The sequence below is a fragment of the Brachionichthys hirsutus genome, chromosome 15, assembly GCF_040956055.1.
Source record: "Brachionichthys hirsutus isolate HB-005 chromosome 15, CSIRO-AGI_Bhir_v1, whole genome shotgun sequence".
NCBI lineage: Eukaryota > Metazoa > Chordata > Actinopteri > Lophiiformes > Brachionichthyidae > Brachionichthys > Brachionichthys hirsutus.
Genome location: NC_090911.1, coordinates 1,236,294 through 1,380,472, shown reverse-complemented (window position 1 = coordinate 1,380,472; position 144,179 = coordinate 1,236,294). Strand labels below are relative to the sequence as shown.

The 144,179-nt window shown below is 44.9% G+C and overlaps 4 protein-coding genes across 4 annotated transcripts in view; 3 read left to right on the top strand and 1 right to left on the bottom strand.

Annotated features, from left to right (window-relative positions):
- The window catches only part of st6galnac3 (ST6 (alpha-N-acetyl-neuraminyl-2,3-beta-galactosyl-1,3)-N-acetylgalactosaminide alpha-2,6-sialyltransferase 3), a 35,358-nt gene extending 16,838 nt beyond the window's left edge, over positions 1 to 18,520 (top strand). The window contains exons 4-5 of the mRNA XM_068748794.1: positions 16,627 to 16,734; positions 18,309 to 18,520. Coding sequence (XP_068604895.1) covers positions 16,627 to 16,734; positions 18,309 to 18,498 — 298 coding nt within the window. The 3' untranslated portion in view covers positions 18,499 to 18,520. The remainder of the gene's footprint in view (positions 1 to 16,626; positions 16,735 to 18,308) is intronic.
- Positions 18,521 to 38,938: 20,418 nt separating this feature from the next.
- On the top strand, positions 38,939 to 77,261 carry st6galnac5a (ST6 (alpha-N-acetyl-neuraminyl-2,3-beta-galactosyl-1,3)-N-acetylgalactosaminide alpha-2,6-sialyltransferase 5a). Its single transcript, XM_068748793.1, has 5 exons — positions 38,939 to 38,943; positions 39,106 to 39,337; positions 58,746 to 59,158; positions 75,048 to 75,155; positions 76,979 to 77,261. The coding sequence occupies exons 1-5, from the start codon at positions 38,939 to 38,941 to the stop codon at positions 77,259 to 77,261; spliced, it is 1,041 nt and encodes a 346-aa protein (XP_068604894.1).
- A 5,167-nt stretch (positions 77,262 to 82,428) lies between these two features.
- pigk (phosphatidylinositol glycan anchor biosynthesis, class K) lies at positions 82,429 to 107,590 on the bottom strand. The gene is made up of 11 exons (XM_068749058.1): positions 107,525 to 107,590; positions 107,059 to 107,112; positions 106,895 to 106,986; positions 106,220 to 106,355; positions 105,007 to 105,118; positions 104,133 to 104,229; positions 103,160 to 103,277; positions 102,173 to 102,283; positions 99,810 to 99,982; positions 90,345 to 90,411; positions 82,429 to 82,589 (listed from the first exon to the last, which is right to left on the bottom strand). The coding sequence occupies exons 1-11, from the start codon at positions 107,588 to 107,590 to the stop codon at positions 82,473 to 82,475; spliced, it is 1,143 nt and encodes a 380-aa protein (XP_068605159.1). The 3' UTR covers positions 82,429 to 82,472.
- Positions 107,591 to 109,214: 1,624 nt separating this feature from the next.
- Positions 109,215 to 142,611, top strand: ak5 (adenylate kinase 5). Its single transcript, XM_068749188.1, has 14 exons — positions 109,215 to 109,403; positions 110,463 to 110,649; positions 112,657 to 112,824; positions 114,345 to 114,517; positions 117,908 to 118,021; positions 125,546 to 125,737; positions 130,612 to 130,702; positions 132,602 to 132,675; positions 135,434 to 135,470; positions 136,062 to 136,106; positions 138,527 to 138,690; positions 141,170 to 141,286; positions 141,511 to 141,648; positions 142,512 to 142,611. The coding sequence occupies exons 1-14, from the start codon at positions 109,344 to 109,346 to the stop codon at positions 142,575 to 142,577; spliced, it is 1,626 nt and encodes a 541-aa protein (XP_068605289.1). The 5' UTR covers positions 109,215 to 109,343; the 3' UTR covers positions 142,578 to 142,611.
- Positions 142,612 to 144,179: the final 1,568 nt, after the last annotated feature.

Below are 144,179 nucleotides of genomic sequence, written 5' to 3'. Positions count from 1 at the left end.
TTAAAAATTTTGATTACTGCTCCTGCAATAATTTATCTATCAACAATTTATGAATTGTTGATAGATCATCAATTCATATCAGTTTGGGCCTAGATTTCTCGCTTTCTGTGACTGCTTTAGCTTTTTTTATTTTGTGTAGAAAAGAATGCAACGTGTACGAATAATAGAATGTTATTCTATCGTTAGAGATCAGAATACATACAAAAATGTGAGTTAAAGAACGTTGAGTCGATACAAACACAGAATCTGCAGCCAATGACCCTGAAATCAACAGCGAAAATACCTTTTCTCTTTTGGATTCAAAAGCCGCGTGGCGAAATATTAGCAATGCTTTAATTAAAGTTTCCAAGGACTCAAGAACATCATAACAAATATGTATAAATATAAATATATATATACCGACACAGACAGACAATAGTTTTACACTTTGGTAGATATATTTGGAGTTTATTAAAACAGAGTATTTCAAAATGTAATATTTACTTTCTTTCATGAACTGATCCCTGAGATTTTTTTTCTTCCGTTGGGAATATCATTAGTCTCCGAGGTATTTATTCATGTTTGCCAGGAGTAATTGTCCAAGACTTGTCAAGATACAATTTAAAACCAATAATGTCAATGTAATTGAGGAAAATTGATTTGTCTGTTGTGATACATTAATCATCCAAAGATGTTTTAAATAGTTTCCTCTGGATCAAAGTGGTGGGACGCCAAATAATGACACTGTTAAAGTGGTCTAAAGTATATGATATAAACATCACTTGAACATATTGTGTGAATATGGTTGAGATGAGTTTATAGTTTCATATCATCGGAGTGGAAACTGTCACGACCGGACAACGTCCCAAGAAAAGATGGAGTGTCTCTGCTGCTCCACGCATGAAGGGTTAACGTCGTAGCCTGGCTGGGAGTAGCTACGTACACTCGCACTTAACAAAATGAGACTTTAAACTGGCAAGTTGTTTCTCGCAATGTGGGTTGTGTAGGTCACCCCTTATGCTTCATAGTGCCTCCCAGCAGAATTAAGAAGCTCTTCAGTAAGCCTGCATGGCTGCGTTGTTCATTCCCATCATTAAAAATAAATTGCAGCGGTCTTTGGTCCGTTAAAGGAAAGTGTTGCAGAATTGGCCCCGTTCTCACCCTGCAGCTCTGCTAGGAATCCCAGGGGCTGGTCAGCGGCGACAGAGCCGCAGGAAGTCAGGGTGTGCCTTCATCTGTAGGCAACCTATCCATGGGCAAATACTATTATTTGTCAGTGGCATCAGGCTACATCCTGCCCCCCCTCAAAAAAATAAAATAAAAATCACATATCTGAGAAGAGACGGAAGCAATTGTAGAATTTGGATCGGTCAAACAGAGAATTAAGGGAAGAGGAGCTTGGTTGCAGTGAACTATCCATCCATGCATCTTCCACCGCTTATCCGCGGCCTTGAATTGCAATTTGCAGTGAACTACTGAATCCTAAAGCAATAACAAAACTGAAGCTGTACTCAATTAGCAATGTCTGTGAGGCATAGTAGAAAAGAGAAACATACTTATGTTATACCCACAATCCTCCCATAAGAGAGGAAGGATGCGAGACTAGTTCACATTGTGCTTCTGCTCTCTCTCTGATCTGGATGTGTTTCAAAATTCTCTGCAGCCACATGAAAGCTCAGTTCAAAATGTGTTTTACTGCTCCAGAGAGCAGGTAAATGACATGAATCACAAGCTTGATGGAATAGCATGCACATTGTTTTGCTGATTTGCAATTCAAAAGCTGTCTCAACATCAAAGTTTGAACTAATCTGAAACTGATTGAAAAGTTAGGGTTTGTTTTTCCTTTAGAAAGGTACAATCCACAGAACCAGTTAATCGATACCTTTTTAATTCTTGTATAGAATAGAATAGAAAGCCTTTATTGTCCTTGCATAGTAGCTACACAATGAGATTAGGAGCGCTGCCCCGTCTGGTATTTAATAACAACATAAAATTCAAGTAATACTGACTAAAACAACACAAATTTAAAGTGATAAACAGTGCATGCAGAGAGATTGTCCAGTACTTTGCATATAGTAGTAGTATACATTAGTTACTGCACATAGTGAGTAGTTGTCCTGTTTAGTCCTGGTTGCTGTTCAGAGCTCTGATGGCTCTCAGGATAAAAACTGTCCCTGAGTCTGTTGGTCCTGCTCTTGTGCAACCTGTAGCGCCGTCCTGAGGGCAACAGGTTGAACAAGTTGTGTCCGGGGGGGGGGTCTCTGATGCCACAGTGGAAGCAGAACCAGATGATTCCTGCCATCAGTGCAGCGTCAGAAGCAGTGGCGTCGTTAGGCCTGTTTAAAGTATTCTGAAGCCCCCCTAAATAATTTGTGGTTGTTTTATAAAAAAATTATTTATTTTTTTTATATAATTTTTTTTTCTTCAGGCTGCAACAAATATCGACATATTCAATTAATGCCGCCAGAATATGAGTTTAAATAAATAAACATATAACCTGTCATTATTTACTTAAATCTGATCATGAATCTGTTTCCCCTCACTTGGCGTAAGGTAGAGAACCCGTTCCACCTGTTCCTATAGAGAATGCCCACATCACTGAAACTCCAGTCCACGTTTTCCCTGTGACCGCGCTAATTGTCGGTACCTGCAGCTCCATTTGAAGCACACAGAACATAATAGAAGAGCTTTAGGAGAAGAACGTGAACGGATAGATGAAGAATGGATATAAGAAAGTTTTTCAAGAAAGTAAGTTTATCACTGCTGGTAGTAACATTTAGTTAGTTTGTGACACACTTAAGGGAAACACACAGATCCATGGAGCTGTATGTGTAACTTGTAATTTTAGCTATTTTTTATTGTTAGTGCTGTAAACATCCTGTTACTGTTTAAACATGTTTGTAGGGGCGACGGTGGCACAGGTGGTTGAGAGGGTCGTCCTGTGAGCGAGAGGTTGGCGGTTTGAGTCCCGGATCTGGCCCATGTGTACGCTGTTGTTGTGTCCTTGGGAAAGACACTTCACCCACATTGCCTGTGTGAATGTTGTGAGCGAGTGAATGTTGGTGGTGGTCAGGAGGGCCGATGGCGCAAATTGGCAGCCTCGCTCCTGTCAGCCTGCCCCAGGGCAGCTGTGGCTAGTAGCTCCACCACCACCCAGCATACAGTGAATGAATAATGCACAATGTAAAGCATCTTTGGGTGCCCAGAAAAGCGCTATATAAAATCAATGCATTATTATTAATATTAAAAAAACAGATCGAAATAATAATAATGTATAATTTCTCAGTCCTTGATAGCCGCTACATTTGCTCACATCCTGTGCATCTCCTGGAGGGCTAAGCCCCCCTGTCCTTAAAACCTAGTGACGCCCCTGGTCAGAAGACTCCGTCTGGCAGATTCACGTTTCTTTAAATCGCGGTTACGGACATGTCGCCGAACAACGCTCCAACCCATTGCTCTGTCGACTAAGACTCACAAGAAGTCGTCCGTTACACAGGCGGGCACGACCCGCTCTCATTTGCTGATCAGACGCCAGAGGGGTTAATTTGGAATGAGCAGGCAGAAAGCAAAGGCCTGCGATCCGTTAATAAGAGCGCCGCCTGCAGAATGGCAAACTTCATCACATGTCCACCTGTCAGCCTCTGTCAAACTCATCAAGTAGCTCATCAGTCGTTAGTAGCACCAAGCTACGTGTTGAACAGCGATACATATAGTTAATACAGTTCACTATTTAAATGAGCCTGCTGGGATGGCCATTTCGTCACCGCTGGATTGATCCAGTCGAGATAGAATAGATGGAAAGGATCTTTTACATTCAGTCTGCGATTACATGAACATCTCTACGATAACTTACTTTTCTGACATTGCTGTTTTTGCACTCACAATGATCTCCGTTCAGACTCGGGATCGACGTCTCACAATAGAGTTGAGTTTTATCACGCTAAGTGTTTTGGACAGGCGTCATATCACATTTGTGCAGCTTCAGACGCGTGATTGCGAAGCGCGTTCCGATCAAACTGGCCGTCGGTGCAGATTTTCTCGCGCCCACGGACGGCTCCCCTGCTTTGAATGTCAACTGCCACGGATTGCACCAAGTGGAAGGGGGAGGAGTCTCCTCAGCCTCTGGCGTTCAGCAGGTAAAGCACAATCAGATCCAGCTCACTCGGACTTGGAGGATTATTTACTGAGACTTTTCTCAGAGTGTCTGACTTAAGTTCTCTAACACGCTTCATTTCCTCACGCCAGTGGCGTTGCAGAGACACAGCATGCCAGTTCCAATCACTCCCATCTCATTTGTCTCAGCGTCAGAGTGTCTCGTGTGTCCACGGCTCTCCGGGCTCAAACAGGATTCGTTCTGTCTTATTTTTGGAAAAGAGACAGCCTCGGCAGGAAGGAGACAGACGCAATGATGTTTGTGTTTTCCCATCTTAATTAAGCATCTCTGTTTTTCTGCAGAGTTGCATCTTCGCTCTGAATCCTTCGGCCGCAATTTCAAAAGCAGCTTGGTGCCATGACTTCTGTCTCTGTTACTTGGTCACACAAGGTGTCTTTTAAACATAAACATCCAGCCTGTTGTAGACCTTGGATTCGATGTCATTGTGTCTGTGTTTCCTCTCCCAGATACCTCTTCTGAAACGTTACCCGGGTAGCAGATCTTGCCCTAACCCCCCCATCTTTTTTCCCCATGAGTTTGTTTTTTGCTCCAGGGCGTTCAGCACTCAAATGGCCATGTGGTTCTGTGTGTGTGTCAGCCTGCGTTTGTGCATCGGCCACTGGGTCTACCGCTAGAGTGGCAAATGGAGGATGAATAATGCAGGGTAATAGTGATGACAGCTCTGATGGCTGAGAGCTGTGTGTCATTGTGTTCCATTTCACTAATGTGCTCCTCCTCTTCATTCGTAACTTCACCTGCCTGCAAGCAGTGTTTACCTCCAACTGCAATTGAAAAATCTTCATTTAGTTGTGGTTGCTTATTGTTTTTAGAGGATACTTTTACACCAAACCTTACTTGGTCTGGACTTTCAGACCTTTTACTTTGATCCGAGACAAATTACAGGCGTGAAACCTGCCTGGACTTCAAAAAGGAGACTGTCTGGATCAAACTTAACCTTGGTTCAGTTTGTCAGCTGTGTGAAAACACTTATTTAACTCCTTCAATCGATATAAAGACTTGAAGTTTCCAGAGGTCTGCACGGTGAAGTACCCAGGGCTCCCTTCCACAAGCATTCTAATGAGTTACCCCAGGCTTTGCTCACAAGCCGCGAGCTGTGTTCACTGAATAGTGGCGGTCTGGTGACAGTAGAGCGGTATATTTTAACAAACCAATTTAAAAACTAGGAACATTAAAGAGATGAATAAATTAAAACACATAATCCAGGCTGCCAAAGCCAGGAAAGAAGTCGCTGCCTGTGTGCGTGTGTACGTTAATAGGCTTCTGATATCACAGCTCAGTCATTAGAGCATGATATACATTGCTGTATTCCATTAAATGAAGGTGCGACTTAGCACAAGTAGACTGCCCTGGATGGGCACGAAATGACCAGGGATGTTGGTGCCAACCTACAACTGCTGTGATTCACTGAGTCTCAACTGGGTGCAAAGTGCCGGGCGTATTGAGCCTGACCCGGGCCCCTTGATGACACTTACATCTGGCCGGTGCCGGACCATAGAGGTGCCAAGAGCGAGAACTAGAGGCATGATCCAAAGAGCAACACCAGGCAAGGCAGGATAATGGCGTTAGTGCAGCAGGATGCTCCTAAATCCACTGGAGCTGGGCTGGCCGTTAGCGCAGTGGAAACAGCAGGGGAGCAGCAGGGGAGCAGCAGGGGAGCGGCAGAGGAAGGATGAAGGCAGGGCTGTGTCAGTTACTGCCTTAAGTGCTTTAAATATGAGTAAGTCGGGGGGGGAGCGTGACCCTTGTCCCTCATGAGTCATGACCAAGACTGGTTGGACGCAGTTTGGGTCTTGGTTTAGTATCGTCTCTCCTCCAGTGGACAGCGATTCACACCGAGAAGGAGAACATGCGCCCTCTGTGGGCAGACCGTGTTTCTGATGCCACAGTGGAAGCAGAACCCGATGATTCCTGCCATCAGTGCAGCGTCAGAAGACTCTGTCTGTTAGCGGTAGCTAATCTAACCGGTTAAAAACAAGGTCCGTGGCACCGGGCGATGTGTGCGTAGAACATCAGAAGCTTTACGTGCAACAGGAAGTCAGTAAGTTGAAAAACCAGGCGAGAAGAACACTCAGGAAGTGAGATAAGAAGCTAATGTGAGTGGATAAATGCTGTTTTACTGTTTTCTGTCGTTTTCAGCCAGGGCGGATTCACGTTTCTTTAAATCACAGTTACGGACATGGAGACATGTCGCCGAACAACGATCCAACCCATTGCTCATTGACCCGCTCTCATTTGCTGATCAGCCGCCAGAGGGGTTAATTGGGAATGAGCAGGCAGAAAGCACAGGCCTGCGATCTGATAATAAGAGCGCCGCCTACAAACTTCATCAAGGACACGGCGGTCAAACGGATCGCTCACGTTATTTGATTGATCTCTGTAAAGGTCAGAAAGATGCCAGTGAATGCAAAGTCAAAGCTCTCTACTTAATGAAGCAGCGTTTTGAGTCGAAACTTGTTCAACTTAAATCTCCAGTCAAGGAAGTCTCCATTAATACAGCAAAAGGTATACAGTATGTGTAAATACGCCCTCTTCATTGGCTCTAGAGAGCCATGGTGGGCGAGTGAGATAGCCATTGGCTGTAGAGAGGGAGTAGCCAGGAACAGAGCAGTGATTCAGAAACATAGGAAAGAAAAGTACCTTTTTGTGCTTATTTCATTGTTAGAAATAAACACGCCTCCTCATAACCCTGCAGGACGGTTTCACACACACACACACACACACACACACACACAGTGTCTGGACCATCTCCAAGTAACGCTGACAAGTTTAACATTAAATTAGATGAGATTGGATTTTTAATGGATGGTGGAATGAGGTAGGCTCTGTTATTATATCTATCATCTAATTGTCTGTCTTAAATTAATCTTTATAACGTCTTTGAACCTTGTTTTAATCTTCTCATAGCGTGGAGTCAGAATAAATAAGGCGGAATCAAAAACATACGGTGTCGTGACAAATCCACAGCCGCTGGCCTTAAGGTGTCCCTTAAAATAAAGGTCAAAATTTAAATTTTTTCAGACGCGCTTTGGAGGTTTTATGCTGACGGGTCTCAGAGCTGTTGTTGTTTGCCGCCCCCCCCATTTCCCTTTCTCCATGTTAATAAGGTCAATGTCAGGAATGCAAACCGGTTTCCAAAGCAGTAGGGAAATGTTAATAAAAAAGGAAGCAATGCAACTCACTGAAACATAATATCTAAGGGAAAATAGCACAAAAAAACGTTGGAAATGTACTTTCTATTTGCCCCAAATTGTGTCTGTTGCTATGATCTTCAGTTGGTAATTGTGCTAGAGGCGTGGCCCAATGGTTGGCAGTCGGTCGGTTTCCTGGACAACAAGACAAACACCATTGGTTCAAGCTGATTGAGCCATAGAATGGACTCGGAATCAGAATGGAAACAATAACGCCGGGATCAGGTGGGCGGTTCCATGAGGTGATCCGGATGTGACGCGGTCGGACCGGATGTGATCGCGCGAGACCTCCCGTGTGATTTTTGGATAAGATATATGACGGCTTTTTGCTACTAATATAATATTAGATATCACCATCGCATAATTCGCCCCTTTCGATTACTTTCATTAATCGACGGATTGGATTATCGCTCAGCGTGGAGGACCTCGAGGTATTTATCGACGAGTATTATTCCAGCTGCTGCGTCATGGAGGAATCCGCGTCGGGCGATAATCCCTCCAAGAAAAGAAAGGCCGACTCGGCTACTGATACAGAAGATCTCGGCAACGAAGATGCTCCGACTAGCGTACTGGACTCCATTAATAAAAAACTGGACGTCCTCGGCGTGCTTCACGCCGACGTTAAAGATTTGAAGGCTAGCTTGGAGCTCGCGTATGGTATGATGGCTGAGCTTCAGCGCGAGAACATCGAGCTACGCTCCTCCGTTGCGACTGTGTCAGTCGAAATGGAGAAGATTAAAACAGAAAATAAGACGCTCAAAGAGACAGTCCTGGACATTCAGTCGCGCAGTATGCAAGACAATTTAATATTCTCAGGCATCTCAGAGAGCGCCGCGGACAACCCAGAGTCCTTAATTAAAAACTTTATGACGACGTCACTGAAAATTCCCCCGGAGACGGTAAGTACAATCTCCTTTCACCGCGTCCACCGCCTCGGAGCCCGTAGAGGCGATAGGCCCCGTCCTATTATCGCCAAATTTGAACACTTTAAACATAAAGTGCTGCTAAAGAGCAAAGGACGGGAGCTTAAAGGAACCTCTTTCGGGATGAATGACCAGTTCCCGAGAGAGATCAACGAGCGGCGAAAGGTACTGTATCCGATCATGAAGCAGAATAGGCAGAAGGGCAAACGAGCTACGCTGGTTGTGGATAAACTATATATCGACAACCAGCTGTACCGAGACCCTGCCACCACCCCCTGGCTATTCTGAGTCAGAAACACCTGTAATTATTCCATTCGGCTAAGAATTAGAGGCATTTTCATGTGGATGAGGATTATGCTTTAACATAATGCTCGTCAATATGTGTAGGTGTAGTTATGTTTTGGTGTATATGTAGGTGGTTATGTATGTATGTATGTATATGTATTTATATATGTGTATGTCCGTATATATATATATATATGTGAAATAGAGAAACAAATGATCCAAAACTCACGGGGCTATTAGGAATTAATGTATTCCTCTTGTCCCAACCCCCCCCTCACGTCTCCCCCTCCCTTTCACTCACCCCTCCCCTCCTCCCACACACACACCCTCTATGTCTATCACTTGTTTGTTATACTTGTTTATGTATCAGTGTTCTTGATTCTACTGTGCACACATTTAAGACTCTTTATATCCCTCTCAGCTATCCAACCATCCAACACCTTGACTTTAACTTATCACATGCAGAGAATAGTAAGCAGCTTACAGAGATACACACAGTTAGACCTGACTGCTCACCATCGGTATGTCTAAGTTAATTTTGGTATCTTGGAATGTGTGTGGCGCTCGCTCTCAGGCAAAAAGAATCAACATCTTAGACCATCTCTCAAAATTAAAAGCAGACATTTGTCTCCTACAAGAAACCCATTTACAAAAGTCAGAAGAGAAATTACTCACAGACACAAATTTCAGTCAAGTTTTTTCTGCCTGCTATAACAGCAGACAAAGAGGAGTCTCTATATTAATACACAAGAGACTACTCTTCACGTTAAACAACACTGTAACGGATCCAGAGGGCCGATACATTATTATTCAGGCAACCGTATTCAATAAATTATACACAATTGTGAATCTGTACGCTCCTAATAGTGATGATTCGGCCTTCTTCCACACATTGTTCTCCCAGCTACTCGAGCTAACAGCAGAATCAACTATCATCATCGGCGGAGACTTCAACACAGTTCTAAATCCATCAGTAGATCGCTCCAGTACTACAGTACACACGAGGCGTTCACTATCAGCCAAAGTACTACTGGAATATATGGATGATTTTGGCCTTGGCGACGGCTGGAGATTAAAAAATCCAACGAAGAGGGAATACACGTTCTTTTCTTCTGTGCACCGTTCGTTTTCAAGAATTGATTATTTTCTCACAAATAATTCTGTGATTGAGAATATTTCTACTAAAATTAATCCAATAATTATCAGCGATCATGCTCCGGTCACGCTTACCTTACAAATCGCAGCGACCTTTAAACCCCCGTCGACGTGGCGCTTTAACACCTCTTTGCTTAAAGATGCAGAATTTGATAGGGTCATAAGAGGAGAGTGGGCAGACTATCTGGAAACAAATGACTCTCCAAACTCATCTCCGTCTTTACTCTGGGAAGCAGGGAAAGCTGTAATCAGAGGTAAAATTATATCATATGCCTCTTACAAAAAAAAACAGGAACAGAAAATGGAAAAGGAATTAGAGGAGAAAATTAAACTATTAACCGATGCTTACGCAGCGAACTCAAGCAATCAAATGTGGACTGAACTACAAAACACAAAACTAAAACTAGATGATATATTATCAAAGAAAACAGAGTTCATATTACAACAATTGAGATACAACGACTTTGAATATAATAACAAATCAGGCAAGTTTCTGGCGAATCAACTCCAACGTAACAGAGAAAGATCTCTCATAACAGCAATTAAAGGGTTAAATGGTGAGTGCACGCAATCACCAGAAGAAATCAATCAGATATTTTACACGTTTTACCACAACTTGTATTCAGCAGCTAATAAACCCAACCCGGAGGATATTGAGGCATTTCTCAGTAATCTGAATATGCCTCAACTATCGACAGAGTATAAGAACATTCTGGAAGCTCCGCTGTCTATAAATGAACTCCACAGCGCCCTAGATAGTATGCCTAACGGCAAAGCACCAGGCCCGGACGGCTTCCCGGCTGAATTTATGAAGCATTTCTGGACTATGTTAGCGCCGTTATTCTTCAGATCAGTGACAGAAATGAAAAACAATGGTCATATACGACCCCACATGAATACAGCAGCAATTAAACTTCTACTGAAGCCGGACAAAGACCCCACCCTCCCTTCAAGCTACCGACCTCTATCATTAATCAACGCCGACATCAAAATTATAGCAAAGGCACTCGCATCCAGGCTGGAGACAGTGATCCCGTCTGTAATTCACAGCGACCAAACAGGATTCATTAAAGGTAGACATTCCACCAACAATATTAGAAGACTACTAAATCTGATCAGTATGTCGCAGCGACTTGGAAAAAAGGCAGTGGTTGTATCGCTGGACGCAGAAAAAGCCTTTGATAAAGTTAGCTGGTCCTTCCTCTTTGCCGTCCTACACAAGCTTGGGTTTGGAGAGTCATTTATTCACTGGGTGTCAGTATTATATAACTCTCCCAAAGCGACCGTAACCACCAACGGGATTACCTCACAGAGCTTCACCTTGCAGAGAGGTACCAGGCAGGGCTGCCCACTCTCTCCTTTATTATTTGCAATATTTATTGAACCCCTAGCAGCAGCAGTGCGGCAAAATACCAGGATTAAGGGAATCAACACTGCGGTGTCAGAACACAAAATCAATTTATATGCTGATGACATCTTGCTTTATTTACAAGAACCCTCGGATTCGCTGCAGGAAGTATTCAAGTTGATAGCTAAATTTTCACAACTTTCAGACTATTCCATCAATTGGACAAAATCAACATTACTTCCCATTACAGAAAAGTCATGGAACCCTGCAGACCAGGACCCAAACTACTCCTTTCCTACGGGCAATTTAAAGTACTTGGGCATTAATATTTCACCTAAACTGTCTGAGTTAACCCGATTAAACTTCACCCCACTTCTGGATAAAATCAGCAGTGATCTGAAGCGTTGGAATAACCTCCCGATATCCCTTTTGGGAAGAATAGCCACCATCAAAATGAAAATTTTACCACAAATAAATTATTTATTTTCAATGATTCCGTTTAAACCAACTTCCAACTGCTTCCAGTCGTTGGATTCAGCCATCACCAAATTCTACTGGAAAAATAAAAAAGCAAGAATTAGTCTATCTACCCTTCAGAGGAGTAAATCTAAAGGAGGCCTGGAAGCCCCAAATTTTATGAATTATTACTTGGCTAACCAGCTACAATATCTTGTACTATGGATGCACCCGAATAGAGACTCTAATTACTGGTTAGAATTGGAACAGAAGGACTGCAAGGATATTAGACTCGCAGATCTCCCCTTCATCACAACAACCATTAAACGGCATAACTGTTTTAAAAACCCGATGATTTCTTCCACCTTGTCCGCCTGGTGGAAAGCGTTAGAAGTTACAAATTCTAAACTGGAACCCTGCATGTTCTCTCCAATCTGGAATAACCCTGACTTTCAGGCTAGCAATCAACCTTTCCATGTAGGTATGTGGGAACAGAAGGGAATCTCTCAACTCCATCATCTCTTTCATGACAATACGTTTATGTCATCTACAAAATTGTTCCAAAAATATGAACTCGGAAGCGGAAATTTCCTTTACTATCTTCAGGTAATGAATACAATTAAGAAAAGAATTCCAACGCTCCGGGGCCCGCCTCAGCCACCTGTATTTGTTATGGAAGTCACAAAGATTTCCCCGACAGTTAAAAAGACCCTTTCTAAGATTTATAAACTCCTCTCAAGCACAGATACGTTACTTCTTCCCATCTCAAAATGGGAGACGGATCTGTCACTAACCTTAGATCATGACTTTTGGACACAAATCTGTGAAAATGTATTTAAAATGACAAAACACAGAAATCTTCAACTCATCCAGTATAAGATCCTTCATAGAACACACATTACTCAATATATGATGAAGAAAATGGGCTTTTCTGAATCTGACATCTGCTCTCAATGCTCCCAAAATACTGCTGACACTTATTTCCATGCCCTATGGTTGTGCTCACCCGTCCAGGATTTCTGGGTCGCAGTATCACATAGACTGTCGTCCATCTTAGATTGTACGTTCCCTTTATCTCCGATCACTTGTCTACTCGGTGACTTGGCAGAAATCGTTATTTCTAAGAAACATACGCACCCCACACTCGCAGCCCTCGCCATCGCCAAGAAAACAATCCTCGTTAACTGGAAAAATAAACAGTCTTTAAACATCAATCATTGGTTGAATCTCCTCATAGAACACATATCAATGGAGAAAATCTCTGCTTCCAAAAAAATAAATAAAAAACATTTGAAATATTTTACAGAAAGTTGGTCTCCTTTTATTAAATCATTAAATATAAATATTACAACCTGATTCTGCCTGCTAGCGAAAGCCACCACAACGATGTAAATGGTAATGCTGCTTACATTTTTTTGCATGACTCATCTTGTTTCTGTTTTCATTTAGGAACCCGGTTTCTGTATCCAGGACCGAGTGGACCTCAGAAGTACATCACCTCCCAGCCATTCTAACTTTCTATGTTTCAGCTCCAGTCTCCAGCTCAATGTTCTCCACACAAGGATGGTTGATCTCCGGGGCTGTTGCATGCTGGGCTAACTCTTCAGGGGCTGTCCCCGTGGCTTGATATGTGCAACCCGGCTCCTCGGGTCTCTCCTGGGTGGCGCATGCTTCTCGGGCGGCCGCCGGTGTTCCGCTAGGCTGCCATGCGGGGGTGCTGGCCTATGCGTTTGGGATGGCACTGAGCTGGCGCAGTCTGTCACTCCTCTGCTGGTAGTAGCGGCCGGGGTCCGGCTGGTGACCTGGCGTGGCCATGGCCCCCTCACCTCCCCTCCCTCCTTCCTGACCTCTCTCCTCCACCCTCCCCGTCCTCTGCTCGCCCTCTTCTCCTTGGTCTCGTCTCCGGTCCTGCCTCCCCCTTGCCCCTCTCCTTCGCCTCCCTTCCTCTCCCCTCGTGGTCTCCCCCTTCCCCTCTCTCCCCGCATCTCCTCTTCCGGCATCCTGCCTCCCGCCGGGGCCTCGCGGCTCCCTCCTTCCTGGGGGCTTGATTATGGGGGATGGGTGGGATGCGTCGGGGGCGGCGCTCGATCCAGGCCCTGTGCATGGTTGGGCCCTCTGACACATGTGGGTGGGATGGGTGAGGCTGGGGACTATGGTCGGGCTCCCTCCTCCCCCCGCCTGGTTGGCTGGGGCCTCATGTGCTGCGCCTCTTAACTCACCACCTTAGCACAACACATTTGTAAATATACACATAGGGTACATGCACCTGGGGGGCCTGGTGCTGGGGGGCGTTCACCGAACGTCCCTCTGCAACCCCCCCCCCCCCATTTTAATGCACCACATGGGGTTACGCGGGTGCTAGGCGGGGAGATAAGGGGGAGGGCGCAGGGCAGGAGTGCGCCGTTGCCCTCCTCCGCATCCCCCGTCTGGCCCCTCCTGCCCCAAATTTTAACGCACTACATACATGTGTATATAGCACCTGGGTGTCCACACATTCACGGTGTTGGGAGTGTTCCCCAGTCTGGGATCTGGGGAGCCATATAGACAGGGTATGGGGGGGGGTCATAATCAATTTATTTATTTTTGGCCTTGGCGCGGCATGTGGGGCCTTAGCGGGCTGGGCTTGGGGTGGGACGGTGGTCCGGCCTCCTGCTCCCTACTCTCCATCCCAGGGAATAATACTCTCCTCCCAAATGGCTGTATAGGGTCGGATAGGGCTGAAGCCCCTGCACTGTCTACTCCCGTTCCCCAGACGCTGGTTCGCTGGGTTGGGGGGTTGCCCGAGCTCGGCGGTGGGTTGGGTGGTGGGGGGGGGGTGCGGTGGGGGGGAGGGGGCGGGGGGGCGCGGGGGGTGGGGGTGGGGGGCGGTGGTGGGGGGGGGGGTGGGGGGGGGGTGGGGGGGGGCTGGGCCGTGGGGGGGGCTGGGGGACTGGGGGGTGTGTGGGATGGGTGGAGGGTGCTGGGAGGGGGGCGGGTGGCTGGGGGGGGCGTGGTGTTGGGTGCTGGTGGGGCACCAGGCCGGCCCGCTGTGCCCCGTGCCGCTGCGCTGGCCTAGGTTTCGTCGGCTGTGTTGGTGTAAGTCGCCCCCGGGCCCTGGACTGGTTCTTCTGCGTGTGGCTCTGGTGGGGCCATGGTGGTCGTTCTTGGGTTGCTGTAGCTGCTTGGGGTGATCTGGGGGCTTATGTCGCCATTGTTGGGTCCGGGATGGCTGCCCCGTTCTTAGGTGGAGGTTTCACGCATGCCAGATCCACCACTCCAGCACCTATTAAAACTCGTTTAGAGAGTCAACCCCGCACACAGATCTCTGAGTTAGTGGAGGTTGCTGGGTCAGTGCTTGTGGCTCTCACTATGCTCTCTCTCTTTTTCTTCAGATCTGAGAACTTGGTGATCCATACTTTCCTCTAGAGACGAATGTGAACCTGGTGTATTGGGACAACTCTTGGTGATGATTGGATGGAAGGGGTAGAATTAAGGGGCACAAATAAATCCATTGCACTTTCTTCTCAGAACACTGTGTATTTGTCACTTTTTGTTTGTTCATGTTGTATGTTCACTGCGGTGTGCACAGCCCTCTACGGCGGTAAGCAGGTAATAAAACAAATAAAATAGGAATAGGCTAGGCTGCCAAGAGGGCAGGTGACGGTCACAATCACTATAAGAATAAAAATTGCATAGAACTCCAGCAGTGACTGACGTTATGTCCGTCACTGTGGAGCACGAATGCAGACAAGGTAAAAAAAAAAAAAGCTTTAAAAAAAAAAAAAAAAAAAAGGTGGGCGGTTCCATGAAGCGCTGTCCATGGTGCTGATCCTGGAGCAGTCAGGGACGCTGAACGGGCGGAGCTCTTACTCGTTGTACTAGACTAGACTAGAGCAATGACAGGATGCATATTAGCCGACAGGGTGTGTTGTGGGAGGTTTACCTTTGCATTCTGCAGTAAAATGAATAAATAAAGCACTGTAGCCACCGATGTCTGACGGGAACATGGAAACAAGACTTCATCATTTCATAAGAGGTGAAGCCACTCAAAATGAAATGCAAACACTTTTACAATTTGTTGTTTCAGCTGTTTAATGCCAATGGAGTTTATGGATTCAGCTATTTAGCCAAACTGTTTTAGAATTCATGCAACAATTTCTGCAATGTTCTTTATAAATTCCTTTTTCTATTTGACCTGATTTTTATCGGCAGATTCATTCCTTGTTTTTCTGACCTCCGCCGTGTCAAACCGGAATGGTGACGGTCGCCTTCAGATAATTTTCCATAATTAAGGAAAATGTACAAACATTTAAATAAATCCTGTCTGCCTCTTTACGCAATTCCAATGTCCCCGTCTCATTCTGTTGCAAAGTTCTGCGTAATTGAATCCTGCACATTTCATTAAATCCTACAAAAGCCACCTGGCGAAGAAAGCGATTGTAAATGGAACCAATGTATTGTTCATGATCTATCTCGTTCTATTATTATTCTGGTGTTTGCTGTGGCGCTGAATCCAGCGATTCCCCGTGCTCATCCTCAGCGCCACGCTGCGATGACGGCGACACGTTATTCCTCTTTGCTCTGTTGCGTTTATCCAAGGCTCTTTGATGATGAATATATTTAGAATGTAGAATGCAGAAAAGACCTGCAGTGTGGAGATCTCAGCAGGGTTGTGTGTTTGGAAAGGCTCAAGGCTCTCGTTTTTTTTTTTACTTTGATCATTCGTAACTGACAAACGACAGGTGAGATGGTGATGAAAGGATCGTGCACGTTCTCATTGATTGGCCCTCGCGCGGCGAGCTGTTTAACAACCCGATAATGTGTTTCTTCTGTTGGATTCTGAACCCTTTTATACACTGAAGTGTGCTTTTTGAACTACGACTGTTTAAAATAGTAAGCAGCTCTTTAAGGCTCATCTGAATGTGGTTATAACACCTGAGGGCTGCTCAGATCTGTATCCAGTAGCAATCGGCAATGACAACAGCTGCTCTTAGATCAGCCAGACTTCAAATGCACACACAAAAAAAGAAAAAGAAATAGCATCTGGGAAGTTCAAAGTTTTCATGCAATCTTTCTTCTTTTTTTTTTTTTTTTACTACAAATGAATCCAAGAATAAAAGTGCTCTCTGTGTTTTGCAGAATCCGGTCCGGGTCCTACCTCAGCACAGGCTGGTTTACGCTCATCCTCGCCATGGACATGTGCAAAGAAATTCACATCTACGGCATGATAAATGACACCTACTGCAAGTAAGACACCCAGTAACCCCCCCCCCCAGAGCCTATAGCAAGCTTGCTCCGCCTTCTGGCTGTTAGTGTCCAGCACCTCATTCTGGAATGCCTGAATCTCCGTGCTGAAATCCAGATTGGTTCCTCTGTAGCGTGAACACCGTTCCGGTTTCCTGCCTGCACATTTTTCAGCAGGCTCCAGGTGTCTGGATTGCTGAACCCAATTCCCCCCCCCCCTGCTTAGAGTTCCATTTGTCTGTCACCCCCGCCCAGAATCCCGGGTGAGGGATCACTGTCTGGCTGCGAGGCCGTAAGAAGGATGGCAAACAAGAAGCTGTCCCTCCCAGCATGTCTTCTCTAACTCATGTCAAGTCAGCTTTGATGGGTGCGCCTTCTCTCGCCCCCCCCCCCCACTAAATCAAACACTTTTATCCTCATCGTATTCTCTATTCGCAGAAGGGGCTGGACTATAAACCGCTATAGAAACGTGGAAGACAATATTCCGATGATAGACTTGGGGGGTTTCCCCCCCCTCCTCCATGAAGCGGGAGGACATTGTGTCTCGCCGACTTCCTGAACTGATTATTTAGAGTCCCAGAAAGTGTCGCTGACGGCTTCGGCTTTGTGTGCCGATGTTTCAGTCCTCGGTGGAAGTGACGCTTCAGCTGGTGCCGGAGAGGCGCTGACTCCGCGTGCAGCACAGCGAGCGCAGGCTCTGATTGGCTGCTTCCGGGGGGGCTCGTCACTATTGTTGCTGTGGACCCAGCATCATCTCGTGAAGCCATTTCTTTTCAGCTCACTATAGAATTCAATTTGCTCTGCTTTTATTGCCGACTATCTTTTTTAAATGGTTTACAAATTCAGTGGCTCGTGGAATTCCGGTCAGAGTGGCCCAGCCTTCCTGCTGTCCTTCGCTCGGTCTGGAATGTTGTCAGAATGGCTCCGAGTCTTTATTACGATGGCATTCGAGCAGCAGCTGCTATTCTTTGAGCGTGATGCATCCAGTCCTGAAGAATCCTCACTTTAATAGTTTCATAATTAGTTTTCCTTTAAGTTCAGATGATTTCTGAACGCGTTGAAACACGGCCGCTTTCTACTCGCTCGTTGTGCCTTGTCTGAAACTTTAATAAAATGTTCTTTTCTAAAATGTTCTTTTCTTTTTCTTTTCTAAAAAAGTAGAATTAAAGCAAGTTTGGACAGGTTTATATGCCTGGCCTGGAACAACAGCTGCCTTTAAAACAATGTGCGTGCAAAAATAAACATAATGAGGTTAATCTGAAAGCCAACACGATGGGATGATTCCGGCTAATCTCTTCTTTTAATCTTCATTGTGACGCTGCGACAATGTGATGGATCAATCAACTAATCTGGGTCTGATGGATTCCATTAGACGGGGGGGGTGGGGGGGTTGTTTGGTCGTGGCTCAGTGGAAAACAGTTTTTAAATAGTATTTTTATTTGATAATATCTTAGTAATTAAATTTAAAAAGTGTGCAAACGTTCCACAAGTTGATGGAACGCTGCCCCCCCCACCCCCCCCCCCCCACACACACACACACACACACAGACACTTTGTTTCTCTCCTCTCCTGTCCAGGACTGAGGACTCGAGGAAGGTCCCCTACCACTACTATGAGGCGGGTAGCCGGGATGAGTGTGCCGAGTACCAGCTCCACGAGAGCGCCCCCTATGGAGGGCACCGCTTCATCACGGAAAAGTCCGTCTTTGCCAAGTGGGCCAAAACGCACGCCATCAAGTTCTTCAACCCGCCGTGGCAGCTGTCGTGACGCTCGGCGATGCAACGTGGAAGTGCCGTCTCCTCGTCGGTGTCTCCTGTGGGTGAGCTCGAGCTCAGCGACGACAGAAAACAGCTTCCTTAAAGCCTGCAAGTATTTTGCCATGAAACACACTCATGTCCCGTAAAACGGCTGATTGAGATTCGCTCATCATCCTGGATGACTCTTTTTTACAACGGGCATTTTGACCTGCATAAACACACAGCCTGACTCTTGCGAGTTGAATCTTTAGCTCCAGAATTTGAGAGCAAACAAAAGTGCACGGCACGCCATTCTTCATCGACTCCTTGATGGCTTCTCTGTGAGTTCAGTGTGGAAGACCAGCTCAAAAAAAGAACACGAAGCCTCCATCGACTTGGACTGACCTCGGCAGGTCACATTTCCAGCGGCGCTGTGCACGGCTCTTTTCTACAGCCCAGCTGCTGCAGGGAGGCGGCCTGTGTTGCCATGGACATGCGATGGAAGCCGGTTTCCTCTGGCCGTCTGTCTTCCTCCGCCTCGCCGTAATTAATACAACAAGTATCATTTCAGCCTTCGGCTGAGACTGAGGGAGTGTTGAAGGCAGCTTTTAATTTACTGTTATCTGTCCAAGCGACAACAAACAAGGCCTTCAGACAATGAACACAAAATACTAGGAAAAAAAAATATTCTAGTAGAACATGAAGGAAAATCTGATTAAAACAAAAACAAAAAAGTCGCTGGGTTTTATTTCAATGTAAATAACTTACACTTAGCAGTTTTTCTTTCTGTCTTTCATATTGCTGTGAAAGTGGCAGATCTCGACTCGAGCTTGATGTCTCGATGGGCTGCTGATTTATTGTGCAGAGGTCCGTTGCTAAGGCAGCGTGCCCCTGACAACGTGAGCATTGTGGCACGTAGCGCAGCGTGTAGAAACTGGCTCCGACGGTCAGAGTTAAATCCTTCGTGACCCTGCGGAGGGAGCGATCTATGTGTGCAGTGAAACCGTTTCACGTTAATCGTGCTCCAGTACCATTTTGTGCCTGCAGTGTTCGCTGCATTCATTGTGCGGCGACGGAGACAGATGCTTGCCGTCTCTTGCACTCAAATTCTCATCCAGTGTCACCTGGTGAGCACGTCGTCCTATTTGTCTCCTGTTTAGGGCCTGACATGTGAATGCATTTGTTCCGGGACAGTAAAGAATAAGGGTTTAAGTGCGAAGGTGCCACCGTGGAGATCTCTGACACGCACACCCTCCTTAAGACTGCGGCAGGTGTCTTGGTTCTCGCCCCCGGGGATGAGATGGGACTGGAAGGAGTCGGCGAGTCGTCCTAATCGAGGTGTCCCAGTATCCAGTATTCAATGTTCAGCATTTATCCCCAGAGAACAGGCGTTGGCAGTTTTATCAGATTTAACTTGTAATGTTAGGAAGTGACAAATTTTTTTGCATTAAAAAGTACAATTACTAATTCACCAATTATCATTTTCATAAAATAGAATTTGTTCTTTGTCCCCCATTAAAAGTCCAAAGTATCTGAATGTGTAAATGTAATACTCATTTTGCGTCGTTAACAGCTGATTCTTGATGATGATGATGAATATATTTATTAGATAGAATGTTACAAGTACATTCAAACAGTAGTATGTATTACAGTACAAATACAGTCAAACAGTAGTATGTATTACAGTACAAATACAGTCAAACAGTATCATGTATTACAGTACAAATACAGTCAAACATCCTGTCTAAGAGGAGCATTTCAAAAAAGCCCTTGCGGTTATAAATCATCGACATTTAACAATACCAATAAAATAACAATAAATTAAAAAGACACATAGTATGTATAACGTAGGTGGACAAAAAAAGGGGGTGGGGGGGGGGGGGGTTGATCTGGAGAGAGTCGTGATGACTATCTCCGTTTCTGCCCCCCTGAAAGGTGTATTTTTAGGGCCGTTTTGAAGGAGGCCAAAGAGGTGCATGTTTTGAGGGCAGGAGTCAAACAGTTCCACCCTTTGGGGGGCAGTATTGTAGAAAGATGATTTACCCATGTTAGTCCTATAGGAGGGGGTAACCAGGTTGTTGTTTGAGCTCCCTCTAGTGTTGTGGCTGTGGGTGTCACTAAATCTGTGGAGGTGTTTATTCAGGTATGCAGGGATTGAGGGGACTGAGGGCAGAGCTGCATTGACTATTTTAAATGCCAATCCCATTTTGAGTTGTTTAACCCTGTCTTCTACCCTGAGCCATTTTAGGCTAGCAAAATGTCCAGGAAGAAGGTGGGTCATGGGCCCCAGATTGAGGAGTAGCCGAATCAGTTTGTTTTGGGAAGTTTGGAGCCTGGTTTTCAGGGACATTTTGATGTTTGAATACCAGGAGGTGCTAGCATAGTCATAGAGGGGCTGAACGAGGGCTCCAGCAAGCGTCCGGAGAGCACTTTTGTTGATAAAAGTAGACATTCTACCCAAAAATCTTGTTCTCTGATTGACTTTTTTGATCACCTTAGTTGCCATACTATCGCCAGACAGGTATTTGTCAAGAACACAGCCCAAATAGGTAATCTCTTCTTTGCTGGGGATTACTGTATTATCGACTGTGACCTTGAAATCATCAACATTTATCTCACTTAGAGAGTGTCTTGACCCAAAAAGAATAGAAGCGCCGGGAGCTTTAAGCTTCCTCATCATGCTTGATGATGATGATTGGCTCATGGCTTGGCCCCCAAACCGTTTCTGATCATACTGATGGCCCCGCATCTAAAACAAACAAACATGCATTTGGTGAGATTACTTTCAGCAATGAGGATGTTAGCAGGCCTTTAGAGTCAGTCAGTCTCTGCACACACAGACATCTTTTTTATATATATACATTCCATGCCAGTTCTTCAGATGCAATTTAACAGATGTTTGTGTGTGTGTGTGTGGTTTTTTTTTTGCTGGCTGAGTTTTCTTATTCATCGTCTGGTTGAAAAGGAGGATAATTCAGGTTTCCTTCAAATCTATTTGATTATTGTTTTGCCAAACTTCCAAGAAGGTCTAAAAATCCATCTCAAAAACAACTTTGCAAACCCTTCTTCACCTGATGACGATTGTGTGATGGATGACGCGTCCAGACGAAGCTCACGAATAGAGGAGTGATTTAGATTTACCTCACTTTCAGCCCAGGGGTCTGTTTTACACCTGTAGATAACCCGAAACACCCACTCTGGGTATTTTGTGCCAGCTGGAAACATTTCTGTCTCCTCTTGCTCGAGGCACGAGAAAATCTTACAAAGACCGTCCTACAAGTTGAGGCTCATTGAAAGTCGACGTGGATGACAAGAGCAGCATCAAAATGTAAAAAATGACCTATTTTAAATCCCCTCTGGTGTAGCGGCGCGAGACGAGAGGGGGGGTCATACCGCCGAGTTCCCCTGGGGGAGAGAATCACGTTCTGCACCACGCCGTGCACGCACAGCAGAAACCTCATGTGTCCTCTCCAGAAGGCCAGGAGTCACAAATGATCCTTCGGTGTCTCCCTGTGGGACACCAGCTCGGCACGCTGAAGCATTATCTCAGAGGGGGCTCCATGCATTTTACATGATGAACCTACCTGCATGTCGGATGCATCGCCAACCAGGTCATGACTGCGAGGTCAGTTTTTAACATAAAGTTATCCAGCTCACTGCAAAATGATCAAAATCTGAAATCTAATTATGGGATGTTAACCTACTTGTTTCTCCATGGAAACCAACTCATTTTCAGATTTCCTGAAATCCCCTTCAGAGGACTTCACCCATATTAAACCATTTCTCCTCAGAATCCAAATGTATTTCCCGTAAATTAGATATTTCCATTTTAACAGAGCATTATTAGTTTATCATTGTTCACTGGAAAACAAGCACTGTGCCCTCGTTGATCGTCGGATCCAGATTCTGCTGTTCTCCATCAGCACACATTGAAAGAATAGCAACATTTATGACGATGTTTCTCAGAATGAGCCCAGTTAAAGGCTCCCGGGACTCATCTATGACTCGGCAGTGACTCATTGAAACAGTTGTCTGCTTTGTTGCTGGGTCTGAGATGAGCAGATAAATGGCTTAATATTTATATCTGACAGGTGAACATGAAGCTACAGCCAGCAGGCAAATCCCGGGAACAGGGAGCAGCAGCTTAGACCAAGGTTACACAAATCCACCTGCCAGAAGCTCTCAGGCGCTCTCGTTGCTGCGCCGCACTGAGACGGAGCAGCAGGTGGGGAGCTGGAGTCAACGTGCCACGTTGCATTGCTTTTGAAAGGAGAAGCCTGTTCTTGGGCAGGGCAGCGTTCCCAACACTAAAGCTCGTTCACGCCTCTGTCTGGCCATACGCTTGTCGCGAGCGCTGCACGAGTCTCGGCACGTTAAGTGGAGAACTCATCTCTCCTCCAAAGTCATTCTCCGTTTCCTCCTGCAATCGTTGCACTATAAAGGTTTCCCAGCCTTTAGTCCCTTGTACCTCACTGTTATTAATGCCGGTGCTAAACCAGCATCGATTCCTCAAGTCATTCTTTGTCCTGCCGCCGTCCCTGCAGCGCATTACTCTGAACCCAAATAGTTCCTCCGGACTCGGAGCCTGTTTGTCTCCTAGAAAGATGCCCATTGCTGCACGAATACGTCTTCTCCTTGTATGTTACTCAATCCTAACCCAATCAAGCTGCTCGTGTTCTGTGTCATGCCTGAGCCTCCCCACGTCACACACCTGAGCTGACATTCAATTCAATTCAGCTTTATTTCTGTGGCACCAGAACCGAAAGTTGTGATCTGCAGGGAAGGACAGAACCCAACAAGAACAGGCACTATGACAACGGAGGCAAGGAAAAACTTCCCTTTAACAGGCAGAAACCTTGGACAGAACCGAGGCTCATGGTGGACGGCCATCTGTCTGGCCGGCTGGGTTGAGAGAGAGAGAGAGAGAGAGAGAGTTGCTGGAGCCTATCCCAGGTTGCAATGGTTGAGCAGCGGGGTACACCCCGAACGCGTCGCCAGCGCATCGCGGGGCCACATACACACATACAAAATAAAACTATTAACACAACTAAACAGACAGCCATGCAATGTGGTGTAGAGTGAGACTCATTTTAAAGGCTACATTCTTTTGTATTTCTGATCATATTAATTGTAAATGAGAATTTGCATGAGGTGTTGTGTTGGAACTGTAACACAGTAATGCCTCGACATACGAGGGTTCCGCGAAAAGAACAAACCTGCAAGGAATATTTTACGCCGGGATTCGAGCACGCATTTTCACCGTATTTGTGAATATTCTTTATAATAAGCGGTAATTGTAAGCAGTGAGAGAGAAAAAAGCATGATGATGGATATGAAGCATGAAATGATCGATTACATCAGCGCTCCCCAACCTTTTTCCTGCCACGGACCGGTTTCATGACGGGGGGGGGGGGGGGGGGGTAATTAAATAAAAAAAGAGGAATATGATCTTACCAATAAACTTTATATTATGCACTTGCAATAACTATTAAACAAGTATTACACCAATATCTACTCACCATAAGTTGTGGTCTCAATAATTGCTTCTGTCCTTCATTCACGTTTTTCGTTTCATAAATTCCACATTCTTGTTTTTTAATTCAGGGTTCTTGTGTTTTATTCCAGGTTTCTTGTGTTTTATTCCAGGGTTCTTGTTTTTTAATTCAGGGTTCTTGGTCTCTCTGTGCCGAAGCAGTTTTGATCCCTTCATTGCTTCGTTAATGAAGCTAATCAGCTGGAGATAAACCGTGTTTTAAGTCTGACTCCTGGTTTGTCTGTTAAAAGACGTTTTCTTTTCTTGGAGGTTGTCGGTGCCTCTTCTTCCTCCTCAGTTGGATTTTTCTCCTTAGCAAAGTTTTTTAGTAACGTATCACGTAAAGCATGAAAATTCACAGGCGAATGTTACGTTGGCGAAAATCCAGTCGTTTTTCAAAATAAAATACATTTTAGACGCTAATAATCGATACAATGGAAATTGTAGACATTAGTTATTCTTTCTGTGCGGCCCGGTAACAAATTACCGGGCGGTGGTTGGGGACCACTGGATTACAGGACCGTGGTGTCCGTAAGTTATTGGACACGCCAGTACGAGTACGAGTACATCGACGATATGTACAATCCTCAAACGGAAGAACACAAAGGCAGAATTGTTATGTCTAAGTTTTAAGTTCTAAGCAATTCAAATGTTCTGTCCATTGTTATTCGTGTTGATTTGAGTGTTTCTAGACGGCCAGAACGGATTAATTTTTGGGATTTGCGTTACGAGGTCGGTCCAGGACTGAATTATACTTGTATGTCAAGGTATTACTGTAATCCAGATGAATCAATATGAAGTAAATTGATGAAAAGCTTCCAGCTGTTTTTGTGGGGGTTCTCCTATTTCTTTTGGAGCAAGAGGAAAAGGAAAAGGAGATGTTAGAAGAATGACAACGGGGCGTATTTACAGTCAAAAGGCCTCTGGGCGGGTTCAAAGTTTCATTTCCAGTCCAAGGACAAAATTCAGAGTTCAGATTTAGTCGAGCCGCGCCTCTTCTCTGATGCAGTGTTGCTTTCTGACATTGGCCATCTCATTGTGCTTTATTCATTTTCCTTGTGTACTTCTTACTGATAGTTTTGTGGCATAAAGTATCCTTGTGGAAGTGTAGCTTTGGGTACGTGTTGAGCTCTGGGGACTGTAATGTAGCACTAATGAGCCGATAATATGTGCTAAAATAACATCCAATGTCTGCATGGCTTATCGCAGGTTATTCAAATGTACATTTTGTTGGAAACTGTTGTGATTAAATGTTTTATTCCATCATTTGTCATTTCTGCATATTGGCCCGATTTTGATGTGCTGTGAATATTCGTATTTTTATCAACACAGTTCTGTCTTATTTGTCTTTTCTTCTCTGTGGATTATTAAAAACAAACTTAAAGCCCTGTTACATCATTTTCACTTATTTTCCAACAAAGACATTAAAGGAGACATATTATGAAAAACTCACTTTCCCATGTTTCACTATTTTGGTGGTTTTGAGTCATTATCAACCAAAAACGGCAAAATAAACCATCAAGTCAATCCTGCGTAGTTTGGGTAGGTCTGTAATCACCTACTGACACGCGTCTGGCAGAAGTCTCGCCTCCTGTGATGTCACAGAGAGCAAACGTGGACAGGATGTGCGTGCACATGCATGCACATTCATTGCGTGCACTTTGAACTTAGTTTCGTTTTCGGAGGCTTTTCTGACAGAGCTGTTTGAGACAGAAAAGAGGGACGCTGTCCTGCAGCATCTGTTTGAGAGAGTCAAGAGGGACGCTGTCCTGCAGCATCTGTTTGAGACAGAAATGAGGGACGCTGTCCTGCAGCATCTGTTTGAGACAGAAAAGAGGGACGCTGTCCTGCAGCATCTGTTTGAGACAGACAAGAGGGACGCTGTCCTGCAGCATCTGTTTCAGAGAGTCAAGAGGGACGCTGTCCTGCAGCATCTGTTTGAGACAGAAAAGAGGGACGCTGTCCTGCAGCATCTGTTTGAGACAGAAATGAGGGACGCTGTCCTGCAGCATCTGTTTGAGACAGAAATGAGGGACGCTGTCCTGCAGCATCTGTTTAAGAGAGTCAAGAGGGACGCTGTCCTGCAGCATCTGTTTGAGACAGACAAGAGGGACGCTGTCCTGCAGCATCTGATTGAGACAGTCAAGAGGGACGCTGTCCTGCAGCATCTGATTGAGACAGTCAAGAGGGACGCTGTCCTGCAGCATGTGTATACTGTATTTCATATAAGTGTTTGGGAACTGCGTTAAATTGTGGAAAAGAGTATAATATGTGATATTTAACAGCAGCAAAAAGGCTTTTTGACTTTTTGGTGGTAAGTTCTGGATGCTTTGACTTTCAGTACTGTAGAAGTTAATTATTTTGATTTCGATAGGTCATCATTTCATTCTTATTTTGAAAAAACAAACCTATTAATGTCTGGAACTCAACTCTTTGAGTGCCATTCACACATCTAAAGACGTGTTTTGAAACATTCACTGCCAACCCTGACATTGAAATCTGCCTCTTCAACGGCCAATAACTACGGAACAAAAAATGGTAGAAACACACTTTCTTTTTCTCATGAAAGAAGAGACTGTAATCTTACATAGTCATAGTAAAGAATATTCTGTGGGGCTTGGTAAATCGGGGAAAATGCATAAAAACTGGGGCACTCAGCATATAGATGAGTTGAAAGTGGCTGGCACTCGATGAGTTAATATCTAAGATGATTCCGAGCCTTTCTTTGTCTGATTTCTTATTGGCTCTCTGAAACAAAGGCACTCCGACCACTTGTCTTTCTGCTTCATTCTACTCACCCAGTGGATTTAAGCAGAAGTGCTCGTTACTAAACTGACTGTTCATCATCATTAAAGTAGCTTCAGTGTGACTCCGAAGCCCACTCGTCTTCTAAAGGGCTGGGTGGAGCTATATGAAATGTATTATGCATTTTGGGAAGATTACAACAACAGCTTAACAAATGTGCTTTTGGATAAACTTGCTAAACCTCAACACATTTCCTGCCTGACTTGGCCGACATTTACAACTATTGGTTTTTTTTTTTTTGCTTGCTGAAAATTGACATTGCTTGCTTAACCGAGCAAGGTCAGTGAGATAACTGGAATGTTTCCAGTCAGCGCTTGCAATTTTATTCTTGCAGAGCATTTGACATCTGGAACATATTTGCAGGAGGATGTGCACTCGAGGGCCAGATGGTGCTACAATGCGTAGCATTATCATGGACGCAGTGTGGCCAATCTGCAACAACGGATGATAAAAGAAGCCTAGATGGAGGAAGGAGGGGGGAATGTCCCTTTATTTAGCTGTTTGAAATACAGAGCTTTTACTTTCTCCATCAGCGGATGATCATAATGACAATAACTATCATGAGTGATATCTAATATGAGATGAAAGGCATTGAATGAGTCCTAATTCTGACATTTATTGCAAAGATGGACAAACATTGTTTATTGTATAATTCTACTATGTTTTATTTCAACCCAGCTGGGCTAGCTTCTGGACCCTGCTAAAAGCCGAAGCATTCATAATTGCTGTTTATTTGTTTACTTGAATTGGGACAGTGCATATGAATCAATGTGTCTGCAAAAAGCTTTGACATAAATACGCCAGTGTTAGCACAAGAGCTCAATGTTGTCCTAAGGCAGAGGCAACATTAAGTTACCGTCATGATGCTATTACACGGCATACTTGAGACATCTGATGCAGATAATAAAACCAACCAGGAATCAAAGTGCCCAAGAAAAAGATAGAATCAATGGGGCTATTCTGAGGTGCGCTAATGATGAAAATAATGGCTTTTCTTTCATTTATTTATTTTTGGTAAAACAATTACCCCAGAGGTCCAATAATGTCCATGTTGCTGTTTTTTTATTGTGGATTCAGAGGAATAAGGCCGTATCTTCTAAATATCCACATTTCCGTCTCTGCTGGTGGCTAAATCAAAGTTTCCTTAAAGTGGACATATTATGGAAAATATTTTTCCCATGTTTCTACACTAATATTTTGGTAGTTAGTTTCGGCTCATTACCAATGCAAAAACTGCTAAATTAAAGCACCCAGTCAATCCTGCGCAGTTTGCCTCGTTCTGTAATCAAGTATTGAAACATGTCTGGCAGCACTCTCCCCCCGTTGTGACGTCACATCGTGCACTCTCCCCGTGTCTGCGCTCTGCACGTCCGCGCTCTGCCCGTGGCTCGTGCATGAGTCGAAAAAGAAAACAAGACCAGAGTGGATAAAGTTATTTTTTGGGTGGTAATGTTCTGGCAAAAATTGGCAAAAATGTTTGGTGTGTGCTAAAAGGATCACCTCACTGCTTACCATAGAGCAAACTTCACCTTGATTGCCAGGTCTTTGCACCCACCTCCCTGAAGAAATATGAGGGCTTCACTAATTGCTTCATGTTTATATTGATTAGACCCCCTCCCCCGCAATCTTCACGTCCTCTGAGCACATCGAGCTTGTCAGGAACCAAGAGCAGTTCAAGGATAAAGTGTATGTGGGGTTGTTAAATGTCAGCAATATTTAGATTATCTGAGGCCACAGAAAATATTAATCTGCAACTCATTTCAACTGGAGCTGAGCAACAAGAAGTGTTTTATATATCGATGCGTTAGGTGCGTTTAATATATGACCACAAACTGTGTCTCCTCCCTCCCGTTCATCAGCCTTAATATAATGAGCGTTTACAACGCCCTACATTTCCCGGGTGCCAGATGGTGATTGTGTTGCTCCAACAGGTCTCATCTCCCTTGGTTCATCACAATCAATCACCCCTTTTGATGCCTATTTATATTCCCTTGGATTCATTAGCCCCGTATTTTCACATGGTGCTGCTTCAGGTTTATGCAGATGATGCCCAGGTGTGCGTGTGAGACAGCAGACAGTGATTGCCTGGCCCAGGTAACTAACAAGCTGCTTTAGATTCATTGTCGTGCACAGTCTCTCCCCTTGGAGCCTGCCGAGCACATCTAAAACACTTTGTAGGTTCATTTTTTGTCAAAGAAGACAGACGCCACAGTCCAAGCCACGGCCTTAGCGGACGGGACGGCCGCTCGTGGCCGTCACCATTCGCAGCAAAGCTGCATACAGTACAAGTACAAGTTTTAATGGTTTTGAAGCTCATTATTGATATACTCATTCTGAATCTTGGAAAATGCTGCTGAGGCTGCGGCGGGTCTCCAAAAATGTTAGCTAGAAATAGAAAGGGCTGGTCACAACCTGTTCTCGCTTTCACTTCTCACCGCCTGCCTGAAATAAGTACAGGAAATCTGACGCGTCATCTCTTTTTTGTATAGCACACAATCCTTATGATGCCATGAGCTTCTTTAAAAATGACATTTAGACACTTAATCGTCTGCTCTCAGCTGGTACCGATTGACCGATTCTCATCCTACGGTTGGGCCACAGGTGACACACACCGTATGTTTAAATTACATTTTTTTCAACTGAAAAGTCAGATTTATCACGTTATTTTAGATCACATCTCCATTTAAAGACCCAAAGTGAGCAGTTCTGTCTGCAGATGGATTCTACATCAGCAGGTTCTGCGCCAAAGGTAAAACAAATCTTGACAATGATCTCAAAAATTCGACTCGGTCAGTCAAAGATTTCATCGACCCACCAATCCGTATCTAGACTCCCTTTTCTTTCTGGATAGGACAATTTTATTTCTAACCGGATCAGAGTAAAGACTTGTTTTTGTACTTGTTAATTCTCAGCACTTCATTAGATGAAAACACATTCATGCATTCATGTAACTGGGTGGCGGCCTATCCCAGCAGTCTATGGGAGAGAGGCAGGGTACACCCTGGACAAGCCGCCAGTTCATCGCAGGGCTAACACAGAGACAATTACCAATAAAGTTATATTCATTTGATTAAGCTCAGTTTTACAAATAAATTCTCAATTAATCCTTATTGCACAGAGTATCATCAAATTCTTATTACACGTACATCCTGATACAGTATCATTACAAATCATTTAGTTCATTATAATTATTGCCCCATTAGCTGAATTTCAAGAATTACATGAAGGGATTTAAAAATAAACTCACAATTAGACTTGGACAGAATTTATTGTATTTGAAACTCATCTAAAAATATACTTTATCTACATTTGAAGACCCAGTATGTGGGATTTCTTTCTTTCAGAATTTTGCACTCGGTCTCTCTGTTTTTGTCTTTTATCGAGTTCACTTTTTATATCTTTCAAATAAAAACGTGTATTTCTAAAGGAGTGTTTTTCTCAAATTATTTCTAAGTTTACAGTAAAATCTAACTGCTGTTTAAAAGCTATTACCCAAGTTGGTATTATATGTCATTCAATGTAAAACTGCAGCTCGGTCCCCGTTCACCCTTTAACCAAGCATCACATCAACACATCTCTAATGATTCCTTCCTTAGCAACCTCACGCTTACTTTGAACTGTCCAATCCTTTGGGGCAGAACAGCTTTGAAAAGCCTCCTGAAAATCGGTCCAAACCAATCACAAATCACAGAAGACTTTGTGCACCCATAAAAAAACATGATAAAAACAAGGCTATTCCACCGCATGGCTTCCAATCAGGTTCAATTCTCCATGTGCCAATTTGAAATATCTCCAAACTACAACAACAACAAACATTTCTCAGGGTTGAGCAGGCCGGAACTCTCCGTTCCTCCAATACCCGAACAATGGGTTCTAAAATTTGACAGAGGGGCCGGGTCAGGAACAGATGGATGGAGTGTTTGTATGAACTTATATAAATAACATGTAAAAGCCATTACATGAAAGGATTTGGCCTTTTACAGGATTCCAGGGAAAAGGTAAAATGAATGAGGTTTAATTATAATAACACGCAATTTAATGGTTTAATTTGGACAATCATAACTATGAACCAAAGTCTGTGATGGGAATACATTAACACATCTAATAATGTTCCATTCAAATGCAATCATCACGCAGGAACAAAGATAGTCGATAAAAAATCAAAGCAAAACCAAAAAAAACAACTGAAGTGGGCAAGATAAAGAACATTCCCCGAGTCAATCCCGTGGAAAAGACGTCACTTCAGGATCAGCACTGGACAGCTCCATATGTAGCCAACTGTCCAGTGCTGATCCTGAGCGCCATATGTAGCCGACTACCTATGGAGCTGTCCAGTGCTGATCCTTTTTCCGCATGCTGGAAAAAACAAAAAAGTTCAAATAACTTTCAATAGTTACTTCCAGCAGATTATTCATTTCCTGACAGCAACGTGTTGCTATTGTTATTGCCATGTTGCTGAATTTTTCCGTTTGATCAGTTCACTACTTAAGTTACAAACATTGCATATTCAATCGTATAGTTGTAAAAATATATGGACAGATTATTGCTGTTATTATAACATACATCCTTTCAATTGATCAGGTTAAGAAAACCACACTACTCCATCGATCAATAATCAAACTTATTCAAGTAAATAATATGAAATAACTGTCACGCCTCGAGGCAGGGCGGGGTCACCACCTCACAGTCCTCCTGCAATTAGCTTCATTCCCATCACCTGTGCTCCTGCCACCACCTGCACCTCATCAGTCCGGATACTATTTCTACCCAGCTCAGTCCTCTGCTCCCCGCCAGATGGTCAGAGATGCAAATGTGGGCTGTTAAAAACATGTGACAGATGCAGCATTTTACAAAAACTAATGTCTACACACAGTTCTCGCGGGCCACAAAAAATGACTTGGAGGGCCACATTTGGCCCCCGGGCCTTTAGTTTGACACATGTGCCGTAAACAGACAAAAAAAAAAACAACGAGTGCAGCCGTGAAGTCAAATTGTCGCAAGTGGCATGGGTCACAAGTCGACAATCCCCTGTAAGTAGCCTTGAATTCAGGAAAGACATTTAATACAAACTGTCAAGTGGTCTCTGTTTTTACCCTCAATAGAGAAGAAACAATATTATATTCCTTAAGTCATCATGGGAGGTTTTTCTCCTATCTCCTTCCACCCCCAGGCAGCTTTTCAACTGACCTCCAATAGTGAAGCCTTCCCTGCCGTCTTGTCATCTGGCTCTGTGGCTGCCCCTGCAGGAGTGGGCTTGTCGGGCAAGACGAGTGCCCCCCCCCCCCCCCCCCCCCCCCCCGCCTGGGCTTGGATGATGAGATCGTGCATTTACAGTAGCCTAGTGAAGCAGGAGCGGAGGCACGCTGCCAGCTTCGGCGCTCCGAGTGTGCAGCGAGAGCATCTGGTGGAGACCCAGTCTGCCTTCAGACAGATTCACAGACGACGCCGAGGCAGCCAGACGAACTGGAACATAGTCAGATCATAAAGTCAGATAAACGGTGCTATTCAGAGCGCATTCAGCCAAAATGTTCATCAGCCAAAGAGCGAGGCAGGGCGCCGGCTTGTATCAGTCACTCAGAACCAGGGGAAAGAACTGGAGAGGCGAGGGGACGGCTTCATTTAACGGGAGTCGGGTCTTAACTGTTCCGGCTGGAATAGTGACGACCTCCGGTTTGAAATATTAGGATGGAGACAAAGACGCAGAGTGTCGAAAATACCTTGGGCGCAAAATGCAACCTGCTGTCCAAAAACAAACCATCAAGGACGAATATCCTTTAGAGTTCAGCGTGGGTTCCAAAAAAGATCCAAATGGAGCGGGCTGAGAGAGAATTGGGCATTAAGAGCCACTTACCACCACCAAATAGTGAATATTTGAAAAGGAGGATGGGCATTTTACGAACGGTTGGATTACATCTATAGTTGATGATGCCCAAAGGAATAATAATGCAGTTCTTCAACTGACTTGGTTTGAAGTACAATGTCCAAGTACAAGTACTTTAAGTACCGCTTAAAGCAGTTTTGTCTCACGATGGTGTCCAAGCACCAAAATCCTGTCCCTGAGGGAAAAGAAAAGGATTGTGGAATTGCGGTTCCCAACATTTCTACCTCTCATCGCAGCTGGAATTGTGATCAGTTGTGATTTTTCCTCGGCATCCTCTTACATTTTGAGCCAATTTATTATACACCGCATGTCGATTCAATTTTGCAGAGGGAGACCTATAAAAGGAGTCAGGACTTGAGGATTCTGACCATTTAGACTATTATAGTTCATTATAAAAGACTCAGGAATCATTACTTAGCCTATAAACATAATTGTGTTAAGTTTTCTGCTTTTCAAACACGGATTATCTCAGATGGTGCTGCTCTGCAGGAGCAGGAAGTGCACCAGCTTTCACTCATAAATCAGAGGTGGGGGGGCGGGGGGCATTCCTGTAGTGAATTAGAGAGACTATAAAAGGTAGAAATATAGCAGTGACCAGACTCCTGACACTGAACTGTGAAAAGGCCCACGACAGGCGATGAGTCGCCGCCTGAGCCATCCTGCATGTTGTAGGCACCTGACGATCAGCAGCAGCAGCAGCGGCAGCCATCGTTCACACTGACCACACCGCCATTATCATCGTTGGCATCCGGCGAGCTGGCCCTTATGATCCGGGGCCGCTCTGCGTCTGCAATAGCCTCCGTATTACAGCCCATTCCCGTTGATCAACACGCTGCTGGAGCTGCTCAAATGTCAGGTTGCTCGCCCGGTGATTAAACGGAAGATTTACGACCGCTCACCGCCTGATCATCACGGTGGGGCCGTGGAGCGCCGAGCCGCCCACACAGCACTGATCTGCAGCTGGCCCCTCATGAATACTCACAGCGAGACCTGTTTTCTAAATGACTTGAGTTAAAGTTCACTAAAGCTGAAGCTATTTTGTGCACATTTTCTGAACGTTTCCCCCTCGGGTGTTTGGTAAACCGCCAGATTTGCTCCAGCAGAATAGGAGAGACTTTTAATAGAGCACCGAAAGCTCTAACTGCAGCAGCTCCAAACCCAAACGCGGATAGAACTCGGGCAGAGCGGTTCCACCCTGGGCTTCCATTGTCTTCTAACACCAGCACAACATTTAATCCGCAGTAATTGCTGTACTTGAAATGTGTACTGGCCGTTTCATTTAAATCATCTTTAGAGTAAAATGAACCACGTGTCATTAAAATCTAAACGCATTCAGTAAAACTGTTTGAGAGGAAGTTCAGCTGCACCTCCTGGTGATGTTGAACTGAACATTTGGACTCATTTCCAGTTTCCAGTGTTATTCTCTGCTACGTTCGGGGGGCTGTGTGTGTGTGTGGGGGGGGGGGGGGTGTACTTATTCTGGGGGATGTTTGTTAAACTTTTGTCAGACCTTTCGAAGAAAGAACTACGAGCAAAAACGTAGTGTCATCATTTTTCTGCCTGAGATTTCTATTCAGTGGCTATACTGAAAAAATAAACGCTTGAATGCATGTAGAACTTTATGCTAAAATGTCGCAGGGTATCACAAATATGTTAAATCGAAATGCTGATGCGTCCCGTTGCCCGCCAGCATGTCAGACGGATTCTTTAACCCAACTTTCCAACACTGATTGCACTGATTCATGCTTCTGGGATATCTCCGTTGCATCTCCTGTGAGCATCTTCTTTTTGCTATGGGGAGGCGGACACACACAGGCAGCAGCTCTGCTCCAGACATGCATTGTTCCATGTGACTGTCTATTATGTGCTGGAATAAAGTGCACATCCTGCACTGACGGTGACCCAAGGAGCCACCGTGAGTGCTGAAAACATGCGTCTGCACGTTTCCTATGCGTTTTATAGATGTCATTTATGAGTCACCAACACACATTTCTATTCCACACAAAGTGAGAATTATTATTTCTCATAGTGTGTCGTACAACGTTTAGGTATTTTGTGGTTGATGAAGTAAAATGAAGATAAATTAACTCGGAGAACGCGACGCTGCGCCAAGCAGCTCGTTCCCCTCGTATTTGGATTTAAACCAAAAGTGATCATCTTATTTTTATTTTATATACGTTTTTAGATTCAATGACCATAAAATAAAGCAATTGAATTCACCTTGGCATCATTAATTCAGTAGTTATGTGATTTTTTTTTGTTACACCAACCGTGAAATGTAAAAGTCAATCGGAGCTGTTGTGTATTTTTAACAGATTGAATCCATAAATGGAGTTTCAATTTTAAAATCTTTAAGATTTTTTCCTGACTTCATTCTGGATCAGATCCAGATGAAATTTGGTGGTAAAATAGAACTTCCCCACCCTACATGACTGTGTCAAAGTCCATAAACATAAGCAAAAGTCACCATAGCAACCCACACAAATGGCCTTTTAATGTTAAAATGTCAGATTTTTTCCTGACCTCATTCTGGATCAGAACCAGAAGACATTTTTCATGATCGGACTCCTTTATGACTGTATTTCTGGTGAGTGAATTGAATGCATATTTTACAAGATTTGTTTAAAGCCTCCATTATAAGTAAATGGGAAAATACAGATTATTTTTTGATCCAGACGGGTATCCGAATCGCTCTCAAAGTTTAATTGAATCTAAATTAAACCAAGACCCATCTTCCGATTATTATTTTTTTTCATCAAGATCCATCCAGCAGTGTTTCCATAATCATGCAATAAACAAACAAACAAACGCGTCAAAAACACGTGTTTTTGCATTAAAAGATCATTTTTGTTTCCAAGTTTTGTTTTAAACCACAAGCAAAACAATCAATTATGTTTATTATTATTATTTTTAATCATTTTCAGGCTGCTGGATGGACAAATCCAGTGAACAAAATATTTTACTTTGAGTGGGTGTGTCAGGAAACAGGAACGCTGGAAAGTAGAATTAACGCTGACAATCTGGCAGGAAGTGAGGGCTGAGCAGAGTAAATGGAGGGCGGACACTGATTGGTCGATGGGTTACAGGTGACTGAGGAAGCACAGGTGAAGGGGATGCTTTTCCTTCCCCTTGAAGGCAGGGAGGTGGAGAAGGCTCTGGAATGACAGGAGAGGCGACAGAATTAAATGAATGGAATTCAAAATGAAAACTGAGGAGACGTTCAGATCTTTGGGAAACACATTTTTCAGTTACAACTATTTATTTCTAGACGCAGTTCGTCCAAGCGGTTTATTATTGTTTGGATTATTTGATTTTCTCTTCGCTGCTCCGCCCTTAGTATCAGCCATAAACACAAACTATTCTATAACGAGTATTATCGTACTGCGTACTTTTGATGGGCCAATGTGTTATTTGCTCTGTGCAGGCCAACTCTTACGGCCTGCATGCTGTCATGCCTGTATTTCCTGGCCATTCTTCCCGTCTTCTCATTGGTCGACATTGAAGAACATTTAAACCAAACATTTGCATTAAGTTACTTGAAAAAGAGTATTTTTTTGATGTGTCTTGCTTTGTATGCCTGTGGGAAAGTTCTGCGAAGTTAAAAAGCCTCTTTTCCAAAGTGAAACTATTTATTTGTGACACTTTGATTGTTTTTTGTCTGTTCTTCCTGGCCACTTCCAGGAACAAGCGATAAACAAACCATCGACATATCAGTGAAGTTGTTAAGAGTAATAAAGTGTCAAGAAGAAACTGCTTCAACGGATTCAGAAAACGACTTCCTGACACCTCCGGCGAATAAAGAGCAATATAATGGCGCGTTTTCGGCGTTTTTCCTGGACAAATGATGACCGACGTTCATTTAGTCTTATTTTAAAGCAACTAAAGAAACATAAAAATGTCTCCCTCTCAGATGTTTCCTGTTAGTGGTCCAGTAATTTGGATTCTGAGAGTATTTTCTCCATAACTGCTTCTGCATGAACGGATGCTGATGAAGTGCACGGCAGCATATACACATATATGTATACGTATATACACTTATAAATACACACACACAGCCATTTCCTTGACAATAACAACCGTCTCGTCTGTATCGTCCTTATGGGTCATGGGTTTTGCTGGACCCTATCCCAGCTGACTATAGGCGGGCTACACCCCGGACACGTCGCCAGCGTGTCGCAGAGACAGACGACCACTCATCCTGGAGGTGGGAGGAAACCGGACTAATTATAAGGGGCTCGGTGCTTCCGGGATAGAATCACCATCATGCGTTCATAATCAGCCTTTCATAGAGAAAACGTCAAATGATATTCATCAGGCTGCATGCATTAAACCAAACAACAACCTGATTACCCCCTCCTACAGGACTAACATGGGTAAATCATCTTTCTACAATACTGCCCCCCAAGGGTGGAACTGTTTGACTCCCGCCCTCTAAAAATACACCTTTTAGGGGACAGAAACGGAGATAGTCATCACGACTCTCTCCGGATCAACCCCCCCCCCCTTTTGTCCACCTACGTTGCACATATTAATTGCCTTAGTAATTTATTGTAATTTATGTAATGTATTGCCATTCGTTGTCATTTTGCATCAGTGGTGTAATTTATTTTAGATTAATTGTTAGTTTGCATCGGCGGTGTAAAATCATTTTATTTTTCTAATGTTACTTTGCATCAATTGAGTTATTGAATATTGGTTTTATTTTTATTTGTATTGTTACATTTGTATTGTTAAATGTTGATGATTTATGTACGAAGGACTTTCAACGGAAACAAGACCGCAATGGCTTTTTAGAAATGCTCCTCTTAGACAGGATGTTTGACTTTATTTGTACTGTAATACATGCTACTGTTTGGCTGTACTTGTACTCTAACATTCTATCTAATAAATATATTCATCATCATCAAACACCTTGTAGCAGCTGATCTCTCTATGGACTGGCTGCAGCGACTCTCCTCAGACCCCGACGCGAAGGGCTTTAAGACCCAGCAGAAATGCGATAGTGAACATCTGTCTCCACTGTATGAATAGCGCCGGAGCTCCAGTCTGAAGACGCGCACGGCGGGCGCAGCGCGGACTGGAGTGGACGTGGACGTGGACGCGGGACCCGAGCGGATGCCGCTGTGCCATGAGAGAACGCGGAGTCTGACGCGCTGAGCCGCAGTGAACCGAGCGCACCGAAACATGAAGACAGCAACGGTAAGGACGAGACCTCGGGCGCGCGTGGCCGTGGGGCTGCTGCGTGCGCGGACGGATCAAGAGATTAGGATGTGAACAATGGGCATCCAGCTGTTTGGCTCGAAGCGTGGCTTCCTCTCTCCCGAGGGCGCGATGGCGCGGAGCGCGCGCGCGCGTGTTTGTTTTCACTCCATTCAAAAGTGAATTAGTTTGTTTGATTCTCCAGAATATGAAGCTCGTTGCATCCGGAGAGATGTGGAGAAAAAACAACTTTATCCGTCCGTCACGAAACAAGTCGACAGAGTCACGTCCTGCAAGTCCGTGCGCGTTTAATCACGTCCTGCAAGTCCGTGCGCGTTTAATCACGTCCCGCAAGTCCGTGCGCGTTTAATCACGTCCTGCAAGTCCGTGCGCGTTTAGTCACGTCCTGCAAGTCCGTGCGCGTTTAGTCACGTCCTGCAAGTGTGTGCGTGTTTAGTCACGTCCTGCAAGTCCGTGCGTGTTTAGTCACGTCCTGCAAGTCCGTGCGCGTTTAGTCACGTCCTGCAAGTCCGTGCGTGTTTAGTCACGTCCTGCAAGTCCGTGTGCGTTTAATCACGTCCTGCAAGTCCGTGCGCGTTTAATCACGTCCTGCAAGTCCGTGCGCGTTTAAACACGTCCTGCAAGTCAGTGCGCGTTTAATCACGTCCTGCAAGTCCGTGCGTGTTTAAACACGTCCTGCAAGTCCGTGCGCGTTTAATCACGTCCTGCAAGTCCGTGCGCGTTTAATCACGTCCTGCAAGTCCGTGCGCGTTTAATCACGTCCTGCAAGTCAGTGTACGTTTAATGTGACAGTCTGAAGCAGCTCAAGACTCACAAAGTCAAGACGTGAACTTTTACTAGAGAGGAGACCTCTGCGGTGCGTTGCGGTGCGTTGCGGTGCGGTGCGGTGCGGTGCGTTGCGTTGCGGTGCGTTGCGTTGAGTGGCGGTGCGGTGCGTTGAGTTGCGTTGCGGTGCTGCGTTGAGTTGCGTTGCGGTGCCCGGCAGATGTGCGCAGCTGCACATTAAAGCAGAGATCATCATTAACTGCCTGCATGCCGTTAGTTTAATGATCAGGGACATGCCCTCAAATTAAATCAATAACAGCTGGGGGGGAGGGGGGGGGGGTCAAGTTTTGGATGCATGTGACATGATTTGCAGGAAGTTTGTTGGTCAGTGTCTCATCAGCCAATCAGCGCACCCGCAGCGCATTTACCTGCAGCTCTGTGCGTGTGTTTGCGCAGCGCCACGGGGTGGCGCTGCTCCTCGTGCTGCTCCTGTGCGCCAGCTTGTTCCTCGTGTACAACGGCAACTTCAGCGGAGCTTCCAGGGACGCGAACGACACGCGCACCCGACAGGAGGAGCGGCTGTGCCGGCCCACCGACGCCTCCGTGAGGGTGTCCAAGCCTCACCCCCCGGTGCTCCAGGGATACAGCGGCATCATCGACCATCAGGTAAGCAGCTGTGGATGCGTGCGTCCACGTGCACGCGCCAAAGGGCTGGATTAGTGATGTGTGAAAGACGCACCCGAAGCCTTTGAGAGTGGAAAAGGTTTGACTTGAACGCATTTACGCTCTGCTTCTTCATTTTCTATACCCCCCACCCATCTCTCTCTCTCTCTCACACACACACACACACACACACACACACACTTCTTCCTCTCTAATGACCAGCAGTCATCTATCTGCCTCCCCTCATCATTCATCATCATTTTTCCCAGCGCTAATAAGGGTTCGGCTCCATTGGCTGCATTCGTACACTCTGATTGATCAGCCAAGGAAACGTGCTGCAAGCTGAACCCTGACGTCACCCTGGGGTCCATTGACCAGGAGAAAACAATCAATTTGAGTAGCGAAAGGCGCTTCAAAGCAAAGCGGGCCTACTCGCTTGTAAAGGCAACATGCAACGAGACAGCATGCGTCCCTGCAGGCAATCTGGCTGATGGGCTGCAGGGCGGGGTGTGAAGCGGTCTGCACCGCTGAGCCAGTCGATGGATGCAACAGTTCTGCAGCCATTTGGATATAAGATGCTTACAGTTTGGGGGGAAATCGTTTTGGCGAGACTTCTAGACAGATTCTAACACAATAATGCCTTTTTAAAAGCGCCCAAAGTTTCCCCACAAGGCGCCCATTGCACAAGAAGACACACAATCTGTTTGGATTTCCATGTGCAACAAAGAGACTGGAGCACGCCGACGAGCAGCATTTAATCGTGCAAGCAGACAAACGTTTTGCCCCTCGTCTCTGATCAAATGACGCTGAAGCTGCCGTCTGTTGTCACGGTAATAGTCTAAAGATGCTCCAGTCCCTTCGTTTCCCGCTCTGGTTTGGGATATCCTTTTTGTGTCTCTCTGGAATTACATTTTGTTCTTTCTGCAGTCTTTTTGCATTTAAATGTAGTAATTGGAAGGCATCTATGTTGTCATTGTAGTTTTATGATGAAATGAGGTCATATTTTAAGAGCCCCTGATGAGTCATGGTGAAGAATCCAGAATATGCTGACCAGGTATGTTTTGATTTGATGAGGATTTATCTGTAATCCATCAGCAAACTCAGCTTTCGATTAAAAAAGAAAAAGATCACACCCCCAGGTCTCGGGCACGTGATAGGTTCGTTTGTGCAGATCGAAGAGTTTGAGCGGTATTTCCTGACCACAAAAGATGCAAGAACACCATAGATTCTATGGTGTTTGAATGATGTTTGGGATTGATTAATTACAGCAAAGATATGTTTTCTGTTTGTTTGTTTTTATAGTATTTTGTCAACAAGACAACGATTGAAGACTTCCCCCGTTTTAAGTTCAGGGGGATTTTGTTGGACACTTTACGTCACTATTTACCCTTGAAGACAATTTTAAAAACTCTGGTAATAATCAAGCAACATAATGAGGACCGAAGTGTTTTTCCTATTTGTAGTAACATGTATCTTTCCTGTCAGGATGACTTCTGTGTGTAGATTCTGTGGTGTTTTTGCACGGCGCATGCGCGCCACACACACAGCACAGGGCAGGCGATATGAAGAGCAGTTGTAAACAAACCCTGAAGAGACAGCACGGAGAGAGACGGAGATGATAAAACAAAGACGAGGAAATATGACGTACGTAGCGCTTGGCTTCACCGTGACTCCGGTGGGAGACGAGGAAAGACCTGACTTCCTCATTTTGCTAAAAGAAAATCAGCACAATTTGTTTCCATTTTGGTTTTGTAGGTTAAAGTGTTTCTATTTTGTGCTCCTGAGTTAATGTTGCTGATCAATTTTAATTTATTATTATTTATAGATATTTATTTAATTTTTTATTTAATTGTAAAAATTGTAGTTTAAGGATTTAAAAATGAATTTCAGGCAAACTGATGCACTTCAAATATTTTCTTTTGCAAATGGTAATAAAGTTATTCTTTGTTGTAAGTTGATCTATATTTCTTTCTTTTTCATATTTCTTTTTATGTTAAGGATACAAGAGTGGTGTTTTTTTTGGGGGGGGGGGGTGTCGCGAAATGTTTTTTCTTCATAGGGGGGTCGTAACAGAAAATAATTAAGAAGCACTGGTATAAACGCACACAGCGGCTGAAGCATGAAGCTGAACAGCCCTCCGTCGTCTAAAAGCTTTCAGTTTCATGAGCTGTGGCGGTGGGCAGCGTGGATCCGCTTTCTGTATCACAAACTGGAGACGTTTCTGGCTTTGCCTCACATTTGTTCTCCAGCAGAAATAAATAATCAGCAATTTGAACAAACTATTCCGAACATTTGCCCTCCTCATTATTGTTTGCTGAACTCTCTGCTCTATTGATCTTTCTGAGATATCAGCTGGCGAGCATGCGAGGTGCAGTGCCATGCACCCTTTGACCATTTCACTTCATGTCCCACAAACTTATCGCATCCCAGAAAATATTTTAGCGGTTGGAAGTATTCTGGCCAGATGGCAATAAACTTTCCAGAACACTGAAAATATGAATGCTCAAAACCAAGCCAAAGTGTTTAGGCAAATATTTGTTGCGCTGCAGAGGCTGTTTATGTATCTTGAATTGGTTTCAATACTTTTTTTTATCATTACAACATAGTTGATCTACGTTTGCTGATGACTCGGCACTCCTGATTTCGGGAGAGGACAAAGTGCAGGTTGAGGAGGCTCTCAGCTCTGAGGTCACCAGAATCCGTACTTGGCTTACAGATAACAAACTGTCACTACACCTTGGTAAAACAGAATCTATTCTTTTTGGGTCAAGACACTCTCTAAATGAGATAAATGTTGATGTTTTCAAGGTCACAGTCGATAATACAGTCATCTCCAGCAAAGAAGAGATTACCTATTTGGGCTGTGTTCTTGACAAATACCTGTCTGGCGATAGTATGGCAACTAAGGTGATCAAAAAAGTCAATCAGAGAACAAGATTTTTGGGCAGAATGTCTGCTTTTGTCAACAAAAGTGCTCTCCGGACGCTTGCTGGAGCCCTCGTTCAGCCCCTTTTTGACTATGCTAGCACCTCCTGGTATTCCAACATCAAAATGTCCCTGAAAACCAGGCTCCAAACCTCCCAAAACAAACTGATTCGGCTACTCCTCAATCTGGGGCCCATGACCCACCTTCTTCCTGGACATTTTGCTAGCCTAAAATGGCTCAGGGTAGAAGACAGGGTTAAACAGCTCAAAATGGGATTGACATTTAAAATAGTCAATGCAGCTCTGCCCTCAGTCCCCTCAATCCCTGCATACCTGAATAAACACCTCCACAGATTTAGTGACACCCACAGCCACAACACTAGAGGGAGCTCAAACAACAACCTGGTTACACCCTCCTATAGGACTAACATGGGTAAATCATCTTTTTACAATACGGCCCCCCAGGGGTGGAACGGTTTGACTCCTGCCCTCAAAACATGCACCTCTTTGGCCTCCTTCAAAACGGCCCTAAAAATACACCTTTCAGGGGGACAGAAACGGAGATAGTCATCACGACTCTCTCCGGATCAATCCTCCCCCCCCCCCTTTTTTTGTCCACCTACATATTATGTGTCTTTGTAACTTATTGTTATTTTGCGACTGTGGAGTAATTTATTTTTATTTGTATTTGTATTGTTAAATGTCAATGATTTATGTACGAAGGACTTTCAATGGAAACAAGACCGCAAGGGCTTTTTAGAAATGCTCCTCTTCGACAGGATGTTTGACTGCACTTGTACTGTAATACATGCTACTGTGTGACTGTACTTGTACTCTAACATTCTATCTAATACATATATTCATCATCATCATCATAATCCTATGGAGGAGAGGGAAGAGATAAAGGAACTTGGGAAGGAGATGAAAAGAGAGAGTGAAACTCTTTAAAAGTAATTGCAAAGAGAATAACATAAGAGTAGGAAAGGGTGAGGATGGAGAGAGTGATAAAAGAGCATGTCGGGCCCAGGAAAGGTTCAGGATGAGAGAATGGAAAGAGAGACGGAAGAAAAAGAAAGAAAATGACTTGTAAGCGAAAGATAGGGTGTGAAATCCCAAGGGCTTCCTCTCCTATAGCACTCCTCCGGTTTAGATTGTCACTGAGGAGGAGGAGGACGAGGAGGAGGAGGCGGACAGGAAGCCACTCTTGTCTGTCTCACTTTGTAGATGAGAGGACAGGGTGGTGCAGCTATCTCGCTCTGATTGCCTGACACCAGCATCATGCAGGTTCCTGCTATCCTGCCAGACAGGAGGAGAGGAGTCTTATCATCCATGAAGGACGTCCCGATGTCTTGCTGGAAAGGGATGAAAGCGGCTGACTTTTTCAGTTTGCCGGCGCACGAGCTCCTTTCCTATGACTTAAAAGTCAAACCCTCGGTTGTCTCGGCGGTGAAGTCGAGAGTGATGCGTGTTCGATCCTTGCTGGAGAGATTCTCCTTCATTCCATTCATTCTTCGTCTTCGTCTTCATCAGTGCTTCTGAGTTGGGTTTCAGTTTTCTCTCCACCATGAATATAAATAATATAATTTGCCTACAGAATTGTTAGAAGTACACCTCTGCATAATATTATATCCTTATTAACATTAAGGGGGAAAAATAGATCCATTTAGACACAAAGAAAAACAACCACTTTGTTTTTAGTCTGAACCAGAAAATATTTAAAATCTGTATATTTACCTTAAATTCAGTAAAATTTAATCATTATGTAAATTGTGAAAATGTTTCAACCAACGAAAAAAACCCTCCTAGACTGAGCCATTTGATTCTTTAAAAATAAGCTTGAATAAATTGCATTTGTTTGCGTTCCACGACCCAAGATGGGAAAAATCGTAAAGGAGTGGGGAGATAGTTATTATATTATTTACGTATATTTACCTTTTACAAACCCACACTGGTATCAACCCCTCCTAGACTGTATCAACCCCTCCTAGGCTGGTATCAAACCCTCCTAGACTGGTATCAAAACCTCCTCGACTGGTATCAACCCTTCCCAGACTGTATCAAACCCTCCTAGACTGTATCAACCCCTTCTAGACTGTATCAAACCCTCCTAGACTGATATCAACCCATCCTAGACTGTATCAAACCCTCCTAGACTGATATCAACCCATCCTAGACTGATATCAACCCATCCTAGACTGGTATCAACCCCTCCTAGACTGGTATCAACCCCTCCCAGACTGTATCAAACCCTCCTAGACTGTATCAACCCCTTCTAGACTGTATCAAACCCTCCTAGACTGTATCAAACCCTCCTAGACTGATATCAACCCATTCTAGACTGATATCAACCCATCCTAGACTGTATCAACCCATCCTAGACTGGTATCAACCCCTCCTAGACTGGTATCAACCCCTCTGACACTGTATCAACCCCTTCTAGACTGTATCAACCCCTCCTAGACTGGTATCAACCCCTCCTAGACTGGTATCAACCCCTCCTAGACTGGTATCAAAACCTCCTCGACTGTATCAACCCCTCCTAGACTGGTATCAACCCCTTCTCGACTGTATCAACCCCTCCTAGACTGGTATCAACCCCTTCTAGACTGTATCAACCCCTCCTAGACTGGTATCAAAACCTCCTTGACTGTATCAACCCCTCTGACACTGGTATCAACCCCTCCTAGACTCTATCAACCCCTCCTATATTATTAGCCTTCCCCACACAATTATATGCACAGTGGAGTTGCCTCACGGAAATATAAGATTAAATTCACGACCATGAAAAACAATGTAAAATACATTCTAATTCTAATAAAAATTCAATGTACATGCACATGGCTGCTGTTGTCCTCTTGGTCATCGTGGCGATCCTCCTGCGGTATGGCAGAAGCAACTGAATGGCACAGCTTCCTCACCTTTTCTCGTACGTACATTTGTTTTGGGTTTTTTTGCATTACCCTCCATGTATGTGTTGCAGACTGTCTTTCTATTTATTTATTTACTGTTTTTCTTTTCCTTTTTAGGATGGTTGTTTTTTCTAAAAAATAATGAAAAGATTGGAAATAAATTTTTTTTTATCGTAAAATATCGCAATATAGCGAAAATCTTGCGAGATTGGATTTTATACATTGTGATGTACTGAAGGAGCGAAAGGAGAACCGTGATAAAGAGAGGGACCACTGTAATAATTATAACCCTAACCCTCCCTGCGCACACTAATAATGAAAGTTAGCGACATGCTACATGTAGTTGTAGTTTTGCTGCGGTATTTGAGGGTATTTGAGATTCAATTCAATTCAATTCAGTTTTATTTATATAGTGCCAGATCACAACATAAAGTTATCTCAAGGCACTTTACAGGATTAGCAGGGAAAGGCAGAACCCAACCTGACCCACAAGAGCAAGCACTTTGGCAACGGAGGCAAGGAAAAACTTCACTTTAACAGGCAGAAACCTTGGACAGAACCTAGGCTCATGGTGGACGGCCATCTGGCTGGCTGGCTTGGTTGATAGAGAGAGAGATATAGAGAGAGAGAGAGAATGGCAGGTAGGAGGAGAGTCAAAAACAAGGAGATGTACAGGGAAGCGATAGCAAGACAGAGCAGGAGCAGACAAAAACAAGATTTATAAAACTATAAATGCTAATGCTAGCGATGTGGGCATCAGTGTTGAGGGACACAGGTCCAGGTTCTGCAGCACCACAGACAGAAGGACCGGAAAGAGAAAGAGGGACAAACAGAGGGAGAGAGAGCACAAGACTACAGGTAGAGAGAGAGATTACTCACATATATTTATAACATGAATAACCAGATAAAGAGGGAGGAGCTCAGTGTGTCATGAGGTTAAGACACCAGTGCTGCCTAATGACAGCATATTGATTATACTGATTACTGCATCGATTAGTTATAAGCTTTGTTAAAAAGGAAAGTCTTTAATCTACTCTTGAACATAGAGATGGTGTCTGTCTCACGAACCAATCAGGGAGCTGGTTCCACAATAAAGGAGCTTGATAAATGAAGCTCCGCCCCCCAGTCTGCTCTTGGAAATATCTGGAACCAGAAGCAGGCCAGCATTTTGGGACCGCAGGGTTCTAGTGGGGCAATATGGGATAATCATCTCTGTGAGGTAGGAGGGGCCTGGCTGGTGAGGGCTTTAAAAGTAAGTAGAAGGATTTTAGATTCAATTCGTTCCCTAACAGGAAGCCAGCCAATCATCGATCTATAGTAACACGAATGGAACGCCAGTGATTAGGAGTTGGTACTTAATTTACACTCAACACAAAGCACAGCTCAGTCATTATTCATCACTAAATTTGGTGATAAACAATATAAATTCAATATGTAATTTACTTGCGTACGATTCATCCTGATGGGAACGCACACATTTTATTGGAATTCATCCAAGAGTTGTTGACATAAAAATAAATTTAAAGGTGTGAGGATATGTCATCAGCGTTGTTGGAATTCATCATCTGGGGAGCCTGAACAATTTTTTTTTGCATTTTCACAGATGTCATGTTTAAATTAATAGGTGTAAACTTTTAACCTTCCTATGGAAAGAATGAATGCTTTCAGAAATGTCATTAAAACCCATCTAGTAATTGTCCATGTGAATCACGTTTTTGGAATCGCTGCCATTCGCGATTATTCAGCTCGTAAAATGTCTCTTTTCTGGGGTAAATCAAATCCCTCTCACCATAATAAAAAAAAATCCAAAAGGTTTTTTATTATTAAAGTTACTCTCTGCAGCTTTCATGAACTTGAAAATACATTAATTTAGTTCACATTAAACCACGGAGCAAATATCAAGTTAATATAGCCGCACTCTTGCTGCTAAACAAATCATGCATCTTAAAGATTTATCTTCAGTCCCGCAATGATTAACTCACCGAAGCAAGCAGGAAAATACCAGCAAAAAGACAAACTCTCCCGATCTCTGGGATAGAAGTATTCTCTACTCCAAGTACTCTCCTCCTAATGTGAGTTCTGGGATGTCGCTCCTGCTTCCGTTGCCTGGTCCGGATGGCGCGCTGGGGGCCATCGGTCAGCTTGTGCATTCCGGGTCATGCTATGTTTATGTATGATGGCATATTGTAAGACTGTCTTATCTCCCAGCTGCTCGCCGTTCTGATTCAGCATCAAATCATGTCTCTGATGTGCCACAAATGGTTTCTTGGTGCCTGTTGCTTTGTTTGATGCGTAGTTACAAGACACGCTACAGTATCGGAGATTAATTCTACAAAGTGGATTCTTCTCTGGATGGACTCACATTTAGACGTATCTGGGTGGGAACCCAATGAATAATGGCACCAAACCAAGGAGAACGGCGCCATCTGCACCAACGAGACACGACGAGGCATCCGCTCAAACACAGCCGTAATGACGGCGAGGGAAGTGGGAAGCTTGAGATTTCATTTTTAGAAAACTGTATTTTCTACGGGTTTCTTTGAGCAGCAAATCAATTTTCACCATTTTGTTTTTGTTCCTAAATCAGCTAGCAGGATAACAAGATGGAAAAATCCCCAATTAGACCGTTATGTCCAAGAACTCTGTAGTCAATTCATGCAAACTAAATCTGTGTACGTGTGTGTGTGTGTGTGTGTGTGAAAATGTCTGCACGTGTTGAGGACTTCCTCTGTTTTTGAACCATTAAATTACAAAGCAAAATGCGTGAACCATTCGAGACGGCCGTTATCTTCATGCAGAAAGCTTGTTCTGGAGTACAGTACTGAGTTTCAGCTGCAAAGAGGAGAGAACAGTCGCTTCATTGTGCCGCAGCGGTCCCAGCGGTCCCAGCGGTCCCAGTGGGGTCGGGTGGGGGGGGGCGTAGTCTTGGATTTCAACTCATCTCCATTGCATTCTGCTCCCGCCAAACACAACACAGCTCCAGGGCCTTTCCAATGCCGGCCTGGAAAGCAATTATGGATGAGGAGTACTGGGGGGGGGGGGGGTGCTGTTTCTCGATAAGCATCCCCTCGACAGATTAATCTCACAGTGGGTGCCTTTTGGCATTCTGTGGTTCGGGGGGGGGGGTCACTAGTAAAGTCAGATATTTTTAACTTTAGGTAAATGTCATGAGCTGGATTTGTGATTTCATGCGTTTGTGTTCCAACCTTTCCGGCTGGTAAGATGTCTTCTGTGGAGGGGGGGGGGGGGGGGCTTTCCTTGTTTGACCTGTGAAGGTCAAACAAACCGAAAAGGTTCAATTCTGATAAATGGTGATTCCTTTCTGGCACAGCGTTGGGCGGATGGACGATGTGCTGCTTCCACGTTCCACATGCATCGTTGAGAGCGTTGCTGATCAGGCCAGTCATTAGCCATGATTAACGAGGGCGAGAGCAATGATGAAACTGCTACTAGTTGGTTGGCTTAATGCTCTCTGAATGCAATCCCCCCCCCCAAAATAAAATAAATACATATGCATCTTGCCCAGAAGTAAAGCAAAGCAATAGAATTGTATTCTGACATAGAGGAAGCCGTGAGGCCGTGAGGAAGACAGTGACGAGTCTACTGCTTGTACTTTCAGTGCTGTTGAGGAGTACGTATTTTTCTAGCTGCTTCTGTCCTCTCTTCCTTCCACTCTGCTGAAAGGGCTCCATCTGAATTCAGGTAAATATAGGCAGCAGAGTCTTTAATTGGATCTCAAGTCTCTGTAGTGGAAAACGGATTCTGCACGAGGCCCTTGCATTAGAGCTGAACAATTCCAAATTGTAAATAGAATCGTGAACTGACTGAATGAGATTAGAATCAGAGAATCAGAATCAGAAGTCGTTAGCAACTTAGCGAGCCACAGCAAAGCTCTTCACCGAACTCTACTGGAGGAGAACAGAGTCGCTGCCGTGTCCTCTGTAGCCTAGAAGTGATTGCTTGATGCTATTTTATTTTGTGTTGATGAACAATGTTATTATTGATGCTAACTTAGCGCACTGTGATTGATGGGCCTCCATGCTTCCACCCAGCAGAATGAATGTGCACTAAACAAATAGACTAAATCATAGCCTGACGGCTTCCTTGTAGAATCAATGCTTGCTTGTTCTTTGGGATAATAAGCTCAGTGGGGCCCTGATCATGATGAGTCAGCAGCAGGGCCATTTTTGAAAAAAGGTTCCTCTAATTTCTACTTCAATAAATTGAATGCTTTGTTGCCAGTGATCTTAAAATCAAGAGGACAGGACGTGTGTCTTCCGGATGAAGTTGGCCGGGAGTAACTTTTCATTTCTGAACGCAACTCGTTTGGAATCACAATTTTGAAGCCTCTGCCTGCTCTGAAACTGCGGTTTTATTAGCAGTCGTGATAAACCAATGGCGCTCAGAGTGAATCTCAACACATAGAATCGAATAGAATAGAATAGAAAGCCTTTATTGTCCTTGCATAGTGGCTACACAATGAGATTAGGAGCGCTGCTCCGTCTGGTATTTAATAACAACATAAAATTCAAGTAATACTGACTAAAACAACACAAATTTAAAGTGATAAACGGTGCATGCAGAGAGATTGTCCAGTACTTTGCATATAGTAGTAGTATACATTAGTTATTGCACACGGTGAGTAGTTGTCCTGTTTAGTCCTGGTTGTTGTTCAGAGCGCTGATGGGATCCTTCGGATGTTTAAAATCTGACCTATCTCCTTTGACCTTTCGGAAGTGGCCCCCCAAATACCCAAATATCTTCCAACATTCCTTGAAATGCAAGGACAATTCTGCCCCAAACGCCGACACTGAGCTCTTGAGAAAGCCTTTCTACGTACAAAATAAGGTCTCAACCCCAAACAAAAAAAGCCTTGGCGAAGTAACACTGAAGACGAGTTACGTGAAGGAAGCTGGCAGCGGCTAATTGAACTGACAGATGCCGAGGCTCATTTCAGCGATGCAGACGTGTATCTGTCATTTTACGAGCTGAGAACGACGATTTCCTTGCCTTGTAATCAGTGTTAATTCCTCCCTCCATCTTCATCTCATTAATAATGCAACAAAAGCCTTGATGATGATGATAGCATCCGCTGCTTGCTAATAACTGCTGGCAGCAAAATCACCTGCAGAGGCATTAATAAACATTTGAATGTTCCAAACACTTGCAGTACTGGAAGGCAACGAGTACACAATGTACTGCATCGTAGCAGCATCGTGAGATATTTTCATTTTGTCCTCTACTTTACAACATGTCAGTGGGAAATATTGAAACATTGAACTCCTCTCTCACTCCTATTTATTTTGTGATCCATTGAAAGGGGGGAGACCCCGTGCTTGGCGTCACTGTGTTAACCTCCCTAAGGCTCCTCACATTGGTGAAGAACAGGGAAGTGAAATCCTCCAAGCAGCCGTTTTACGAGTCGCCTCCTCGTTTCTTTCATGTATGTAAACCTCATCCCGTTTCTAATCACCCCTTTAAGGTCTTATCGCATCAGATGTGCGTCCCTTTAGTGAAACAACAGCTGATTTTACAAACAAATCTCATTTTGTTCTTTTCTCTTAAATTATACATTTGAGAACTTTAAATGTGAAACAACTTTTTGGATCCATCAAGTTCCCATCCAAACAGTTTGATGAGAAGAAGCTACTGCTTTCCACTGCTTTCCGGAAGTTGCTGGATTTTTTTTGCTGCCTTTAAACGACAGTCGATGATCGCAAATATAAAAGCAAAAGTTTAAGTGTGTTTTTTTTGCCTTTTCTTCTATTACCGTTTGTGCCTTTTGTGACGTCTCGATCCATTAAATGCCTTTGATCTCCAGCAGTGAGCTAAACGGCGAGGAGGCGTTACTTCCCACCTCCAACAGACTGTAGCCGGGAAACACGGAATCTGTCCCAGAATACTCCTCCTGCTTCCCGCTCCTGTGTGTCGTACTCAAACACACACACACACACGCACACACACACACACACACACTCATGTCTCATTATCCTGCTCAGCACATAAGGAACATCGTCCAACGAGAATATTCAGGCCTGGAACGGAGCGAAGCAGATCTCCGACCGGTTCTGTTTTTCTTTGGCTTGCTGTTCTATTGCAAGTACACAACAGTAATTGCTCCTCTGGGATTGAGCGTGACGGGATTTATTACACCCTCCCAAGATTTAACAGCCAGTCTCCAGACTGGAAGAAGAAGTTATCGAGTTGTGTTTGCCCTTGTTCGCTACAAACTTGTCATCTTGAGTTTGACAGTTAACAGTTTTCCTGAGTGCCGCATTCAACCCCCCCTCGCCGTTCCTACCCATGCATATATTCAGCTTCACGCTAGGATTATATGCCGCCTTTTATCTTTCCGTTTCATTTCCAGCTCCCTGAATCCTGGGTAGAAAATGTGCATTTTACTGTGCAGGGCCGGACGTGACGCGAACACGAAGTGGCGACACACACACACGCACACACACACCTCGTGCTCATCGTCGACACTCCTCTTAGCAGGATGGTCTCCTTGTTATCGCTTCGGTCCATTGTCTGCAGCAGCGTGCCGGCGATAACGACGCCACCGGCCCCGACAACTGATTCGACAGGATTTTGGGAAGGTATCGGTGTAACGCACCAATAAAGACCGTGCGCTCCGCCCGGAGCGGCGCTGGCTGCGTTCAGGATGAAGGAACCCTGACCTTATCAGACGTCATGACCCCGGCAGCTGTGGCGTGAGCGTGCACTACCCACTCGCCCTCATCAAAGATGCCCCTGAAATCCCCTCGTGTCTCTCTGAAGGCCTTGTCCTACATTTCCTGGGCTCTGATGGGCTCCTTTCTCTGACAGCCACTCCTCTTCCTTGCTCCTCTTTTCATCTCTCAGATTGCCTTTCATTTTCCTCCCCTCCTCACCCCGCCTCTGTCTGTCACATCAACCCTACTTCCCTCTCTCTCTCTCCCGAACATCCTTCTGTCTTTTTCTCCCTGCTTTCTCGCCTCCTGGTCTTCTCCGCTCCGCCACCTCCTGCTGCAATTTTAAGGCAAGAGGAGGTGAGAGATTCCTTGACCTGGTAAAATATGCAACTCGTCTTTTGTGTCCAATCCTTCCCGCAGCCGTGCCGGTGTGGTTCTCCTCCTCTGTCTGGGAGGGGGGGTATTGGGCCAAGCAATGGCTGGCTCCTTGCACAGTCTGCACCAGCAACTGACAGGCTGGGATGCAGCCAATTAAGCCAAAAGATTGTGTGGACAAACCCGATTCCCCGTGCGCGCCCGCTGGCTTGCCATGCTGGACTGCCTGCCTGCAGCTCAGTCGAATAGAAGCCAACCATCCTCCTCTTTGGATCAGCCACACCAGAGTGACAAAGAAGAGGAAGAGGAGGCTCATGTTTTATCTGGGAGGGAAGGAAACAACATGTGGCGCCCTCCTGCCCATGCAGGCGGTGAGACGAGACACCGAGTCTTGCCCTCCGGTTGTGGCGGTCGGGCCTCGCCGGACGGGGGCCAAAGTGTGGCTGCCCCGGAGGTGGTGGAGAGCTGGGCAGGGGAAGGGGGACATCTCCCTCTTCAGCCCAGCGTGGGTGAGGTGAGGTCGGGCAGTGTTCTGCGGTGGGCGGGCCTTGGCAGATGGGGAGAGAGGGATGATGATGATGAATGTTAGAGTACAAGTACAGTCAAACAGTAGCATGAGGTGGTGGCGAGCCAGGTCAGGGGAAGGGGGACATCTTCCTCTTCAGCCCAGCTTCGGGCCCCTTCGCTGGGCATGAGCTGAGCGGCGGCACCCCCTCCCCTGGAGGTCTTCCGCTAAAAGTCAAGCTTTGGGCCGGGAGGTCGTGGAGAGCCTTTCAGGGTTAGGGGACATGGTGCCCGGGAGGTGGTGGAGAGGAGGGGAGGAGGAAAAAAAAAAAAAAAAACCTCCAGAGGGTCAAGGGGCAAACGTGCTTTTCGCATTCGAGATTCGGGCACCTTCGCGGCACGAGCGGAGCGGCGGCAGCCCCTCCCCTGGAGGTCAGGTTTCGGGGGGTTCTGCAAGCGACCTCCTTCACGTTATCAGGGAAGACGTTTTTCGCGACCTGTTCTTCCACGAGTGGCAAAGGGACAAAGTGCCTCTTGACGGCCCAGCGTCAAGCACTATTCTCGGATCACGGAGGTTTCCGGAACCATGATTGCCAAAGGAGGGGGGCGAACGTGCTTTTCGCATCCCAGCTTTGGGCCCCTTCGCTGGGCACGAGCGAGGCGGCGGCACCCCTCCCCTGGAGGTCCTTGGGTGACACTCAAACTTTGGGCCCGGCTGTCCTCCCATAGTCAAAGGGTGGCCCGCGGACCCAGCCGCGCCGAGCATCGGGGGGTTCTGCAAGCGACCTCCTTCACGTTATCACGGACACTTCTGAATGGGGGGAGGCAGAAAATCAACCGGTTGATTCAGTGAAGGTGGACGCAATGAAAACAACAAATGCAGCGCTGTCGTCGGGTTTAGCTGAGAGGATGTCACAGTGTGGCTGCCGGTGAACTCGGGATTAGGTTACACGCGTGTTCTTTTGTTACGTTCAACAGCCCAACTCATTTCTGCTGGCGAGCCTTTTACACCGAGCACGGTTCACTTCCTGTCTGAAAGCTGCTCACAGAGGCCAAGCAGCGAAACCAGAGCAAAGGCAACACTGATATAGAGTGATTTATGTCCCACAAAGGGGTTAAAATAAGTTTTATTTTCTTCCTCCTCTTCTTCCTCCTCAGTTTGACTTTTCCCATTAGCAAAGAAGCTCTCCAAAGACGTTTGTTTTTTTGTTTGTTTTGTTTGTTTTTATTAATTTTCGCTAGTATTTTTAAGTAACGTATCACGTGACCAAGGAAATTCACAGGCGAATGTTACGTTGGAGAAAATCCGGTGGTTTTTCAAAATAAAACACCTTTTAGACGCTAATAATCGATACAACGGAAATTTTATAAATTATTTATTCTTTCTGTGTGGCCCGGTAACAAATGTCTCACGGACCGGTACCGGGCCGTGGCCCGGTGGTTGGGGACCACTGCTCTAAACTGCTGAATTCCTCTTGCACAAACTCATGCACACGTTTACTTTGATCATGAACATGCACACGAGCAATCTTTCACTTTGTCTTGAGTTTCTGGCTTTGTCGCACGCACACACACACACACACACACACACACACACATTCATAGTGCAGATCCCGTAACATATTGTGTATCATGTCTAGCCCCGCCCTCCCGCCTGTCATCAGCAGGGCCACTTCATCATAAATGAGCTTAATCAAGTGAATTGCCCTTAGTTTCGTTTTTAGGCGAGGAGCTAATTCTCTTCCTGAAGTCGATAATTGCACTTCATCAAACACGTCTTGTTTTTGAGGCTCAATTATAGCATCAAAACTGTGTGGCCTGATTAAGGCTGAAGGATCCGAGCAGCAGGCGCTGTCGACCTGGAGGATCTCCACCCTCTCCCTCTGGTTCCTCCTCCTCATCTTCATCAGTCTTACAGTACGTTCTTCTCACTCCATTTCTAATGACTGGGCCAGACAAACGGCTATGAATTGAGGAGGCTCTGTCAGAGCGCGGCCGTTTTATTCCTCTTTACCTGGAGCACCTTTGCTGTCCTCGCTCCATTCGGCGTTTTCCCTCTGCTGTTGCCTCCAGTCGGTGAGATTTTACTCTAATTGCTCGGTGCCCTCTGATCAGCTCCGTTTTTGCTGCCATCGATGTTCTCCACACCCTTAATATCTCTGTCAATACTGTGTTCATGTGGCTCCATACAGCCAATCAGAAAGGAGCCTCATCATGGCCTTTATATCCTCCATTCTTAGGCCATCCAGGTAGGGGAAAAGGTCCGATGCATTTAATATTCATTCATGAATAAAAATGGCTCTGCTCATGAAAACAGACATCATCGATGTGGCATATAAAAAAGGTTTTGTGGATTTTGTTGACCAGTTATTTTCCATATAGACTGAAGATGTACAATAGATATAGACTGCATAGAAACTGTGAATGACATTTTTATTTTTTAAGGAAAACGTATACAGCAGAGAATTAGGATGACAAATGTGGATCCCAAATCAGCTTCGTGTGTCGTGACTCTAAGATGAGCCACAGTCTCGTCTCGTCTCGAGGCTTTGAGACGGAACAAAATCCCGAGGCAAAGCTCAGGTGCAGCGTTCACGCACAAAACGACAAGAAACGACAGAACGCAGGGACAGAGAGAGACGAGGCTGAATCTCCTCATCAGCGCCTTTCTGTGTTCAGACATTTCCCATTACAAACCCAAACTCATCAACGTAGCATTCAGCATCCTTGGATTCTTACAATGAACCAGCGCCAGAATAAAACTTGTTTTGGGAGTATTTTCATTTAGTTCAGCTGCTAGGGAGTACAAATATTCCCTCAGGTCTGGGGTTTGTTTTTGCACTTCCTGTTTCCTGTTTTACAAACCCTGCTTGAATCTCTGATAATGTTTTGTGATATGGGTTATTTTAATAAATTAAAAACTCAAATGGTTGCACACATTCCAATGAGATGATCTAAAAAGCGGGTTCTTGGAATGGGAAAAGAGACGATGCCAGTTTTAGAGGATACCGAATGTTCTGCATCCTTTGTGCCCTCCTTGTTACGACTGGCTTATCTCTGATGATGGTAACATTCTCCCATTGAATCATCACAAAATGCAGCAGCTAGATTGCCCAGCATGTTCATTGTCCACCCAGGAGTCTCCGCCTGACCCTCTAATCTCACCAAAAGGGTAGCATTTGTGCTTTAACGCCCAAAATCGCCCGTCAGCCTCAGAGAATCGCTCGCACTGCCGCACACGCCCCATTTGGCCAGCACTGCTGCGTCCGGCTGGCTGATAAATGGAGACTCCGTTCTGCATGAAGCTGGAGAAGAACAAAATAAAAAGGCTAATTTTCCAAATCTAATTTCCCTGACCCTGCACGAGCCGCTGCACGCACAGCAGCCGCGCGAAACACGTCCACAGTCGCGCTCGCTCATGCCCAAAGTGAACTCGATGCTGCAGTTAAAGCGAAGCAGCAGCCGACCAGAGCGCAGGCAGCCCACACGGAGAACTCGAGTCTCGCTTCTTCTCTGGAGAGGTGGAAGCCAACATGTTCAAGACGCTCCCGTCAAAACTCTGGAGAATGTGAGCCATCGCTTCACGACCCAGCAAGCATACTCGTATATTGGATTCAGACATTCAGACTGAGTGTGGTTATTCTAGAAATCCTCTCGACGAGGATGATATAAAGGCCTCTCTGATCCTGAAGGTCAGCCCTGAGGACATTGAGATTCTTTGTCTCGCTTTGGGTTCTCAGATGCTCGAGAGCGAGATGGCATTCCTGCTGGGCCGGGTGATTGCTGCCTCTCTGCGCTCATGTTTACCATCCCTCACATCCTTGAAGACTCGCCACCCCCCCGAAGCCCTCGCTCGATCCCCTTTCCCTCTGCATTCAGCCACACAGAATCAATAGCAACACTCGAATGCTATTTCTCCACTCTGAGGGGCTACGGCAGACATCATGAGTAATGGTTCACTGCAGCGTAAGGACTAGAATTAAAGCTGATTTCATGCCCCTTTAAGACCCAGGTGCGTTTCTTTACCAGTAATTATTGCCCGTGTTGCCCTCAGGCGGTGACGGCCTATGAGCACGTATATACTGTAACGTAACGTGTGATTATATGAGTTATGTGTTCTGTTCTTTAATCACAGCCTCATGTACACAATCTTAAAATGATACTCAGTAATACCAGTTTGACTCGCAAAAAATGTGCTGCAAAAAAACCGCCTTTATAACGAAGCACTGGTGAGAGAAATGAAATCAAAAAGAAATTGTTTTAATGACCCAATGTAAATAATTTATTCTACGAATACTACTGGGTCATCCTCTAGCCCTGTCCTTTGCATCGTCCTCCCCAACACCAGCCACTCTCATGTCCTCCCTCACTACGTCCATGTGTCTTCTCCTGGGTCGTCCTCTAGTCCTGCTCCCTGACAGCTTCATCCTCAGCATTCTTCTGCCGATATAGTCCCTGTCCCTCCTCTGGACATGTCCAACCCATCGAAGTCTGGTCTCGTTATTGAGCACAACTTTGACCTGTGTTTGTCAAAGATGACTCCAAACTGAAGTCGTTGGCGATTGCAACCTTCTCTCAGGTGAACTCCAGCTCACCGACGCCATCGCCTCAGCTCTAACCACCACGCTGGATGGATCTTGTAATTCCCACCATAATGGGGGGGGGGGGGGGGCTTACCCAAACCGTCCCAGTCATTTATTGGTAATTGCCTGACTGAGCTTCTTGAAGAGGCCCCACTTAAATTCTTACCTAGACAGACGTAGAAGGCGTGCCATCTGCTTAGCCACTTGCGTGAAAATGGAATTTCTGACCCGCTCCAGTGGTTCTGCCGCACCGCAGCCCAGATTGGCTGTCAAGGCGCTGCCAGGGGGGGTGGGAGGAATGGATGTCTGCCGATGGTAGGGACCGCCAGGACCTCATTAGCTCAACATTTCATCAGCCTCTGTTTCTCATTTTCTTTCGGCAGCTTTTCTTTTACCCCCCTCCTGTTCTGTTTGGTTCTCTCTGTCTCCCTTTCTCCTGCCACCTCCCTTTTCTCCTCACTCTCTCTTCCTCTCACTACTCCTTAAGGTCTCATTAACTAGATGAGACTGCTCGGATGGTAATCTGCCACTAAATCAAAGTCGGCCGATCGGAACCGTGATTATGCACCCCCCCCCCCCCAGACGCACACATCCAGTTGGAATCACTTGTTTGTTAATGCCATGAAAACGTACATTAGTCATGGGCATAAGGACGGGAACAACCAATATATTTTTGTGCTAGGAGAGAGAAATCGTGGGGCGCATTAGAGGGGGTGGGGTTTGCATATCATTGATTTTCAGTGCAGCGGTCTGTGTGGAAAATTCAAGGGGCAACCACATAAAGATGTGTTGCAGACACACACCCATAGAAACTAGGTCTAATGCTAATAACGTATGTGCGTGCGTGTCATGCAACTCAACAAAATAGAATTGTGAAACATGCTTTGGACAAAAGTATGTCTGTAGATCTCCAACTCGAATTTAATGTTGATCAATATCATATCAATATTTTTTGCTCCAATGATTTAATCTATAATATGCCCGACAACAGCAAATCACGATAATCCAAACCTGAAATAGATTTTGTCTGCAAAGATACTGCAGAAGATGAGAAATATGAAAGAAAAAGCATCTTGACATTTCGTTTGATATGAGGAACTTTTTAGTGCTGGTTTGTCGCAAACACACAAACTGTGTTGTGTCGAAGTGGGAGAAAGATTTGCGGTGAGTCCCTTGTAAGACCTGAGGGGTTCTACCAATCTCAAAGCCATACGACAAGCCCCCCCCCCCGTTCCGTCGCTGTCCATTTGTCAGAGAAGCTTTCACCAAAGTCCCCCGAAGTGCGCATTCCTGCAGATTTCCGATTCTAGCGTTTCTAGCTCCTTAACAGAGGTGGCATCACAGCGGATGAAACATTCTGAAACATTCTGAATCATTCTGCTGCTCCTGCATCTTATTTGTGTGAGAAACCTTCCCCTCCGTGTGTTCTTGATGTTTCCTTCAGCCTCTCCGGATGCACTGCCAGACCTGCGCCCTGGTGACCAGCTCGGGTCACCTTATCGGAGGCGCTCGGGGGGGCGACATCGACCGGGCAGAGTGTGTCCTTCGCATGAACGATGCCCCCGCCACGCGGGGCTTTGCCGGGGATGTTGGCCGCCGCACCTCCCTGCGCGTCATAGCGCACTCCAGCGTGCAGAGGGTCCTGCGGAATCGCCACCAGCTGCTCAACGCCAGCCAGGACACGGCGTTCATCTTCTGGGGCCCCAGCAGCTACATGAGGCGCGATGGGAAAGGGCTGGTGTACAACAACCTGAGGCTGATGAAGCAGCTGCTGCCCACGCTCAAGGTCTTCATCGTCTCCTGGCAAAAGATGCTGCAGTTTGACGAACTCTTCAAGAAGGAGACGGGAAAGGACAGGTGAGCATCAAGGAGGCGGGGTTTAAACACACACACACACACACACACACACAAACAGTCCGTGGCCAAAATGGATTTCATTAGGATCTTTATTCATGAAAATGCATTATTTGCATTACACCATGATTAGAAAGGAGCACATTGAAGAATTAAATTCTTATGTTTATCTGCCCCCGCCCCCCCCCCCCCCCCCCCCGCCACCAATCATGCTACAACACCATTTATATCACAAATATTTTACCACAAACCTACAGTTAATGCATCAAATCAAGAATCAAGTTGGTATAAAGCAAATTGTTTCTTCTAAATTTCAAAATATGTCGACAACGTTTTAAATCGTTCCACAACTTTACACCCACGACAGACGAGCACATTTGTTTTAAAGTTGTTGGTGCCATTTGATGTTTAAAGTTCCTACAAGTCCTCTGAAAGAGTTGTGTTTCTTGCTTTGAACAATAACCAACAGAGTCTGCTGTGTTTTTAAATTTTAATAATCCTGACTGAAAAAATCGTGGATTTGTGTGACCTCTAAATCCAGCATTGTGAATAACGCGAACGGCTCTTTTCTGCATTAGAAATAAAGACATTAAGTTGCTGTTTTTACAAACACAGGATATGGTGTTATCACCCAAAGTGCACTGGACTCTGCACGGCGGGGGCATCCTCATCCCTGAGCCAAACTTGTCTGACTGCATACCGGAATGAGACTGGATGTTACAATCCTTTTTTACCTTGATAAATGGGTAGGGATTATAGTCATCACAGGGCAGGATAGAAGGGGCTAAGGGTTTCATTGGGGTCATCAGGTGGGCACCCTCCATCATAGGTGTTTCACTGAACAGGCCCACGACACCTCAAGAGGGTTCAGCAGCAACACCTGGCGTCCCGGGTGTGCCCCCCTCTGCCTTACCCCCTTCTATACCCCCTGATGTTGTCTCTGTCATTTTGGGGCCCAGCTGTTGTCTCTTCTCCTGATCCAGAGCCACTGGCTTGCTCGTTCAGCAGCACTGGACAGGGCTTTGATGTTTTGCCGTTGGGCCTGGCCCCGGATTCCCATGCCCCTGAGGAGACTAGTAGCAGTCCTGCCTACAAAGCCTCTGCAGCCCACTTCTACAGGGAGGACTGTGGTCTTCCAGCCCCGTTGTTCAGCATCCGCTGCCAGCTCAGCATACCGAAGCTTCTTCCGCTCAAAGGCCTCGCCTATATTATCCTCCCATGGCACTGTGAGCTCTATGATGTAAACACTTCGAATTGAGGTAGACCACAACACAAGATCTGGCCTGAGGTTGGTCGTGGCGATCTCCACTGGAAAGCAGAGTCTCTGCTCCAGATCAACAAGGAGCTTCCAGTCCCGTGCTGCTCCCATCTGTCCTACCTCTGATTTTGGAATACATCTTTTTTGTTGTTTTTCCCCTTCACGGACAAAATGTCCTAATGATGTAAGATGGGAGGAAAGGGGGGGCAGGGCATTGACGACCATTCTTCTATTCTCCAGTGCAGCTGCCAGACACTTCAGGACTTGATTGTGCCGCCAGGTGTAACGGCCTTGTGTAAGGCTTGTCTTGCAGCCAACTAGAATGTGCTTCAAGTTTGCTGGAGATGGACAGAGGGGGCATGTAGGATCTTCTCCGTACCATTGGTTGAGGTTCTGTGGTGATGGTAGCACATCATATGTCGCTCGCAGGATAAAGCTGGTTCGATAAGCTTCCATGTCCCACATCTCTCTCCAAGAGAGCTTGCGCTTCTCGACATCTTCCCAACGCATCCATTGACCTTGCTTTCCTTGTGAGACAGCCTTTGCACACCTTGCAGCCTGCTCCTCTCTGCGAACCTCCTCGACCACCAGCCCACGTCGCTGAGCTGGAGATGCCTTGCACCAGGATGGTTTACCCTCCTCTAGGCCAATGCCTCCTCTTCCCATTTGCACGTGGCCGACAATATCCCGGTGCTTAAGGGCTGATTTAGCCTGGTGTATAGCTACAGTTGGAGTCCACTTCCTCCCAGTTGCAATTGCAGGAGCGGTTTGAGCTACACAGGGGTCTCGAGAATCTGTCAGCATCATCTCCAGCCTGACTTTGCTGCTCTTGTATTCCTCTGTGAGGCTACATAGAGGAAGCTCCAGGATGCCTTTACCATACAGTGCTATGTTGGTAAGGCACCTGGGAAGCCCAAGCCATTTCCTGGCAAAAGAGCTGATGACCCTCTCCAGCTTCTCAACCTTCGAGCACGGTACCTCATAAATGGTCAGAGGCCACATCAGCCGAGGTATGAGACCAAACTGAAGACACCAAAGTTTTAGCCTGCCAGGGAGCATGGTCCTGTCAATGCTCTGAAGACCGCTGATGGCATCCCGTCTAAGCTGCTCCACTTGAACCATATCCTTAAGGGTTGCATCGTACCAACGCCCGAGGCTCTTGATTGGCTTCTCTAACACAGTTGGTATGGGCTCCTCGCCGATGTTAAAGCGCTGGTCTGATAGCTTCCCTTTCACCACAGATAAGCTCCTGGACTTGCTCGGTTTAAACCTCATCCGGGCCCATTCGATGTTCTCCTGCAACTTCTTCAGCAGCCGTCTTGTGCATGGAATGGTTGAGGTTAGAGTGGTCATATCATCCATGTATGCCCTAATGGGAGGGAGGCGCAAGCCTGGTTTTAGCCGCTCTCCTCCCACCACCCATCGAGATGCACGGATAATGACTTCCATGGCCATGGTGAAGACAAGTGGGGAAATGGTGCATCCTGCCATGATGCCCACCTCCAGATGCTGCCAAGCCGTGGTGTACTCTGCTGTTGACAGGCATATCTGCACGTCTCGGAAGTAGGCCCTGACGAGGGCAGTGATAGCATCTGGAACTTGAAAATAGCTAAATGCCGACCATAAGATGTTGTGTGGAACCGAGCCAAAGGCATTGGCCAAATCAAGGAAAACAACATGGAGGTCTCTTCCATCCCTTTTTGCAGCCTGGACTTGGTGCCATATCATGCTCAGGTGCTCCATGCACCCGGGAAAGCCTGGCATCCCCGCTTTCTGCACAGATGTGTCAATGAAGTTGTTCACTTCCAGATAGTTAGTCAGCCTGTGAGCCACTACACTGAAGAAGATTTTACCCTCTACATTCAGGAGACTGATTTGGCGGAACTGGCTAATATCAGTAGAGTCCTTTTCCTTTGGGATCAGGATGCTCCCTGCCCTTCGCCAGGCTGTTGGTATCGTCTGCTTCAGCCATACCAGCCTCATCAGTCGCCATAGGAAACGCAGGACATCTGGTGCATACTTATAGAGTTTGTATGGCACCCCGTTGATCCCGGGGGAGGATGCTGCTCTTGCTCGGCGTACAGTTCTTTCTACTTCACTCCACTTGGGAGGGCTGACGTCTAGCTGATGTTTTGGAGGATGTAACGGTGGCATGTCATGTGGTAGTGAGACCTGTTCATGTCGGCGGCTGTCGGAGTATATTTGTGATAGGTGGGCTTCGAGGTCTTCCCTTGTTGTTTGGAGGTTTCCATTTTTCTCCTTCGTGAACAGACCCTTTACAAACTTGAAAGGGTCTTTGAAGAAGTTAGCTCTTGCCCATTCCTTCTTTCTACGCCTCTTTCTCAGGTTTTCAGCTCTTCTCAGTACTGATAGCCGGTTCTTAATTTCTGCCTGCAGCACGTTTATGCCCTCCTTCTCTTCCTCTGTGGTTTTCCTCCACTGTTTCTTCAGCTGCCTTCTTTCTTTGACCAGTTGAATTATTTCCTGCTGTCTCCTGGATTGAATAGGGATGGATGGTGTTTTCTTCCTTTTGCTTGCAGCTCCGAAGCGTTCAGCTCCATAGTTGTAAATGAGCTCTCCCATTCTATCCAGTTTCTTCACTGCATTTCCACGAAGCTGCTCCAACAGCAATATGAGGTCTGTGTTGACTGTTTCCCATACCTTTTTGTCACAGGATTTTGGCCAGTTAATGGGTGACTTCCGCTCCTGGGTCTTCGTTTCTGTTGCATGATGTTGTATGCTAGGCTCATGGTACTCTGCTGTGCTTGATTCCTCCTCCTCTTGGACAGGGGGATTGATGTCCTGCGGACTATGGTTTACGTCCTGCCGCTGAACTTCACTTGACTGACTCGACTTGCTTCTTAAGAAGTAGTGGTCGATGCGAGATCCCTGCGCCACTTTCTTCAAACATTTTTTCCTGCCTTGATGTATCTTTAGGCCTGCAGCAGATGTAACCTTCGCCCAGCCACAAATGCAACTCTGGAGCGTTTTTCCTGGAGTTGATGTTGTTTTCTCAGGTAAAGTGCTGATCATCATGTTCATTGTCGAGTTCGTTCCAGGGTCAATTACCGTGTGGTCTGCCATTGAATCATCTTCCGCCCCCGCTCTCGCAGATTCTAGGGGTATTTTCTTATTTAGATTTTTCGTAGCCAATATTGGGTGGGATATGTGCACTACAGTGCCATACCCCTCCCACCACAGGGAGCTAGCCTGTGGCAGGCCCGGCGGGGTCTTTCCCTCCTGTCTGCAGTCTTTCCAAGCTGTCACAAGGTCTTTCCCTAGTTGCCAGCTGATCTTTCCCAGCAGTCACTGGTTTATCCAGATGATCAGTTTTACAAACACAGGATATGGTGTTATCACCCAAAGTGCACTGGACTCTGCACGGCAGGGGCATCCTCATCCCTGAGCCAAACTTGTCTGACTGCATACCGGAATGAGACTGGATGTTACAATCCTTTTTTACCTTGATAAATGGGTAGGGATTATAGTCATCACAGGGCAGGATAGAAGGGGCTAAGGGTTTCATTGGGGTCATCAGGTGGGCACCCTCCATCATAGGTGTTTCACTGAACAGGCCCACGACACCTCAAGAGGGTTCAGCAGCAACACCTGGCGTCCCGGGTGTGCCCCCCTCTGCCTTACCCCCTTCTATACCCCCTGATGTTGTCTCTGTCATTTTGGGGCCCAGCTGTTGTCTCTTCTCCTGATCCAGAGCCACTGGCTTGCTCGTTCAGCAGCACTGGACAGGGCTTTGATGTTTTGCCGTTGGGCCTGGCCCCGGATTCCCATGCCCCTGAGGAGACTAGTAGCAGTCCTGCCTACAAAGCCTCTGCAGCCCACTTCTACAGGGAGGACTGTGGTCTTCCAGCCCCGTTGTTCAGCATCCGCTGCCAGCTCAGCATACCGAAGCTTCTTCCGCTCAAAGGCCTCGCCTATATTATCCTCCCATGGCACTGTGAGCTCTATGATGTAAACACTTCGAATTGAGGTAGACCACAACACAAGATCTGGCCTGAGGTTGGTCGTGGCGATCTCCACTGGAAAGCAGAGTCTCTGCTCCAGATCAACAAGGAGCTTCCAGTCCCGTGCTGCTCCCATCTGTCCTACCTCTGATTTTGGAATACATCTTTTTTGTTGTTTTTCCCCTTCACGGACAAAATGTCCTAATGATGTAAGATGGGAGGAAAGGGGGGGCAGGGCATTGACGACCATTCTTCTATTCTCCAGTGCAGCTGCCAGACACTTCAGGACTTGATTGTGCCGCCAGGTGTAACGGCCTTGTGTAAGGCTTGTCTTGCAGCCAACTAGAATGTGCTTCAAGTTTGCTGGAGATGGACAGAGGGGGCATGTAGGATCTTCTCCGTACCATTGGTTGAGGTTCTGTGGTGATGGTAGCACATCATATGTCGCTCGCAGGATAAAGCTGGTTCGATAAGCTTCCATGTCCCACATCTCTCTCCAAGAGAGCTTGCGCTTCTCGACATCTTCCCAACGCATCCATTGACCTTGCTTTCCTTGTGAGACAGCCTTTGCACACCTTGCAGCCTGCTCCTCTCTGCGAACCTCCTCGACCACCAGCCCACGTCGCTGAGCTGGAGATGCCTTGCACCAGGATGGTTTACCCTCCTCTAGGCCAATGCCTCCTCTTCCCATTTGCACGTGGCCGACAATATCCCGGTGCTTAAGGGCTGATTTAGCCTGGTGTATAGCTACAGTTGGAGTCCACTTCCTCCCAGTTGCAATTGCAGGAGCGGTTTGAGCTACACAGGGGTCTCGAGAATCTGTCAGCATCATCTCCAGCCTGACTTTGCTGCTCTTGTATTCCTCTGTGAGGCTACATAGAGGAAGCTCCAGGATGCCTTTACCATACAGTGCTATGTTGGTAAGGCACCTGGGAAGCCCAAGCCATTTCCTGGCAAAAGAGCTGATGACCCTCTCCAGCTTCTCAACCTTCGAGCACGGTACCTCATAAATGGTCAGAGGCCACATCAGCCGAGGTATGAGACCAAACTGAAGACACCAAAGTTTTAGCCTGCCAGGGAGCATGGTCCTGTCAATGCTCTGAAGACCGCTGATGGCATCCCGTCTAAGCTGCTCCACTTGAACCATATCCTTAAGGGTTGCATCGTACCAACGCCCGAGGCTCTTGATTGGCTTCTCTAACACAGTTGGTATGGGCTCCTCGCCGATGTTAAAGCGCTGGTCTGATAGCTTCCCTTTCACCACAGATAAGCTCCTGGACTTGCTCGGTTTAAACCTCATCCGGGCCCATTCGATGTTCTCCTGCAACTTCTTCAGCAGCCGTCTTGTGCATGGAATGGTTGAGGTTAGAGTGGTCATATCATCCATGTATGCCCTAATGGGAGGGAGGCGCAAGCCTGGTTTTAGCCGCTCTCCTCCCACCACCCATCGAGATGCACGGATAATGACTTCCATGGCCATGGTGAAGACAAGTGGGGAAATGGTGCATCCTGCCATGATGCCCACCTCCAGATGCTGCCAAGCCGTGGTGTACTCTGCTGTTGACAGGCATATCTGCACGTCTCGGAAGTAGGCCCTGACGAGGGCAGTGATAGCATCTGGAACTTGAAAATAGCTAAATGCCGACCATAAGATGTTGTGTGGAACCGAGCCAAAGGCATTGGCCAAATCAAGGAAAACAACATGGAGGTCTCTTCCATCCCTTTTTGCAGCCTGGACTTGGTGCCATATCATGCTCAGGTGCTCCATGCACCCGGGAAAGCCTGGCATCCCCGCTTTCTGCACAGATGTGTCAATGAAGTTGTTCACTTCCAGATAGTTAGTCAGCCTGTGAGCCACTACACTGAAGAAGATTTTACCCTCTACATTCAGGAGACTGATTTGGCGGAACTGGCTAATATCAGTAGAGTCCTTTTCCTTTGGGATCAGGATGCTCCCTGCCCTTCGCCAGGCTGTTGGTATCGTCTGCTTCAGCCATACCAGCCTCATCAGTCGCCATAGGAAACGCAGGACATCTGGTGCATACTTATAGAGTTTGTATGGCACCCCGTTGATCCCGGGGGAGGATGCTGCTCTTGCTCGGCGTACAGTTCTTTCTACTTATAAGTATTGCCCCATATTTCTACAAAATAGTTATTTAGTATATTTAATACATGCGATTTCCACGTCACCCCAAGAAATCATACTTCTGACACCTTTTCAATGGTCAATAGATAAAATAACTTCCGATGATTTTGTTAGTTGAAATATAGATAAAAATGGGAAAAACAACCTCAAATGTCTTAAATGTAAATTCATATTTACCTGGTATATATAGAACTGTGTTGTTCTGTCTGTAAATATTTTGTATCTGTGACATGAAGAAACTTACCTTTTCTAAATAAAAAAAAAAGTGACAGGTCTCAAAAGTTCTCAAAGCCCATCTTGAAAACTGTCTTGTCTGCCGGGGATGATGCAACATCTATATTTTGCTGAAAACAAATTTCTTGTGTTTCCATGGCAACAATCGATGGACATGCTCTGAAAAGAAGGTTGGGTTTGCACATGTCATTATCGCAAATGTTATGTGTATTTCTATAAGTGAAACGTAACTGTTCAAGCCTATGTAACACATAAAGCGATACACAGTTCAGTCATATAGAACGCCATTTATTGGAATGAATCATCAAAAGAGGACAAAGGTCAACGTGGCATAAAATTGCACGCATCTGCAAAGCGAAACGCCGTAGACTTGGATTAGCAGAAATAACGCTCCTTTCTTTGCGGCGCCGCCTCTCAGGCTGAACGGCGATGAAATGAATCGCCTTTAATGACTTCCTCCCCTTGGCCTTAAATGCTTAATGAAAACGCTACAATTCACAATCACAATTTCGCTGTTTGTCTCGGCCTTGGTGAGTGGAAGCCTGGAGCCCGGGATGGATTTGGCCAATAGCGCAGATGCTCCTCTTTACGCTGCCTGCAATCGGGGGGGATTTGAAGAGTGCGTGAACAGCTTGTGTTTTACTGTTATCTGTGGCAGCATTAGGCACCAACGAGCAGCCAGTAAGGCTCTAACTGACTGGTAGACCTGAGAGGTTACATGTCTTTAACCAACCCTGAACAAGTCCAGTCGATTATATTCCTCGACTGGGGGGGCCTGGCAGCCTGCAGAGACGAGCTGAAACTGTGATTGTAGGTTATGTCATTTCATCGATGATGTCACATCCACCCATTTGATACCGGCAGGGGAACGATGGCCTGCGGGTGTCGCTCTGCATCCTCTGTGTAACATTTCCAAGCTGAATGAGCCTCAACTGGTGATTAAAAGCAAATTAGCTTTTAAAAATAACTCTTTTTTTTCCTATTCAGTGTTTAATGTGCCTCTACTGCTTTATTGTAATTGCTAGCCGCCCCGCTGTGTTGCACTGAATTCTATTTACCCCATTTCAGCTGAATACTGCTGCGCTCCCCTCGGATCATTACGCCACTGCCCCCCCACGGCAGACATTCTTTCTCTGCCTTTGGTGGTGCAGGAGAGAGAATCTCACCAGGTTGAAGTTAATGCCTTGAAATGAAAATACCCTCTATGCCTAAAGTCTTGAAAATTTACTCAAAGTGACTTTAGATTTAATGTTTAACAGATGTCGCAGCGTGTTCCGCTGCAGCAGAGAATGAGTTAACAAATCAAGAGTGAGCAGAATCAGAACCAGAACCATCTAGGACAGGGGTGTCAAACTCATTTTCTCCAAGGGCCACATTAGCATTATGTTTGCCCTCCAAAGGCCAAATGTAAACCGTAACATAGTAAAAAAAATATAACGAAATGTAATGTAATTTAATGTAAAATAAATGTAACTACTCCTTAACATGATGTTAAATAACTATTAATTTTTTATTTAACTCTTTAGACAGTAATTACAATAAAATATCCAGTTTTGATATCACTTTTTTAAAAGGTTGTAACTTATAAATTGTTAGAGATAAAGCCAAACTGTAAATGAGAAAAATCATAAGCATGAACCAAAGTTTGTGATGGGAATAACTGAACACATCTAATAATGTGGAAAAGTTCCATTCAAATGCAATCATCACGCAGGAACAAAGATAATCAATACAAAATCAAAGCAAAACCAAAAAGCCACCACCTTGTCTTGTCATGGACATGCGCAAACCAAAAAAAACAACCGAAGTGGGAAAGATAAAGAACATTCCCCGAGTCAATGCCACGGAAAAGACGTCACTTCAGGATCAGCACTGGACAGCTCCATATGTAGCCGACTAACTATGGAGCTGTCTCCTGCTGATCCTGAGCTCCGTATGGAGCTGTCCAGTGCTGAAGTTCGCCTTCAGGATTTCAATAGTCACCGCCAGCAGATTATTGATTTCCTGACTGCAGCGTGTTGCTATTGTTGTTGCCATATTGCTGAATTTTTCCGTTTGATCAGTTCACTACTTAAGTTACAAACATTGCATCCACCCCTGGGGCCTTGCCACCGAGGAGCTTTTTAACTACCTCGGCAACCTCGGCCCCAGAGATAGAGGAGCTCACCCCCGAGTCTCCAGGCCCTGCTTCCTCACTGGAAGGCATGTCGGTGGGATTGAGGAGGTCTCCGAAGTAGTCCCTCCACCGATCTACGACGTCTCGAGTCGAGGTCAGCAGCGCACCATCCCCACCATACACAGTGTTGACCGTGCACTGCTTCCCCCTCCTGAGACGCCGGATGGTGGCCCAGAACCTCTTCGAAGCCGTCCGGAAGTCGTTTTCCATGGCCTCACCGAACTCCTCCCATGCCCGGGTTTTTGCCTCAGCAACCGCGGTAGCTGCGCCCCGCTTGGTCTGTCGGTACCTGTCTGCTGCCAAAAAGGCCTGATAGGACTCCTTCTTCAGCTTGACGGCATCCCTCACCACCGGTGTCCACCAAGAGGTCATGGGATTGCCGCCACGACAGGCACCGACCACCTTACGGCCACAGCACCGATCGGCCGCTTCAACAATGGAAGCACGAAACATAGTCCACTCGGACTCAATGTCCCCTGCCTCCCCCGGTACATGGTCGAAGCCTTCTGACAAGAGATTCTGCCAGACGTTCCCAACAGACCCTCACAATACGTTTGGGCCTGCCAGGTCTGTCAGGCATCCTCCCCCACCATCGGAGTTGGCTCACCACCAGGTGATGGTCGGTTGACAGCTCCGCCCCTCTCTTCACCCGAGTGTCCAAGACATGCGGCCGCAAGTCCGGTGAGACGACTACAAAGTCGATCATCGAACTGCGGCCTAGGGTGTCCTGGTGCCAAGTGCACATATGGACACCCTTATGCTTGAACATGGTGTTTGTTATGGACAATCTGTGACGAGCACAGAAGTCCAATAACAAAACACCACTCGGATTCCGATCAGGGGGGCCATTCATCCCAATCACACCCCTCCAGGTCTCACTGTCATTGCCAACATGGGCGTTGAAGTCCCCCAACAGAACGAGGGAATCCCCAGAAGGAGCACTCTCCAGTACCCCCTCCAAGGACTTCAAAAAGGGTGGATACTCTGAACTGCTGTTTGGACCATAGGCACAAACAACAGTCAGGTTCCGTCCCCCCACCCGAAGGCGGAGGGAAGCTACCCTCTCATTTATTGGAGTAAACTCCAACATACAGGCACTGAGCCGGGGGGCAATAAGTATTGCCACCCCTGCCCGGCGCCTCTCACCAGTGGCAACTCCAGAGTGGAAGAGAGTCCAACCCCTCTCAAGAAGGGTGGTTCCGGAGCCCTTGCTGTGTGTCGAGGTGAGGCCAACTATATCCAGTCGGAACTTCTCAACCTCGCACACCAGCTCAGGCTCCTTCCCCGCCAGAGAGGTGACGTTCCACGTCCCTAGAGCTAGTTTCTGGAGCTAGTTTCTGGAACCTTCTGACAAATTTCTAAAAAACAAAGCAAAACAAAACGAATTATTATATTCAATTCAACTCAATTCAGTTTTATTTATATAGCGCCAGATCACAACATAAAGTCATCTCAAGGCACTTTACAGGATTAGCAGGGAAAGACAGAACCCAACTTGACCCACAAGAGCAATATAAGTGCTCACATTTTTATAATGTTTGCTAAATCTGGGGGGGGGGGGGATTCATGGAAAATGCAGATGCATGTGTCGGCTTGTATCTATCAGCTTTTTCGGGGGAGAAATGATAAAACTTCTGAAGAAGTCTCAAAGTCTTGAAAGGCCATGTGTGTCAAATATGATATGTTTGGATTTAAAGGGTTAACCCCTTAAAGTCACCTATTTCCAATAAAATTGTATAATTTAGCCCTTAATTCTGTTAATAAATCACAACGCACATGAAGTATGAGATGCAAAGATAGATAATAGCATTGAATAGTAGACAGTAATGTGTTGGGTGGATGGATGGATGGATGGTAGGATGTTTTTGCCAAAATTGGTAATTTTATTAATTTAAATCAGGGGTGGGCAAACTTTTTGACTCGCGGGCCACAATGGGTTCTAATATTAGCCAGAGGGGCCGGGCCAGGAACAGATGGTGTTTGTGTGAACTAATATAAATGACATGTAAAAGCCATTTCGTGAAAGGATTTGGCCTTTTACAGGCAGCATTACAGGGAAAAGGTCTAATGAAATTGGTTTAATTATAATAACATTTAATTTAATGACATAATTTGGCGGGCCGGATTAAGAAGCACAATGGGCCGTATATGGCCCCCGGACAATAGTTTGCCCATGACTTATTTAAATGCTCTTAAAAAATGAATGTGTTTAGGATTTAGGAAGCAGTCAATGTCCTGAAACGCCTCGCGTCCTCTCTGGGTATTGATTTCAAACGAGTTCTTCAATAAATGGGCCGACACGAATGTGATGCCAGGTTTGACTCCCTTCATCAAGTTTGCTGATTGTGTCTAAATCTCATGCCTAGAGACACTGCTGTATTATGCATGCTGGCTCCTTACTGGGAGGTGCATGGCTTACTGGGACCTTTAATGGAACGGAGCCAAAGGAGGTTATTTCATTCTCTCCAGAGCGTAACACAAGAATCCTGTTTTTTCTTCTGTGTTTCCAGCAGCCAATGTAATTGGTTGAATTGAACAACCACTTTGAGAAGGAGGTGGATGTAGAAGAAAATGTCAACGGTAAATAAATAAGAGAGGCAAATGAAAACAGTAAGTTAAGTGCTGCTAAAGAAAAGAGAGAAGCGCTCCGGTGCAGAACAGACAGTCCACAGAATGAGCCGGGAATGAACAGCTGGGCTTCTTCTCGCTGTCTTCACCCCGTGTGAACGGAGGATTCTTTAGATGGATGGCCTCAGAAAAAGCAAAGCGTCTGTCAGGAAAGGAAAGGATTCGATCTTTATTCCTCCACTGCTCGGGTTCAACATGTCAGCTATAAATAAGCCTGTTTACCTTCTGGTGTCTCCAAGCAGCGGAAAAAATAAGACATCACGTAATGAGTCACGGCAAAAACTGTCCTCCGAGCTGCATGTCCCCGCTGGTCATGATGCTGAGCTTTAATTACACTCAGTCACACCACCTCCTGGCACCTCCTCACACAATGATTAGAATCGACTCCGTGGCACCTCCTCACACAATGTAAATGTTTTTCAAAGCGAATCGAGTTGTTTCAATGTTAAACTTAAATATTTTTGTCCTAACGTCATTCTGGATCCGATCCGGATGAAATTCGGTGGTGAGATAGAGCCCCCCCACCCTACACGACTGTGTCAAAGTCCATAAACGTCGGTCAATGATAAACCGAGATATTGAGGAACACATTTTGAAGCTCCATTGACTTTTCAAAGTGATCCAGAATCCAATTAATCTGTAATGCATCGGTAATGTTCCCAATATTTCCTGATAATTTCATCCATATCCGTCCAGAACGTTTTGAGTTATCTTGCTAACGGACGGACGGACGGACAGAATGGACGGACAACCCCCCCCCCCCCCCCCCCCTGGCAATTACATAACCGCCTCCTCGCCTTGTAATCATGTTGTAATTATTGCGCCTCTGTAATAATAAAACATTAAAAGGACTCTGGAATCATTCAGAGGCAGACGAGCCCTCGAGCATGGAGGACATCCCATAAGCACAGCGCTGGCTGAGCATCTAATGGGGCAGGTTGTCATGGCTTCTCAATGTAAGGATCCCCTTAGTGTACTTTGCCACGAGAGATTTACCCCAGAAGGCCTTTTACCATGTTATCTGCACTGGAAGGGCACTTTATCACGTTCCGTTCAATAGAAAGACACCCAGAGGGCAATTCATCACATTTTTGTCCACTGGAAAGGGAGGCTAGACAGGACATGTTTTTAAACACGGGGCCACCAAGAGAGGCCTGGAGTTGAGACACAGTACCTGCCTCGTTTCCTTATCGGGCCTGGCCGGGCTCTGTTTCTGTGTCTCGCTGAGTTACAGCCCGAGCCGCTGAGGAGGTTGGAGTGTGTCTGTGGGAAGAGACGAGAACAACCCTGCAGAAAGAGCAATGCGACGACGTGGCAGAGAGATCCAAAGCGCAGTCTGGAAAACTCTGCAGCAAGAGTTTGAAGCTTTGCCCTCCGCAAGTCACACCATTTAAATTTGTGTTTTTATTTTACTTTTATACTGGAGGAAAACACTAAAATTCAGACTCAATCTCCTCTAGATTAAGCATGACGTGTGAGCTGTGGCCCAGTGGACGGCCACATACTGAAGGCCTGTCCGTCTGAGTTCATTACCTGGAGGGATTTCAATTAGGGTGGGATCACGGTACAAAGATGATTTACTGGCGACTCATCCAACACCACAGGACGCAGTGAAATATCCTCCCTATCGGCTCATGAATCCATCAAACTCCGTCAATGGGATTGATTAAAAATGTTTCCTGATAACGCCCCATAATGACCTAATAATCCTGCATCCTTTTCTCTCGAGGCTATTAGGCTAACATTTGCAATCTGAGTGATAGATCGTCATAATTTACACAGTTCCATAAATACCACATATTTAATACCCTCCATTTGTTCTTACAGCTGAGTTCCTTTCACGGAATATTTCCTACAAAATTCTAAAATAAAATGAAACATGTTGGCCAATATGATAAAATACACTACCTGGCAGTCTGCTCATAGTCCTAGCGGTGCGACTGTTGCCTTCAATTATTAGCAGAAATGCTGCGTGGAACTTCACTGTTAATTGAATCCCAGGTTATTAATATGGTTCACAATTATAATAATCACCCAAAGGTGATTTTAGAAGCTATACCGTATTTTTCAGCACAGACTTAAAGGTCCCCCATGCTGAGAAAGTCACTCTCCCGTGTTTCTGGACTCTGATGGAGGCTTTGGGTCGTTATCAGCCCAAAAACAGAGAAATAAACCATCCAGTCAATCCTGTAGTTTATGTAGTTCTGAAATCAAGAACAGAAACGCTTCTGGAAGAAATCTCTCTTACTGTGACGTCCCAGTACGAAAACATGCACAAGATGTGTGCGCACGTGCACACACATTCATTACAATGCATTTAGTTTCAGTTTCGTTTTCAGAGGCTTTTCTGACAGAGCTGTTTGAGACAGACAAGAGGGACGCTGTCCTGCAGCATCTGTTTGAGACAGAAATGAGGGACGCTGTCCTGCAGCATCTGTTTGAGACAGAAATGAGGGACGCTGTCCTGCAGCATCTGTTTGAGAAAGACAAGAGGGACGCTGTCCTGCAGCATCTGTTTGAGACAGAAATGAGGGACGCTGTCCTGCAGCATCTGTTTGAGACAGACAAGAGGGACGCTGTCCTGCAGCATCTGTTAGAGACAGAAAAGAGGGACGCTGTCCTGCAGCATCTGTTTGAGACAGACATGAGGAACGCTGTCCTGCAGCATCTGTTTGAGACAGACATGAGGGACGCTGTCCTGCAGCATCTGTTTGAGACAGAAATGAGGGACGTTGTCCTGCAGCATAGCTGTTTGAGACAGAAATGAGGGACGCTGTCCTGCAGCATCTGTTTGAGACAGACATGAGGGACGTTGTCCTGCAGCATCTGTTTGAGACAGAAATGAGGGATGCTGTCCTGCAGCATCTGTTTGCTATATAAGTTTACTGGGAACTGTGTTAACTTGTGGAAAAAGAGTATAATATGTGATCTTTAAAGTGAAGCATCTGATACATAGATTCATAATTATAGAACAATTTTGTATTCATATTCCATAAGAACTTAGTTGTTTGACTGCCAAACTAAAGAAAGAACCAAAACATTTACATGTATTTCTGTACATTTCAAGTCAAGTGTTTACTGGTCCTTTAGGGATGGAGGAGCTCAGCCAATCAGGTGACGGTTTGTTCACCTGAAGGACTCGTACGAAAGGAGCCGCTCTGATGGACATTTATATTGACAGAGATTTTCTCCTGCAATAAAAACCTCATTACCTATTTCTTTCATAACCTGCTATCTGTGATTGGTGCTCGTTGGTGAGGTGTGAAAGCAAACAAACTGTGGAAGAACATGAGTGATGTCTCATTAAGGAAAGCCAACCTCTGGGTTTTATGCATTTTTATTCTGCCATTACTCACAGACAGAATATTGAATTGTTTCTCCAAGTTATTTTCAGAATAATCAAAGGTTGCACAGCTTTTCTCATTTTTTTCTCCCACAAATCAAATCCGTTCAGCTGCCGTCTTTCTCCCTCCTCCTCTTCTCGGCAGAAGGATATCAAACTCCTGGCTGAGCACCGGCTGGTTCACGATGACCATCGCTCTGGAGCTGTGTGATAGGATCAACGTCTACGGCATGGTGGCGCCGGACTTCTGCAGGTGAGACAACACAAGCCCACCAGCACCACCAGCACCACCACGCCGCTGTTTCATGTTTCACGTGCACGCCAAGTCCCATCAGCACAGTCGCCTGATAAGACGCATCAAAGTGTGCGTAACATGAGCAAAAGTAGAAATGCAACGCGTTCGTTATTGCTCCTATTATTCCACAAAAGGCCATATTCATATTCTGTTCACAAATCTTATATTATATAATATAATATATATTTCTGTTGTCGTTATCGTTACAAACATTACCGACATGTTTCTCATCCCTTTAAGGAGCACGCGTTCCTTTTCTTTTGTGTTGCTTTTTACTGAACTGCAATAACGACCGCAGTAAAGTTTAGTGTCTTCATTAGCTGCGAGGACTTGCCAATGGATATTAACCTCCTCATGTTTACTTTAAAACAATGAAAAGATGGCTATAAATAGTAGTTTATGCTCCATAAACACAAAAATACAAGAGAAAACCCTCCATGTCTAACAGCCTGCTGCTGATAAACGTATGAAATATTATTGCCTTTATTCTCTGTGCGAGTGAAAAACATTTCCTTTAAATGAAACACGGTTGTTATGGCAGAAACACAAAGCACCATGGGATTCGTAGTTGCCTCTGACTCTTCGCAGCCTCATTAGTGGTGTTTAATGGTTTGCATTACGGCTCATGTCTCATCCATCTCAGCCGTTACTTTAATTGAGGGCGTTTATTGGACACGGAGCAAGTCTCAATAGATTTCTACATAAAACCTGAACATTTTCACTATATCTTTCTTGATGGATTGCAGTTACTGCTTTTATTTTGGGCACAGATTCAATCTTAATGGCCATGATGAAGAGGGAAAGACTTCATTTCTTTAAAAAATAAAAACGTTTGGCTTAAGTCTGCAATCATTTTTAGTTCTGTAGATTCTACTGGATGTAATCCAAAAGCTCGGTTTGTATAGATACGCTCTCGATATGAAGGGTAGATACTTATAAAGCCCAAACATTAAGAAATAATCAATATAAAAGATGCATTACCTGCAAACCCCCCACCCCCACCCCCCAGCTCTCCTCCCCGTCCAACTCCTCCCTCAGCCTTCCACTTCTCTCTCACAACTCTGTCTTGCCACCAGATCAAATGTCTCCTTCCTCCCGACTCACTTCAATCACAAGACGGGAAATTTCCTTCATGCTGGAAGAGGTCAAAATACACCTTCTGCTTCTTCCGCTTCGTTGCTTTACGATCCTGTGAAGATGAGTTCTTATTTATTTCTGGATCCAGCAGCTCAAAGACGGAAATGAATCGAGATAATGAAAGAAATCAAAGATAATTTCAAGCTACGTGAAGCAGCACTAACAATAAACGCAAACGTGGCAAACAATAGCCGCTAAGGAATAAATCACAGGCTGAGAAAGGCACTGGTGTGTGAGGCAGCGCTCTGCATCTCGCTACCAGCGTTTCTCTGCACTCACACAAGGCTAATATATTCTATTATCAAATGTAGTAAACATGGGCGCATCCCAAAGGAAGCAGCTTGCGTGTCCAGGAAGAGGCGAGGCAATGCTGGAATGGAAAACTTGCATTGTGAAAGAGTAACCGTGATTGGACATGTGACTGAGAAAGGGCCTCCTTGGCTACTGACATGCGTTTGATGTAGATTTGTATTATTTATACTACTAGAATAAAACACTGTTTTGTCTTTTCACTGTGGCATTTAAATGTCGCTGAATCAGGCCAACTTCAAAGGCAAATCAAATAATGCCCACTCTGAAACTCAAATGGCTCGTCTCCACTTCCTGAAACGTCGGTTGTCTCTCCTCTCTTGCCGCCACTGCAGGGAGCCTCAGCACCATTCCATCCCGTACCACTACTACGAGCCCCGCGGCCCAGACGAGTGCGCCATGTACATCTCTCACGAGCGTGGGCGACGGGGCAGCCATCACCGCTTCATCACCGAGAAAAGGGTCTTTGCCAACTGGGCCCGGACTTTTGACATCCACTTCTACCAGCCAGACTGGAGCCCCCCACCGCTCCCAGCCAACCAGACCGTCACGGCGGCGGCGCTGGTGCCCCAAAAGGCAGGACTGCTGGGGCAAATGAAGGAGATGGCTCAGAGATAAATCTCGGACATTCGAAGAATGGAGAACAACGCGATGAATACCGATGTTGCCCCTGCTGGACATTCCTTCTGGACTTTCCTCCACCACTGCGGCTCCGTCATTGTGCTTTGATCACGAAGCCGAAGTGGTTCCACGAGGAGGTAGCGTACCTGCAGACTGCCGTCTCCTGCCGTTGACTCTCCTTTGTGCAGGTGTGAGTTTCACAGAAGCTGAATGTGTTCCTTCTGCTGGATCGACGCAGGACAGTGAGTGCTGGAGTGAACACTAACGCGGCTGTCGTCGGGTTAAATGTGAGCAGTCTAAATCGCTCTGTCATTTCTACAGAGGGATGGAGTTACGTTTCTTCAGACCCCTTCAGACCAACAAAGGCCCAGAAACCCTCAGAGCAGGCAGCCCCCTCCCTGAATGTCATTTATACTGCCTTTCAGATGTGTGCATTGCGTGCTCAATAGCGTGTCACCCAAGTCAAACCCTGTAATGCAGCACTCTGTCGCATTGACCCGAGGTTGTATTTCATGCGTGTTCACCTGCACAGCCCCACACGTGTATCATCAGGCTTTGTTTGCTCCTGTCACGAGTTAATAGAGCAAATGATAGCTACAAGCCTGATTTCCATCTAAATGCACAACTGTGTCACACAAGACAGGAGGGAGATTAGGAGGGTGCAGGGAGGCGGCGGCGGCACCCGTCTTATATTCTTCTGCTGCTGCTTCCGTGAGCACACCCGTATTCTGTTGTTGGACTTTAAATGATGTGATCTGTCGCTCTTCTCCTCCCGGTTGTCTTTCGGTTAACTCTCCTCACAGTTAATGCGGTGTCTTCTTGTGAAGACTGCTTCTTCCTTGCTTCTAGATCTTCGATTTTGCCTCTTCTCCACTCTATGAATAAGAATCGGGGTTTCGCTCTGGCCAAAGTGATGTGAGACGTGTGGTTATCTTAATGATACGTCCCCGCAGCAGAGTTCCTATCGATTTTGCCCTCATCTCTGTGACGACTAATGACGAGAGCGATGCTGCGGGTCAGATGCATCGGTACACGCACTTCTGGGACGTGTTGCTCATCATCATCCTCAATGGAGACGAGAGGATGTCTCTCCATGCATCACTAGCAGCTGTAGGAGAGGTGTCACCGCGCTGTTTGTCAGCTGACCCAGAGTCCTGCTGAAGCAGAGGGCTAGGCTCGGGTTCGCTGTCGCTTTTACACCCGTTAGCACAGCTTGCGTCACTCATAGCATGTTCTGTAAGGCTGCAAACCGATGAATTATTGGAAACAATTCAGACAAATAAGGGATCGATGCACCTTTCATGTCTGTGGAATTAAAATGTAGCTGTTAGCTTAGCATAAAGTGGAAAGAAAAACGAACTCTGAACAACATCTTTACTGCACACAGTGATTTCTGAGTTTACCTTGAAGTTGAAGATTGGCCAGGTTTTGGAATTACAAAAAAATATGGCGCAGGCAGTTTGGTGGCAAAAACACCCTGAAGAGTTGAACATGAATAACTTGTGTTGTATTCCGCCCTCGCCAACTCAATCTTTATTTGGATGACACAGAGAGAAAAGAGGGAGAGACAGAATGTATGTCCTTCATCAGGGCTCGATTTCATTTTTTGCTGCTCTTCAACAATAAAGAACACCGTTTGGAAGGATTTGTCTTTTTATTCAGCCAAGAGTTTAGCCGAGAGAAAGAAGCACGGCAGGATCGGCACCTTGGAGCCCGCCACGCCTCAGACGTGACCATGGTGCTAATATAATGTTTAAAGCTCGAGGTTGGGTTGGGTCGGGCGGTCGATCAGTGTATATTCGTGCAGGGTAGGTACGGGTCAGGTGAGTGTCTATCTAAACAGCAACTCACCCGAAGTTCACCAAACTATATGTTCACTAGACTTCATTGAAAATCATCAAATAGGGTTTGTCTTCCGGTGGCGCAGTGCATAGCGCTGTTGCCTCACAGCAAGGGGGTTCCGGATGGATGACTGAACGATTACTCCTGTCTGTCTGTCTGGCAACGCCTCCGGGGTGTACCCCTGGGACAGGCTCCAGCACTACCCGCGACCCACAAGGCAGATAAAGCGATTGAGGACGTCTACACGAGGAAGGATGGATGAACAGACGGGCTTGTTTTCAGCATTTCTGTCAATTGTGAATTAAATACTTGACGGGTTTTCATTAACATTGGTGGAAGGGTCGGGGTCAGGCCAATAACGAATGCATTTTGGAGTGACGCCAGATTAAAGGGTTGGCCCGTCGCCTTTGTTTCCCCACTCACACTCTCGGAACCTGGAGGGCAGCCATTCTGTTGCTGCACACGTTTAGCTGGAATTTGTATTGGGGTTTAATTTAATTAAAAGGGACGGTTGGACCTTGGTGGGGGTTTAAGCTCTGTTGAGTGCCCTTCCCTTTTATTATATCAATTTATTGTTCAGGACTTCCAAGCAGTACATAACAATTATATCTAATGATGTAAATCATCAGTTAAAAATAATGATTTCAGTTTATTAGAGTCTTTGCTGAAATTGAAACTTGCCCTTTATGAGTATTTAGCCTCCTAACAGTGTCGGATACGGGTCTGAAAATCACACTCGTGTTATAAATACAGACAGACAGTCAGTGTACACAGGCAGAGTGGATTACATTGTCTAGGCTAACATGCTGTTGCCATGCGACTCTACATTATACAAATTGCAATTGACCAACTCGACCTCGGCGTCCATAGAGAATCTGTTCTGCAGTTTTCCCTTGTACCGAGACGTAGATCGATATCAGGGAACAGCGTTCAAATTTAAATGTTTTAGTTTAGTCTTCACCTTGGAGACATTGTCTTACGTTTCCCAAAAGACAAGCATTCAGTCTTATAGGGTTAGGGTTAGTGCGGAGCCACAAAACAGTGCCCTCCATTGCTTAGCATGACTCTGCAGTCCTTCAGTTGAATTATGCCGGCTTTGTACTTGGTGCAAAATGGACTTTGCATAAATGCGTGAATTTCAAACAGTGCAATCTGGCCAAGAAAAAGCTGTTCCTATTTATCAGAGGGCTTTCCGACTAAGCCACAGTCAGAGTGTGATGCTTTCTTGCCTCTTTTTATTCCTGTTTTATTACTTAAAGTTTAAGACAAAAGAATCCACTTTTGAAACTTAAAACGCAATAACGGCGCCACGGAGCGGGTTCATGCCGCAGCCATTTCTGCAGATGAGAATGAAAATCTGTGCCTGCTAAAATGACTGCAATCATTCCTGAGAATGATTGACATTACAAAGGCTCACCGACAGGCAAGCGGTGGGAAAACGAGTTTCCATGGAAATTGGACAACCTGTCAGGCGAGTACACACACACACACACACACAGTCTCTGACACAGCATGCACTTGTGTTTGTTTGTGCATAAATCATTATATTTAGCAGGCTGCCACACGGGGCTAATGTCGATGTTCTCCCACTTCTAATGAGAACGAGCGCTAAGCCGTTTGAACAACCTGTTTGACACGTTCAGCGCATCCTGCCCGGCTCTTCGGCGTGACATTTCGCTGCCTCCTTGGAGATACGGCTGCTCTAATATTGTCCTGCCCTCCCCAAGTCAGGTGTGAAGGCAGGCACCGATCTTTATTAGCATGAGTCCACAGAGACGGGAGACGGGAGAGTGCATCACACAAGAGGCAAAATAACAAGAGCCCCCCCCCCCCCCCCCCCCCCCCGAGATCAGGTGGTCCTAACTTCTTTTGCACGTTCTGCTAGCTTGTTCCACAGCGATTCTATATTTGTTTTTGGAATGAATGGATCGCTATTTTTATTGTTATTTTATATGAGACTGAAACACAATTAAAACGACATTGAAAAACCTTTCTGGATCGTTTGAAAGAACAACAGAGCAGGAGTGCAAGTCAACTCAAGCAGCAGCAATTTGAAGGAGTTCTGGTATGAAATAACTGCGTACTGGGGCCTGCCAAGTATATCTTCAGGGTAGGGGGTCCTGTATTGTGAAATATTCCAGAATAATTCAGAAAAGTGAATCTAAAATAACAGGCAGATCAAAATTACATTTATTTGATCCAGTGTTTCGTGTTTATTCAAGGTATAAAAATCCAACCAGCAGAAGAAATAAAATGGGCTTGCTTTCTGAAAAGGGAATAAAATAAAAAGGGGAAATAGGACGGAGGAGAGGAGAAAACGTGCCTTGCATGAATAATGCACAAGAAAAGGTGGTTGGTGGCTGATGCAGAATCTGCCTTCTGATAGTTCAATTTCCAACACCATCCATTTCCCTCTTGAGCTGCATGGAAGAGTGGCAGCAGGTACCCGGTGGGCGGGTCCTCGCGCCAAGGAGGGAAAGATAAACTACTGCAGGTTCGATCCGTACGCTTTGAGCATCAGCCACTTCCCCAACAATGAGCTTAATGCATGTGGAAAAAGGGAAGGAGAAAAGGAGGCAAACGGAGCATATGAGCACAAAGTAGATTCATGTGGGATGGAAGTCGGCTTACGGGGCTATTACTCACTTAGCGCTGCTAGCGCGAGAAGCGGAATGACCGGAGAAATAGCTGTCCATCACCCGGAATACAATCAGTGGAGTACAGGGCTGGAGCGCTAATGGATGTTTCCACAGGGAGGGCAATTTAGTGAAAGTGGATGGGTCCATTGTAGGAGACGGTATTATATGCAATCGGTATCAAGCCTGATACGACAATGACGGTCAAGGGGTGTAATGCATACGGGCAAGGGGGGCATTAAATAGCAATCTCTACGCAGCCGCTCACAGACAATCAGCCTGCCTCCGTCCCACAGTTTCCTTTGCCGATTGGGCTGAATGACACTTCAACAAATCAGCTTTGACTTACAAAGCAGAGACATTTCTTATCTGCGACTTGATTCAGTGCATTTTGTGTTTTTGTGGAACAAAATGTCAAAACGAGACATTTCAAAATGACATCTTAAAAACGAGTTGATGTCTAAGTAGATGGTGAAACATTTTTAACACAGAGCGTTCGGGCTTCGTACATCTGTTGCATAACATTGAGGTATTTGTCCCATCTGGTTCAATACACAAATGCTAATCCCCAGAGAGGAATAGTCCGAAACAAAACAAAAAAGGCACACATTACACACACAATTTCTGGTCAAGCAGTTGAGGTGCAATACCTCTTTTTTTTGTGCATTTAAGAAAATTGCACCTTTCCTCTAACACTCAGTAAAAGCTCCCAATCTGCAGCCGCCGGGCCTCAGAAGATGTGTTTGAGGTGCTTCATGCCATACGTCTTGAAAAACACCAGGAGGATTAGAGTCCACAGGCCCAGGATGAAGCCATCTGGAGGATGCCAGTCTTTCTGCTTTGGGTTCTGAGTGGAGAGGAGGGGGTGAGGGGGGGGGGGGATTTCAGGTTACCACCACGGATTACTCTGTCATTCACGCTGGCAGCAAGATGCAGAATCGTGCATCCACTCATTTCATCTCTTCACACACTTTATGTACAATATACATGCAGCAACACACAACTACAAGAAGCTGGTGGCAAATCTCATCAGGACACTTCCTCTGTCTAATGTTTGTCCCATTCACCGCCACATCATCACTTTGTGTATGATTAGACTTTTAGATCTGGCCATTTTAAACATGCATCTCACACGGAGCACATTTGTATGCTAATGCAATGGAGATGAGATTTAACCTCTAAAAAAATCGTTCTTCCTCCTCTGCTGGTGGCAGAACTATGGATAGACGGCGAGGACGCACGTAAGAGATTTCTGCGATCCCTCACCAGACAAGCCGACAATATCCAGAGAGGAAATCGCCAGTCAGAAAAGGTGCCCCCCCCGCTCCCCGGAAATCCTGGCAGAGAGGATGAAGTCGGAAGTGTTGCAAGTCTCCCAGAGTCGCAAACTGTGCCAACGCTAGGACAGCATTTATTGTGTGAACCTCCGACACAGATCTGTGTCGACGCTATTTCCGTTTCCTCATGTGGGGTTTGCCTCCTCGGTGGAGGCCTGAGAGCATCCCCTGGTTTACGATCCAGATATCATGGGTTCCACGCATGTTCATGCTGCTTTAGGTTTATAAGTGTGTTTCTGTGTGTGTCAAAAAATAAATATATCAATAAAGTATCACCAAAAAAAGGCTTAATCATCACAGACTTCTGTCAGCTGGTGAGGTTAAAGACGGAATGTGGTGCTGATCCAAAGAATAAAGCACGTTAAGGCCGGGGCGCCATCATGTGTGCAGAGAGGAATTCAATATGTAAAAGACAATCTGCCTTCGATTGCATATTTCTGGGAGGTCCCACCGGGAGGAGACCACGGGGAAGACCCAGGACACGCTGGAGAGACTATGTCGTCGTCGTCCCCCCCCCCCCCCGGAAGAGCTGGAAGAAGTGGCCGGGGAGAGGGAAGTCTGGGCTTCCCTGCTTAGGCTGCTGCCCCCTGCGGCCCAGTTTGAGAGGGCTTCCGAATCCAACATCAAATGCGTTTCCGATGGTTAAGGGCGTCTTGGTTGAACTCGGCACATCGTCTGATAGATCGTAGATTCGTGACTTGCAGACAAACAGTTAGCGGACTCGTTTCTGGAGTCAACTGACACACAGGCTGCGTGATAGAGAGAGCGTGTTGCTTCCATAAAGAGCTGGTAAAAGCCTAAGCGTTTACGGAGAGTACCCTAACCCTGCTACACTGCAGAGTTCGTTTGTTTTTTACACTTTTATGGGCACATTGTTAGAATTTCTGCATTTGTGGAGCTGATTGCTCCTGCTCCCCCCCTCAGTGGGCATAGTTTTCAGAAGAGGATGCATTTACCTCTGCATCAAACACACCCTCTCAGTGTCCAACTAATACTTCAGCATTGTCTCCACTGGAGGGGGGGCGGGGTAATAAAGAGCATGACCCGCTGAATGACAGCGTTAACGTAACACGCTGCACCAAATAGCATTTAGAATGAGCATGATTGCATCTCCTAAGAATAATGAACACTAATTTCCTTGGCTGGTGAACCTTATTGTAATTTATTTTTTGTAGTTTAATCGTTCTCGGTGACTGAGGTAAGAAGTTCATTTTTAGGAAATGGGCAAGGCTGTGTCCTTGAGCCGCTGTGTGCGGGGGACGGCCTTCTCGAGGCTGCCTTTCCAATCCAAACTTCAGGTCATGTGATCATGCTTCCAGTTCCTAAGGCTGAGGACGGCAGTAAAATTGAATTAGATCTGCCTCTAAAATTGACTTAACTGCTCAATCAGGTCAAATCAATACAAGCGCCACTGCCATCTGGATTGCTAACGCAGAGGCAGCGTAACGATCGCAGCACTCGTCAGGCCGCTGCTCCAGGCATGGAGCTGGAGCTCCAAGGAGGAGAGCGAGCATGTTCTGGATATGATCGGGGGTTATTCGCCCATGTCAGGGGAGCCGATGCTTGTAAAATGTGTCTAACCTATAGTCTGTTGGATGCCAGTTCTACTTTAGATGATGTCTGACAGACTCTGAGCTGCAGGTTACGTTTTGGAAGCAGCTCGGATAAAGCTAAAACTAACAAAGTGAGTCACTTATCAGCTAAGATGCGACTTTCAGCTCTAACAATTGTCTCTACTCAAGTCTCTATATTCAAGCACTAACGTCTCGTACCTTATTGGAACCGGCACAGGGTCCGACCTCCACCGAGGAGGTCACGTTTTCGCCTGCGTCTGTCTGTCTGGCTGTCTGTTAGCACAATAACTCCAACGGTTTCGGACGGATCCTGATTAAATTTTCAGGAAATGTTGGGAATCATACCAGGAACTGTTGACTCAATTTTGGCGATAATCCAGAAGAGATCCTGGATTCTGGATTGAAATTCCGGCAACATTGCAGTTAATGGATCTTCAATAATATCTCAGTTGATTATTGACTGATGGTTGTGGAATTTTACACAGCCATGCAATCTCTATCTTACCACAGAATTTCATCTGGATCCAGAATGCTGATACTGTCGCGATCCGGATTTTCCCTCTTACTTATAAAGGAGGCTAATTTAAAAAAATTATATCTTGTAAAATATGCATTCAATTCACTCAGTTGGTAGAGTGGGTCGTCCAGTGATCAGAAAGTCAGTGGTTCGAATCCCAGCTCTGACTGTCCGCATGTCGAAGTGTCGTTGGGCAAGACACTGCACCCTGCATGGCAGCAGTCGCCCACTGGAGTGTGAATGTGTGTGTGAACGGGTGAATGTGAGGCCTCATGTAAAGCGCTTTGAGCACTGCAAAGGTGGAGAAAGCGCTTTCTAAGTGCAGTCCATTTACCATTTACCAAAAATCGCAGATATGAACGATATGCTGGATCCAGAATGAGGTCAGGAAAACATTACATTTAAACATTATACCCCATTTGTGAGGGTTGCTATGGTGACCTCTGCTGCAGTAAGTTGGAGTAAATCACAACATGTGGAGACTGAGGTGCTCGGCGGAGGTCTGCGCTCTCAGAGTGCTTTTCTAGTTCACATTCAGATTCATTCCATTACACAGGGTTTTTATTTTAATTTGGGAAGCTTGTTTAATTTTTCTTTGAAGATGTTGCCAGCCAGATTGAGACGGCCCCCGGGCCAGTTACGGCCCCGGGGCCATATAACGCCCATGTGTTGTAAAGGAATGTTTTCGGAGGCGGATTCAATGGTGCTTTTGTGAGAGAGCAAAGAGAAACATCTCTAATGAGACCAATTCTGTTCTCCTGTGTCTGGCAACAGACTAGCAGGTGTCTCAGTGGGTAGTTTGTCCAAAAGCAACCCTGAAAACCTATTTCCATGACAAACTTCCTCTCAGGAACTGTGGGAGCCAACAAGGACACATTATTTTCTGCTGAAGTCAGAAGCTTTTGGTGTTATTTCACATAAGAGATTTCTGTCTTTGTTTTCTTGTCTGTGCACTTCTTACTGGACTGGGGGGGGGGGGGGGGGGGATCATGGATTTCAATGCAGAAATGATGATGATAGATTCCTGTGAGTCCGCTAATTACTGCGTGTGACAATCAAATTGGACCAAATCAGTGGCAGTAAGTTAGACGAGGAAAGTTTCTGAATGTATTTTCTTATGTCTTGTGCATCTGTGATTTACGCTATTTCATTTCTTTATCATGCTGTTTTGCTGTTTATTTTAGTCATTATCTGTGATGCAAAGATAGAGGAACACATGGAGCACATGGGAGGGAGCCTGCAGCCATTGTGGGGAAGTTGACCTCGGGACAATGGTAGGTAGAGGTGTGCGCGACTATGTGGGTGTGCACATGTATATATATTGTGTGTATTTGTTAAAGTGCACGTCTCTTGGGTAAAGAAGAGCAGAGGGTGATGGATCGACTGTGACAGGTCGCCATGTCAACACAGCCGGCAGACCGAGGACAAAACGGCAAGACAGAAGAGAGACAACACAAGAGTAAACGGAAGAGGGCGAGAACGGTACATGTTCCTCTAATTAAGTCAAATCAACAAGTAATTGTTTGAGTTTTAATGTTTACAACTCAAGCTCCGGAGAAAAAGGTAAAAAACATCCTTTAGGCAAATTGCCACGCTCCAAGGTGACAACTTCAAATAGCTTCTACTCTGACCAGCAGTGTGAAATCCAAAAGCAGAACTTTTGCTTGATAAATAACTTCCACAAATAGTATTTTACCAAATTATTTAGATTAACACAGCAGTGTCTTTAACACAGAACATTTAGTAGCTAGATCTGAGGTTTAGGGGAAAGAAAAAAAAAGGTTCCACAATGACAATACAGGGTCCTCATAAACTGAGTAGCAGCGATGCTGACCTTGACGAACAGAAGCATTCACACTGGACTGTAGCGGCTTGCCTCACTCACACAGGCTTTGTGTTTTGTATTCAATTCCCAAGTAAATTCAATTAAAAGCTTCCCACCTGATTGATTGGAGTTAATTAATGGCCTTGCAGGATGCTAACAGTGAATGAGGGAGGTCTGAAACGCCCCGCCACATATCAGCAATCCAAGGGCAACGCTGCAGAAAATGCCTGGTGTGCACAGCTAACGAAAACAGCAGCCATTGTTTACTGCCAGGACGATTCCCTGCACCGTCTGTACATTTACACCCCCCCCCCCCCCGAACCGGGGCAGTCAAAGTAGGTTCATGGCTGATTCTTCTTGCTGCGGACAATGATATTGTGATTGATGATCAACAAAGAAAATGTTTAAGAAGTAGCTTTTCTGACTGTGTATAGCCTGTGAGTCACCCAGCAAGCATGACGGAAGGGGGGGGGGGAGGCAAAGCACTCGTTTACACTTGAAACCATATGGTGGGGCATCAAGCTGGCACGAGCACAAATACTTTGATGCCAGAGAACAGGACTCGCAGTGGGGGGGGGGGGGGGGGGCAGAATCTACAAGAGAGTGGGAAGAAAAAGGCACTCCTAGTTATTTCCAGAACTGAACATATTGTGAGTAGGTATTGGCAACAAGATGAGATGTGTGAGGTTGGGAAGAGGAGGCAGAAAGAGGAGGGGGCCTGTCACCAGTAGCAACCCAACTGTGAACAGCGACAGGGCATTAATCAACCCTTTACATGGAACCATTCCACGGATGCAAGGAGGTGAAGCCTCATATAAAACCACCTTATACATCCAGACACTCTCCGCCTCTTATATTTGCAAGCTGCTGCCTGATCGACAGGCAACACTGAGGTTTGAACAGAAACCTGCAACAGAAAACTGGGGAACACTTTAGACATTACATCTTATGAGATTCAATTCTATATAGATCTTCAAATAATCTACATTTCTTGATCAGCGAGCTGCTAATCACAAAGAAGAGAGCTGCCAATAGGCTTTACGGGCACTCCCCATACTTCTGGAGAGCAAATGGATTCTGGTGAAGAGGAGAAATGAATCTCCTTCTTCAACCCAGCAGGAGCGCTAACCAATAATCGAAATCTGACAGGGGTCATTGGGTTGACTAGTGTGTTTGTGTGTTGGATATGTGGGCTGCATGTAAAAAAGAGCACAGAGGTAGACAGAAAACAGAAAGATGTGTGGGGGGGGGACAAATAAATAGGTAAACGTGCAAGTAAGCTTTCATAAATTCATACATTTACACACTTATTAGATGTTCGTTCAGCTGCGGATCTAAGACTAGCCCACATCTGCCACATTCTTGAGGCATTCCCCCATCATCAATTACCCAGAATGCCTCTGTGTATTGTGAAAGCTCCTATTTCCCATCATGGATCATGGCCCTCAATAATCACCTGTGGTTAGCTCCGTTTCTCAAGACAGACATTCGCTCACACTGAATGAATTGTCAGACTGACATGTTTCCACCAGCAAAAGCCTGTTGGACTTTCCAGACACTTCTGTTTATTGCTTTGTCCGGGTTTATCTGGACCTGACCTTTGGTATCAATGGATTTGATATTATTCACATACACAGTGGAGACAAGCATCAATATCACTCCTGCTCTAGTAACTGATCTCAACCTGGAGACTCTATTTTCTACAATTTCACAATTTGGTATCTCCGAGGTCTCAACTAAAAACAAAGTAAACAGTAATCCTAGGAGACGAGAACGGAAGGTGGTGAATACCTGAACCGAACGAGTGTCTCAAAGCAACATATTGCTCGCAGGTTTGCTCGTGTCTCAGAACACCTCGTTTGTGAAAAGCACTCGTATGTCGAGGCATCGCTGTACTAGTATTCCTTCAGTCATTCCTTTGTACATAGATTTTATTGATTTTTTGTTACAGAACATAAACAATAACAAGCACTCTGTAATCAAATATATCAAAATACAAAGAAATATACACCACCATCCAAGATAAAGTTGCTTCATATAACTCCATACCATCGTCACTCAAAAACCCAACCCTGTAACCCCGCACCGCCCACTCGTTCCGCTCTAAGAGAAAAGAGAGAAAAAAAAAGGAGAAAATCTAACAAAGTTAAGAATTAAAATATAGAAATAACTGAAATAAATACAACAAAAATAATAACATGCACAGTAAATTAAATCAAGTCACCAGGAAACAAAAACAATAAGTTCTGAGGTAAATGATGACATTAGATCACGGGGACACTCCAGTTTAGCGCATATCTCCCCTTATTTACTGTGTCCCGAAGGGACGGGGGCAAGTACATCAGAAAGGCTGACCACGTTCTCTCGAAGAGGCCATCATCCCCTTTCATACGTGCAGTAAGCCTTTCTAAGGGCAGAACTTTGTACGCTTCTTGGTACCATTGTGTAACAGTGGGAGGTTCGTCACTTATCCACTGTTTCAGAATGCATCTCCTAGCCAGAAACAGCAGCTTGTCACAGAGTCTGAAATCAAATCTGCTCAGGGATAAGGTTTTTGAAGGCAAGCCTAAAATGAAAAGTCCCTTTCAGTCATTCCTGACAGGTAGTCTGTGCGCACAAGCAGGGACTGGAAACCTTTCAATGTGCCAGTCATAATTACGACAGAGTACACTAAACTTCACAATTACAGCACTGATGGCATGGATACTACGTTGTATAATACTCTTTAGACATTAATATTACATTAGACATTTTTTAGTGCATTTTTCAGAAACAGCTGAATACCAAATGCAAGAAACATTAATGTCTGTGCTGGCCTGCGGTAAAGATGAATTTGACTTCTTTACTTTTCTGAGACACGGGTTGAATGAGAAGTATAGAAATCCTATTTTTAATACGCCCATAATGGAAAATCGTACAAGAGTAATACAGGAGCCGAGACCATCTGTTGTGAATGTGGAGCACGTTGTAAAGGGGCAATGAGAATGAATAGGTGTTCATTTGTGAAGGTCGGCTCGACTGAGAGCCGCCATCCTTTTGGCAATGAGGTGAATACACAATTCCTCGCCACAATCCTGCCTATCCATTCTGCTGGGTTTCACGGTAGGCCCTCCACTCTGGGGTCAGAGCCGTCACCATGGAAACGACACAAAGAATCAGTTGGTGAATGCCGCACATAACTTATGTTCCATAGGGCAATTGTGGAGAAACTTCTGATTACAAAAACACAGGAGTGTGAAAGAAGGGCTGCCTGTACCAAAGGCAGGAAAGATGACAAATATCAAAGCTCAATGTTCAAGTTTAAAAGAATGTGGTGTGTGCCCCCAACATAGCCAGGTGGGCCTCCTACCTGATGGATGATCTCAGACACTGGCAGCTGGTCCACATATGAGTATCTCTGCAGTTCAGTTAGAGGGCTGAAAGACAAAACAGTCAATCAATGCCTTTCCCTAGTGAAGGAATATAATATAATATGCAGTACTGACTGATGTAAACTACATAAGTGGAAAAAATATGTAGAGCCATAAGAGTCTTAATCATCTTGACAATAATAGCTGTGAATGATTCGTGTCCAGAACACTATAAAACTGGAAAGGATGAGACAAATTAAACTGAAAAATGTGTGTCCAAGGACAAAGCTGTCCCTGCTACTGAGAAAACTCAATTTACGAGGACGTGGTTGGACCATACGATCCATCATAAATGGAAAATGAGCATACTGAAGAGCCACCTTCTGATTTACAAACAAGTTCAAATGTTCCTAAAAATTCTTTTTTAAAGAAGAAAAAAGCAAATTGTTGAAAAGAAACCAATTGTGCACATTTAGTGTGTCTTTATGAAGAACGCGTGAATTTTAATTGAATTCTTGAGGACATGTTGACAAACCACATCTCTACAGAGATGGGCAAGGTTAACCTGATAGACCCTCTTCTAACTAGTACTACTAATGAGGGAAGCCCAGGCTGAACTTTAATACTAAGAGGGTTAGTGTTTAACCAGGTAAAGACCAAATACAGCCCATGTTTGGCACTAATGCTGCACAGAACAGAAAGAGGACAGGCATTCAACTGTGTTTCTTTCTTTCCTGTCTGTCTCTGGCAGCGTGTCACAATGAGTCTTTGTTAGGGTGAAGAAATAAATGGGAATACAGCTTTTAATGTGGGCGAAGCAGTGAAGCATTGAATTACCCAAATCCAGGAGAAAAGGAAATAATATGAAAGACTCAGAAAGCATGCAGGAAATTGAGCGAATTTAAAGTCCTCAGTATTTGCACAGACGATGATGATGATGAACATGAACAGCCATGAAAGCCTTAAAATAGCAGCTACTCTTCATTCAAGAGAAACCCATTTTCAAATTTCCACACATTCCTTTTCACTGTCAAAACCTTGTGCCAACTTCTCCCCCATGATAGAATTTGACAAAACCCATTCACATGAGTATTCTGGTGCACTCTGGTGCACTCTGGTGCATTCTGGTGCTCTCGAGCTGTGACTAGCATAATATACAGCATGGATGAGGAGCAGGATGTAAATTTCACAGGAAGTCGGAACATATTTGGAAGATTATTGTTGATTTGGTTTATTTTATAAGATTTAATAAATAAACCATCTGTCTTCCCTGGCAAAAACCTGATTGTAGGTGGGGGGACAGCTAAGTAAAACCTGATTGTAGGTGGGGGGACAGCTAAGTAAAACCTGATTGTAGGTGGGGGGACAGCTAAGTAAAACCTGATTGTAGGTGGGGGGACAGCTAGGTAAAACCTGATCTTAGGTTGGGGGACAGCTAGGTAAAACCTGATTGTAGGTGGGGGGACAGCTAGGTAAAACCTGATTGTAGGTGGGGGGACAGCTAAGTAAAACCTGATTGTAGGTGGGGGGACAGCTAAGTAAAACCTGATTGTAGGTGGGGGGACAGCTAGGTAAAACCTGATTTTAGGTTGGGGGACAGCTAAGTAAAACCTGATTTTAGGTTGGGGGACAGCTAAGTAAAACCTGATTTTAGGTTGGGGGACAGCTAGGTAAAACCTGATTTTAGGTGTGGGGACAGCTAGGTAAAACTCGATTTTAGGTTGGGGGACAGCTAGGTAAAACCTGATTTTAGGTTGGGGGACAGCTAGGTAAAACTCGATTTTAGGTTGGGGGACAGCTAGGTAAAACCTGATTGTAGGTTGGGGGACAGCTAGGTAAAACCTGATTTTAGCCAGTGAAGACAGATCAACAACCCCCAGCCACACCTGTGTGCCCCCCCCCACCTGTCTGAATTGACATCTTATAACCCTGTACTACTATCTTACTCATAATACATTTTTCACATTATAGTCATGTATTTCAATTTCATATACAGTATGTAAATTACCGTACTTCACAGAACTTTGCATCTATTTAGACAATTAAGTGTTTCTATTCTGATGAAGAGCACTTCTCAATGTCTAAAGCAGAAATGTCCTCATAATGCAGTGTGAATACAGCACTGAAGTAAATCAATTATTACTAGACATACACAGTGTCCAGCATTCTCTCCTTAACCCGCATATATGACTGACCTAGGCCTACGTACAGTATACATAGCCCTTATAGAAGACGATGGCTTGGCTGTTAGGTCATTGAGCCGCTTGTATTTGTCTTGAATGTTTACTGAGTATACATAAATGCATAATACATAACTATAAAAAGTGCATAATGCCGTTATTGCTTTACATGGAACCATTCCACGGATGCAAGGAGGTGAAGTCTCATATAAAACCACCTTATACATCCAGACACTCTCCGCCTCTTAATTCTGCTGAGACCGATCCGGGTCGTGAGAATGATTAAAAGAATCTTACGCTTCCATTTCCTGCCTCTGAATAGTTTTTTTCTTTTCAAGCACAGTTTGCTACTGAGCATGTTTATTCATTTCCTGTCATCTTGTACACTCCTACACTTTCACGGCCTGTGTCGATGGTAAACACCTTTTGTACGCTAACAGAATTGGAATAGAAATAAATACATATGAATGGAAGGAAAGGCCCTTCACCTCCAGAATACAGTGTCAGAGGTCCTAGCTAAAGGTCACTGCTGAGAGCGAGGCGGTCCCGTCAAAGAAAGCTCGGGTCAGACAGCTGCTGACAAAGCAAGGCATATCCTCAGCGCGGCTCGTCTCCAACCCCTTGCTCTGCAAAGCAAACTGTTCTCTTGCTTTTGTCCTTTCTTCTTTCTGAGCTACTAAACATTTTGTCCATGGCTTTCACTCTCTGGCCCACCCTCCATTTGTACCCTTTTATATTCAATCCCATTTCTTCGCTCCCTGTCTCTTTTTGCCATGGCTGTGTGGGAGGGCTGGAGCTGCTCTGACAGGAACAGACCGGGAAACAATCCCAATGTGCTGCTGGAAGCATGTCAGCGGCGGGGAGGGCCGATATCGCACCACCAATTCTCCTCATTTCACGGACGTAGTGAGGGAGGACATGAGAGTGGCTGGTGTTGGGGAGGACAATGCAAAGGACAGGACTAGAGGACGACCCAGGAGAAGAGACATGGACGTAGTGAGGGAGGACATGAGAGTGGCTGGTGTTGGGGAGGACGATGCAAAGGACAGGGTGAAGTGGAGAAGGTTGGTTTGCTGTGGTGACCCCGCAGGGGACAAGCAGAACGTGCAGTAGTATATCCAAGGAGTAAAATTAGGACTCAAAATGATGATATTATTGGAAGAATTTCCCTTTGATGATACGTTTTAAGTTATTCACAAAGCATCTCAGCCCTTGGAGTTGAGTAAGGAGGATAACTTTTGAGAGGCTGAGGAGTTTGACAAAAACACTGAGGAAGGAGAAACATTCTTCAAATGCTAAATGAAAACAAGTCTATGAAACACTACAGACGGGCTTGTGCAGGTGGAAAAAACAAAACATCCCGGCCACCGTCATGATGCATGATAATAACAGTGAACAGTGAATAATTAAATGAAGCGGCGTTCACAATGTCCCAATAGAGACTACAATTTAGGAGGAGGTCTACTGAGTAGTTTCTACAAAAAGCACATTTTCATTTTTTTATTTTTGGATTAAGTAATCATCATTTAAAGTGTGGAACAGCTTTCACTACACAATAAGGCAAGAGTTGGCGTGAGAAGCATCTTAATTTATAATGTTGTAGAATGTTTCAGTTAATTTATGAGCTCTCCAACAGCCTCAGATCGGCTATGACGACGGCCACTACTCCGCATGAAAATAACTTTATGATCACTTGCAATGCGATTCAGGATAATAATTTAAAAAAAAACACTTTTGAATAGACGTCTGAGCAGCAAAACAAGCTTTGTTCAGCAAGCGCCTATGGCTGAAGTGAGTAATAAGGAATCATTATACTGTTAAGCATATGAATAATGAGGAGGACTGCTGGAGTCTATTACAACATCCTCATCATCAAGCGCAATTCACTTAATGGAGGAGCCTGTTCTGAGGAAAGACTGAGCCATTTGGAAACGGGTGAGAAGAGAAGAGACGAAGCGAGGCATGAAAGTCAGAGGTGAACACACAACTCTAGAGCACATGCAGCATGTCCTCCTCTACTTGACCCAGCTGTCAAAAGTGGAATAAAGTAGCACTGCATTTAATAACAGCTTGTTTCAGAGGACATCGGGGATCATTCTCACATATTTTGAAAGACTATTATTACACTGAATAATGGCGCTGATGAAGTTACACCAGAGGTGTCCGGGCCGGGGTTTCATTGGCATCCTGTGCCTGTCGTCACTAACTGGTTGGGTTAGGAATGTTTTTGCAAAGATTCAACCAATCGGTACTGATTTTGTAGGCGAAAAATATATTTTAATCGATTATCGCTCCATTTGATTCATTTCTTAAAGGAAAGCCGGATGATTATTATAAGTAAGACTACAACAGCAATCGTTTTCATTACTGATAACTTGCAGATCATTTTTTCTAATTAACTGATTGCGGGAATGCCCAAGTACAATAATTATAATTAGTAACCTGAGGTGACAAATTAAAATTACTTTTGAACATTGCAATGAACCAGCAGAATAAAACACAGAGATTTAATTTAATATCTTGCGTGCGAATGTATTTACCGGTAAGTGTGTATGCATGTATATATGAATATATGTTTCTGTTTATAATATTTATATATATGAGAATCTAAAATCAGTTGCATCGTCTTGAATAATGACATTAACCATTTCATTGCTACTGGAAAGTCATAGGTTGATGCGTCAGCCGATCCACGCCTTTATCCCTTTAGCTGGATCCTCTCCAGAAGGCAATGGTCTCGTCTTTGGGACAATGCCCACTTTTCCACAGAACATTAATAATCTGTCAAGAATTTAAGTCTATTTGTGGAAAAAAATTAATTAAAATGGTGAAAAGGTTCCTGTATCAGAAAACCCATTTAGTCTTTTGATTATTTCTGTTAAATGTTTAAAAATAATAATAAACCAAAGTGCTCATTGATCACAGGCCCGTCTACGTTCTATGTTTCCAGCTGTAATTAACGTAAACTACAAGAAAAGTTTTTTTCTTTTACTGTGCTGGCTCCTGTGAAGATTGGATTCCACCAGAATTACAGAATTTGTACACTGCTAGCAGAATACATAGTGATGAGCTAATGCCAGGAACCAGCTAACTACATAAATGCACACATTTACTTGTACAGTATTTAGTTTTAAACATATTTTATGGCTCTCATGGAATTACGTGGTGTTCATGGCTCTCTCAGCCAAAAAGGTTCCCGACCCCTGAGCTAATGTCTTATTTATGGTAGACGGACAGGCAAACTGATAGATAATTAGACAGGTAAATAGACCGAGAGCTACAGATAGATAAATAAACAGATAGATAGATACATTATTGATCCCAAAGGAAATCTGGGGAGTCGGGCACAAATAAAAATAAAAAAACAGCGACAGAAATAGCAGCAAACTGTAGACCGGTTAAAGAGCAGCGAATGTGTAAACAGAATAGACAAACAATATTAACATGAAGATAATTATACAGACTATTAAAGACTCAAGTTCCACTTGAATTTTGTTTCCTCTTCTCAACACAGTGCTTTGTGGAGGGATTTGGGGAGGATGGAGGGCAGTGGCCGAGTCTCTGTGGTGAGCAGTAATCACATCGCTATCACGGCTGGCGCCGCTAAACTGTTCATACATAAGCAGGACTCCAGAGGTGGTGGCACAAATTTAGCATCTAAACAGTGGGGCACCTTGAAAAACAGGAAATCACTCAAAACAGATGCTACATAGAGCAACACCCACAGGAGACAAGGTCTGTCTGCAATGGCAAAACAAGCTCAACTTGGTTTTGGTGCTATTGAAGCTACACAGATGCATCACATCCTCGTCCTGGTTGCTTATACATCTTATAGAGGCATCAGCAACAGGCACAGTTTCATAAGCGGTCGATATGTTTTGCCCATAGATTCATGCACGTCGAATTCGATTTTGTCATCATCATCCCTAATTTTAAATGGTAAATGGACTGCACTTATATAGTGCTTTTTCCACCGCGAAGCATTCACCCATTCACACACACATTCACCCTCCAGTGGGCGACTGCTGCCATGCAAGGTGCTGCCAGACCCACTGGGAGACATTTGGGGTTCAGTGTCTTGCCCAAGGACACTTCGACATGCAGACAGTCAGAGCTGGGATTCAAACCACCGACCCTCTGATCACTGGGCGACCCTGCCAGACTATTTTACTGTGTCCCAGCCCCTGCCTCTCGGCGCCCCCTCGATGCTCTTAGCTGAGTGTCCCGCGGGGTCTGAAGCGTTTACTTTTATACATAAGTGAAGTTCAGTGATTCTCTAGAAGCAGAAACAATCCGTATGTCTTACATCGCTTTTGATTAAAGTATCCTGTCATCTGCCACAGCTTAACTGTCATGTAGTCCACTGCACATGTTTAACACTGCAACACCACCGGCCCGAAAACACCAGGTCAGAGTCTTCTCACAATATATTAAATGATATTACATGAGAGGCAGCGTGAAAGCCATGCTTTTTCCTGCCCGAGTATCCGTGCGGACCAAACAGCCATCTCCAGAACACCGCGGAAAGCACAAGCAGATATTTTATCGCCAGCATCTTCATGAAATGTTAATCTCATCCAGCGCTTGATGATAACAGCACACTCTAATGCGAAATACAAAATGACAGAAGGCATCGTTAGCCTGCCTGATAGCTTTGAACTTTGCAGTGTTGCTTTCTATTACTCTTAAAAGTAGAAAGACAGAATGAAAGAAAGATGCTCCTCGGGTTTTGCAGAACGAGTAAACTCCATTAAACATTAAAATGAATCGGGTGGGGGGGGAATTGCTGGATCCTCGCATCAGAAGTAGAGATAAAAACATTGCTCTCTAAGATTGATTTCGGGCAACAGCTCGATGACACTGGTGTGTTTCTGTGTTGCATTTGGGAACGGCAGACCTAATAGGTTGGTTCTAATCAATAATAAAGTAATTTGGGAAGTTGTGTGAAATGATTAACTAGTCTGACTCCAAAACAGCCGATGACTAAAATCGGTGGCAATTGTCTCTAATTACTAATTAGCAGCAAACCTCATTACAATCTTTATAATACTTGCCAGCGGTCAAATTAAATTCCAGCTTAATCAAATTAATGGAAGTGGGGAAGTGTAATTATGAATGAAGGTTTAATTTCAAGCACATCTGTTTGTACAGCACGATCATTTATTACTTTGCCATGTTCCTGAGTCAGTAAAGGAAGGACTGCTGGATGTTTGGCGCACGTTTACTGAGATTTCTGGTAATTGTCCTTATTGTGGGATTGGTTTGTGTTTCTATGGACTGGCAAATGAGAAAACAAACAAAGAAACAATTCCCAGACACAGATTCAGTTTAAAAGTTCTCTACCGCCATCTAGAGGACAGATATTGTCATTGCAGCATGTGTACGTTCTGGTGGGATCAATGTTTGTGATAATCCTTTGACGTTAATTAAATGATTCACAAAAGCAGCAGCATAGAGAGTTTGAGAGATGAATGAATCTGTCCATTTGTAAAGCCATCTTTTATGAGGTGGGGTAACGTCGGCTCCTCCACCCTTCAGCTGCGGGCGATAAGGCGGTTTCATCACCATCCCTCCTAGCGTTCTACTTCGAGGAAATAGGACTTTCCTCGAAGTAGAAACTGTTGTTGTATTTTTCCCTTTGTTATAAGCTCCAATTTTAACACTTTTTTTTAAAGTTTTCTAACCTTTTAAAATTATTATAAATTACTGCAGTCCAGTTTACCACAGGATGACAACACAGACAATCCATCAAGCATAACCTGAGGCCAACAGGAAATCAGTTCTGCCTGTAATCATTCATTTACAGGGAAAGAGCGAGCATTAGGTGCCGACTGATTCTAAACAGCAGGATATACTACCTAAATGAGAAATATTATTACCGCTAGCAGTCCTATTATTAGTCAGCCTTGCAATCAATCCTCAGATCTCAATTGGCAGGGAGCCACAACAACATCCAGAGCGTGCTGCACCAGAAAGCCAAGCCACACTAGGAGAAGTCATTAGGAGAAATCAATATCACTAATGCAGAGTGTTCTAAGTAGGAATCCGAGTCTAGTTAGGAGGGAAGCAAAAGTCAATCAATTTGGCCTTCAGCAATTCAGTTAAAACAAAGACAGTTCAAGTCTTTATGTCCCGCTTGTCCTGAATCCAACTCGAGCTGCTCGGCGGAGGTTCGACCTCTTCAAGTGCTTTTCTAGTTTTTAATTGTGACGATACTTACAGTATATCAAGATATCACAAGTCAAAATGTATATTTATTCCCTGATACACCCCAGTCATCACAAGGCCACACTGAAGGACAGACACACACTCACGCCTAGGTTTTTGGTGGTGGGAGGTAGCCGAAGAACCCGGAGAGACCCCAGGGAGACATGGGGGGAACAAACTCTGCACAGAAATGGAATTGATCCAAGAACCGTCTTGCTGTGAGTCAAACAGCACAACCCACTGCACCACGGCGCTGCCCTACAGATAAACGATATAAATGCTGTAAAGGCATTTGGGCTTCGTTCAACTCCGCTTTGCTACACAAACATCCTAATCTGGGAGTTGAATTCAAGAAAAAGGAGCAAATACTATTGTTTATTCTAATTATCCAAAGGTTTCTTGTGCGCCACATGAATGTAACCAATCAATAGTCATTTCTCATTCTGTTTAAAAGCCAGGCGTGCCCAAACATGATGCATGACTACTATTTATCAGTGCCACTCATCTGCAGTGATCTGTATGTGGTTATTGATCACGCTCCGTTCCCCCCACTCCGATTGCTCCTTTCTATGCATATGAGCACATGCCCCAATGATCGATATGGATGAGGACTGCTGCACCCCCTCTTTGTATGTTATAGTCCTTTTGATGCACAGATTGCTGTCCACAGATTGGGCAAGCCAGATTGTGAAAGTGAAGTTCAGTGATTCTCTAGAAGCAGAAACGATCCGTATGTCTTACATTATCGGGACTAGACCTTAAAGGCTTCGGCCCTCACACGGGGGGGGCTATTTGTTTGATTCCGACTCGTGGAGTTTGCCCACTGTCTACCCCTCACCATCGCTTCTATTTCCAGTCACATATCTTTGGCTGTGCTACCTACTATACTATCAATTTAAAAGCAGAATTGATCAATAGATAATAACAACAACAAAACAACAAATCACTAACAGGATGGAGTGTAAAATAAGCAAAGACACTTGCTGCGCTTTGCAGGCGGGGTTTGTTTTATATGACATGTCTGGTGCAGGAAAGCAAAAGCAGCCTGATCATAGTTGCACGACGCATTTGGCTTACTTCTGTTCCAGCTGCTTGATGGGGATGGTCAAGTTGATGGTTTCCATGGTGATCTCCACTTTGCGGACGCTCCCAAAGAAGTCTGTGATGAGGACACTCCCTGGGTCCCGCAGAAAAAGGTCGGTACGGTGGCCAGGAGTGGACACGCACTGACTCTTGGGGCACACTTTAAACTGGGTAAGCAGGCATGGAAAAACAGTTTTCATATCAGAGCCAACCAATCAATGAAACACATACAAGTACTATAGATACACAGTAATGATGATGGACTTTAACATAAAAGTATACGGAACAGGTAAATTTTTCAGAGACAACGGGAAATCTAATACTCAGAGCTGGATATTCACAGCATCTATTGTCATTAATGCTGTTTGTTTACCATAATAACTCCATGCCTGCTCTGTCCTTTGTATTGTTCTTGTTCTTTTTTTTAATTCACCTTCACCATTTCTTGTACTTGTGCGGAGCCTGCTTAATTTCATTGCATCACTGTGTGAAATGACAATAAAGTGTTATTCTATTCTATTCTATTCTGAAGAGTTTCGATCTCCTACTTTTCAAACCAGTGATATTGAACGGCCAGCAGCATCAAACATGGCGACATTTTTATGAGTAAAAAAATGAGTGAGTGTGGAAAGGATTAGAGACATGGAGCCTGACATTTGTGCATGTTGTAGTACCTGGTGTGTTACCACTTGTGGGTTAATCCTCTTAGGGGTGTAAATCATCAGTGTAATGTCTGACTGGGCTTTCCCTTTGAGCACACAAACAGGACTGAAAAAGGGTGGCTGTGGAGGATTTAGCTCAGGGGAGAGACATCAAAACAGACTGCAGACGGGAGTTATAGAAATAGATCCACATTAGTGCACTTTACATCTACAAGAATAAAGATTACCTCTTCAAAAACAAGAAAATTAGAAGAAGAAGAAGAAACTTTCATTACAGTGCACTGATTGTCTGCCTGTCAGAAAAAGGATTTGTTGTATTTGAGGAGGAATGTATGTGGAGGGAATACGCAGAGCTCCTTTAGGCCAGTGATCTTTGCATGAGAGAAAAGAGAGCGGCTGCTGAGATTAAGGCGCGGCTTTGTGCTGCGCCGCCTCCGTCCAGCAGCCTTAACAGAGCATCAGACATTCTGCTTCAAGGCCCTTTGCCACTTCCGTCTGGACGCCAGGGATACGCGTGATTAGTCAATGGTTTGCCCCTAATCAGAACTACACCCCGATACCGTTTCTATTCCTGTAAATGTATGGCTTTAAAGGACATAAACTCAATAGATTTATATCATAGATCAAAGATGATCTATGATAAAGGTGATCCATTTAAAAGCTGCAACGTTTATTAAGCGTAGCATACACACTTCCTGTCTCCAATTTGGATTTGGTCGGCACCACGTCACCTACGATCCCACACCCACTGGGCATTTTAACACCAACGCATTAACGGGGACTCCTGCTTAGTCCATGTTAAGGAATAAATCAACGCTCTCTTCTGCTACCTGTCGCACATTTTCAGCTGTCCTGTCAGCTAAAGCCAAAAAAAGCATGTCACAAATTTATACAGACACAGGAAATGACCCCTTGGGACACTTCACAGTATATGTAGCAGCTGTAACATGGGGACAGATGTTTCTGAGCAGAGGAGCACGCAAACAGCTGGTCCTCACTTAACGGCGGAGCGACGTTCTGAAGACCCGGTCGCTAAATGAAACCCCCGTTAACCGATAACTATTGTTTTTATATTTCCATACATAAAGGCCATTTATATTGAACATATTGATCCTGGTATATATCTATTTAGACTGTATGTATTGTGTTGGGTATGCCAGGTGATTTTTGTTGATCTTTTTTTCCCTGCATGAATGTCGCTGTTATTTATTATTAGTTATTTATTATTTAAAAAGATAAGCTTCACATCAATATTTGCAAGATATTTAAATGAAATAATTAGTTTAATTTATGAAGGTCACATACCGGTACTGTATATTCTTTATTATTTTCAACTGTACAATGAAAGCTAACTTATATTGTTTACAAATGTTTTACATATTAAGGCATAAAAGCTTTTGCTTCTGCCTGTTTTAGACTTTTATGTAGAGGAAAATTATGTTTCCCTCTACATAATTATATGACTTAAACAAATCAAACTAAACTGAACTGAATATTTTGTGGAATGAGAACGTTCACCTGATGGATGAGACCACATTTTTGGGGAGAACAGTTTCTTTAAAAGCGAGCAGCACATATTTGATCAAAGCAAGAAGCGCAGCTGCTCATGAGAATGAAGGTGAGCGACTCAATCATAATCGCACACGCTCTGACGCAAAAAGTAAAAGGCATTTACAGAAGCACATAAATCCTCACCAGGTCGTTCATGTTGGTTTTGCTTGCAGGATGGATGTCCTCCAGGAACTCAAGCAGATAGAAGGTGTAACGATCCATCAAATGGACTCCAATGGCCAAATCTGGCTGGTGCTAGACAGGATGAAAAAGAGCGAAGACAAATACAGTCTAGATGCAATTCGGTGCAGGTGATTGGTGGCATGCTTAGTTTTGCTTTGAGTCACTTTTTAGGTCCCGCATACATAAACATGTTAGTTTTGTTTTGTGTTGTGTTGATGAAGTCTGACAGTGATTAACAGAGATCCATCCTCTAAATAGAACATATAAGATGGGATGTACGCTAGTGTCAATGATCTCTCAGCAATGCTGCTAAAGCCTGATTAGAAAGGAGAAATCATAATTTAGCGCTCAGCACCGAGTCCAGAAGGGACTGTGGTAACATTTCTGACAGAGGTGGTGAGAAGCTTTCATTCCTAAATCACAAAGAGCAAAAGCAAAGAATCAACTGGACTTGCTCAAGTTTGATTTAATTTGTTTTACCTCTCAAAGAGTTCAGTTCTCAGAACTGAAGAAGCTTCTTGATTTACGTCTACCTGGATGACAGAGAACCTACACTTTCATGCCTAGATAGGCTAGTAGTTCAATGAGTTAGTTTAAGATGCATATCCAGGGGTCTTTTAGACATTTCTAGCAGTCAGAATTAGAACTATACGCCTGTATGTGCACCTGAAGGCAACATGCATGATCCTGTGCAGAAAAAGACCGAGGCTTTGTCACACAGCAAATATAAGGCTGCATCCATTCTTGTGTAAATGTTCAGCTTCATCACTTAAAGGTGGAAGAAGGAGACCAAACAATGCAAGTAGAAAACATCACCTTGGGTGGGGCTGACAGTAGCTACTGAATTAAGGAAACCCTTACATGCAGTAAAGAGCCAAAAACTGCAGAAAATAAAAACCTAATCTTTCAGAAAGGATCGGTTTTTCATTTCAAGTGCATTCAACTCACAGACAAGGAGTCCTCTCCAATCTGACTGCTGGCCAGGGCCATGATGTTTGGGGAGTAGAACCTCTCATACATGGACGCCCCCTGACACGTGTCAATGATGAAGAGCAGCTCATTGTACCTGGACACAAGCGCGTACGCAGCAACCTTTACTTTCTGGGCACAGATAGCACATCGCTCATCCAAGGCCTCCGACCACTTCTTCGTACTGCGGATGCGATGACGAGCAAGAGCAGCTCGCTGCTCTAATTATACAGACTATTAAAGACTCAAGTTCCACTTGAATTTTGTTTCCTCTTCTCAACACAGTGCTTTGTGGAGGGATTTGGGGAGGATGGAGTCTCTGTGGTGAGCAGTAATCACATCGCTATCACGGCTGGCGCCGCTAAACTGTTCATACATAAGCAGGACTCCAGAGGTGGTGGCACAAATTTAACATGAAATTTAGCATCTAAACCAGGCATGGGCAAACCCAGGCCCGGGGGCCATATGCGGCCCGTTGGTCTCTTTAATCCGGCCCGCCAAACTTGTCCAAATTATATTATTAAATAAAATTGTATTATAATTAAACCTCAGTCATTTAACCTTTTCCCTGTAATGCTGCCTGTAAAAGGCCAAATCCTTTAATGCAATAGCTTTCATGTGTCATTTATATTAGCTCACACAAATACTCCATCCATCTGTTCTTGGTCCGGCCCCTCTGCCAAATTTTAGAACCTATTGTGGCCCGCGAGTCAAAAAGTTTGCCCAGCCCTGATCTAAACAGTGGGGCACCTTGAAAAACAGGAAATCACTCAAAACGGATGCTTCATATCTGAAGTTGAGCTAACTCGTGTTTGCTAGTAATTTATCTGCTGTCGTAGCACTGTGCAGGTACATTCTCAGGAATGTTTTTTATTACTACTAACACACTGAGAACTAAAACAGTAGCTACAACTCGGTGATTTCTTTGCCAGGTTAAGTTAGGTCCGTTTACCTTCTCTTCTGCCACATCTGCTCGAAAGCGTCAGCCAGTTCTACATTACTAATTTCCTCTGAGTCTTGGAACTTCAGGAAGCCGTTCCCACCGTGGCCTAATTTAAAAAAAGAAAAGCAAAGCAAAATCCATCAATAATTCACTCCAACTCCGATTCATAATGCAAAACCGTGATATGAAATGGAAAAGTACAAGATGAGACATTAAAGGAGAAAGGCACACTCTGCACTGGGTGTGGAGAAATTACTGTAGCAACAGATAAAGACCAGGTTGGATAACAATGGACTCCTTTGGGGTTACAAAAGTTATTTTAAAAAGCACTTATTAAAGATATGTGGTACATAATGGTCAGTGTTAAAGGTATTCATTCATTCATTGTGGGTCATTTTAATATGCTATTCTGTGTTTCTGGTGTTTCTTCAAGAATAAAAATCATCAGCTCAGTGCCACAAAAAGCAAAGTTCTGTCTGAGTGGTGCTAGACAGCTGTAACTGTCCCCAATAATGGAAAAACGCTTCTGATATCATCAGTGAAGTGCATCAACTTCAGGGGCCGAGAACAGAAGTTCTATTTCTCACAACGTTTGAGTGACTATTGTTGAGGACCTTTCTTGCCATCTTGCTTGACTAACTGCCTGGTCGGTACCTTGCTATGAACTCGTTGTATTCATGAACTCAAAGCCATTGCTGAAAGTCAACCCAAGTCTTTCATCTAAGCCAGCAGTGGAGACACTGTAGGCATTAGTCGGCATATAAATTAAATATATTGCAATGATTCAGTCATAAAAATCTTGTTGCAAATGGCATCCTCCTGATTAAAGGTACCGTAAGTGTGTAAAGTGGAGTATTTACAGCTGGGATTGTCCCTTCACTACCTGTCAGATAAATGAGGATGTTGCTGCGGTCGTCAGAGAGAAGCCGTTTGGAGCGCGGCGTGCTGAGCGGCAGCCTTCCAGTCAAAACACGCAGGAAATTCTCCACCGTCACCTGAAACATGATCAGGATTGGAAGGATCGGCACCTATTTCATTTTTCTTTAAAAAGACGAGTACCACATCTTTTGCCCCTTACTTTTACCACCATATGGTAGTAATGCAGTACTAGCACTGGAAGCTGGTGAAGCTACATCTGCTATAGAAGAATGCTCTACAACCACACAACAGACAGCAGAAGTAGCTAGCTGTGGAAAAAGTCCAGTGTGGATCAAGGAAGAAATGAGGTGCAGTCGAGGCTCTGCCTGGTAAAACCTATTAAGCATCTAATACGGCTATTACTAGCTTTATCATTTGTCCAAATAAGAGTCTCAAACAAAAAACATATGTCCGCCAATACATTTTGTATGGTAGCATCCTGAATCCTCTTTTAATTCATTTACAGTAAAACATATGTATCCATTCTTTACTCTGAATGACTTGCCCATGATTATTGTACAACAGCAAATATAATTGGCAGTGCAGCGGTAATAGCTATTTACAAGGCCAGGACAAAACTCTGATAATAGAAAATAAATCAGTGGGGCTCTACCTTGCAATAACAAACACACTTGAAACTCCTCTATTTGGGATTGCACATGATATCAAGTCATTTCCTGTTCAACAGACTGAGCAAACACTAGACAGAGTGGCCCATGTTTGCTTCAAGTTCCCCACGGCACCTGTATAATATTTATCTATAAAAGGGCCTTTCTGTCGTTTCTGGGTACTAGTTTTTATACATATACAGATAGTTCAGCACAAACATCTGACACATTCACCAATGTAGTGCAGCTAGCAACAAGTGCAGATACCGCTTGTCTTAAATTAAAAGGATTGATGACTTATGCACTCCTCTTTCATCAGATTAGAACATGCATTCGGGACATTTAATAACATTTAATATATAGAGAATATTTTTTCATGCCTGAATATATTTTGAAGAGTGATCTGCTTTTTTCAAGTAATTTAAACATAGAAATTAGATTTTGACCAGACCGATTTATTTTGTTTTTGTTTTAACAAATAGAGGTTCAGGTAGAAAAACAAACTAAATTTGTAAAAATATTCATTTCTGTAAACGTGCTTCTTGCTACTTGACTGCAATGCGTACTGACTTCATAACCTCTGTAGTCCACCTCCACATCGTCACCATACACATTCAGCTCCATGTTCTTGTGGCTGAACACTGTGGCAGGTTTGGGGTTTCTATGGTTACAAGCCATGTCATCGGCCAGCATCAGAACTATGTGACTGGGAATGGAGAACAAGACAGAGCCATTCAAAAATGATTCATTTGTATCATACAAAAAAAAGACTACTGATGTTTCATTGATGTGATCAAACACATATAGTGTTATGTTATGTTGTTCTGTACCATGAGGAGAATGCGTTACCTCAAATTCACATTTTTTTGTACAGTGACTCACATGTTCGTTTTGAGAACACACACGGCAGGAAAGTTCGGAGTCATGCTTATAACAAATTTACAATGTCACGGAGGCAGCTACTGAACTGCTATTGAACCCTAAAATAAAGCCCCACCTGAGGCACAGAAGGAAATTAACGAGGCGCGGTATACAGTCACTTAGCAAATACAATGAAATCACATTTTAAAGTATCTTCTTGTCATATTGTAAAACAAGGCAAAAATCAAGAGTGCAGGTTCTAAGCATAAGCCTATTTATAAGTCTACATGATCAATACATGCATATACCCTTAATAATTCATGTTAATATCAACATTGAATATCTAAAGGGGCCACAATTAATAGTGAATCCTATCACAGTTACCTGTCGGGAATCCCCAGCCTCTTAACACTCCTATAAACAGACAGAGTATTGGCCACATGACGGTAGTTGAACCAGAACCGAGATGTGCACACCTGTAAATCAAGCACAGCACGTCACGTTCACACACAAGTGTCTTTAAACAGCAGCCATCAATGAGTACTGACCAGAACAGCCCAGTTGTTGGTGTGGCCGCTGCTAAAGAACTGCCCTGCCGTGTTCTGAGAAACAAGTGGGGGGTGAGATTAAAAGAAACTTTGTTTGTGATCGTATAAGCAGTTAAAACATGATTCATATTCACAGCATCTACTGCCATTAATGCTGTTTGTTTACGTTTATCATAATAACTCCATGCCTGCTCTGTCCTGTGTATTGTTCTTGTTCTTTTTTTCTGTTATGCACCTTCACTATTTATGTATTGTACTTGTGCGGAGCCTGCTTAATTTCATTGCATCACTGTGTGAAATGATACTAAAGTGCTATTCTATTCTATTCTATTCTGAGATGTAAATTGTAAATAAAATAGCTAGTAAGATAGCATGCTAACAGAGCAACGTCATTTCAATCCAAAAAAGAAGACAGTTGTATTTATATTCATATCCATGACTTTGAGCAATACAAATATACACTCACCTCAACGTTAATGCTGTTCGCTAGTAAATAGATGGAAAATAAATTCAATAAAATAAGCAGTTTCATCGTTGGGCACTCTCTGCTATTCATAATAAGGAAGTAGAATCGGTTGCTCCACCCACCCACCAATCGTTTCCGGTACGAGACACTTCAGAATAAAAGCTACGTATTTGTAATTAATAAACAATCGTTATTCTGTCCTGACTCAACCGAGTCAATAAAGATAAAGAGAACAAAAAAATGTGCATTCTCTCTTTTCTGAATGTGGAATGTAATTGTATTGTATGTCAAAACAAATGCCATATTATTATAATTAGGTTGCAGCATTTTTTTTGTATAATCATGTTGAAGTTATTAGACTTCTGTTTTTGATAGAATATTTAAGGAATTGAACAGATTTGAAGAGAAGAGACATGCAGTAAAGCACCTCAGGTTGTATTTGAATCTTTCTTTCATTCTAAACCGTTTATCCTGTTGAGGGTCACAGGCAACGTTCCCTCTAAGGTGCGCTCGTGCGTAATTACGCACAGCTGACACTGGTCGGTGGGGTCGATCTACCACACGGCCACAAGAAAGAACAACTAATCACACTCACATTCATGTCTGTGAGCAATTCACTCACCATTTCACACATACACACACTTCTGATGGTGGGAGGAAGCCAGGGAACCCACGCAGACACAGAGTGTACATGAGAAATCCCATGACTTCCTGCTATGAGGCACCAGAACCACCGTCTCATCGAGCCCTGCTGCCAAACGCACGGGAATTAGAATTGTAGCGTAAAAATATCACAAGCCTCTTTATATTTTATTTTAGTTCCTTTAGTTGAGATTACGACTCAAAGGTCGGTCACCTCAGTTTGTCTCACTCCATATTAAAAATGATCATTCATATTAACATTGTAATAATCATATCATTGTCATTTGTCTGAGAATATTAAGCAGCTGCAGATGAGACGATTTGAGGTCATCTCGTCTACAAGAAAATGGATGAATGGATGGATGAATGGATGGACGGATGATCATGTCATTGAACTGATCTAAAGTTGTGCTGTGACTGACCAACAACAAAGTCATCTGTCCAGCTGTCGAGGACTGATGTCCCAGGGATCATATCTTATGGGACAAACCATTAAATATCATTTTTCCATTCATAATATAATCTACTGTTATACCAAATGTGTGGTGGCCTCGAGGCAAGAACAGGCCCTCAATTATATCAATTAAGCAGGACGTTGCGATTGTTTTGGTCCTTTATTCAAGTCATGCAAATCTTATTACCTTCATTTTGTGGCTGTATTTCCTGACGTAATGTCATAATTTAAGACACTGTAAATTCTGAAAATAGAAAATATATATATACAAATGAATCAAAAAAGTCGGACGCTTTGACAAAAAACTTAAAATACAAATCCCAGGGAACCACGAATCTGTTTAAGGAAACCTGCAAAAGGAGTCATGGTCTGAACAATTATCAATCAGGTCGGATCAATATCGACTTCGAAGGTTGAAAGAACGCAAAGTGGAGGAGGCGCGCGAGCATTTGTTTTTCTTTTCTTGTTTGTTTGTTTGTTTGTTTGTTTGTTGGGGGCGGGGCTGCAGCGTCAGAAAACACGCGGTGAGCGCTGGAAGACGCGCCACGCATCCGCATCACCGACCGGGGCGTTCAGGAATCCGGTTGCGTGAAGTCCACGCAGGAGGCAAAATGCGCTGACGGCGAGCTGGAGCTCGGTCGACCGCAGATCCCCGAAGAGAAAGACGCTCCGCGGCTCCGGACAGGTCGGGATTCCCGGAGAAGCCCGGTTCCTCTGGGGGAGATGAACACCAACGACGCGAAGGAGTATCTGGCGCGGCGGGAGATCCCGCACCTGTTCGAGGTGAGACGCTGCGTGGCCGTGAAACCACATCCATTACAACGCGCCTCGACGCGCACGTCCATGCGCGCTCACTTCTTGATTGAAATCGTCGTTATTAAACGCGAACCCTTTGCGCGTTGCAGGCTGTGTTTTCAGAATCTATCCATAATCAGCCCAACTGTAATTAAAAGACTCATTTGCATAATGACGCAGCTGTGCGCGCCTCCGCGCGTCGTGCCGTTTTCCTGTCATTACATTATAGTGGATAGACACGGGATTGATTATTTATCCGATTGTTATCAGAATTAACTTTTGCATCAGCGACGAAGCCTCCACAGCAGGATTATATTATATTATAATAAAACCCGCTCCGGATGGGGCCGACAATAAAGAGATTGTTTTTAGGAGGCGTGTGATATTATTTTACCTCTGATTACGGCTTTCCCTGCTTCCCAGAGTAAAGATGGATAATAAAGCGATTCTAACTTCCGCCATGCAGAAAGGACGTGGAAAATGGTGCCTATTCATATTTATATAGTATAATATTATACCGGCTTGTCCACTTTATTAAACTCGTTCCCAAATGTAATGAGAATGAGCGGCAGCAATCATCACCTCCTTGTTTACGGCCTGTTCAAAGAACACATAGCAGTGAAGAGACATCCTCCTCATCCTCATCCTCCAAACTCCATCTGAATTTGAACGCTTATAATTGCCTCTCATATGGACATCATTCCTCATCCAGTGCGCTGGAACGTTGGAGCGTTGCCGTGGCAGTTGTCCGTAAGGATGGAGATGAAGAAGGGGCGTTCCAGGGACAGCTTCTGTTCTGGAACATCAACAAGCCACCGGCTTGTGTTCGGGCCAGCGTTCCTCCTCACATTCCTGTGGTGGTTTTTCCAGGCAGCCACCGCTCACGTTCCAGGCTCAGACCACTTCCATGGGCCTCTGACATTAACAGGATTGTGCATTCCCTCGGTGGAGTCAAGCCGAGGCCACATCGGCGACGGGCGTGGCGCTCCCAGAACGAGTGTTCCCGTCCTGCCTCTGTCCGATCTCATCCTCTCTTGTCGTCCCCAGAGCCTGCTGACGGGTTTGATGTACCACCGGCCGGATGACCCCATCGACTACTTGGATGGCTGTTTGAAGAAAGTCAGGGAGCTGGGAGGACCAGACAAGGTGCGCTGGGATACGTTTGTGGGCCAGGAGAAGAAGCCCCTCCCCCCTCTGAATGGCGGCCAGTCACGCAGGTCCCTCTTTAGAAATGGTGAGCCATGAATGAACCCACATTAGCGTAAAAATATTAGTGTATGCCTCCAGCAAGGCCAAATGTTCCCCTTTAATTCAGTTTATCCCGAACACAAAAGCACCTCTGAGCCCCGAAACATGACTGAAGGTTACTGGACTCTTAATATCTGTGGATTTGTATCTGGATCCACACCCGTACAGCAGATGAGTCAACCCACTTAATATACCTTTCCTTCTTTTTTTTTTTGTATCACACATATTCTCTCCTGAGACATTAAATAAAATGAATGTCATTTTAAAGAGAGCAAGAAAAAGTCCTTCTTTTTCTGGGAATGTAAGTCTGTTCTGATCCGAAGGTCGATGATCCCAACAATGGGACGGAAACCCGTCGGGCCTGGTTGAAATGTGTCTGGCTTTGTGATTACGTCTTTAAACCACGACTCTCATCTTAGATGTGGAGAGTTCCTCGACTAGTTTGTTTTATATTGCAGAACAGGTTTGAGTACTTCACACTCTAAAAACGTTTCTCGCAGCCTTTTAAACGTCAGCGTGAGGCATATCCTCCACTGCTTTGGGGAACGTCTGAGTATTAAATATTTGGAGATGAGCAACCTTTTTGTCTCACCCGCCATGGAAACAACATGTTTAATCGGATTGTGTCTCGTCACACAGCTTCTTTATTTTGAGACTCAATCGGTACGTGCTAGAGCCATATTTATTTCTTTTTAACCTCTTGACTGGTTTTCAGGACTCTGGCCAGCAGAACTTCGCCCACTCCTCTGCAACCTCAAGCCGGCCCACAGTTTAGAAAAAACACAGTTGAAACCTTTTGTGATACTTTTGTAAATACGGGTCATAGGAAAACCTTTCAGGTCACAATGAGGGCAGCAAGATATTTTTTCTCATGCTCTCCATTATTTTTAGCTTCTAAATGTAGCATTTCCTGAGACCTCAGAGAAACGCAGCCTTTGATGTGCCGGTGCTGCCTCACTGGTGGATTTGCTGGGAGCCGGCTGCTGTGCAGCAAAACGCAGATGAACCTGAGCGGATAATATTTCCCAGTGAAACCAAAAGGCTCACCAGCAGGTCAATCCAACGTGGGGGAAACGCTGCAAATGCAACCCTGGATTTGACCTCGGCTCCTGTATGCCGATTTGCACGTTCCTCTCCTTTTGTTCGATGGGTCTGAGTGTTGAGCACGAGACAAGTACGAGGGCACAAATGTGCTTTGCCTCTTGGAGACATGCAACTCACGCCGCACAGGCACGAAGTGTCTTCTCAGTCAGAGAGTTTGGAGAGTAATGCTTTGAGTAATTCACATTTACTCCACTTCACTTAAGGTGTTGGTGAAGATGCCGGAAAGATTTAACTACTGGAAACTGCAGCCCAATCAGGGATCGACGTTCCCACGTCCAGGGATGTTGCTCTGGGCTGAATGCTGATGCACGGCGCTGCCATGCTGTCTCTCGCTTCCTAAATTACCCCTATTTATTTATTTATTTCTACCTGGCGGCCTGGCAGGCGGGCCACCATTAGCTATTTGCGGCCGTGTTTTTCTCTGTGTTTTCATCTTAACGAGAGCAATTTGTGGATTTTGGCCAATTGTAAAATATCCTCTCTGTTCTGTTGGGATTCAGGAAACGCTCTGAATTGTGGGACAAATCCCAGCAGTTATTTCAAATGCAGACTAATTACAACCAATCTGCTTCCCTGGATCACACGTGGCACGCAGTGGTGATCGCTGCGGGCTCGGCGCCGTGAGCACAAGAGACACAACGTCTTTCCAAGATGAATGTCTTCTCACATTTAATGTGCGATTGTTCAAACAGGCGCCATTTCTCCCATCTTGTTCCGAACAGGGATTAGCAGCGTTTGCGATTAAGGCACATCCACGCCTGTGAATCACTAGAACCATTTTACTTCAGTGATTATCAATGAAAACAAATGAATAATCCTGTATTGATTGTCCTAATGAAAGAAGGAAAAACCAGTTTTCCTTTGTGTGTTTGTGTGCGTTTGTGTTCAGTGCTGCCCGACAGTCCCAGTTTTCCCTACAGACGCTATGACCGCCTCCCTCCCATCAACCAGTTCTCCATCGAGAGCGACTCGGACCTGTCAGAGACAGCGGAACTCATCGAGGAGTATGAGGTGTTCGATCCATCCAGACCACGACCCAAAGTCATCCTTGTCATCGGTAAAGGGCCAGTTCACACACAAACCTCCCGTCTTACGTGCTCTTACAGTGTGATGATTCAGATGTTTTCTGTTAGAGAAGATCTCCGTGTGTAGAAAACGTACCAGGACTGCCGCACGGCTGCCTTCATGCCTGAGATCATAGTTTTATCTATTTATGGAAGAAGGTAATGAAAAAAAAACATGCGATGCGAAGTTCTGCCTCAATCATGATCTTAAAATAAATGACGGCGTGTGTGCGCCTGTGCACGCAGTGTGTTTCCTGCTATATTAGTATCAGCGGGAGACAATCTCTTCAGACGCTTACGTTCACTTACCGGTAATCTGATTTCCGCGATGGGCCCGCTTGAACCCGTCAAACACCGTCGCACGTTTTATCAGTCTTATAAATTAAGTACCGTACAGCAATTAAGAGCAATGATGCTGGCTGGATTAGCTGCTAAAGCTAACCCAATCCATTTCATATCGTGACTAAGACTGCGCTACGTCGAAGTATTCCCCATTGTTGCTTTCATTGCACATATTTCCCCGTTGAAGAGCTGCATCGTTGCAAAAGTCAAAATGACTGCATTTATAAAGTTATTTCCCCTCCTATAAGCACCATATGAGATTCAGATAAAAATAGTTACGACAATAATCATTTCTCAAAAGGCCAGCGTGCTATATTTGTAACTCAGCATTTTGGGAAGTGCTTTGTACTCTCTCACCGAGGGTCAGGTGATATATCCATGAATAGATACGAAGAAATGTGTCTGTTAATGTCGCACTTAAAAAAGGAAGAAGTCGTCTGATCTGTTGTCCCTTTCAGCCGGATTTCTTCTCTTGGAGGGGGCGGGAGTTCAGGGAGGTTGGATGCAGGTCAGAATTTGAGGAGGTTTCAGCGACCTCAACCAGAGTCTCAGATAAAACCCGACACAGAATAACTGAAGACTTTTTTCTTCACACCATTGAGACACTTTAGTCAGTCACTCCGCTGAAACGCCAAAGAGCACAAAATGTAATATTGATTGCCGATTTATCATGAAATTGTGCACTTGGGTGAAAAACCTTCTACTCGTCCCTAAAATAATCATTGATTATAGGAACGCCGCGGCGTTATCTGCTGCTGCTCAACAGCTCGTATGCATGAGCCCGGCCTCGGGGGGCAGAGCCGTCTGCTCCCGTTCTAATTTCCTTCTGGATTCCCGAAAAGCAGAGGATTTCTGAGCCGGCGTGGGAGTTTCACACGTACCTGTCTCTGTCGTCTGCTCCGCCACATGGGGCGCCACATCATCTCGCCCCCGGGCATTTATAAAACCCACATAGTCAGTAAAACACACACAGTCGCAAAGTAGACTCATGCACACACACACACACACACACACACACAGTAAGTATCACATAGTCTGGGCTTCTCTCAACAACACACATACCGCCCACGCTAACACACCCACACACACAATGCTTCACACTCGCACAGACACATTTCACAACGATGACACAGTCCGTTCCCCAAACATCAACAGCTCCCTCTTTTCCCAGGTGGCCCTGGCAGCGGCAAAGGCACGCAGTGCCTGAAGATCGCCGAGCGCCATGGATTCCAGTACGTGTCCGTGGGCGAGCTACTGAGGAAGAAGATGATCCACAACGCCACCAGCAACAGAAAGTGGAGCCTGATCGCTAAGATCATCACCAATGGAGAGCTGGCGCCGCAGGTAGCCGAGGAACCAGTCGGGTGAAACGGGGGAGAGAGTGTCCACCCACTTGTGGGCCATTTTCACGGCACGAGTGTGAAGGGAGAGTAATTAGCAGCATCCGGTCATGCGTGTGTAGGAGAGAGGGATGTCTTCTTAGAGGGAGGACGACTCGATGCAAACGTGTGTGTGAAGCTTTAAACATCAAGGACTCAGTCGGCTGAAGCCAAACTACGAACGGCCAGAAGCCGTTTGCTTGTTCAGCGCACGACTCAACACGCGGCTAGAAACGTTTAATCTAAAGGGCGAGGCCCAATACAATCTCCACTGGCAGTCATTGTGAAAAAAGGATGAGAGAAAGATGAAATATATACCGAAGAAGATGACAAAATAAATCATACATTATATATATATAGATAGGAGACATTTAAATCAAGTCAATACATTTATTGTTTTATTCATCTTCATCTCATTTATCCTGGCCATGGTCACAATTTGTTGAAGTCTCCATGAGCCTCCTTTGTTACCCTCGCCGAAGAGGAGGCAAGGGTATTGCAATTGGGTGCCTTTGTTTGTCTGTCTGTCTGTCTGTTTGTTTGTTTGCTTGTTTGTCTGTCCGAGCGCATAACTCAAAAACTAGTAACCCAATCGACTTGAAAATTTTACACAAGCAAGGTTCTGTCCGTGGCTCGGTCCTCCCCGAGAATGGCGTTGATCCGGATCTGGATCCAGATTCTAGAATTATTTTTACATCTGGAATTGTGCCTGTGCTGTAAACTGCCACTATAAGAGGGAGGGACACGAATGGCATGATGGGAAAAAGAGTCCAGAAGGAGTCTTGTAGTACGTTCCGGAGCAGCAAGCTAGAGCAGGTTTGGCCCCTCTGATCCGGAAGCCCTGTTTACTGTCTCACAAGATCCAATAGTCTATTGGAGGCGGGGTCTGCAATCTCTGATTGTCTTTCTAGTTGGGCTTGATTTGGGTCGGCCCGGCTGATCAGAGTTACAAAATAAGAGCATCTATCAAGGGTTTATTGAAGAAATGTTGTGAACAGTTGAAGGGAGTGACTGATTGACCCCCCCCCCCCCCCCGCTCACCAGATGTCGGTCCAGGACCCGGACAGATAAACAGCAAAGTAGGCCAAGCTGTCGACATTCCAGATATGACAAATTGACTTACGGCGGTTTGGCATTTAATTTCCTGCCAGGAGTATTTCAGCAAAGCAGATTAAATCCCTAACAAATATGCGAATAGTTCTGCATCTGAGGATGAGAGGAAGAGGATAAATAGTAGCATGTGAGAGGAGTGAGGGCTTCTCGTGTGTGTGGTTACGACTTCCTCCTGATTCACTGTCATGAAAAACACGCCAGAACCTCAAGGCGCTGGCGTTATAAAGGATCGTTCACGACGGGGGAGAGGCTTTTATTTGGACTTGCTGATGAAGAGTGTTTGTCAGTTTGTGACATTAAAGGTATTTTTATTTTTGAAGTGCCTTTTATTAAACAAATTATTTTATTATTTATTAATGTAAGTACTTCAAGAGTTTAATAAGATTCTAGATGTATTTGGTGGAAAAACTAATGCTAATTTGGCTCAGGTTAGTGTAGATCAGGGGTCGAGAACCTTTTTGGCCGTGAACACATGTAATTCCGTGAGACCCATAAAATACATTTAAAACTAAACTAAGTAAATGTGTGCATTTTTTGTAATAACACTTTTAAAGTACAATAAGTCTCTGAATTTTGACCATGTTATGCTGTTTCTAACCAATGATGGATATTTCTTATCATTGATGTGACTTCTGGTGCTGCACGAGGAGACAAGGAGTATCGGACAAAGTGAATTGTACGATACTCCTTCTCAAAAGGGTTTCTAAAGTTAGCGAGCTGACAACGCGGTTAAAACGAGGGAAGTTTACTTCCTGATCTCACGCCCAACAGGCCGTTGGACGGACCCTTTTGCACGTCGACCGCTATTTTCGAAAATACAGAAACCCCACATGAACAGTGTCTCTGCCTCATCTGCGTTGCCTCGGCGATTGATTGATAGATGGATAGATAGATAGATAGACACGGCATGTATGTTTGCCACATTCCCACTGAAATTACTGGTTTTTGAACGCAGATTGACCCGCTATCAATCGGCTTTTGTCCCTTTCTCAGTGAGCAGAACGGCGTATATAAGCCGGACTTCCTCTGATCGCTGCCTCATAGCGAACCAGCTTTCTAGTCGCCAGTTCGCTCATGCGCAAAGGAGTGTAACAAAACAATTTTTTTTTATAATTAAAGATTGTCTGCGAGCCAGTCGCAGCCATCAAAAGAGCCACATTTGGCTCCCGAGCCATAGGTTCCTGGCCCCTGGTGTAGATGCTAGAAACAGGAAAGCGACAGCTTGGCACTTGCAACTTTGCATTTCCAAGACGACAACCTCCTCCTGTAAAGGCGTGTTTATCGTTTCTGCACTTTCCCCCAGACAATGGAAGGTTTGAACGTGCAGCACTTTATTTCTTCTGGGAATAACTCTGTGTCATAGCTGTCATCTTTCTGTCTGTTGTCTTGCAGAACAGACGTGCATTTATTTAAAACCCCCAATCCTGAAGGTCGACACCCTCCCACCCCCCTAACTGGCAGATAAGTGGTCAAACTCGCTCTGGTTTTATTGTCGTCATTTGCGTCCTTTAAATCGCTCACGCTGGCTGCAGAAGCAGGAATGTGCAAGAAAGACTGGAAACTCCCTCATCTAATCCCAATGAGCACTTTTAAATCTAAATTAAGAGTTTTTGAGGCTGATTCCACAACATGCACTTGTTCTTTATAGTCGGTTTTAAACATATTATATATGGTTACTATTTACATAGTTGTACTATTTGTATTTGCTTGTGTTTTAACTGATTAACCTTGTATGGTGTGTTTTTGTCCAGGGCCCCCTTAAAAAAGAGGTTCTTAACCTCAACGGGTTATTTTCCTGGTTAAATAAAATAAAAGATATTGAGAGCATATTCTATTGGGGGAACCCCCCAGCGTGCAGTCAGCATGTTCCATTCCTCCTCATTTATTTTCAGGGGTTATAAATAATCAGCATCCTTTATGAGTCCGCACTGAGAACCCAGCAAAATGAATAAGGATGATCAAGAGATCCTTAGGAGTGAGAACGCTTGCTGCAAAACCAAATTGCAATTGTATTTACGACTAGCGTTTTTTGCTCTTTAGTTTGTTGCGGAATGTTCCGCCGCTCCTCGCCCACCAGACATCTGCCGCCATTGTTTGTGCGGTGTGCTAATCGCTGCTGATCCAACGCCTGATGAACTCCCTGGCAGGATTGGCAGCAGAAGTCTCGTTGATCGCTCTGACATTTGTGCACAGACTCCGGAGATTGTAACTATGGATCCTGTCACCTTCCCGTGTTTTCCAGGAGACAACGATCACCGAGATCAAGCAGAAGATCATGAAGATTCCAGATGCTAACGGGATCATCATTGATGGGTTCCCTCGAGATGTTGGACAGGCTTTGTCCTTTGAAGATCAGGTGTGCTGCACGTACTGTAATTCCGATATTCAAATCCATATTTAGGAATATCTCATGATCTTACATTAAAACTTCACAAATGGTGTGTTTACAAGTTTGCAAAGACGCAGCGTGTTCAGACAAACGTCAGCAGATCAGTCCACAGGGAGCCCCTAAGAGCCCCCGTCTCACGTCTCTCGCTCCACGTTTGTATGTCCAGTGTGTCTGTAAAAAACATACTGTGTGGGGAAAAAAAGCATTTTCCCAATGATGGATCAATTGAAAATAGCCATCGATCCATTCGTTCATCCACAAATCCTTCCTTGAAGGCATTTGCTTTGTGTGCTTCTAGAGATGTTAGGACACCTGCGTCTCTGCTACATTGCATGGTTCACAATTAAAGGCCTTTAATCTAAAAATAATAGTTTGCATTAGGTATGTCCCGATCAAGTTTTTCTGCGCCATTCGATTTTGAACTGATACTGATATAGTCCCGAGACCTGATCCGATGCTTCTATAATACTTCAAATAAATAAAGACGAGTGAAGCAAAGGATCCAGGATGTCCTTTGTTTTTATTTTATAATCTTATTTCAACATTTAACTCTTAAACAGAGCACTTCTGTGGCGTAGCTTGAACATTCAAGTCATAAATTAAATACTTTTTTTCACTTTGGACTTGGACTAGTCACTAGTGCAACAGGAAATATTCAATATGAATATTTATAATAAAATGAACGGCAGCTCAATCGCCAGGTTTTAGTCGTCCACTTCAGGATACCGCCACACCGCAGACAAACTCGCACGACTAGCGTCAAGCTGCTTGCCTGTTTAGCAGCATTCAACCAACAGTGTCAGTGTTTTGGAACCCATTGTGTGGTTCACCGTTTTCCACTGTGGGAGTGGGAGCTGTTCAGCCTGACGCTGCACCGCTCGCTGTACCTGCTCGGCAGCCGGCGGCGGCCTCTTTTTGAGTATGTGGCATTAAAGTGATGGTATTTTGGGCATTGTTTATCTCCCTAATGTTAGCGAGGCTACATATGATGCTATGGTCAAAGGCCTGCAGGGGCAGGTTGAACACTTGCTGTTGAGCATGATCAGTTCTTCCAGTCCCTGCTTGATCTTCCTGGAATGAACTGGTGCAGACAAAGCGAGAGCTAAAGCTCTTATTTTATACGATGGGGTTTTGTAGCAGCAACTTTTAGGCTGCAGCCCATCTATTGAGCGGCCACCTGTGTGACGCGATGGCCAATTACTTTTAGTAGGATGGGCTCGCTTCATCACATTCATGCGCCTTCAACATTCAGCAACTTTTAAATGAGTTCTTTTTGACTTCTGAAGTGTTTGGGGAGCGGGTTTGGATCAGTGCAAATAGATCCTGACCTCCTAATCTGCTTTTATTAGCTGTATTCCAGGGCACAAGGAAGAAGGACATCAGACATCAGACAGGATTAATGGTCAAGGAGGTGATATATCTTAATTGCGCAAACAAAATTACAAAAAATAATTGCTTATGTCAGCAGATTCAACTGCAGGAGGTGGATCATGGTTCACCGGGAGAACAAAGTTTACTCTGTTCCTGATTTGTGTAAGTGAAAACAGAAGTGCAGTTTCTCTTTATTCTCCAGTCCCTCAATGGTTCCACTGCAGGGACTGACCCAAATGTTTGTTTTACACAAACAATGTAAAAAGCTACTGTCAGTAAATCACTGTTCGAGTTCCAGTGAGAGTCGATTGGCGTTTTCTTGGGCTGGTCCACTGGCTCACTTTACCCTGAATCAAGTCTGCACCTTCAAAGGTTTCCCATTCTGAAGTCTTCTGAGAAAGTGCTGGGGGGGGGGATCAATGGGTGTTACCTGCTATTGTGAAGGCAAGGTGTGTGAGGCGTCTGTGCTTCCTATCGGAGAGAAGCCGTGTGTCTGAGAACGAAAGCTGGAGATGGGAAACATGGCAGCGGAGCCGCACAGCCAGATGAGGTGCGTTATTATACGTGGGTGGAAATATTGCTTTGGGTTTTCTGGGTGACACAGAGCACTCACTAATGTTTTATTTTATCGATAGAAGAGATGTGTTTATTAAAACTTGCTTTATTGTTTGGAGCTAGATCCAGAGCACAAACCTGAGTTGCTTCCGTTATGCCATTGGGCCGAGAGGCAACGATCCCCTGATAGTCTGACGCTCACTCAACCATGATGACCCCCCCCCCTAGAATTTAGAATCATGTTGATATTAAGTTATTTTTATTTATTAGGCAGATTTTCAAGAGAAACTATATTTGAGTAGTTCTTAAAGATGGAGCCCCACAATGTACTCTCTACTTCTCAACCAACCCAGCCGGCCTAGACAGATGGTCGTCCCCTATGAGCCTTAGGTTCTGTCCAAGGTTTCTGCCTGTTAATAGGAAGTTTGGCCTCCGTTGCCAAAGTTCTTGCTCTTGTGGGTCAAGTTGGGTTCTGTCTTTCCCTGCTACTCCTGTAAAGTGCCTTGAGATGACTTCCTGTTGTGATCTGGTGCGAGATAAATAACTTTGAATTGAATTGAATTGATAACACACAGCATTAGAGCTGTGGGCTCTCGTGGGGTAAAACCAGATGGGCTCTTCTATGGAGGTAGCATTTGGCAAACGATGTGATGGCGCTGTGTCTCGTCATCTCTCCGGCCCACACATGTAAATCGCCAGCGTCCATCTGCTCCTGCCGGTTACTGTACATGAGCAAATGGCAAATGCAATCTCGGTCTCTCCTGTTGTGTGTCTGATTGCAAATTTCACATCAGTTGCTGATTGTGCAGCTAATGAACACACACAAGCAAAGGGGAAACATTTGTTTTACACACACACACACGTTAATGACACACACATGCAAATATGATCTAAACACACAACTGTGCACGGAAGCACAGATCACACCTTCCGGTGCAGAGTTGGCGCCTGCACTGCATGCATTAATAATATTATACATGCATAATACGTGAGCCTAACATGGACACTGCAGGCAGTGAGACGCAACATTGAAACATGTTTTTGGCTGGCTCTGAGGACAAACACAACAGGAAGTGACAAACTCACCAACAGCCAATTCCACGCTGACGGAGCCTGGAATTAAACGATGCTCTCATCTCATAATTTACCTTTTATAGCCGATACATTAGACTCAGAGAAATATCCACTGTCTCTATTTTGTTTAACCTGTTCCTTTAAAGAGCTGCTAAACGGGTTGATGACGGCCTGCAGAGAGGCTGCAGGGTCAGACAAGGACCGAAGGAAGTTCACGGTAGATCAAGCCGTGGAGATAACACGCGTGTTCAGAGCTGTGTCCCAGCGACGGGCGCTGATGACATCTCAGCCCGTCGGCACAGATGCTGCAGCCTGGGAACGACCACAGAGCGCACTGTTGATGAAGCAGGCTTTTGTGCAGCTCTCACAAGCAAGATGCTGAAACTTTGCATTATCATGGACTCTAAAGGTACTGCAGGTTTAGTTTCTAGCTCAAGTATTTCACAAGATGATTCTTTTACCACACTCCTCCGAGCCAGCATCAGTTATCACTGAGCAATGAGCCTAACGAGAAGCCTTGGATGATGAAGACATGGTCCGTGCCGGTTCATCGCTCAGGCTGAGTGTTATTGGTAGACGGGGTCATGGTGTAGGATGGGATGCCCTGCTGATGCTACATGGATTTTAAAATGGTTAGCCATCAGAAAGTATCAGGAGCTCATCAGTTTTGCGTGGATACGCTGTTTTGTCGTTTGTTGTATTTTTATACTTCACAAAACTGGAGCATGAGCCTGGAGGCTGCCTGTTTGTCCCAGCGTAAAGACACGGCACTGATAACACATCACGTCACGTTATTTGAGTCAAAGTGGAAGACTTCACCTGCCAAGTTGTGATTTCATGGTGTGTTGCTCTCATCAGGTGATTAAGATATATAGCAGCTACAATTATATATGTATATATATACAGGTATATAAAAAGGATGGTCATTACTGTTGAGCCGGTACTACGCAGTGGCGGTGGGGTCGGACTGCTTCTTGGCCTGGTGCAGTGACTTCAAGTCAAGGCATTGGTCCTAAAGAGGGTAGGAAATCAGCTTGAGGCTTGTCGACTGGTGAACGTCTGCCAGAAAAAAGCAGCTGAGCTGGGAAACATATCAAATCGACGGAAGCACCAAACTGAACTTCACTCCAATTGAAACGGATTTGTTGGCAGGATGACCCAGTTTAACGCTTCAGGGAAGGTATCGCACCAATGACTAGCATCAGCAGTAAATATGTGCAGTCGATTTTACTCGTTTGTCTCATTTTCAGGAAAAAGATTGATTTGTGGTGCAAAAGACGTCTCTTCAACTTTGCGCAGGCCAGAAGTCCAAATATTTTGGGGGGGGGGAGACTTTTAAACGTGATGAACTTCTTACCCGGTGGTCAAAATGACTTTTAAACAGCGCTGCTTGATCCATCATATTCAGAAAAGTTCATCATTCCCTATCACACTTTTATCTGCGGCAGCAAGCGACTGATCCTCGGGAGCTTTCCGATCCGTTTCCTCTTCCCGTCGTGCTGCTGCTGCTGCTTTGCCCTTTACAGTCGCCCTTTCTGTCTCCTCTGGGCCGCCGTCCTTTTGACGGTTTCCCATAGAGACTGTATCCTTCATCGTCCCCCTGCAGCTGTTTACCTGCTCTCAGTCTTTCTGTTCATCCCTGCCAATCAACCTGTATGGGCGTTGAACTCACTTAAACTCACACGTGCGCTGAGGCTTGAGCTTTGACTTTAATAACTGTAATATGCACTGATGCACGATGTGTGTGTGTGTGTGTGTGTGTGTGTGTGTCGTGCTGATTGCGCTCGTTACTGCGGCTTTCTGTAACTTCTACAAAGAAGAGCGCTGTGTTGGCGGCGCGACAGATTGCTGCGGCCCGACGCTCGCTCATCGTACAGGTTTCGTTATTCTTATGACTGAATTAAGTATTAATGCATTAATGCATTAAATGACTGACGATAAAAGCATTCCACCTCTGTCTGGGGTCAGTTTTAGGCCCCCTGCGTTTTACGTTTCTACTTTGTACTTACTTCCTCTATGTCCCATTTTTGGGTACGCATGGAATCTCCTTCCATTGTTTATGCTGACGACAGTCAGGTTTATGTGGCACGCAAGAAAAGCAATGCTTCCTCGCTGAAACAGGCATAATAAATAGTTGTCAGAATAAACTCAAAGAAGTTTAGTGTCTGTTAGTCGGATGGGAAAGCTGGTTGATTGTATTTTAGATCAATCAGCTGCTTGATTGATTTTTATTCACTGGAGAATGAACTGGTCGTGTTCTTTGGGTCTCTTCACTGGCGATTGGTCTCCAGCTTTAGCTATAATCGACTGGATGAAACCTTTCACTCCCAAACCCTGGCCGAAAAGCCAGCTACTTTCAGAAGCCCTGCTTTCAGTTGCATACGAGAGATCCAGTGTTTTATCATCTCTGGTTGTACAGGACGTAATCCATTGTTATTGACTGCACTTTGAACAGATGGAAGATTTTTTATTGCCACACCAAGGGCAGTGCAAATATGCAGTATTTAAAAAAAAAGGCTAAACCTGCTTAGACTCGGTAAGCGACTCCAATTTTGCCTCAGGAAGTGGAATCTCTTGCAACAAATAATCGGAATGAAATGTTCCCCTTCAGCTCTGAGCTCGGCTGACAGCTAGACATTTCCCATCATGCCCTGGGGTTTTGCACTGGAGTGGAGAGCAAATGCAGCGTTTCTTCTTTTTTTCCCCATCTTTGATCAGGTGCATTTTGCAGAACCCCGCTAAGCGCTGTCATCTTTGGAATCAGGTCAGCGTCTGCTGCTCATGTGCTGCTTTTCTGACTGTCCATGTGTTTGATGGAGATGGGGCGATGGAGCCAACGACGGCGCCGCTGGCATTGAAGCAGACGCTGTGTGATGGGAAAGTCATGCATCACTGGAGCTCTTCGAACAATAAGAAATGACACATACTAATAGCTTTCTGATATGACTGCTACTCCGCATGGATAGCAGCATCTAAAGTGAAGCTTGGATTTTGAGTGGCTCCTTAATGAATAAAAAGGGAGCGTTATTTTTGGCTCTGGGAGGCAGCCATGTCGTCTCTGGAGTGTTCCTCGTGTCACGTTCATCTGACAAAGAGACGCGGTGAATTCTAACAAACCACCCTTTATGCTTTTCCATTCAGCAGAGGTTAGTTAGTCCTTTCTGCTCGCCGGGGGTTGACGGCGAAGCCCGAGAGACGATGCAGGGACAAGTCTTACACAACTATATTCTTCATCTTCGGTCATGTGCTTCTTTGAATCATTGGGCCTTTTGAAATGAGTTCGCTGGTTACCATTTAGAAAAAAGATCAATTTGCAGACTTTCTTTCATGCATGTCAGTAAAAAGCAGGCAGTACGGTGGTGCAGTGGTCAGCGCTGTTGTATGTATGCAAATACAAGAGAGCCGCTTTCACCGTGCTAATAAAAGGTCCGAAAGGACCCGGTTGGAGGGTCTTTGGTTGCAGCTGCTGGGCGAGCAGAGTCCCTCCCAACTGGTAAAGTATCGAAGTTTGTCTGCCTGATTCATTTTGTGTGCGTTTAATTATTTCTTACACAGGGTGTCAGGGAATTACCCCGACACCCCCCCCCCCCCCCCCCACCCCTGTCCTACATACGGGCGCCAGTTGATTTGTACGGCTTTAATGAGTTCTGAGTACGGGCTTGACAGGTATGTGATGATGCTCCTAAAAGGAGGCTCGGATTGTTCACAAGGTGGGACAGACATGGTCATGAGCCCAGTCGGGGGGGGGGGGGGGGGTGGGACCGCACGTCCCACGAAACAACCCTGTCAAAAGGGTAAATGAGGAGGATGACAGCGGTCAGGTATTACCAAGAGGGTATTTGAGACAGAACGCCCCCCCCCCCCCCCCTGTCGTTTGAGTGGGGTTGCTTTGCTCAGTGCTGCATGTCGTGGATCCTTCAGCAGCTAAATGGACAGACATTCAGCTCAGTCGTCAGTAAACTAAACAAGCGCTGAGACCCTGATTAGCAGGCCGATGATACCAAACACATCTCTAAATGAGTGCCAGAACCAGACAGCTAACCGAAGCAGCTTCAAGCTACGTACCGGTCCTCGTTGCTTTTTAAAGGGCTTTAAAAACACAAATCTCAGAGCGGGAAATATTCACTGCATGCAGTAATGGTGCAAAGAATATCCATCTGTGCAGCGTCTCTTATCCCTTCATTTGACCCATAATGCCACCTGGATTAAAGTTGTCTTTGTTTTGGCTATTTTATTTGTTTCAGTCTTAAATCTTTGCCGTAGTATTTCAGTCCAGTGAATTTTCGGAGTGAGAATCTCGTCGGCTCTCAGTCGTAAATCCCAGACCCTTCTTTTTTGTGTGTCAATGGTGGCTTTGGGTTTGTGACCTGTGTCGGTTCACTTCCCGAGCATGTGCTCTACAGCTCTGAGACTGGGGTTCCCTCAGGGGTCCCTCTGTGAGCAGCGCACCACCAGTTTCATTTCACACCCTGTACGTTCTCTCCGGGGTAGATCTGCACCCCTGACCTGGTGGTGTTCCTGGCCTGCACCAGCCACCGTCTGAAGGAGCGGCTGCAGAAGCGCGCTGAGCAGCAGGGGCGGCCTGACGACAACCCCAAGGCCATCGACCGGCGCCTGACCAACTTCAAACAAAACACCATTCCTCTGGTCAAGTACTTCCAGGAGAGGGGCCTCATCGTTACGGTGAGTCACTTTGAGTTCCATACTGATGGTAACCCGATCTCCATGATCATATTCATGTTGATTGATTGATTGATTGATTCTGTAGTACACGATTTTGCCAGCAGTAAAGGTTTATTCCTGCCACATCACCAAGCTCGATGCAACAGCCAGACGAACCAAAGCGATCGATCACTGAAAATCTTATTTACCCTCACTGAGTCTTTTTATTTTATTTAGTCCCAGTGTAGGATCTGTCTCTACATCGTTAACCGGACAGAGAAGCTGCGTTTGCTGATAAGATTGTGGCTGATTAAATATACATCAAGCATATCGAACCATTCTGTTTGGTTTCATGCAGGTGTGGGGCTTCAGGGTAACTCGTGATCCTTTCTGACACACACGCACACACACACACACACACACACACACACAGCTGGAGGAGTCGACAGAGGCTGCTAATTGTTTTGAGAGCTGGTGTGCATAGGATAGGAGACCGGCTGTTAATTAGAGCCGCTGGGATGTTGATTAGATTGTCTGTTCTGCAGCAGACGGGCACTGAGCTACTGCTGGAAGGCATGAGGCCGATTCAGCCAATAGGAATGATCTGCCCACTCTTCTGTGGGCCTCGGTGCGGCGGCGTCTTTCTTGCAGAGGGACCGTTAAATAATTGTCATGCTGTGAGGAAGACGTGCTTTTCAATAGCTGTGTGGGTTCTCTGGATAATAATCAATGCTTATTGAACTGGAGGAAAGTATCAGGTGTGCTCTGTGATTGGAGAGTGTCAGCGAGGATCTACAAGGCAGTGGTGAGGACAGCCATGATGGACGGCTTAGAGACAGTGGTGAGGACAGCCATGATGGACGGCTTAGAGACAGTGGTGAGGACAGACATGATGGACGGCTTAGAGACAGTGGTGAGGACAGCCAAGATGGACGGCTGAGAGACAGTGGTGAGGACAGCCATGATGGACGGCTTAGAGACAGTGGTGAGGACAGCCATGATGGACGGCTTAGAGACAGTGGTGAGGACAGACATGATGGACGGCTTAGAGACAGTGTCTCTGAGGAACAGACAGGAGGCGGAGCTAGAAGTGGAGGAGATGAAGATGCTGAGGTTCTCCTTGGGAGTGACCAGGTTGGACAGGATAGGATAGAATAGAATAGAATAGAATAGAAAGCCTTTATTGTCCTTGCATAGTGGCTACACAATGAGATTAGGAGCGCCGCCCCGTCTGGTGTCTAATAACATAAAACTCAAGTAATACTGACTAAAACAACACAAATTTAAAGTGATAAACGGTGCATGCAGAGAGATTGTCCAGTACTTTGCATATAGTAGTAGTATGCATTAGTTACTGCACATAGTGAGTAGTTGTCCTGTTTAGTCCTGGTTGCTGTTCAGAGCTCTGATGGCTCTCAGGATAAAAAATGTCCCTGAGTCTGTTGGTCCTGCTCTTGTGCAACCTGTAGCGCCATCCTGAGGGCAACAGGTTGAACAAGTTGTTTCCCCGGGGGGGGGGGGTCTCTGACAATGTTTGTAGCTCTGCTGAGGTAGTGAGAACCGGCGATACAATCCAGGGGGGGCAGAGAGCAGCCGGTGGGGGGGGCTGATGAGGTGTGACCGGTCTGTCGGCATCAAAGCGGGCAAAGAAATGATTTTATTCCTCTGCCAGCGAGGCGTCCCCGTTCAGTCACCTGGTTGCTGTTCTTGTAGTCGGTTGTGTGTCTCGTCTCCGTCCCTCCCTTTCCTTTTATAATGGAGTAATCCATGCATTACGACACCTTTAATACCGGGGGGGGGACGCCGCGTTCCTCCTCTCGTGATCGTCACTGGGTCGCTCTTCCTGGGAATGCTCCCATTAGCAGGTTGTCTCTGCCCTTAAACCTGATGGTGGATGGTCAGAAAGCTCTGAAGAACCCTTCAAAGGTATCTGAACACTCGGGGCGCTTTGAAGAGGGGAGAGTTTTTCTGTCTAATTATTGTGGAAGCTGCTCGGGCGGCTTCATCCAGGCATTTCTCATTCTATTTCAGTGGAACGAACATTTATGAATTATGAACTGACAAGCAGAGAAACATCTGCTGAGACGAAGCCACAATGAAACAGGATCGATGCTGTGATTCCTGAAATGAGACGGGAAAGGGAGCCACTGGTGGAAAATCCAGAGCAGATTAACCCTGCGGTTCATTGAAAGATGAGCCCATACAGCTGAGTAAAGGATTATTAGTCATAACCCCCCCCCCCAGGCCCATTGTGTTAATGCTTCAGTGATTTTCTGTCTGTTTGGAGTTGATGCCTGATTTGTCCATGTGTGCCGTCTAACATTGAGCAGCATCACTAATTCTTATTACATCAGGTTTAATATGGCACTCGTGGAAAAAGTAGTAATTCATCTTGTGTGGGATTATGGGATTATATCTTGTTTTGTTTCGTTTATTAATGAACTATAGAGACATGCATGTGAACCTTCAGCTTCCTTCATATTTTCCTTTATGCTCAGCTTCATCTTATTCTACTGATTTGCGTTTTGTCTCACACCTTCAGCTGAACCAGCAACTATCGTCTCAATGGAGCACCGGAATAATACTCGACACAAGTAATCCCTTGTTTTCTGGTGAATTAAAAAATGCACTTAAATTGTTTCTAATTTCAGTTTGGACTGAGCACAAAAAACAGGCTTAAAGTTGAGATTAGCCTCAAATTGGAGTTGCTCCTTAGTAATGGTCCCAGAAGTGCAGCTCGGTAGTTTCTCTACTAATGAATGTAATATCCTCTGAGGTGTAATTGAAGACTTTAAATTTGTCCTTTCAGTTTAAGAGCCTGCGAGAACGCAGGAAGAAGCAGCGGAGAATTCGCCGCTGCTCGCCACGCCACTTCATCCTAAATCAAAGTGTGTTGATTTTCATTCATGTGTTCCATTTCTGTCATTGTTGAAGCTTTTGGCTCACTGATGCTGAGCATTATAATTCTCCTCCTCTTCATCTGGAATATGATAACGAGGTTTTGTATTTTAAAAAAAATATTTTTGAGTGAAGGTGTGTGTTTTCATGTCGGATGCAGACACACACACGCACACACACACACACACACACCTACGCTACGAAGCTATGCAGGATAGCGATAGAGCAGCGGGATAGAGATAACGGTCTATTTTTGCATCCTGTCACTGCAGGAAAAAGGAATAGTGTAATTAAATATTCCGCTCCAGCTCCCTTCCCACATGCTGTTAGATGCGCCTGTAGATAAAAACAAACATATCCTACGCTGTCTTTCTTGTTGTCCTGCTTTTCCAGGGACGGTTATTATTTATTTTATTACCTCTGGAACACAAATCAGATCCGAGCAAATTAAGGAGGAGACTAAATCGCCGCCAATGAATGTCTGTTTCATCCGTCCTCCTCAAGGAGTCACAGCATGAAGTCTTAAGTTTTACCTAATCTAAAAATAATGATATGTTTGTTTGTTGTGATGCACCGGGGGGGGCTTTCAGACTCCTTGTCATAGTCATTATTGATGCTATTCCAGTGAGAAAACCAAACAGGTTCCTCGTCCAGGATTCATCTGCCTCCTGTCATCTACAAATAGAGATCGTGGATCAGCTCCCCCCCCCATTCTGACACAAATCGTGTACTTCTGTCCGGTTACACCCGTCGTTCATATTAATTAACAGCATTTACTGCTCAATTTAAATATTGAGGATTTTTGTGTTGTATGATTAGAAATACGCTTTTTTTTTTAAATGCTCTGAAACACACTGAGCTCAGGAGCTAAACAGGAAATGCGATTTTCAGGTGTCTGTACTGTACAACTTCTGCCTCTCGGTCTTGTTTTTCCATCATCTGGACTATGTTGACGTGATTTCATTGATTCTGAGTGAAAAACATTTGGAAAATATGAATTGTTAGCCTAGCATGAATCATTTTTTGGACCATTGCACTGACATTTCCTTTTCAGAACCTTTGAACCAGGGGGGAGACAAAAATCTACTCTGTAAGATAACGAAGGTTTTTCTACTGCTTGGCAGAAAATTCAACGTTCAGCTCTTAAGCCTTTCTGCGGTACTCATTGAAATACTTTGAAATACGACTTTCGAGTGTTATTGGAGGACAAAACAAAATGTTATTCCTGCTTTTTTGAAAAAAGTTTCAATGTCATATAGAAAATCAAATTACCAAAGTTAGTCAGTTGCCTGATACAGATTTACACATCACGTCAAATGTCCTGTTTTTTTCATTTGTTATTTTTTACATTTAATTATGTTGATTAAATCATAAAGACAACAGCAATGAGCTGAAAACCGAGAACAGCCTTGTGAAGCAGGGATACGTTACATCACGCGCTGAGCGGGTTTTATTGTGGAGCCTCAGTTTGATCCCTGGTCTGCAGGTGGCTTCGTGGGCTGGAGGGGCTTTCCCACACAGCAGGTTGTTACCATGGAAACTCCAGGAAGAAGCTGGTTGTTAGTTGTCGTTGCTGCCATCGTTAACTCCAATCAATTCATTGATGAGTGATGTCGGATCAATAGTCTGTGGTTCATCCATTCTAATTCATGCACAAGGTTGGCTTTGCGCTTCCCGAGAGCTGATTGGAGAGGAGGAGAAATCGGCTGCAATCAGCTTCCATTTCTTTCCCGATCTGTTTGTGAATTCCGCATGTGCAGCAGAAGATGAATAATGTAGGAGCAGCTGAGGCCAAAGGGAGGCGAGCGAATCCGCTGCTATTAAAGATTCCTGTGTGTGGTGAATCCTAAATAACCGCAGGAGGTCGTTCCCGGCAGCGTCCCGGTTCATCTCATGATGATGATGATGATGATGAAGGGGCTGAGCATGCCCCCCCCCCCCCGTGTCGGTGAGGTGTTACATGCATGATTGAGCGACTCTTGGGTCTGTGCTTTCAGTTGGATGCTGATCGAGATGAAGAGGAGGTCTTCTGTGACATTAGCATGACTCTGGACAACAAGCTGCTTCCATCCCAAGAGCCTGCAGCCGGTAAGATGGGGGGGGGGTCAAATATAAATCTGGTGCTACTGCATGAGATGGCAATATTTAGCAGACTTTCATGATGCAGAGAAACATTTGTTCCATCTTACAATTTACTCTTCGCCACTGCAAAAATGTCACAGCCAATCAGAACTGGCTGAGCAATCCAGACAGCAACGCTTTTTATTTTATTTTATTATTTTACTTGATACTTTATTGATATGCAACTGAACTAAAACTCTGTTGCTTTACTTGAAGGAAGTTTAAAACTGTTTTTAGGTATTTAATGAAACCAGGACTAAATATTTTGGGTGTTTACAGACAATAACACTTATAATATGCTAACATGCACATTGTTATTGCTGTTACTAAGGCGGTTCTGCATCCGGAGTATTTCCTTTTCATTCCCATAGTTTAACACTGTTGCAGCGCTAAACTTTGACTTGTCACAGAGTACTTTGTAGTACTTCGTATTGCAATTCATACAACAACTACTCCCTTTACTCAAGGGGTATGATCTGAGTACTTCTTGTACCGGTCTCTGAGGTTTATTAAGCTCAGATAATAGCGAATGCTTACTGCTCTGTTTGTGTCTGATGTGAGAGGAGGCCGTCTTTACTCTCGGCCAAATAACGCAGAAAGATGGAAGCATTATTTTTAGTGCTACTGATAAATGTGTTCAGTGTCAAAAGACCCACACACGCAGGCGAGGAGAAAATCAAAAGCGTCGCCCACGAGCGCACTGCTTACCACAGGGGTTGGCATAGCAACCAGTGAAACGGGGTTAGACATGCTTTGTGAGAAATGGTAAAATAATAAGGTCTTTAATCCGTCAGATAGCATTAACTGATTCAAGTGAAACCTGATCCTGGACTGACGAGCGTTGCTTAAAGTCTTATCAGAATCAGAATACTTTAATAATCCCATCGGGAAATTCTATTGATATAAAATCTAACACTGTTTCCTCACTTTAAGCACATGCGCTAAGAATCCTTTCAACCAAGAGACTATGTTCACTCTGCCTGACAGAAATCACTGTAATGTATTTATTTAACTAACCTTTAATTAACCAGGTAAGTTTATTGAGGATGAATTCTCTTTGGCAATCGACGCACGTCGTGAATGGTGAGGAGGACACAGATTTTAAAAACAAAATTGACAGCAGCCATCTGTCTGCAATCCTTCAAAGCTGTATCCTTGCAGAATCCAACCCAGATCTCTGGCGTGCGAAACATCAAATCTGCCGAGGGGAAGCGTTAGTCACGACCCGTTTCCTTTCAGCAAAAGAGCGAAGATGCTTATCTGTTAGAATCTGTCAGAGCATCGCCCTCAGCAGTTTTCTGACAACAGCAAGTTCAAGTTGTGTTCCTGTCCAAGTTCTTGTGAGCTGTGGCGATTTTATTTTCATTGTGTTGGTCAGATATAACGTGAACGTGTGTTTCCGTCCACAGGTGTGAGACATTTAGAGCTTCCACTTATGAGACGAGACATTTTCTGATCGGGTTGTCGTTTGTGCTTTCTATGAGCTGTGATTTAAAAAAAAGTATTTTAATTGTTAATACAGTAATACCTCGACATAACTACAATTGCTGTCTATGTACCCCCCCCCCCCCCCCCCCCCAGCGCACTGCTCACCGCTGTTATCGTCTGTCTCAAAATGAATCTCATAATAAAAGCACATTTTATACTACAGTAATACTGTTTATCATTCATTATATCATTGTGTGTGTATCAATATTGCAATTAAAAGGTTTCCTCCATTATCAGCTTTGATTTGAGTGTTTTTAGACGCCGGAACGGATTCAGTTGTTTTCAGTTATTTCATAACGAGTTACGAGCTCGGTCCAGGAGCGAATTATTCCTGGTATTCTCAGTAATCCTGAGTTGTTTGCTGCTTCTTGTGTTCAGGTCCCAGTGAGTTGGATCTCAGTCTGACGGGTGAAACCAGCAGCCTGGCGGATGTCGCATGCAAGGGTGACGAGGTGAGATTTGTTTTTGGCGTATTGAATTTTTATTTTACTATAGGCCAGTGCTTCTCAGTTATTTTCTGACCCCCCCCTAGGGGGTCGCGCCCCACTATTTGAGAACCACTGCTCTAGGCTGACGTGTGACTAAAGGTTTTCTGAAACAAGAAATGAATCAATAGAGTTGCAAATAAACTTAAAGCTTAGAGCATAAAGCTTTGCAATCCGTACAGAGGAGCACCTCTACCCTCAGACCCTCAACCGAGTCAGGAAAAACTCCCGAGAATCCCAGAAGAACGATCCATGAATACACAACAACAACAAATAATGTTTTGCATTTTTAATCAGTGTATCGTTGATCTGCTCCTGTCTTTGGAATACTCCTGAATGAATGAATGAATCCCGACGGCATGCACTCCGTCACCCAAACCTGGTGGCTGGGCTAAATGTCAGACGCCCCCCCCTACCTATCGCCTACAGATAGTACAGATATTTTTGTGTTTGAATCTTCCTGCCTTTCTATCGTCCCGTGTGTTTCCTCTAACAGTCACTCTGTATACGTTCTGTGTACTCATGAATCGTTCTGTGTACTCATGAATCGTTCTGTGTACTCATGAATCGTTCTGTGTAGTCATGAATTGTTCTGTATATTCATGAATCGTTCTGTGTATTCATGAATCGTTCTGTGTACTCATGAATCGTTCTGTATACTCATGAATCGTTCTGTGTACTCATGAATCGTTCTGTGTATTCATGAGTACTGCTGTGTATTCATGAGTACTTCTGTGTATTCATAAATCGTTCTGTGTATTCATGAATCCTGCTGTGTTCACGTATTTAAGTTTTGTTTATTTTGCAGTATGCAGTATTGTTCAGTTGTATAATGTGAAATATTCAGAGGCATATATAATGTTGTTGGTGCGTTGTCAGTGGTCAAATGAGTAAGGCTCATGCAGGCGTTTAGGGGGGCAGCTTTAGGGGTCCTTAGAGTACGCGGGTGGATGTGTAGAGGAGAATGAGGAGACAGAGCCGCTGCATGACGCAGCCACGTCGAGCGCCGCACCGTAGTTTTATATTTACAAAGAGCTGGATGGATAAGTGCGCAACAATAGTATAAGTCCAAAGTAGCATGTATTTACTTTATTAATGTACAAGTATCTCAAATGATGCAGTAAACATCATGTAATGGTGCCTTTTTACCAATGTCACCCACCCATCATCATCCAGATCCAGTCAGAGCCAAAGTAAAAGCGTCTCTATTAATATTATGCAAATGAACCAGAAACCAGTGAGAGATGTGTGTGTGTGTGGGGGGGGGGGGGCTGGAGCCTATGTCCCGCTGACTTTGGCTGAGTTTATCACAGGGCTGCACACAAGCAGTCACACGCACACTCATGTCGTGTTCTGGTCAATCGGTAGTAATCAATAGACCTGCAGCATATCGCGTACTATGGCGAAGGAAGGAAGGTCCTGAGGTTTGAATAAAACCGGTGGCGTGAATGAGGCCGTTCATCCGTTGCATTAAGAACAGAGTGATTTTAAACTGGGACTCGGTTCATCTTCATCTCAAGGACTGAATTGCTGGCTTGTGATTTGGGCCGATTGTTTCGGGCCGTTCTTTTTGTGCACGACAAACATGCAGCTTCCCAGAATTCAAGGAAACGTCCTTTCTGTGTCGTTCCTCCACCACATGGTAGCAACGTGCACGGTGCTTTCAGTCATCTGTCTGTCTGTCTGTCTGTCGCATTGATGAGCCACGTGAAACCTGACCCTCGCAGCATGAAGGTCTTTGATCCACGGGGGGGGGGACGTCTTTGGGTCAGAACCCTAAAGACTGCGTGTTTCCTACGTTCTCGTGACCTTGCTTTAGGTCAGCCGTTAAAATGATGCATTAGTTCAACTTACTGCGACGAACTGGCGGCTTGTCCAGGGTGTGTCCCGCCTCTCGTCCAACAACACCCGCGGCCCGGATTCACATAAAGCAGGCAGGAAAAGAATTCAGCTCTCACTGAGCTGCACGCCGTTGGTCACCTGACAGCAAACAACATTGGGTGGTACAAGATGATACAAATATATATATAATAACATATCGTGTGTATTTTAAGGTCTGTTATTTCCCATCAAATATTGAGAGTGATCCGGACACCCATCAGGATACAAAACAATAATCCTGATTTTCTCATTTCCTTATAATCGAGGCTTTTAGTATTTTTTTTATTATCTAGTAACCATTTTTGAAGAGTTTCGAGTTTCATTTCTTTCACATTGGCCGCATGGAGCTGCTATCAGTGAGGTGGGATCTGCTTCATGTGTGACGGTTCACTCGAATAGAAGAGACCGATTATCCGCAGGGGGGCTGGGCGCACCCTGCGGGGCGGGGTGAGAAGCTCGGAGGAGAGGAGAGGAGGAGTCAGCTTCCCTGGGTTCCGGGCTTGTCCCGCTGGGACCTCGGGAAAGACCCAGGACACGCTGGAGAGACTATGCCTCTCTGCAGGCCTGGGAACGCCTCGGGATCCCCCCCAAGAGCCGGAGGAGGTGGGGGGGGGGAGGTCTGGAAACCCCTGCTGAGACTGTTGCCTCCACGACTCGGCCCCGGATAAGTGGTGGAAGATGGATGGATGGATGGATGATTATCTGTCTGTTCTTTTTGCACCCTGTCTAAGTTCTTCACGTATGTTTGATTTTGCTACCTCGCTAATGATCTAGCATTATGCTAGAGGTCCACGGCTGACACACAGCTGGAGACACAAGGCTCATCTCAAACTCTCTTTTCCAGGTTGAAGAAGCTGGAAACGCTGAAGGAACCCTGGAAGGTGAGGCGGTTCAAGGATTCATTTTTCCTTGATTGGTTGCCTATAAAGTATAAACCAACCGTTTCAGCTCTGAAACGGGGTGGAAGCTGCGTCTGTGGATTCACTGTCGCCAGTTTGACATGCTTATCTTGTCAGCTAACCGTTGCTACGCTAACATGAACCTGCAGCAGGCAGGTGAGACAGAAGGAGGAGGAGGAAAATGACACCTGCTTGATTCAAGGAAAATACGTGTTATAAATGAGTAAAAGTACGCAGCACTCAGTACTCTGAGGAATACCCCCCGCAAACGTGTTTTATATATTACGCTATGTTCATGTGAATGTTACTTTCTTTTTCTCATGTTCAACATGACATGCACATTTAAGAGTTCAATTTCTACAAAAATACATCTATAATTTTATACTGGCGGAATTTCCCACTCAAATTAGTCGGTTTTGATCAAGAATGTCAAATAGACATTTCATTAACACAAAAAAGCACCTTTCCAGTGAACCACATTTCATTGGTGCACAGCGAGAGTCACTGTGTGTGTGTGGGGGGGGGGGGGGGGATCTGTCATACATGTACAAGTCATTGTCTTTCCTCTGACAGGTTACTGCACGGAACAGAAGAAACCAAAGGTCATCTTCATGATGGGTATGCACAGACAAAACATGCACTGAAGCATGAGACAGAGCTACACACACACACACACACACACACACATCCAAAGAGAACAGCTGCAGTTTTGTTTTGTTTTACATCTGGAATAAAGAGAAACACCGATTTCATTCTTCTCCTGCGGCTTCTGTCCTTATGGAGGCTGAGGCAGTAACACTGTAAAAAATAATCATTTATCCACACGATGTAACAAGCAGCTGTCTCACTGCTCAATGTAACAAGCAGCTGTCTCGCTGAACGTAACAAGCAGCTGTCTCACTGCTCAATGTAACAAGCAGCTGTCTCACTGAATGTAACAAGCAGCTGTCTCACTGAACGTAACAAGCAGCTGTCTCACTGAATGTAACAAGCAGCTGTCTCGCTGAACGTAACAAGCAGCTGTCTCACTGAACGTAACGAGCAGCTGTCTCGCTGAACGTAACGAGCAGCTGTCTCGCTGAACGTAACGAGCAGCTGTCTCGCTGAACGTAACGAGCAGCTGTCTCGCTGAACGTAACGAGCAGCTGTCTCGCTGAATGTAACAAGCAGCTGTCTCACTGAACGTAACAAGCAGCTGTCTCACTGAACGTAACAAGCAGCTGTCTCACTGAACGTAACAAGCAGCTGTCTCGCTGAACGTAACAAGCAGCTGTCTCACTGAATGTAACAAGCAGCTGTCTCGCTGAACGTAACAAGCAGCTGTCTCACTGAGTTCTGAATGTGTGAACCTCCGCAATCTGCCTGTTGAAGGATGAGGCTGGCGTTCTTCCCTATTTAGTCTATATATTAACTCGTCTTAAAGTGGATTTTAACTAGCACAAATCAATTATGAGCAAATGCATAATTAACTAGCAGCAATGATCAGTTTATTATTTTGTGTCTTTGTGATTATTTACGGCAGCAAGATGATTTATGTGGAACTGACTGAAGATAAGCTGCAGTGAGTTGTGACGAGGAACTGGTAACCCAGGGCAACAGCGTGTTGCTCACTGATTCAGAGGACCATAACTGGCTGATTAAAAATAAAAGCAAATGCTAGAAGGATCGATTTGGAGGGAACTTTAGTAATCTCTGGGAATTCATTGATCGCAGCTTTAAAAAAAGGAAAATCACAATCTTGATCATTTAAAGGTGATGAGTCATATGAACAGTCTGCAGCGACGGTATTACCGAGAAATGACTGCGAATGGTAAAAATCATCCTTAACTGTTCCTACAATGTCGTTATTGGCCAAGTTTTTATTTCATTTTACTTCAGCCGAGCAAAAGAAAAATGTCTGGTCTCATCCATGAAGAAAAAAACCACCTTCCTCTTCATCACCGGGAGAGAAGAGGATGATTTATCGCCTGAGACGCCATCACTGAATAGTTTTGCGTTTGCTTCTGAGTTTTGATTTATCTGCTGATCAGCAGGGACATTTTGAGATGATACGATAAATGAAGCGTCTCAATTCCAGGAAGCCAGAAGCTTCCGTCTTCATGCTTATTGGCCTGCTCTGTGCTTTGCTGGAAACAAAATGTGTAGCAGGAATGAACCTGCACCTAATTTATATCTTTATCTCAAACGTTCTATAACTTACAATGAGCAGGAAATGAGACACCAAGACTCATGACTGTTTTGCACTGAGAAATCACACCTTTCAACACCTTTGAAATCTCGTCTGCTGTAAATAGCAAAAAGGTTTGTTTGTGCGGTTCAACGGCACATTTTTCATTTGTTCTTTTAACAGAGGAGTTTATGGACATTTTAATACACACAGATTTGATTGGTCGGATTTGAGGAACCCGGGGTTAAATGTGTGTCATCGTCATGGAGATGAAAATGGAGCCTGTACAGATGAATCATTTGGATGTGTAAATGTTTCACTGCCTTTAAATGGATGAGTGTGATTTCTGAAACCTTTAATACTCTAAAAACAGCCAAGACTTTTGCATTTAAGTGCATGTAAATTTGAGAGAGAGATTTCTGCCGCCGCGTTCGACCCAATGAACGGCACTAACAAGGTTTCAAGCAGCCGAGCAAGACTTCTGATAAATAGGCGAATGGAAGGGGGGGGGGGGGGCGTTTGGAGCCCCTGGTGAAATGCTTTAAATCAGCCAAAGTGTGAATATTTAAACTCTCTTCCCCAGTGGTCTCTGGGCAATCCGTGCAGCAGATGTTTGTTTCATCGCCGGGCTGGAGGCTGCTGATGCTGCAGCCGCTTCCCGTTGATGCTCAGGCAGCTTCAAGGCGGTGTAATGCATGTAATCTGCAATAACACAGCAGTGGGGGGCAAATCCACATGTGGATATTTGATTGTGAGCGTCTACAGCGTGAATCAAGGGAAACACGTGATAACAGTGAATCATGGCCAAACGACTGGCTGTCATGTCCTGTCAATACGCTGATTGATTACTTAACTCCTCGCCTCCTCTCAGGCGGACCCGCCTCGGGGAAGTCTCTGCAGTGCGAGCGGCTGGAGGAGCGGTTCGGCCTGCGGCGGGTCGCCCTGCCGGACCTGCTGTGCATCGAGCTGCAGTCTCAGGGTGAACGAGGGCGGCGGCTGCGGGACGTCCTGGAGCGAGGAGAGCAGCTGCCAGAGGTGTGTCAGTATTATGCAGTATTATGTCGTATTATGCAGTATTATGCCAAAATGGAAGGATTTAGAAGAAACTTTCACCCTTGCATCTGGTGATTAAATGTTGGTTTTCTGAAGGACATTGATCGGAGATTTTGACTTACAACTTCAGATCCATAAACCTCAGATGGATCAGGAATTTGTTTTAGAATGTCTCGACAATTTCATCACACAAAAACTACTCCAGTAGTTTTAACAACACAGCTGGGTGACTGCTGGTGTGCTAATGTGCATTAATATAATATATAAAGGTCTGCTGTAGCCACATATCTGGTCATGGGATGGACCTACGAGGTATAATGAAGACTTCTGAAGGTCTGTTAATAACCTTTATTGATTTCTACTACCTCTTGTGGGGGTTTTTATTGAATGTCAGTGTGTTAGTGTGTAACTTTCTACAATACATTTATTTCTGTCCTCCTGTAAAGCCTCCCTTTTGCCACCCCATGACTATTTCAGGCTGTCCCTGCTGGCCATCATGTCGATATCCGCAGCCCGTTACGCAGAGCTATTCTGAGATAACAGCAATCAAAGGGTTAAAAAAAAGCTGTCTAATTCACAGCACAGGTTGATCTGTCTCTCCTGTTCTCTCTCGGTCTAACTGTAGTTTTACATAAAAACAGTATGTGGTAAAAAGAGAATATATAAAGGTGTCAAATTATTTACATTTAATTCAGTTCCGCCTTCCAGGAAAATCTAAAGAACTTAATGTCGTTTCAGGGAATTTATGCAAATCAAATCTTGTGATTTATCTCGCTTTCAAACATGTGAAACTAGAACACGGTCGACTTCTTTCTGTTAGAGACTCTCAAAAAACCTGAAATGGAAGAAATGAAACTGTAATTTTTAGTTTATGACTTCACGGGAGGCATCCGCTGCTTCCGCCTCCTCTGGGAATGACTTCAGTTCCAGGGTCAGGACGGAGGTCGCTTCTCAGACGCGTTCTCTGCTCACCTTTCCTGGGCTGACCTTCAACTCACAAGCTCAAATCTCTAAAACTCATTATTCTATACATTGCACTGCAGACTTGAAACAAAACCGGCAAGTGAGGATGATTCCAGAGCAGCAATAGTGCGACGCTCTCTTCGTTTTCACCTGCAGCTCTGCTGGATGGGGTGCGTGTCAGCAGAGGCATTAGCATTTTAAATAATTGTAATACTGAATATTTCGTCGCTGCCAGGCTGAGTTTGATTATTCGGTTCTTGATTACGTGCTCAACTGGAAGGCCGTTCCTACACCGAGTTTATTTTGTAAATGTTTGGAGTCTCGTAAAGTAAATTCAAGCCCAATTCATCTGCATGTCTACAAATCAGACTGTTAATATTTCTAATATTCCTGCCAACGCTCAGCTGCCTAAGCGTCTTGGGACACATGGAGGTCATGTCCCATTTGATCACTAATGCATGTGTGAGTGCGTTACTTATGGAAAGGGATGCTGATTTGATCCCACACTGGGATTCACGAGGCTGCACCTCACCAGGTTTAATACAAAATCACATCAGGGTTAAGGGGTTGATCTGAAAGTGTGTTTTACTTTACTGTCCCGTTGCCTGGAAACAGAATGTCGTCCCTTTGCTCTTCGTCGTGAGGCTGATGGAATGTAACTAAGTACATGTACTTTTAGTTGCTTGGACTTTTTATTTTTCTCCACCATAGTTGCAAAAACAAAAGCTATTTCTCAACAACATTTTATCTATTTCATAAGTACCGGTAAGTTAATAAATGCTTTATAAATCTGTTTTGTTCATTTATCCATTGATTTGTTTGTTCTTTTATTCATCAGTTGTTCCATTTGTTCATTCAGGCTTTCTTTCTTTTTGTAACCTTTGGAGGGGCCTGAGGCTTTGTTGGGGAAAACAACAACAACAACAACGTGTGTGTGTATAAATATACGAGATAAAACTCATTAGGGACGAACATCGGTCAAATATTTATATGATTCAAGATGCATAATGATTTATATAAAAGTAAACATTCGAATAATAATATCTTTATTTACATATCATCTTGCAAAAACAATATTTAAAAAATATTTTTAATATTTTAAATATTTTTTTGCAATAAAAGGCAACAAACAATAAAACAAACGAAATAAACAAGCAATAATAGTAAAATCTTAGCACATAATCCTTTGCAGGTCGCCAGTGGAGGTTTGTAGTCACTTGTGTGTGAAAGCCTGGAGGCAGCGATTATTCCAGCTGATGCTGGAATAAAATGCAGGTCTGGAAGAAATACATTTATGGATAACTATTGGATTTTGATGAGCTGGACAGACGACAGCAGCCAGAAGGCAACGCCTTGGACTCTGGGAACATGTGACGGTCATTTATTTACTGCACCGATTCATGACGCCTCACCTATCACATTTAATTGTGCATGAATGCTAGCTGTGATTCACGCTGTAGTGACATGTTTGTGCTGCACGCGTGCTTTTGGCCTCCAGGACACGCTGCTGGAGCTGCTGTGTGACACCGTGGAGTTGTCGATGCAGCAGGGGAAAGGCCTGGTGATCTGCGGCTTCCCCCGAGACCGGAGACAGGCGGAGGAGTACGAGGCCAAGGTCAGGGCGCCGTCGTGGTCGGGGTCATGAGCAATAGAAGAAAGAGGCGGCCAAAGAAAGTTTCAATGCAGAACGTTTAGCCTAAACTCTTTTGAGTTTGAGCCATTTTTAACATTCAGTGTGAAATGTCATTAAATGAATCATTCTTATAAAAAAAAAGGAAAACGAGAATGCACAACAATTAAAAATGACACTAAAAGCAACAAACGGCCTGTGCGTGTCAGGTGGGGGGGCCCAACGCCGTGCTGCTGCTGAAGTGTTCAGCCGAAGTCATGTCCAGCCGCCTGCGTGGCCGACCCGCCCCCGCCAGCAGCAGCCAGGACGCGGCGTCTCACTATGAGGGCAAGAGTCTTCTGCACACGGTACTTTTACTTCACACACAAATGCCTGAATGATTTTGGTGCGTTTCATTTCCTAGATCCGTTTTACACGCAGCCATCTGTCCGTCAGGGTCGCGGCTCGATTCCAACCGTTCTGAACGGATAATTAACCGGAGATGTTCTCGGGCACCAAAGAATTACACCCGTTATTTGTTTCATCTAAATTTGTTACGCTTCGGCCTCCGTTCATGGGGGGTTCAGTGAAATGCACAACGGTGTGAAAATGCTTTTGATGTTGTGCTCTGCTTACGGGAAGCGCGTTTCCATGTAGTGTATTTCCAGCAGGACAATGTGACACGTGAGAGTGTCGTTATCATTAGAGACGATGAGATGAGATCCTTCATATCCTGATCATTTGCTGCTAGTTTTAAACGGAACATGGTACATTGTCCCCCTAAAGTAAACCCTGCTCCACAAGGTCACGTCTTCAACTGAAATGCAGTTATCTTTATTTTCACTGGCCCTTAAAAAAAAAAGCTTTGGATTTGTTGTCTTTGCCAAGAAGGTCATGGTCAAGGCCACCATCAAGAAATCCCACAAGCGTTACACACTATTTTTTTCTCTCCATATATTTCCTAAATCATTAGTAAATCATGAAATTAAAAAAATGGTACAAATCTTGCCCGATGATTGTGGACGATCTGCCTTCGATGCATCGTTCACGGCTTTCCGTCCCCTCTGATGATGATTTCAGAGCATTCATCATGTTGAAAGCCTCTAAAGCCAGTCACAGGAGGCGATCCGTTCCTTTGAAGCGTTTGGGTTGGGTTGGGGGCGGACAGCGCTGCAGCACATTTACCAGATGCTGATGGTTCCTGAAAGGCCTCGTTTATCTCTGTCCTCAGATTGACGCTGGAAGGTCACCAGACGAGGTGTTCGCCCAGATCTGCCAGGCGATGGAGACCGTCTGATTTCCTCCATCTCTTTCATCACCACCTCCCTCCCCTTATACATTCCCACCTACAGCACACTCTGGTATGCATGCCCCCCCCCCCCCCCCCCCCAAACAATGACACCTCTTTGCTTATGACACTGACAAAGCGCCTGGTTAGCAAATCCTGCTTCACCTGCCTGCACCGTCTCCCTCACTTCCATCAACTTGAATGCCGACGGCCAGACGGAGGCAGAGAGCTGCTGAGAATGGCGTCGCTCCCGTTCCTCCCTCCCGGGGAGCCGAGCGAGGATTCCTGCCACGCTAAAGAGAGATGCCGGTGCACGGCCGCGCTCACGCACAGCGTCGCGCTCTATATTGTGACAAGCATGCAATTACAATCACGCTTAGCTGGCTTTTGTGCATTAAATATAAAGAAAAAGGTGAAACAATAATGCATTATTATGTTTCCAAGCTCATCGTACAGGTACTTGTGTCGGGTTTTGAACGTTCAATAAAGCCGGTCCATTTGCTAAATGGAGGACGTCTGAGCTCTGGTGTTTGATGTGTGTGTGTGTGTGTGTGCGTGTGTGTGTGTGTGTGTGTGAGGCCGGGAAATCGGCTGATCTGAGAGCCCCCTCTGCTGGGGAGATCTGAGCAAAAGGTGTTACAAAGAAGTGAGACTGATTAAAATAACGTCAGCAACACGGCCTTAAAGTGTAGCTCGGGATGTGCAGGAGACAAAAGGAACAGAACTAATCCAGGCATGGTCAAGGGGACAGCCGTAAGGACAAGGGGACAGCCGTAAAGACAAGGGGACAGCCGTAAGGTCAATGGGACAGCCGTAAGGTCAATGGGACAGCCGTAAGGTCAATGGGACAGCCGTAAGGACAAGGGGACAGCCGTAAGGTCAATGGGACAGCCGTAAGGACAAGGGGACAGCCGTAAGGTCAATGGGACAGCCGTAAGGTCAATGGGACAGCCGTAAGGACAAGGGGACAGTCGTAAGGTCAATGGGACAGCCGTAAGGACAAGGGGACAGCCGTAAGGACAAGCCATTCATCGTATCAGACTCACAAAAAAAACTATGAAAGTATCTAAAATGTTTTGTCGACCGGATTTTCTCCAGCGTAACATTCGCCTGTGAATTTTCATGCTTTACGTGATGTGTTACTAAAAACAGACGTAAACTAACGGAAATTAAATTAAATAACAAACGTCTTTGGAGAGCTTCTTTGCTAATGGGAAAGTCCTACTGAGGAGGAAGAAGAGGAGGAAGAAAATAAAACTTTTAACAGACAAACCAGGAGTCAGACTTAAAACTCGGGTTTATCTCCAGCTGATTAGCTTCGTTAACGAGCAATGAAGGGATCAAAACGGTTTCGGCACAGAGAGACCAAGAACCCTGAATTAAAAAACAAGAACCCTGAAATAAAACACAAGAAACCTGGAATAAAACACAAGAACCCTGAATTAAAAAACAAGAACCCTGGAATAAAACACAAGAACCCTGGAATAAAACACAAGAAACCTGGAATAAAACACAAGAACCCCGAAATAAAACACAAGAAACCTGGATTAAAAGACAAGAAACCTGGAATAAAACACAAGAACCCTGGAATAAAACACAAGAAACCTGGAA

Excerpts from the sequence above, each read along its gene's own strand:
- st6galnac5a (XM_068748793.1), top strand. Across the intron at positions 39,338-58,745 it reads GCGGCATCATCGACCATCAG|CCTCTCCGGATGCACTGCCA; the intron begins GTAAGCAGCTGT and ends TGTTTCCTTCAG. Across the intron at positions 59,159-75,047 it reads AAGGAGACGGGAAAGGACAG|AAGGATATCAAACTCCTGGC; the intron begins GTGAGCATCAAG and ends TCTTCTCGGCAG.
- pigk (XM_068749058.1), bottom strand. The coding sequence starts at position 107,590 with ATGAAACTGCTTATTTTATTGAATTTATTTTCCATCTATTTACTAGCG. Across the intron at positions 107,113-107,524 it reads CGAACAGCATTAACGTTGAG|AACACGGCAGGGCAGTTCTT; the intron begins GTGAGTGTATAT and ends CTTGTTTCTCAG. Across the intron at positions 103,278-104,132 it reads CAGATGTGGCAGAAGAGAAG|GTACAATGAGCTGCTCTTCA; the intron begins GTAAACGGACCT and ends GCTTGTGTCCAG.
- ak5 (XM_068749188.1), top strand. The coding sequence starts at position 109,344 with ATGAACACCAACGACGCGAAGGAGTATCTGGCGCGGCGGGAGATCCCG. Across the intron at positions 114,518-117,907 it reads ATGGAGAGCTGGCGCCGCAG|GAGACAACGATCACCGAGAT; the intron begins GTAGCCGAGGAA and ends CGTGTTTTCCAG. Across the intron at positions 141,649-142,511 it reads GCAAGAGTCTTCTGCACACG|ATTGACGCTGGAAGGTCACC; the intron begins GTACTTTTACTT and ends CTCTGTCCTCAG.